At 42.9% G+C, this 144,179-nt stretch overlaps 1 protein-coding gene across 1 annotated transcript; it reads right to left on the minus strand.

Annotated features, from left to right (window-relative positions):
* Positions 1–37,618: 37,618 nt before the first annotated feature.
* Positions 37,619–113,093, minus strand: meis1b (Meis homeobox 1 b). Its single transcript, XM_047602183.1, has 13 exons — positions 112,388–113,093; positions 110,446–110,666; positions 109,093–109,234; positions 108,737–108,787; positions 108,098–108,148; positions 106,785–106,928; positions 97,767–97,878; positions 78,059–78,204; positions 60,226–60,302; positions 47,243–47,301; positions 45,296–45,385; positions 44,413–44,511; positions 37,619–39,594 (listed from the first exon to the last, which is right to left on the minus strand). Exons 1-12 carry the CDS (start codon positions 112,397–112,399, stop codon positions 44,453–44,455), a joined length of 1,164 nt encoding a protein of 387 aa, XP_047458139.1. The 5' UTR covers positions 112,400–113,093; the 3' UTR covers positions 37,619–39,594; positions 44,413–44,452.
* Positions 113,094–144,179: the final 31,086 nt, after the last annotated feature.

The following is a 144,179-nucleotide window of genomic DNA, read 5'->3' on the forward strand; positions in this document are numbered from 1 at the left end:
AGTTCGTGCCACGCAGTTTGATGTGATATTTGCATTTGCTTAGTAATTTATTACTGCGTGTGCCTTTTTATGAATGTGTGTGTTATTGCACTGCGGTTGATGGTGGCAGTTAAAGAGTAGGGAAAGTGTCAGCGTTAAGATGGAGAGGGGATGAATAATGACCTCTGTAAAATTTGAATTATGGCTTGATACAACGTTGGTTTAGCTTCCTCTTTATTTTTTACACAAGGTCATGTCAGTGTTATCTTAAATATATGGCACCCCTAGAAAATTGAGTGCTGTGGTCGAGATGTGGGAAAAAAAATAGATATGCTGGATTTATTGGTACCATCTAAACAAGTGTGCAGGATGCTTTTTTTTGTTTTGTTTTTAAAAAGCATATCTTGATGTAGAGTTTCTAAACTGAGAATTATGTTGCATGTGCACATTCACTTTACTGATGCGTCCAATTTTAATAAAAATTAACATTGAGGGGCTGTAGACGACGCTGCATGAGCAAAACAACCTTTATAAATAGAGATGACTTATTCTTTTAGAGAAAGAAGTGTCACTTGACTTCAGATAACAGTCCTACTTTACTTTCACTCAAGGTTCCTTCCTAATAACCGTATAATGCCTTTTAATTCACTCTCTCGCTGGCTCGTTCTCACCTCTCGTAGCTCCTCTCCCGTTTTCATCAGTGTTCAGTTTGTAAGCGGCAGCCTTGTTTATTGCATCAGTAGTACGGAGCTCATGAATGTTGCTGACACATCAGGCCAGTAGGTGAGACCTACTCTGTACAAGTAGGACTGTTTTGTGATTAAAAAATCTCGGTGATAATTTAAAGTGTAATGCATCTGTCAGTGTGTCAGTATTACTGTGGTTGAGTAATGTGCAGTTTGGCTGAGACTGGTGTTATTCTTTCACACCTCTGGGTAATTATGACACAATAATAAATTACTAATTTGAAGCATTATACCTCATTTTCTATTTCTAAAAAAAAATCTCTTGTTTGTTTATTTTAACATAACGTTTCTATATAATATAATGCAGGTGATCCCAATTTTAGTAAAAAAAATTTGAGTGAAGCCAAGAATCTTCTTGTTTTCCCATTATAGACACTTAGAATGATGAATCGTAAATATGAAGCTGACAAATCCTTTCAACCAGTTTTAGTTATGCTACCAAGAGAACTACATCTTGAAACAACATAAAATTATAAAATGACTTGTCAATCGAATGATAAACAGCTGCAAATACATACATACATTCAGAAATGCTAATTTAGACTGGGATTGGTTCCAACCCCAACAAATGATAAGCAGGTACAGATGATGGGTGAATAGATAGGTGGTTTTGACGTGTCTTAAAATATCACTATATATCAAATAAAAATGCCTGCTACGTTTCACCCGGTGTGTGCCAACTTTAAAACCGAACGATCCGTGGAAAAGCTTGTGACAGTCTAAGTAATGATTTAAATCTCAGTTTTCAGTTTTAGGTTTCATTGTTAATTTGCTGTGGCAGTCTGGTCCTTCAGCATTTGTGTTCATTTTCAAGAGAGAAAAGAAAAAAAAATATTTTAAGATTCTGGTCTTGGACTATTTGGGCTATTTGTTTACTGTTCCGTAAGACCTTCTGAACTTATTCTTTTTAGTTACATTTCAAATATTGTGATTTTGCAGTCATTTCCCAATTATGTATTTTGAACTGTAGAGCAACTCTCATGAGTTTTCTAATGATTATTTCACTTTTACAGCGAAACTGATCTATAGGTTCATTAGTGAATATCAATTTTTTTCCTTTTTAAAAACCGGACTATATTGTTGACAGTATCTCGGTTGTTGTGGGACCGTCATGCTTCCACACCACATCTTAAGAGTACTACTCCCCCCCACACACACACACACAAAAAAAAAACGGTTGCTTCATTAATGGAAGTCAGTGTAAAACAAGTCGACAAACGGTCTGCATAGTCCACACTTGCTTAAGACCGGGGATTAGTGTGTGTGCACGCAGTTGTGTGTGTGAGGTAGCTAGCTAGCTAAGTGACACAGTGATGTCATATTCTTGTGTTTTCACATGGGAACCTGATAGCTCTGAACAATCCAAGGCAAGCAATTTTTGGCTCAAGCGCACTTGACATAACAGAGATAATTGTAGACTTTGTGTCCGCGGACCCTCCAGAGATCCGGAGGATCAAACCCTCTAGGATTTCAGACACTTTGATGATACGTTAATGCCTGGAAAAACATTTACCGCCTCAGAGTTCACAGATGGAATGATGTAAATGTAACTCAGTTCAAGTTAACTGCCCTCTGATATCAGGGGATGATGCAAAGTATAGTTTTTTGCGATATTTTGTATTATCTGTTGCCAAGGTGTTGAATGTAAAATACGTTCGATATTCTATTCCACTCTCTCACCTTTGACCTACAGAACCTTGATGATAAATGACATAATGAATGATATTATTTTGGATAACTCAGTAATAAGAACAAGTAGAGGTCACTTCACTCATTATTATTATTATTACAGGAGGGCTGACTGGGGTCTTAAGCTGATTTTCTGGACAGACGCTGATATTAACCGCAATAGCAGATGATATCGACCATGCGTTAGACATTGTGATTTACTTACAGTTATTGTTAAAATTTATCACAGCACGCATACAATTTTTCAGCAGCTGCACATGAACTTGCAAAGTTCTGCACCATTACAGCCAGGCACATTTGAAACTGTACTCCTGACCTAAGCTCTGCTGTGCTTAGAAACTATCTGATAAGACATAGGTCTAGATTGAAATTCAATTCAACCATTTTGAGAAAAATGTAAATTAATTTATTTTTTCTTTACACGTGAACAATAACGTATATTTTTTTACGATATTGTGTACCTACCTACCCGACCAAGGCTGACAAAGAAAGCGATGATATTACAGTGTTCCCTTGATAACTCTGAAGACTGATAAAAATCCATCAATAAATCTGTATTGTTGATGATTATGATGAAGCATTCTCAGTCTCCTTGTGTTTCTTGCCGTGAGGGAGGAAGAAGCTTTGTGTTTTACAAGAAGGATAAAAAAAAGTATTTTTTCACTGGCCATTTGCCTCGAAGCGAAGCACAAATACCTTCTGTGCCGTAAAACCTCTTTGAAAAGAGTGAAGGTGAGAGATGCGTGACTTTAAAGCTATGTTTAAAACTTAACAGTTATCTTTATATTACTTGACACCTGGCCTTAATGACAGGCTTTGGCAGCTAACCTCTACTTTAGGACTTTCCATACACATCATCATCAACACGAAGTCACGTCATCTATGGGGATGCCCTGTCAGTTTATCTAGCTCTCAGTTTATTTGACTCTAAGACAGTCAATATATTGGAACCAGTAATGGAGGCGGTTTGACATCACACACATTCCCGTTGCATACGTCAATAAGTCATATAGATATTCATGATTAAAGTGATGAGGACCAGCAGGAACCCAGTGATTCTTCCTACACTATGAGAGACTCTATAAACAGATTAATCCCCGAATTTGGCTCTTTCCCTCCATCACACTGACATGTTAATGAGCCCTGGTGTACTTATCAGTCTTGTTGGACTGTGTTTTTCTCATGCAGCTTATAATGAAGATGCACTGTTGATTATGCAGCCTCGCCTATGGAGTAGTTTGAATCCGCTTCTTGCGGCCGCAGCAATTTCAGAAAGTTGGTCCTAATTATTATAATAAACACCAGTAATTTTAGATGCAGTTTAGATGAAAAATGAACAGCTTTGATACTATCATATAATACTATAAGCACTGATGAATATTCTCAATTTTCCAGGGTATGATTCATTTCTCGTTTAATTTTCAGTCAACCAACCAGTCATGTCTATTTTGTACAGCATTTGATGGTGCATTGTTCTACATGAAAACAACTTTATTCTGTAAGTTTAATTTTATACCATGCCAGGAAATCATCCATAAGTAATAATCATCCAGAACCAAATCTATGTGGACTAGGGTGTTTGACAATGTAGAGTGCCTCTTTTTAGCCTGCATGTATTTCCTGCTGCGCATGTTGGACGGGTTTGGAAATACTGCCACTGATCCTAAATCAGTGTTTTCAGTGACGGCCCAGTATTTATATCTGCCCTTTTGGTGTGATTCATTTGATGGAAAGTTTCTTTGATTCATCTTTGTCAAAGCAGATTTGCATCTTTTCATATATTAGTGTTCTGAATCATTCCCTCGGCTTTTAAGTGCACTACATTTTTGCACTACTACATTTTTTATTGAATGCTAAATGTTTCTAATTTAAGGGTTACTTTAATTAGGATTGACGCATGGCAAACCTACTGCGATTAAATGTTTTTTTTTCTTTCATTTGTGTCATTCAGAAGAAGTGTACAGCAGCAGTGATGGTGTGACTTATTGTAGTAAGTCAGTACATGTACATACGTCTTATCTTAGCCTGGGTAATGGTGCAGCATGTCTAATAAATAATCTTTACGTTTTGTCTTTCCCTTTGATAATAAAATTACAGCTGAAAGTTATGAAAAGCAAGTGTACACACTTATACATTTAACATATTATTATTAATCTGAAAAAGATGCAAATCAGAAAAAAGTTCTATACAATAACAATGGTAGGTATCAAGTTTGTTGCAGTTTTAGAAGTAGTTCTAGTAGTAAAAGTTAACATTTTTTCCACTTTAGCAGGCCTATTCTGGGACAGGTTGTCATTAGAACTGGTGGCAGTAAATCTCTTTCTAATAGTTAAAGTGTGTGCGTTAGTTGTGTTAATATGATCCGCGTTGGTGCTCTTACTGTAAGATCGGAATGTTCGCTGTTATTTTCTTTTATTATTATTTTATTCCAGCAGGCAGATCATGTCTGTCTCATGTTATCTCTCTATGTAGGAGTTGAGGCTGCTCCCACTGATTTATGGCTCAGGGGTCTTACTGTGTATATTTACAGTCTCATGACCTGAAAATGACACCCACTGGGCTGAACAAGTGGGGGAGAGAGGGGCAGAGAGGGTCACGGACTGTAGCACACACAAACATCCAGACACACACATTTAATGGGTCTTTTTTTTTTTGGCTAATGAAGTCACACAGGGGAATACACATCTACTTTGACAAAATAAAAAAATAGACTTTGGCAGGAGCTTTAAGACATGTGGTTAGATGTTGTGTCCTTCGACTCATGCCCATTTTTGGATCAGTTATTCAGTGGTTCTGCCTGTATTTGTTCTCAGTTTTCCACATATAGAAATTGTAAGATTGTAATTAGGAGTAGATCAGTTATCATTTACTATAATTACATTAGACCTGTTTTGTGTTTTTATGTATAAAAAAAAGTGTCCTAGGAAATAAAGATTGTTGCTATTTCCACTAATTGGACTGATTGATTCTGAGAAAAGAAATTAACCGACACATCAACCAAATGACACCCTGGATTTGTCACATATCACAGATAGAGTGAAGTGGAGGGTAAGAATGGCAGCAGTGTTAAATAAGGTGAAAGCTGCATGTTTGCAGAGCGCAGCACCCGGGGGTGTCGACTGCGTGGATTGACACCTCAGCTTCAGATTGTCACAGGCCTGTTTCCAGAGACGCAAATGGTCCTTGGCATTAAACTGCAGTTCACATGGATCGGCTTAAACCGCTGGTAATAGTTTGTACCTTGACAGTGTGGTGCTAAAAATGTTTCGGGGGAGTTTGTGTGTTTGATTAGCACGTCTCTGTGAAACTCTACCAGGATAAATGGTACACTCTCATCTGTGGTCTCTTCTTTCTCTTTAATGTTTCTCATCCTGCCCTCCCTTCTCTCTTCCAACCTCCACTGCCAGAACTTAAATCCTCCTCTCTTCTGTTTTCTCCTCTAGCCTCTATGTACCACTTTCCTGCATCTATAAATGATGTGTGAATAAAATAAATGAATGTGCTTATCCTTATTCCTTTATTATCAGACACTGTAATCAATCTCATTCCGGTGTGTTTGTCACCAAGCATTAGTGAAAATGTGATTAGGCTGAGAGATTTGTTAACATGTTGAAACTTTACATGTTTCCCTACCAACTCTTCTACAGAACGCTAATATACATGTAGTATCTGTTTAACCAGGACACAAACGGAAAAGATGAGGCCGTAATTTGGGCTTTCAGCGTGAGTTCTTGGCGAGTAACAGCGGACATCATTCTGAAGTCTTGTCTTCACTGTGACATTGCCAGGTTCACAATCGACCTCACACAGACTCCAAAATCGAACACTAGATTCACTATTTTTGGCAGCCAGGCGGAGAGCTTGCACATAACTGCAAATCTAAAATTTTTTATTTATTTATTTATTTTATTTTACTTTTCTGTTAATATACAGGTCAAGCAAAGGAGACGTGTCTTAATTAATCCAGACTCCTGTCTGTACAGGATGCAAAGATACTTTTGTAATGTGCGATACAATGTTTTTAAATGTGTCCTGTTTGACGTCTTTATGAAATATTTCTAGCTTCAATATGGGATGGTGAGATTTTAAAGTGATCTAGATAATCACTCCATTAAATCAATATTGATCTTCTGATCTCAAAAAATAAAATAAAATAAATAAATCAACAAAGCTTAACTTTCCAAAATGTTGAACTTGTACTCTAACTCCCCTCTCTCTCTCTCTCTCTCTCTCTTTCTCTCTCTGTATATATGTGTCTCTCTCCGTCTCTGTGTTTGGAGATTCCAGCAATCTGATTGGCCAGCCCGGCAGGAATAAACGCTGCGAAGCCGGGCTCGGAGAAGGGGTCGCTGTGTTTTATGAGCCATTAAAGTTTTATTCATCCCTGCACCGAGGCAGCCTTCGGCCATGGGGTCACCATGCTTTAAATAAACTCCCATCATTCCTCCCCCACCCACCTCCCCAATATCTGCCTTCCTACCCCCTGCTCCCAAACCCTTCCACCCACAGACTTAATGGACTGTTTATTGTTTGATGTTCAAGTCCAACTTCATCATTTTTTCCTCCCTCTCGCTCTCTCTCTCTGTTTTTCGCCCTCCACTTGTGTTCAGTGGTGTAGAGGTTTTAGTGATGTGGTTTGTTCGTGTATTTGTGTTGTGTGTGCTGATTCATTTTGCGTGTGAGTGTGAGTCCATGCGTGTGTGTGAGCACTGCATACAGGGACAGTGTCTGTAAATCCCTCTGGTATGTCATGGTTTTGTCTTCATCAACTCTGCTCTTCTGTTTCGTGGGTTTATACAAACATTTAAAGGACTGGAGACTAATATGTCTCCTCATTGTTGTCCAGAAACTATTGAAAACACAGCGCTGAGACACTAAGGTGACTGTTTAAATGGGTATGTGTGGCTATATGTGTTTACATCAATCACAAGACAATGTTTCTGGCATGAGCATAGTCATTCTACCCATTGTGGGGTGACAGATCTACGGAAATCAGAAAAAGGACAGAAGAAGAAGGGTTTTTCCCAGCTTTACTGACAGCACTGTTGTATAATCTGACCGACAGCCACGTCTCTTGCTTACATGGATTCCAGTCAATCTTTTCAACAACTTATTGTTTTGCTAACTCCATGTTTACTCCAGGAAACTCGTCACGTCATGTGGGACAAACATGTGCATGAACAAGCTATTCGTTCCAACTAGTGTTTCCACTGTTATTAGGACCTAATGTTTTTTATTTAACTGATCTTCAAATGTTTATACCACCCGTATCAGTCCTAACTGTTCCGACTGAGGTGTCTGCATGATGCATTTTTTGTTCTGACTGGACTATTATTCAGATTATATTGGAGTAATGTCCATGTATATGCAGTAACTGACCAACACAGGTGTATATATTATTGGTGTATATATTTCTTTATCACCAAGAACTTGACCACTGAGGATTATATTGGATTAGTTCCATTAGCACTGTCCAGCTGCAGCAAATATGCACCAATATGTATTAATCCCCACATGCAAATAGTCCCTATCAAACATGCAACTATTCATTCAGACCGAATAACATCTGCTAAAAACTACAGTACCCTGCTGTCTCACAGAATCGTTTAACCTTTTTCAAACGCGAAAATAAATATTTGTGACCTATTCTGCAGAAGTATGTCCTCAGTTGGAACAAATGGAACTGGGGCTTAATTTAGTAAGGAAGACAGAAAGTACTGAGAGACACACCAAGGCCGTGCTCAGACCCTCATTAGCGCAGCGTGAAAGCTGTGCGGCCACTGTGTTGATGTAGTGGGGGTGTCAAAGCAAAAGGGGTTTGACCAAAAAAAAAATAGTGCAGGGATGTTTCACAAAGAAATTCATCTTGGCTACATTTTTTTTTTTTTTTTCCACGATGTAGTGCAACATCATCTGGCACGGTGCCACCCTTCCCTGGCAAATTCACGCAAGCACACATTCCTGCCAGAGTCTTTTTGATGCAGTGTTTGTGCACTGTTTATTTCACAGTGACTAAAATGATTGTCACTGTCATAACTTTCCACAGTTCTAAAGTCTGCTCTCCCCGGTTTTATAAACCACTCAGCAGTGTTTTGGCATCTGAGAATCATTCTCACTTCTCTGTTAATCAAAGTGGACTTCCTGGATCATACCTGTAGAGCTCCTGCAGCACCTTTTAGTTTTTTTGACAATAAGCTTGTGCTTACACTTCAAAGATGCAGCGTTTCATCAGCTCAGAGCTTGTGGGGGGACTGTGCTTGGCCAAAGGGGACAGAGTGATGGAGGAGATATTTGCGAGGGGGAGAACAGGAGAGTTTGCAGAGTTCCCTTACAAGTTGTGTTACAGCTGACCCTGTCCTCAACTTTGACCCGTGACCCTACCAGAGATCTGTCATGAGAGGGAGCTGCTTAACACAAAATGGAGCCCGGTTCAAGAGTCAGAGGGGGAGAGAGAGAAACATAGACCAGGGAAGCGGGGAACAGAGCGAGGGTGAGAGAGCTTTACCGCACACAGAGGACTCATTTATCCTCTCTCTCACTTGACTGCAGTTTTTTTTCTTCCTCTCCTTTGCTTTCTCTTTTGTTTTCACTGCACGGACACTGTTGCCCTTTCTTCCTATACATCTCTTCTCTCCCCCTCCCTCCCCACCCCCACACCCACCTCCCATCTTCTCACCCCCCATCTGGTTGATTTTGGACAACAGCATGCCATCAGCAGCAGCCACCGCCGCCACAGGTACGGATTCATGGCGGCGAGGACCAGCAGGATTCTGGGAGAGAATTTGTGAGACGAAGCTTTAATGAGAGCGAGGCCTCGTCAGCCAGGGAGAAATGTATGCTAATGATATGCACACACCAAAAGGACCCTGGGTAGGCGAGGCAAGCGCTGGCCGAGCTCCCGCTGAGCTCTGAGGAAGATGAGCGGCTCAGGTCAGAAGAAAGGCAACAAAACACCTCCTCCTCCTTTTCTTCTTTCTCTTTCTTCCTCCAGCGCCCATGAGGGCAGAGAACAATGCAACCTGGTTAACATATAATCTGAGGGATGAAGTTGTAGAGTTGCTGCATTAATGTCGGCGTTGATGTGTTTTTAGTTTCTGGACTGCTTGTTGCTAGGTAATTTCTTTTTTTTCCCCCAGTCATCCAACTTTGCATTCACAGTGTGGGATAAATTAGCTGGAGATTAAACACATCTGTGTTTTACACAGAATTTCCAGACTTTTAGCTGTCATAAATAATAACAGAAAAATAAAATAAAAATGAATCTGAGCTCAGCGGAGAGCACTAATTGTGCACTCTACTTTTGTTCATAATGTGTAAGAGAGAAGTTTCACTTTTATTTGTTTTGACACTTCATTTGGGAATTTAAACTCACTGTAGGACTTGTCAGTCATTAGAGTTTATTAATCTGCTAATAGAATTTTTTAAAACTAATTTCTAAATTAAAATAAATGTGTTCACAATTAAAAATATCACGTATCGAAGCTATATACAGTTATTGCTAAAAAGAAAAAGTCTTATATTTAATTTTATATTTTCAGGTTTAATGTCGTTTTTTGTTTGTTTATTTGTTTTTTGTTTTTGTTTTTTTGCCTTTTTTTAGGGACTTCACGTGTTTATAATATGATTTATTTGTCCTCTTTGTGGCAATTAAGCCTAAAAAATAATAAGGCTAAATTTATCTTGCAATTAAGCTGTTTTTTAAACGACTCTAAATTTGAATACATTTCAATCAGATTATTTTAGGACATATTGAAATTGCTTCCATTCATATCTATTAATAAATAAATACCGTTATTTTTTTTAGTAAAACATTTTTCCACAGTTTTTTGTTCAAATTTATATCTATTAGTTATAATAAAATAAATAGGCTGTTGCTCCTTTCAAAAATATATTCGTGTTAGCTAATCTTAAATCGTGTGTGGATGACTTGTTGCTACCCAGAAATATTAATTAAAGTGTTCGGGATTTTTTAGACAACCGTGCAGGATTTCCACCAGCATCAGTGTTTCTCCGCAGCTCCAGCCCTCCTGCTCTCCTCTCCTCTCTCCTCTCCCCTCCTCGCTTGTTTCTTAGCTCGGAGCATCGCTCCTGCAGGAATTATGCACCGTTAACCGGCCTCCTGTCTGATCTGCAAAAAAAAAAGAAGGAAAGAAAGAAAACGAATAAAGGAGGCGGCGAGACGATCTCGATGGCGTCGACTGGTGATCGTTAAATGCGCCACAGTCCAACCGCGTCAGAAATGGAAACCTCTTTTTTTTCACCGTCGCCTTCGGGTGGGAATACACAAGAGGAAACGGGAGGAGAAGAAAAAGAAAAAAAATCCACAGAGTCTTGGGAAGAAAATGAGAGTGGCACCTGATGATGTCGACTTTGACACGTGTTAATTGCTGCTCAGCTCTCCTCATCAGGGAGCCTCAAATTATTTTAGCGCTCCGGGCCACAGCGCCTTGTTTGCTTTGCTGAGGAGAGGGAGCAGGCTGGCCCCAACGTCAAATGGTAAGGCACACATGACTTTAAGTATTTGGTCTAAAGATATTCCAGTAAAGAAACATAAAATCACAGACAAAACAAGCATTTTTCAAATATATTACACCTTAAAGAAACTTATTATGTTGGAAATAAAATGCATCTAGTTCCTGATAACTGTATCAGGGCAGTAATGAAACGCACTTGGTTCCCTTAAGTTTGGTAATAATAAATTATAATGCATCTCTTTTTTCCCCAATTAGGATATATGCATTTTTGTCAATATTCAAGACAATAATTTGAAGATTCACAGTGAAAAAAATCAATTACATTTCTGGATAAAATGCTCTCATTAATAAACGAAACTCATACATTTACACCAATATATTCACTAATATCCTCAAAAACCTTTCCCTTTTGGGATTATATTCAAATATATGTCCTCAGCCTCAACTTCTATCTCCAAATCTATCTAACCTTTACCAACACAGCTGCTTCCTGCAAACACACAGATTCTCTCCACAGCCTGAGAGCACCAATCTCCACCCTCCCTGCTAGATTACTTGTTACCTGTTGGCATGTATTTATATGGCCTTGCATGGTGAATTATAAAGCCTTTGTTAAAGCTCTGGCTTGGGGTTGGCCACTTGTTTATGACACCAGTAATGGTGGTAATTGTTATTGTTGAGATTACCTGTCAAGAGGACCCAGGCAGCAGGCCTGGAGAAGGCGTCGCTCTCTTGACAAGGGGTGACAGGGGGACGGGGAAGGGGACGGGGGGGTAGAAAGATTGGGGATTCGGGCGGGGGTGGTGTGGGAGGGGGAGGCCTGGACGCCCTGATGACTTCTCCGCTGATAATCAGCCACCGTGGCCTGTGGGATAATTCAGCTGTCAATGCCACCTAGCAGAGCCCAGCATCAGCCCGCCGACCCCAGCTGGCGTCATTCATTTAGGCTGAGGATGGGGATGGTGGCGTGAGGAGGGGCGAAGGGATGCAGGAGCGGGAGAAGGCCGAGGAGAGAGGACGGCGTCTCCATCTCATGTCGGGAGTTGCCCTTTTATTGCAGTAAATGAAACCTATCATGACACATTTTGCAGCTGTGAAGAAAAATAGGTCGGCTTTCAAAAATATCTGTCTGGCATTGTTAAAATTAAAATAAAAAATCTTCAGCACCTTTTGCACCTATTTAGGTTTGGCTCTTACAACCAAGCCGCACTGACAAAATTAACAATCGGCTTTACACTGATTAACATGTAACTGTGATAAATATTTGAAGCCTCCACTTAAATTGTGTTTATAAATCATGATATTACTTCATCACCTGCTGTGTTTTTTTCTCTCCCTGAGATTCTCTAAGATCTCCTAATATCCAAACTGGATGAGATGAATGATTTTCATTAGGTTGTACAAATAAATCTAGGACCAGATTTTATGAGTTCTCAGAATTAAGCACACTGATTGGCTAACAATGCAAAGCAGCCCGTGTATGTCACACGGTCTAAATGTTGAGGGAAGGATTTGCGCATGCAGGAGGTTGAGCAAGAAGGATTGAAGTCATTATTAAGACATTCACTAGCGTCTAAAATCAACATTTTTTAAAAAGTGCAGTCGCTTTAAATTGATCCTCCACAGCAAATTCAAAATTTAAATATTACAACGATGAATTGCTTTTAATATTTCATGTGCATAAATGATGGAAAATGTGAATACCTATTTGTGGGCTTTTGAGGTCCCACCTAATTCCTCCTGTATAAGCGGTCTCGTTGTCTTCCTGGACACGTGTGCATCATAAAGAGGGCAGCAGCAGCTAAAATGGCAGGCAAATCACTTTTCGAATGGTTTTGGAGGAGCTATCAGTGTCATCCCTGAAAGGCTGTCTTTATCAATGATACTGGCTGATATGGAGGGGAGGCATGTGGAGCGTTTGGGAGGGGGGAGATAGCGGTCTCCTATCTGTCACTGGAATCTTTCGCAGTTTAAGGGCCGAGAGCTGCTTAGAAACTGTCAAGATTTGGACAGCTAAAGTCCCCCCGGTAGTGAGCGCGGAGCTGGTCTCTATCTGTATTCCACTGTGGCAACATGCGGGGTTGTAACACCGCGCCACTGCTATTCCAGTGGGATAATGTCACCGAGGAAATGGTGCCAGAAAACTGTCTGCACTGTATTTTATCCCTTTTATGCAGAGTTGGCAGATTTTCTGAGCTTTTTTATTTTTGATTTTATCCAGAAAAAGATTTATATTCGTCACTTTTCAAATAAAATGTTTGAAAAATGTTCTCTTTCTACCTCATTTGTTATAAATATATTTAATACATATATAACTACTGTCCACACTCTGTAATTTTGGAAATACATTTTATTTATTTAGTCAAACACTTCACTTATTGTGAAAAATAACACATTTTTCGGGGGGTTTTCTGTCATTTTTCTTTCTTTTACAGGTCTGTGGTCATTTAGATGAGTGGCGCTGAACTTTTGTAGTTCATTTAGCCATCAACACATGCAATATTTCATCTAAACCTTTATTTTCATAACACCTCCTCTGTGATTTTGATGACTCGCTTTCCCTCCAACACTTTAGAAGCAAGTGCACAGACTCGGCAGTGTTGCATGGCGCTGCAGTTTTGCTGCGCGTGTCGGGACGGAAAATAAACACGACAAGAACTTTTGCACAAACATTAGGGCCCTTGTGATGGATTTTTTTGTGTGCCTATTTGGATAAATCTGTTTTGAACATTGAGTAATGCTCGCAGAGCATTTTGCTTGTTTGTTTTTTGTCGATTTGTAACTCAAATCTATCATTCACCAGAATTAAATTAGTTTTGCTTTTAACTGCTCCTGTCTCTCTGTCTTATTGTCACCGGCCATAAATCAAAAGCTTCATATCTTCATTTTGCATCTTCGCAGCTTTATTGCCCCGGCTTAATCCTCCGACTGGTCGACAAAATGGAACATCAGCATCATCACCATCATCATCGCAACTTTACCAAGAAATTTATATTAACGCAATCTCTTCTCGATATTAAAATAAAGCGCAATCTCATTTCTTATTCAAATGATAGCATTAGGCGCGTACTCATTCATCACCAGATACAGGAGTGAGGTTATAAACAATGCCATTCATTATCTGGCCCAGATGCAGCGATTGTTGATTAAAGGGCTCTGCGTATAACAACCACACACACACACATACACACACACACAGATGGGTGGACATTAGGAAAAGAGAGAGGCCATCTGAATAGGCTGGAGGGACATTAACGGCAACAATGATTGATATTTGCCGCACAGGCTTTTTAATGGTATTGTTATTCCTCAGAGTTATACCCCGTCCTCCCCACGTCTCGTCTCGCAGATAAATGGAGGTGTAATAATGAATAGAAATTATCCTGATTATTTTGGTGGAGGTGGTGGGAGAGCAAGTGCGGAGGGGGTGATTCATAATCTAACATGAAGCTTGAAGCTTAGTCAACTGTGTCCCGTGGATTTTCTGTGAGTTGTTTTTATGAAAATGTGAAGAATACTGATATTAAGGGCCGCATAAATGTTTTGACAAATTGTACAGTGAATGCTCAGTGTTAAAAAATAAAATGCGTTATTTGTGTCGCCTTAATATTCAATAAATTATCAATAATAATTCTGTCTCAAAGGGTGAATTATTTAAAAAATCTTTTGTCACAATGACCCACATTTGGTCTTACAGAATAATGTATTTATAACCTCCTATAATGCAGTGCACCTGTCTTCACTGTATTCACAACGATGCTGATATTAGCCCACAATTCACGTGTAATATTCTGCACTTTGTATCATTTTGTTAGATCGTGGAGCTGCCCTCGCTTAATTGACACACTAGTTAACAGCCACTACACAACCCAGAGAAAAAAAAAAAGAAGCCATATCTTCACTAAAGCTGGACCTTCCTGCTCTGCTGAAGCCCTGATTCACTGTGAAAACCTGTAATATTAATTTGTTGTGTTGTCTTGAGAGCCTGCTGAGTGTCGAGCGTGTGAACAGCTGAGGTGGACATCGCCAAAACACATTATTTGATGTGAGAGGCCAGCTTGTCCAAAGCAGTTGTGTTTATTACACACTCCTCTGGCACCTGCTGCAGTGAGCCGGCCTGCCAGGACACACTCACGCTCTCTCGCATGCACAGTCTTCCAAAAAATCTCCTCTCCATTTAGCCTCTTTCCACCCAAATGATGGCCATTATCACTTTTCAATTACATTTGCAGGACTCAGCTGCTGTTTTGGTGCTGCGCTTGTACTGTATGGAGAAAAATATCAGTGCCACTTTCTTTATCGAAATACACACCTGAAATTAAAGTGCTTAAAATCATTTTTTTTTCCTTTCAAAATTGCGGGAACACAATTTAAATTTAAATAATTTATTTAGACTTTAAATTCAAATGTTTCACTCAGGGAAAAAAAAAATGTCCCCACTGTGTTTAACTTGCTAGGTTGTGTTTCTCGTGGGCTGGATATAGTGTACCTAAGATTACTCACTGTAAAGCGCGAGACTGTTCTTCTTGGACGTTTATTTAACTGTGTTTTGTCACTTGTTGCCAGTGGCTGTCACCTGTTGTTCTCAGCATTGTCTCCTCTCTCTTTATTTGTCCTCTCTTTGTGTCTCTAATGCCTGCACCCCTGAAAACAGACATTTTTCTGTCTGGAAGCAACGGTGCAGTCGAATTGGTTCTAGGTTTGCTCCACAGTCTCAGTGAGAGCGTGGCACTATTTTTTATCAGTTTGCATGCTCTGTTGTTTCAGACCTTTTCCTTTTTAAAGTACTGCTATTTCTTTCCTTTTACCTCTAATTCGCTTTTCGTTTTCCCTCGTCTTCATCCACACGGCTAAGATATCTCATGTCCTCCTCCTGTATATTTTTCCTTTTTAAACCCTTGTCCCTCATTTTTCTCTCCCCCCTCTGGTGTCCTTCCTCACTCTCCGGCACGTCCTCCTCCTCCTCCTCCTCCTCCTCCCCCTCCTCCTACTTCTCCATACCAACATGTTGTGCATCATCCACTCCTCCTTCCTCTCTTCTTTTCCTCTCCCGGGGTGTAATGTTGTGATGCCTTCCTCCAACGTCTCCCCCACTCCGCCCCGCCACCCTTCCACTCTTTCAGTAATCAGGGCCAGATGGAGGCAGAGATGGAGTGATGCGGGGAGGGAGGATTGGGTTTGGTCCTAGCAGTGTCTCAGAACGTGGGGAGCTGTCAGCCCTGCAGGGAGAGAGGAATTCTCGAGCAATAAAATGGGGATTTATCACCACTCTACCACAGAGAGAGGAGGGAGACGCAGGGTGAGGGTGTGAGGCAGAGAAAGGGACGAAGAGATCAAGAAAGTCAGATTGAGGAGGGTGACGTGGGAGAGGGAAGAATAGAAAGAGTCGGAAAGAGGAGCCCGCAGAGAGATGAAAGGAGAGACTTGCAGCAAAACTAATAGAAGACTCTTCATCATCGCAGAGCCTCAGACAGATGAAGGAGGCTGAAGGAGGGAACATGCAGGATGATGTTGCTGCTGAAAAAGACCTGGAAAGAGGACAAAGCTAAAATACGAGAGCAGCAGAAATCTAGAGAGACAGTTATGTGATGACACCTGCAGCTCATCTGCTCAGTTTCTAGCAGCCTGTCAATTTCTCTCTCGCCATCTGTAGCATCCAGGGAGATGAGCGTCTGTCCAGAAAGTAATGCCCGGTTGCGTTCAGGGGATGGGGGGTGTTAAGCAAAAAGAGTCGACCTCCCCTACTGGGCCAAATGAACCTGCTAAAATAACCGCTCTCCACAATCGGCTGTGTAATTGAAACCAGAATGTGCAGGATTTGATAAATTGCTTGACCCTGCAGGAATGTTAAGGTCATAAATTTTTAGTGCATTTTGGCGGTGCTGAGATGTGCAGAGGTGTACTTTAAGAGCATGTCCACTGGTGTGTATGTGCGCCTTAGATTCACAGAGAAGTGCTTTGTGTGTGTTATTATTCCAAAACATAACGGTCATCCAGAGTTTTGTCGAGGCGGCGAAGCACAAAAGGCTAGTGCGCTGACGGGCTGTCTGCGCTCGCAGCCAGATGCGCGTAGACGACCTTCTGACGCACACATTATACTACACATTCCCACTCAGTGACCAGATCATCTTCAGTGGTTCACGTCAAAGGATAAAACGCAAAGGTCTTAAGACAAAAGCGGAGCTGCTTAGTGAAGCCCTGAAAAGGGAGCGCACGCATACCTGACATTACTCAGATACTCCAGATAAAGTCAAACATATATTCTGTATAAAATTTACAATCACTGTCAGATTTGAAGCCACAGCAGATGTCCACAAATCTCAGTGGACATAAAAACAGAAACACTTAATGTTCGCCACAGTATATCACTCTACACGCAAGAAATTTCTTCAGTCATATGACATATTTAAATTATTTTGTTTTGATAGAGCAGTCATCTAACAAGCTCCATTTACTTTAAGAGTACACTGACTCGTTCCTTATAACTGATAACGTGTCTGATATCATTCTAAGATCATTTTCATCAAACATGTCCTTTCTTTTTACACTTCCAAATGCCTTCCTTTCGAACGTATGTTGATGTTAGTACTTTTCACATGGCTTTTAATGGTTGTTGCTCACTCCAACTTTTCCAAATGCGGTGGAGCTGTCTGGCCAAAGATTTTATGCACTCGATAATCTTGTGTTCATAAAGTTGTTTGGACTCATTTCCGCCTTCAAACTGAGCTTGTGAGCTTTTGGTTATGACATGGGAAGTTGGGTGGACAGAAGCCTTCAAGTCCAAACGGTAAGTTTGACCATAAGCTGTGAGAAGACGGCCAAAGTGGGGAAAAACATCTAGAGGCCACGGGGCTAACGGTTTTGCAAGCTAACAACACTGCCACTTAATGTAGAAAATGTGAATGCACAATGAAAGGATGAGGTATTGCTGTATTTTGTAAAAGCACATTACACTATTCTACTCTCCACTGAAGGCAGCATGTATCTCAAATTTGATATTAAGATGTAGCAAACACTGCAACACTTGAAATAATGATCTTTAAATCTGTAACGTTTTTTTTTTTTCCTTTCACATTCAGCTCTTGAACATCTGGTATTCAGGGTGTGAATGTTTCATACAGTTTAAATCATTTCAACAGATTGTAAATTCTGCCTTTTTCACTTGAGTCTTGCCACATTTGTACTTACATATTAGTTTAACTCTGTTAGCTGTCATTCATTAGCTAAATAAGTGTTTAAGCTGGGTGCCTGGAAGCAGGTTAAAAAATATATCAAATAAAATAGTGGTGTTTTTGTTAGTCGTGTAACTTTTACTCAGTTGCTATTTTGTATGTGTTTGTTTTTAACTTTTTAATCTGAACAGCCCATCCACTACAGTAGCATGCTAGCTAAAACTCTTACAGCGGTCTGCCCTTCATCCAGCTTCTTATGTGCAGGTGAAAATCAGCTGTCAGACTAACAAAGAACATTTACACTGATGTCATTATTATTGTCAAGTCTGATTAATTTGAACTGGCCCATAAATAAATAAACTGTGCAAACCACTAGAATCTTACTGTTGAACTTTGCTCACGAAGTGCCTTTCCTGTGGTTTGGTAAAGTAATACAGGACAGCTTTATTTATACTGTACATTTCAAACACAGAGTCAGCTCAACATGCTTTACGCAAGCACAGAAAAGTATTACAATGGCTTTCAAAACCAATAGACATCCAAAAAAATAAATCAATGAAGATGATGTTAAAATTAAATAAGTCCTGAAATAGATGAAGTACATTTAAGAGCATCAGTTTATTTCATGTGCAGCATCAGAGCTGAAAGCAGCTTCTGTCTCTGTGGATGTGACTTCAGGTCCAACATGCTGGTCTGTTCCCTGAGAGCCCTGCTGGGTAACTATCCCTCAAGCAGGTCAGAAATGCATTTTGGTCCAAGACTATTGAGTGATTTATTAACCAGCAGCAGCAGTTTAAAGGGTTATTCTATATGTAGCATAAAGAACAGGAGTCACTGAGTTCCCAAAATCACTTTGCTCAAGGTTCAGGAGAGATCATGGTTTTGATTAAATGTAAATACTAACGCTGTGGCTCAAGTTACAGTGAACTTTCCAGTGTATTTAACCAGACCACTGTCTTTCCTTAACTGGGTGTTGTAAATGCCAAAACATAATCCAGAATGAAAAGTTAATAACACTGTAGCCTTTTGGTCGCAAAAAAAGTTGTCATTCTGCATACTGCATTACACTAAATGTATTTGCAACATTTCATTACAGTGATAGAAACTGCGTTCTGGTCACAGTTTAGTTCTACAGCACAGTAAACTCTAGGAGACAAGGTTGAGCAAGTCCATGCATCTATGGTTAACAGTTTGTAGTCGGTCTGTTCCATTCAGCACCCTCCAAGGAGACAAACAACCTGCTGTCATATTGTTCAAGTTGAGGTTAAGGTGCACTCCTCGACAGTCTGTCTTCCTAGGCAGTCATGTCATGTTGCACTTATGTGGCATGAAAAACTAAACGTTGCATGCTCACCTTTGCATACCCGGACAATTGCTGCATAAAATTGATGTGCTTGGACTACCACTTTGAATGAAGGTACAAAATATGCCAGATGCATTCAGACAGTCCAAAAGCACATGGTCACATGAGCCCATGTTTGAATCGTCTCCTGTCTGCGTGTTTTAAGTTCCTTCTCAGACATCTTGAATAAAACTGGAGACTTATGGGAAGACTAAGTAGATTGTCAGACTGCCACACCCACATATCCCAGCTGCTGAGCTCCAGGGGGTGAACAGGAGGAGCAATGAAATGTGAAACACTGTGATACAAACCAAAGTCTGCAGCAGCCTGGGCCAACTGAGGTCTAAACAAGACCACACAGATAGGAGCTGTTGGTGCTACAACCCCCTACACCACCACCTCAACATACCACTGCCTAGAAGATTATGCCAGCAACTGCAGACTGGAGGAACATCTGTAGCAGCGTAGAAGATCTGATCCTCCCCAGAAAGCTGCTCTGTCCTTGTAGTAGCTCCAGTGCCGTCTGACTAGTCTGGTGCACTGGTAGAGCCCAAGAAGAAAACTATTCCTAGCTGTCAACACACTGCCGTTGTTAAAGTAATAAAAATTTCACATTTAAATACAACTGGACAACAAACTCAACGGCAAGCTTGAAAAGGTACAAAATCAGATATTTGTGAAGTCATGGAAACGTTAGAAACTCAAACATGTACTCCATGTGCATGTATGTCAACAGTGGGGAGGACATGGAGAGCTCAGCCAGGACCAGAGGGCATACAGAGGTCAGCGCAATGTAAACAGAGACCTCCACACGATTTACGGTGTTTGCTGGCTGCTAAGATGAGGGGTCTGCACATTCTCACAATCATAATTGCTTTTTGCAGCTTTTCAATCAACCCGACTTGGTGGACACTGTTTTAGTATTTTTTTTTTCACCTTTAATTTTTTTCCCCCCCCTCGTCGTCACGGTAACTGCTCTGGTGCGTCAGTAGCTTCCTTTGCGTAGCTGTGACACAAGTTGAAACGTAAACAAAAGTCAAAAGCTGCGAGATTCTTTCTTTCTTTTTTTTCGTAATTAGGAGCAGACTTTCTCTCTCTCGCTCTTTCTGTTTCTGTCACTCTCTCTCCAAACCTCGACATTTGCCACACTAGCTCACTGAAAAGGGGAACCCCAGTCACACATGTGGACATCTGGTTAGACATGCAGAGCATGCAACCCCACGGCTTTTCGTTACCTGTGCCCCGACGGGCCCTCGCTGCCCCGCGATAAAACGACCTCTATCCAGAGCCAGACGCATAAATATTTCTCTTTCTATTTTCCAAAATAGCTTTTAATTTTACAAGTTTTATGGCCTTAATATTAAGTGCATATGTTTTACAAGACACCGTGTCCTCTCCCTCACCCCTCGGTTCACTATTGGAGTGTTTTTTTTTTTCTTTTCTTTAGTCTTCCCGAGGAACAAGGGAAGAAAAGTAAAAAGCATAAATGGGGAAGAGGTAAGCCAAAGAGGGATTTTTCTGCATATGTTTGGTTTGGACCACATGTTCCATGTGAATCCTTGCAGGGTACGGGTAATTGCTGGCAGCATCTTTTGTCACCTGTCAACGTAACATAAAGGTAGCAGCGCTTATACAGAGAGATACAGACATGTGCTTTGTCAGTCAAAATATATTATACGTTTTTTAAAGTAGAAATGCTGTCAGACACTGATCTCAGCATACGTCTAAAGTTCTCCCCGCACGCCGTCCTTGCCACATGTTAGAGGGCGTTTTAATTTTTGCCTTTCCATGCGTATCTGTGTTCTTAGCCTCCTCATGACCTCCATCTCCTCAACATCATCCACATGTGTTTCAGTGACCAGTTACGGCAAAGAGCTCCGATTCATCTTTCATGCTGCAGATTTTGAAATTTCATCAGCATATGTGGCCGAACGGCATGAACTCTTTTTATTTGAAAAGAGCACCATCTGAGAAAATAATAGGATCGAAGCGCACTTTGTACTTAATGAAAAGCGTATTTATTGGCCTGATATAAAATAACTCAAACCTACAAATACACAGATCATTTTATCAAGAAAACTGTTTTCTGTCATCCAGCGAGATTTATTACATCAAAGACAGCACAACATCGCTTAAATAATTAACGGATAACGAGAGATGTCGTAAAAGAAATGTCAGAACTGGGAATAATAAACAAAGACAAAATGCTACAACTGTTGCGTTAACTGAGGACTCAGGCCATAGCGATTCCTCAAGTTTAAAGAACGCCCAAAGGAAGATTAAGTATATGTGTTGGTTTTAGTTTTGTTCAGTTGTTTGTAGGAATTTCAGAACTTTTCAAAGGCTATACGATATAATAGAGTAGATCTGAGAATTTTCATTTTCCACATACACATGAGTTGGACATTTAATACGTTCATCTGTTATTCAGATGTACTGTAGAAAGTTTATATGGACACAAAAGAGTCATACTGTTACAGTTAAATTAGGCGAATCTGTAAATTTAGAAGTTTTCTTGCTCTGTACCATAGATTTTTATCACAGCACTGACAGTAAACAGTGTTTTTACATGTGCCGCTCTGCAAGACATCCCGGTTCATAAGTGCAAAACAGACATGTGAAGAGTCCTCGCGTTGCCTCAGAAGAGATACGCCACGATAAATCCCTCCGAGTATATCTCCTGCGCGCTTGCATCATGCTGTCCTCTTCGCTCAGCTTCAGCTCCAGCGGTGACATGAGTTACGGCACTGTGCCTGAGAGCACCTTGTGAGGATTTATTGCTGTGGCATACAACTCTGAGTGAAGGAATATTTGGATGGAGGGAGAGAACTGAGGAGAAAAGCAGGAGAATTGATCCGTTTTGCTTTGGGTTGAGACAGAGGCAGTTCGATGAAGGACAGAGGCACGAGCGAGGCGAAGAAAATGAGATATTCACTCTTTGATAAAGGTGACACACATCACAGGGTGATTTATACAAAACTGAAAACAAATTGTGTTTTCATAAAAGCTGACGAATAACTGTCTGTGTCAAAATGTTCAGACTTTAACAGTGTCAGTCCCCTGTCTTTTAGTTCTATTGACTGATGAACTTTTGGATTATTTTCCCAAACAGATGTTTTTAAATGCTTTTGATAAATGGAAGGAGTTTAGGTGGGAGCAATGGAAATGTCACTGGTTTTGTTTTATCGCCTTCACTTACAGATGGTGGAGACAAAGAATGATGAGAGAAATGAGAGTCAGGCAGAAAAAAAGTCCCCTTATCCTTTATATTATCTGTCCCTTTTGCAACTTTCTACAACCAGCTGATAGAAAACACCAGTGATTCATCCAAATGGTTCATGTGAGGTTCTCCATCTGCTGTTCCAACCACCAGATGCTTGGTAGTGCTTTTCAAGGGAAGAAAAGAAAAAAAAAATTGGCAAACAGGAAGTGAGGCATAGTAGATTTTTGCAAAAACACACTGTGTGGAATAAACAAAAGAGGACAGTGTGTTTAGTTAGAGCTATGATAGCAAGCTAGAGAACTACCTGTAGAAATGTAATCTACAGAGCATCAGAACATTAACAGTCTTTTTACTAGAGGAAGTTTCTAGGAATCCTGGAACATCTGTAAGAGCTCAGAAATCTTCATTTTCATTGATTAGAGGCTAAAGGTGCTTTACTACAGGAGGTTTTCCATAGTCAATATAACAGTTGTGTGTGTCTTCACTGCAGGAACTAATTAATAGAAATCTATTTTAGGAGCTTTTAAGCTTTTAAGTAGATGGTTGTCCTGCATAAGAGGAGTTTTTAATGATGTAAACATATATCGATGTAAGCGTACATATGCAGTGTACATTATACAGCAAAAGCAACCGGCATTGTAAAACACCTCGTGGTCTGGGTGGGATAATTTCAGACTTTCCTTCTTGTGCGTGTTCACACTTCTCAAGAGCTGCCTCAAACTTCATTTCACACAACGAAAATAAACCAGTTCACATTAATTTCCATTATTGTTTAGTCTGAGTTTGGCCTTCAGTAAACTCTCCCCCTGTACACAGCTATGCAATCATATAGAGATTACCTTGAAAAGTGGCTGGCTCTTTGTTAACGATTTCTTATGATCATGATTCATTTGCAGATACTTCCAAAGTTCTGGTGGAACGCTTCAGCATTTTTGTTGATGTAGCTGAAATGCTGACCTGTTTATTCCGTCCCACCAGTCACAGTTTGCATTCAGCTGAGCTGTACTGTACTGATCAGTGGTTAATACCAAAGGTTGGTTCTGCACTGTTCCCATGAGTTGCTGTAGAGGAGCGTGCAGTTGTGAAGGTGGCAGATTTAAGACCTAGAATCTTCCACATGTTCAGGGTAGCGCTCATTTGCTGCTTTTTCTAGTGCTATCAATATTAAAACTTGCTTAAAAGCTTAAAGTTTAAACTAAAGTTTTAAATAAGGACAAGTCAGATTTAAGTTTATCCGTTTAGAAAAATGTCTAGAAATTACCTTAGATTAGGCACATTAAATTTCCCTTTCCACTTCTGTGTCTCCCTTCCTGCTCAAACATGACATTCTTAATGCACTAAACTCACAGCACAGCATAATGACTTCAAGTTTTTGTTTTCCTGCATGGAACGAAATTGCATCTTTAAAGAGCTGCTGCTCCTCGTTATCCATCTTTAACTCTGCGTTGCTCAACAGGGGTCCTCAAAAGGATTTTTTTTTTTTCGTTATTCCTGATTTAATTCCTGAGTTTCCCTCCCTAAGTGCCTTACCACTTCAGACTGTGTGGCTGAATTGGTTTTGTCAACTTGTGTTGTTCTGCATCCCAACTCTGAGAGCAGAACAAATTGCGATAGACTAAATAAAGGAACAATTATCCCTTCCTCCAAGCAACATCAAACTACCTCCCTCATTTTTCATATAACCCCTGCATCCAGATGTTTTCCAAAACTTGTTGCTAAGTGCCCTCTCATTATCTTAAGTGGCGAGAATCTGACAAAACAGCTGGAGAAAATGAGAACTGATTTTGTACAAAACAAGGTTTATGTGCAACATGTTTTCATGCCTGGAGTAAGCACGGCTTCTTAAATCTGACATCTACCTCTAACTTAAAGCTTAAATTTGTTCTCCTGTCATGGGAGTGCTCTGTCATTGATGGACTGGGATGGACCACGGACAACAAACTCTCAGGTTAGCACCCGGTAATTAAAACATTCTCATTCACAACAACAACGTGACAAAGATGTTCCCAGAGTAGACGGATGCTGATAAATGGAAAGCTGCCCACCATAACCAGGGCCCTCTGTTTACCACTCTCCAGAATTGTAGTGTTAAGTCTAAGCCTTTCTCAAGAACACCTAGGTAGTTCAGGACAGGACAGAGTGTCTTTTGAGGGCTTCCATCCAGATGTTTTGAGGGGGGAAAGACAGAAAGATGGACATTTTGGCCGGGAAACAGCGAGGCGTGAGGGTTTGAGAACTTGGCCTCGGTTCCCTCCCCTACAGGGACAAATTGATGTCAAGTCTCTGTGTCCAGGAGGATTAAGTGTGTGTTTGCTGTGAGTTCACACGTGGTGCTTAGGACAAAACAGCTTGAGGATCTTCTTGGGAGGAGATGGGTAATCATTTCACCTAATCCATGTACACACACACACAACGCGCACACAGTTCTTGGACGAGATAATGAACGAAAGCCAGAGCTGTTGTCCAGTTTACTGATGAATGCCAGAGACAAACAGGACGAAACCAAGCTTTGCAGAAACTCCACGTAGGTCATTTCTCTCTGTCTGAGACGTGTTTTATGATTTCGCAATTAATATACCCCATTGTGCTGTACACTTGAGGATAACAACACTGTTGCGTCAGGAGCTCTCCCTCAGTTTCTCTAGCTCATCACAGTCTGCTCCAGTGTGTCATCCAGATCGTAGATGTGAAGTCTTCATTCATGATTAAAAATATTAATACAGTATAGGATGCCTGAGCTGTACACACTCTCAAAACTAGGACTGGTTGATCTGGAAATATATGTATGTTATTTCCCCTTCATTTTTCTTCCTGTTTCCAGCTATAGTTTATCTCCATACTGTCAAACCTAAAGTCAAACCAGCCTTTCTGTTCGGCCCCTCTCCTCCAACTGACGCGTCACTTTTCTCCGACGCTCAGCAGACCATAAACCCCTCATCTTGGGCCGCGCTCCTTCTGCCTCTGTGTTTTAGAGAGCCTCCTTGTCCATAATGCCATATAACATAAACACATTGCATTTGATTGGTAGACATAAACATTGACTGTGGCTGGAGCACAGTTTAATGCCAGGCCACAACTCACGGCCGCTGTTAACGGGCCCGCTGCCATAACTGAGAGAAGCCAAGGTCGGCCGGTGCCCCGCTCGCTCAGGGTCGCGGAGGAGGATGAGAGAGGAGAGGGATGCTGGGGAAAAAAATTACAACTCTTTTGTGACAGTCACAGATTTATTGAATGGAAAGAGATAGAAAATACGAAAATGGTGCGGACTCTCAGGTCGTGTAAGGCTTGTGATAAACTTGCTTTTTACCAGTGTGTAGCAACACACAGGCAAGGTGAGAATCACTGGGTTAATACTTATCTGTGCATTTGTACCTTTTAATGTGCAAACATAGACAAATAAAAAAATAATAATAAAAAAAAACTGATCAGGAGTACTTATCAACACAATATTCTGGCATTTGGTAAAGCTAGGGATTCCAGGCTCAGATTTTACAATCAGCTGCTATTGTCTACTGCTGAATTTCCTTCACATGCTGGCCCACTGCACCAGCCACTTAATAGATAAGCCCTGTTTATGTCTGTATGGTGCGTTTCTCATAAATGTGGTTATTGTGGCTCTGCGAGTTATGCTAACTCTGCACTTGGCACCTTTGTAAGGGAAACTGGTGCAAAACAACAGGGAGGACCAGAGTGAGGAACGCTTCCAAAGAAACACAATTTAAAACACACAAATGTCTGAAGTGACACAGTGAAAGCAAACACAGGAAGTAGACAACAGCATGTGGAGCTACAACCAGCTGGCTCAATCACCATGCATATTCATTCATTATATATATATATGAAATAGAGAACAATGAGTCGCAAAATCTTTTGTTGATTAGACATTATATATATATATATTGTTTTGTTTTTTTAATTTCCCCCCACAAATTTTCTTTAAATACACATTAACATGAATCCAACTAATTTCAGTAAAGGGATAAGAGATAGCTTAATATTGAATACAAAATGATAATAATAATGTATATTTATAAATCACAGAAGGTCAAGTTTAATATAGAACAAATATAGTATGTAAGGGGTCTCTACTTAATATCTCCATCAGTGTGGGGTCCTTGGCCTGAAAGACGTTGGAGACCCCTGATCAAACCAAAATGCAGCTTTGGAGTTAGATGATTATGAGTTAGTTTAGTGTGTTGTTGGGTATCAATGATTCAGGAGAAACTATATCATGGTCCCATATGACTGGCTAAGTGATCTGGAATACACCTTTTATTGGATCACAATAGTATGAAACGTTTTGTAATCGGACTCCTCCCTAAACATGACTAAGCAGCCTGTGGAGGTAAGTATGGAACCAGACGCGATGATCCATCAGGTTTAGAATATACAGCGTTGCCCTTGTTTACAAAACCCACTGTGCTGGGATGTCTGCTGCTAGATAAAAGTCAGCTCTGATTACACTGCCTCTGGTACCATCCGTCTCCTTCATGGGCAGAGAAGATGCTGATAGCTTTCACATTTACTCAGCCTGTCTCCTTTTCCTAACTGTTCAACGTTTGGACAAGAATCCACACGTGAATATGAAGTAAATATCCACTACTTCTGTTAGTTTGACTCCTGAGATGTGTGTTTCAGAATGTATGTGTTTAATAATTTTATGCACTAAAAAAGCAAGAGATTAAGCCTTTATTGTTTATTTCTGCTTAGTTTATTAGTTTATATTACACACAGCTGAAGCAGTTATTGTTATTTTGAGGTCCATCATCTGGTAAATCTCCAGTCATGTGAGAAAATAAAAGTGAATCATTTTCCTATATTTTACTTTTTATTTTCAGATAACAAGTCATTGGGTAATTATATTTATATATTGCATTTTACAGAAAGTAATTCCCATTTGCCCGACAATTGCAATTATCTCTTTATTTACATGTTTGTAAAGCTTACTGGAACTTCTCTAAAAACAGCTTCATCTCACACTATTATCATTAGAACAATGATGACAAATAACTTGAAAGTTTCCACTAGTACTTTGTAGAAGAGATGGCTGGACTGAAAAAAAAATTAAAATTATTATTATTATTATTTTTGATGCATGTTTCAGGAAAGATTTCACAACCAATGCGGTAAACTGCAGCAAAGTTCAATATCCATTTCTGCTTTATTAGTTCATATCATGCATGGCTGCAGCAGAATCCTTGCATGTATTTGATTTAAGGAACGTTTCACCATCATTCTTGTAGTTTGTTCTCTTGATGCAACACTCCTTGCATGCAGTAATGCAAACGATAAGCTGCAGAAAAATATAAAAACTTTCCTCAATTTAACAAAGAATATTTGCTAACCTATGGGACCATTCCCACACAGATATTATTTTGCTGACCTCCTCATCACAGTAATTCCTCCCCTTCATCTTTTGCAGCGGATATTTTGGAAATCTGTAAATCAACTTTAAAGTTCAGCTTCCCACACATGTAAATACACACATTGAGATAGCCACCAAGATTACCGTCTCACACAAGTGCTTCTTATTTACCCAGAAATTGTATTTGACTCATTGGTATTCCATTTGGAGGTGATGACCCTGCTTATCCGTAGCCTAATACATTCAGCTGTTTTAGCTAGCTAACACTAACATACCTCCGCTCCATCCATCATGGAGCTCAACAATAGCCATGTCTTCGGCTCCTTCTGCACGGCTAAAAGCTTTTCATGCGAAACCTGCAGACCTGCTGTGTGTGTGTGTGTGTGTGTAGGGGGGGTTTGTGCATGCATGTGTTAAAGCTTGAGAGTATGTGTGCTTTTTGAGTGTGTGTGTGTGTGTGTCGTGGGGCTTGCAGCTCTTTTTTTAAACCTCTTATCAGATGGATGTGTTTGATATCTCCGCTGCCAGGGATTTCCCACATATACATAAACAGCCCCAGAAGCAGGTTTTGCCGGTCGGGGCTCATGATTGAAACTCTCAGATGTTTAGGAGTTCTGTTTCATTGCTCTTATGTCACCCACTTTGCAGTTGAATCTTCCTCCTAAGCTACATTAAACAATGTAAAACCAGTTGATGAAAAACGACCGTACATTAGATTTGTCTCTCTCGCCGAGGCCGGCCCTGGTTTATTTAAAAGCCACACGACGGTTGAGCGGAGGAGTGTGCGATCGGTGACGTCTGCCCTGATGTCCAGATAGCTAGCTGTTTGCCCGCTCAGTGTCTCACGGGGCGGCATCCCTCATTTGCATAACAAGCCGTCGTCGTGACACAGACGCCTCGACAGATGTCAGGCTGGTGAGCGAAGTTGGTCGTGTCTCTCCATCATTTCGAAGCTGTTGTCAGCTTTGTTCTTCCTCCAGTTTTGCAACAGACATCATTATTTTGAGGTCACCTGTCAGAGACATCACTCGACACTCGTGTGGGGACACAACAGAGGGGGATCATTTTAATATATTGTTATATATATATATATATAAGTTTTACTTTGGCGTCAGATAACATGTCTTGTATTATAAATTATTTGTTGCGATTTATGAACTTTACTTCCTATTTCTCTGACTCTGAAATATAATTGAAGTGTCATCTAGTTCAATCTAACCATATATTTTATAGATGCAGAAAAGCTGCAGCAAATCTGCTTGATTTCTGATTGTTTCCAGTAGAAATTGAATGGCTTCAAGTTTAAAATAAATACAAAAATAAATAAATAAATTGAAAATAAATAGAAATAAATAACAAATAAATAAAAGACAGATTTCTGTACTATTAAGTAGAAAAACTGAACTAATCTATTACAAAATGCAAGTTGATCGCTGTGTTTGAAATAGGCTGAAAGTGACTGACTTGTGTTGTAGCCGTAGATTCATTGAGAACATAGAGCAGTTTTGAACCAAAAAGGTTTTGAATGGTGACCTGCAGCAGCAGTAGTAGATACGTATTTATGATTAAACTGGCACAGGACCCAAAGTATGTCCACTCACAGTGACTACGTCACGACTTTTGATACATAAACAATCAAATTCATTCACTTCTCAATAATTGCAACCTGACTCGAATGCCGCCAGAAATTACATTTGGAAACCGAACTGCGGTTTGAAGCAGCCACAAGCAGCACAGCCTCAACTTTTCAAACTCACAAGAAAAAAAAAAAGATATAAAAAAACCCCCAAAAAACATAGCAACTCAAAGCCTCTCCTTCATATTTGGTTGGAATACTAAGTGGCCATTGGTGCTCCCCGCTGTTTTACGTCACAGGGGAAACATCTTTATCATGGCGTATATTATTCCAAAACACAGCTTCCTGCATGGAAACGTCCCCCCCCACCGCCCGCCCCGTCCTCAGTTCTCCTGCCTCTCTGATAGACTGCATTGCTTCTTATAAACTGTCCATGGTCCATAAATTGTACCACGCTGAACATAACGCTGCTCAGTGTCGGGACACGCACATTCTGGGCCCCCGCCTCCTCTCTCCTTCTCTCTCTCTCTCTGTGTCTCTCCACTGGCTGAGATTTGCTTTGTCAATTGTGCGATGAGATCCTGGAGTTTAGAGAAAAGACAGAGAAAAACCGGCTCAGAGAAAAGTTTCAAACATGCCTTCGGTCAGCGAACGAGCTCTCATACACCTCTGCCACTGTGGCAGGTATTTTACCTCTATCACATACATAACCCTGGCATTCTGGCTTTACTTGCATTTAACTGTGTCAACACCTCCCAGGCAGCGTAAGGTGAAGTAGATACTGAGCCACTCCAAGGGAGGAAGCCGGGGTGGTTGGATGGGTTTATAAAGCTCTGGATCGCAGGAAGATGGTTATCCTTTTCTCCATGATTGTTGTGTTTTGTCATAAAAGTAACCATGACAACAAAGGGACTCTGTTTGTCCTGTTACAAACGGAGAGTCAGTGTTTTCCTTCAACCATGATCGTTGTATAAAAACAAACATCCTGTGTTTCAGCCCGAGCTCTGATCTCGCCGTGGCCCATCCAAGTAGTAGTTCTTGTGGGTCATATTCCATTTTGAGGATGTGTTGCTAAATTTGTGCTTTGTTTTAGATGTGCAGCTACCAGTTTCTGCCTTGAGCACAATCCACTAAAAATTATCATGCATTTCATTCTTGTGTGCTTGTCGATTATCCCAGCACTCTAACAAATAAAATACTTTAAGTCATTTCAAAGCATAGAATCACAAGACACGAGAAGAGACGGAGAAGAACATTTTTAAAAACCTTTAAGTATCACGTTATGAATCTCTAATAACTTTTTTTTTTTTTGGGAACATGACTTTGGGTGCTGATGGCAGTGAATAAAGTTAAGCAAGAATGGAAATTATTCTGTCATAACACTTATATATTATTAGTAGTTTTTGACCACAAACCCCACAAGGGCTGTAAAAGAAAAATAACTAAATTGAAAACTCAAAATACACATCAGATACCAAAAATAACATCTCTGTTAAACTGGACATTTTAAGGAAATGGAAGAGCTGCAGCAAAGAGTCAAACTCCTACAGATCCATAAAGACCGACGTGCGGACAAAACCGTGTTTGAACGTCTGAGTAGGCGATCACAACAAAATCAACAATTACATCACAACAAAAACTATGCAGAAGAAAAGAGGAAAGAGAGAGAAGAGAACTGTTGTCAGAGAGACAGTAACTGAATGAAAAACAGTGACGGGAAAAAAGAAACTCTACTCAGAGTGCAACTAATGTCTCTAATCCCTTGCACACGAGTCTGGACTTGCTGGAACTCTTAGAGTGATCAAACTTTTATTTAATTAGAGAAAAGTGTAAAGAACGCTGGATCACAGGGGATAGAGAGAAAATAGCCTCCATGCTGCAGAACACTGCATGTTTTTAACCGAATGTATCGGTTAGTCCTTCTAATTTGTCCACAAATTAAATCTGAATTGAGGTTACGCTTAAATGACAAGGTCAAAACTGCTTTTATTCTGTATTATGGGAGCCGTCCCTATACTCTCTCTCTTGCCCTCTCCCTCTCTCTCTCTCTCTCTCTCTCTCTCACACACACACACACACACACAGAGTTGAGGCTGCATTTCTAGCAGGCAAACGGAGACAAAACAACAGCAGAGATGAAGACGCACATTGTCACGGTTGGAGGGTGGAAACCAGTTGACAGGGTGAGAGCGCGTGGAGCTGACATTTTTCTTTCCCCATCACTGACGTGGGGCTGATGAATATGTGAGATGGGGTAGCACATTCACAGCTCCGCTTCTATCAATTACAGAGAGAGAGAGCGTGGAGGGGAGATTTTTGCAAACTATTTCACTCTCCGGCTTTGTTTTGACCAGATTTCTGTCTGGTTCCAGTATTAACAGAATGACTACAAATCAAAAGCATTGTTTCTAATTAGAACAGATTTGCATATTTTGGAGCTCTGACTGCTAGAAATAATTAAGAATTCAGCCTTTAACTTATCTTATATTACAGCAGATGTTATGAGAACCGTGCTAATTATCAACTGTACATTTGATACTTTCACAGAGACCAACAAACCTGTAAAGATCACTACAGCAACTAGAAACCTCTCGTGAGATCAGAGCATAATGTGATGAATGGTGGGTTAGCCTCCATACACAAATGAACTAATGAAAGAAGTGGCTGGGGGCCAATGCTTTATCAGTATTTTGTGCTGTGGCTGGAATTCGGCCCCTCTGTCCCGTCTCGACTTGTTTCCTCACTGTTTACTTTTGGAGGCCTAGCAGTCCGTTCCAGCCGCTCAGCGCGCGACCGCGCAGACAGAGGAAGCGGCACGAAGAGTCCACCCGCAAAACGGCCGAATTAACGCTCATCAATGCGCTCCTGCATCCGCTAATTAATAGGCGCAAGCTGGTTTGACGCGCGGTAAATCATAATTGTAATAATCATAATATGAAAACTAAACTATTATCTTACAATCACAAATAATAGCGCTGTATGAACGATATGAACATGCGAAGCTTATTACTCATAAACCTGAACTCCCCTTTTCATGTCTCGGGGGATCAAATCTCTGGAAGAAATTGTGCACAAGCAATTTAACTGTTGGTTGAGAAACCGGGGTAGAAGGGAGAGACGACTATAAATGTGTATTTACTTTAATTTCAACACTTTATGAGCAACGAGCAGATGGGCTGCAAAAATCTGACCTATAATATCCAGTGAGGGGCGAGGAGGGGTGGACCGTGCCGAGCGTGTGCTCGAGGAGGAGGAGGAGGGGGCGGGTCGCTATCGCTGGATCCGGCCTCACCAGGTGAGCAGTGAGGAGTCGACACCCCTCCACCCCTGCACCACTGGCTCTCCTGCCCTGCCTGGCGCTGCCAAGGTGACCTTCCAGAAAGAGAGAGAGAGGGATGGATAGATATTCAGGAAGGTGCTGACAGAAACATCTCTGGTTATGAAGCGGCCGCGGTTTGCTTCTCTCCGCTGGAAAGGTGCGCTGCCAGCGGCGTCTGCCTCCCCGCAGCAGGAGCAGCAGCGCACCCAAGCCAAAAACATGTTATCCCAAGCACCGGATGTCTCTGGTCATAAGCTGTAGGGTAAAGAAACACACCATGCGCCCGCGAGACATCCCGAGCCCGAGACTCCTGCTCTGCATGAACGGTGCATAGTTCCTCGTGTTTACCTGTTAGCCACTTGTATCTCTCCGAGCCAGGCTCTCTGTCACTGCCTGTGTCGATCACACACTAGTACGCATGTCTCCGATTCCTGGCCCACACGTCCGCACTCATACCTGCTGACAGGCCCCCCTTGTGCGCCATGACGCGCAGCGCGTTCACTGTAGATTGCAGGACATCACTCGACAGCCGCAGCCATCGCCTCTTCCACGGAAACTAAATAAGAGGGTTTACACCGAGCCAGATTTTTTTTCTCATGTTACAGAACGTTTCTTCTTGTGTAAGCTTGTGAACTAATCTAGACAAGCGAAGCAATCTTTAAAGCCGTCAGTGAGTCTCTCGAGATTTTTTTTTTTTTTTTTTTTTGTAAAAGCAGAAAAGGTGAATAAAAAATCCCTTTTTATTTTAGTTTCAGAAAATATTTGTTTGTCATTTTGTACTATTTTGATTTCGTTATAGCTACTTATTCTTTATGAACATGGGATTTGTGCGTTCAGAGTAAATCGTTTATAGTTTGTGGTTAAAGAGAAAAAAAACAAAATAAAACAAAAACGTAGGATAAATCAGAGTTTGGATTCAAAAATGATTTTTTTAAAAAAAAAAATATATATATATATATATACATATATAATTTGTCTTTCTACTTCAAAATACTGCATTGTGACATCTATAAGTGATGATGGGCGCGATAAACGATTAGCTGAAGGTGGGGAAGTTACTCACGTCGAAGTAATTAGGTCGGTATTCCTTATGGTCGCTTGGAAAGGGAGAGTATCGCATTTAGTTTGACGTGGGGGCCTCAGTCAGCCTCTGAAACTGGATCTCATGACTTCATCCCCCCCAAACACGAGCCTCTGCAAAAGGCATCGTCTGGCGCTGATGCTTCGTATCTCAGAACTCAAACTTTATGCTCCTCAAAGTCACCATTTCTCTCAAGAGAGCGAACAAAAGGAACCTGAAATATTTTCTAACCGGGATATTCTGTATTTGTTTCTCCTCACGCACATAAGGTCACTCTGACCGGAGGGTTTTGTTGTTATAAATATGTTTAATCATCACATGTTGTACGGCCACTGAAGACGGGTACCCAAAAGCCCAAATGTACGCTTTATTTGAGAGTCTCGTTTTTCAGACTTAATGGATTTAATAACATAAGAATTAATCATATTACTTTCACTCTCCTCTCTTTGCATTTTTATTTTTTATCTGCAGTGGCTTGGGGTTAAACAAATGAAACGAACTGTCCCCCTCCTCCTCCTCGTCCTCCTCCTCTTCCTCTCTGTGAAACCTCAGAGGAGAGCAGACCAAACGTTACTTACCCCGAACGCAGAGAGGCTGCAGATAATGAGAGCCTGCTTGCATTAAATGGACAAACAGCAATCCGGCATCTCCTGACCCCTCGATGCTCCTCTCGGCTCCATTGATCATCCCCCCTTATGAGATAATGCAATTACAAACATCAATAAGGAGCTGCGAGGGGAATCATTATGTGGTGACAGTGATAAATGATGCTGCAGAAAATAGCGGGCTCCTCTCAAACAATCCGTGCGCCCAAGGGGCTTTTGAGGGCCGGGGCCCCGTCGCCAAGGAGACAGATGACATCCAAAATGGCCCCCGCTCAACAGCTTCTTCTTTTTCTCTCTCTCCCGCTCTCTTTCTCTCCACCAACAGATTTTTGTTTTCTCTCTGTGTTTTTTCCTCCTTCTTTTGTTTCAAAAGCAGCTGCCACGCGACGAGTTTTTTTTTTTTTTTTTTTTGCGTGTGAGGGGGGATTGTGAAGTTTGTCATGTGAGGCGTTTGGAGACTGCAGTGTGCAGTTTGCGTTGGTGTCAGTATTGATTTCATAAAGCAGCGAGATATCGGCATGTCACCGTGGATATATGTGTATTTCCTGTGTAATGATTTTCGCTTTGGAAACTATGGAATATTGATTGGCCGAGTATTGTCTTGTTGGGCGCTCTTGTCAAACCTTTACTATTTCTTAGGTATGTTTTTTCTCTCGATTTGGAGCTGGTAGCTGTGAAACGTGATAATAAAAGAGGCAGGTTTAGTCCAACATTTTGATCTTGACTCTGTGAGGAGAGTAAAGGACAATAAAACAATATGCAGTGATTTGATGTGGGTCCACTCAGTCTATTTTTAGTTTAGGTCGAACGTGCTATTTTAATTTGATTTGATTTATTAAAAACTTTTGTAGCTGCTGTGAAAAATCATTATAATTTTAGAAATAAAATATCAGCTTGGATAACATGTTCAAAAGACAAAAATATTAAAGAAAAATGTCGCATTCGAGGGTTTCTGCTGATAAAAAAACAGAAAACAAAGGGAAAAGATTGAAATCATTTTTAGCTCAACACACATTGAGACACGGTTTGATTAACAGGCGTTCAGCAACCAGCAACAGCCCGGTTGTTTGGATTAATACGCCTGCACATATAGCCGCCGAGATTTGTCGTGGCTTGCACTGTAGGACGCAACAAGAGGCGCACGGTTACTTGTCCAAGATCCCTGTTTGAGCCGTAAAGGCGCATAACTATCCGAGTTTGAGGGAGGAGGAGGACAGGCCTGTCCGGGCACCTCCACCGTTCTGGAACACATTTCTGCTCCATTCATTACCCTGACAGTTCACTCCGCGGTCAGTGCGTGTTTGTAAGACAGAGAGGAGGCCTTCCAGAGCCATTAACTACAAATTACGTTTTGACTTTCAGTTGTGGAAATTAGCACAAGTCAAACTTCATGGTTTAAACGGTGGAAGACAGTTAAAATACAACTTACGCTCACATCTCAGCAGCTTGAAATATAGGTCAGCCAGGACAAAATGTCCTGAAACATACAAAATGTCAACTTTGTAAATCTTTTTACCTCTGATAAAATGGAGGACAAGTTGCGCTGCTGCTCACAATGGAAAACTGTATCTATATACATGCTAATAAATATATTTAATCACTTAATATTTAATCAAGCGCGAGTAGCTGAAATATTGGCTACAAAATATAAAACAAATGGCAACAGAGGGAGACGAAATGAAACAAATTATTTAATTCATTTAAATGAATCAAACATCTGAAGGCTGTAGTGGAAAGATGTCACTTGTGTGTTTGAAGAGTTTGGTACTTTTAAAATACAATTACTGAAATAAAAATTCAGCGACAGTTATCTCTGACAATTATTTCAGCAACCTAACACATTTTCTAAAAAAAATAAATAAATAAATAAAAAATGAAAAAACAAAAAAACGTGTTTTTTTGTTTTTTTTAAAAAGGTGTGTAAAAAATAATTAGTTTTGAATTCACATTAGCAGTGGTCTCGTCCTGTGCAGACAGACGCGTCTAAGCTGATCCGCTTTTCCAGAAATTGCCCAAACGCGTTTTGTGGCGTTTTACGTCCGTGCGTAAAAGGAGACGTGGTGCTGTGCGCCATCTCCAAACGTCCCTGCCCCGGACAGTTACCAGGCCTCCCTAAAGAGGGCAGTCAAGCATGGGCTTTCTCCTCTGTCTCCACAGCTCCCAGCGGCCACAGGCTGAGGAATTCACATTTCACAGCCTCGGATTTTGCAGCCATGGTGGAGAGGCGAAGCAATTAAAACGTCGCCTGGGTTTTTTAAGAGCATGTGCTTTTTTCTGCTGCTTCTTTAGTGTAAATAGCATTCACTTCAGCAAAGGCAGTAAAAACACAATAGTTGCTCGGAGGAGAGATAGATATAAAGAAGGGTAGAGTATTGATTTATACGCGTATATTGTTATGGATAAAACAGACTCCCTCTTGTTCGCTCACTTAAAAAAAAAGAGAGAAAAAAAAGAAAGAAAGAAAAAACACCACGAGGCTGACTTTGGGATTCAGGGCTTCTCTCCGAAATGTATCAATTAGACAAAACGCGCTCGGCTCTTCTTCTCCCGTCTCCTCATTCGGCTCAGCCTCACCCTCCTGAAGTGCAGAGTATCCCGGAGACAAGCTCGGTTGCAGAGCGCCGGGCTTCAAGCGGAGCCCTTTGACTGCGGGCAACAAGGCGTGAGGGAGAACTAATCTTCCCATTTACACGTTTGTAGCAATTTTACCTAAATGAATTTTAATGCTAAATGAAGGATAATTCGCTTTCTTGCCGAGTACCTCCTTCCTCGCTTCCCCTCTACGTGTGAGAAAATGACACCATAACGCATGCATTAGCTGCACATTTTCCGCAGCCAGGGGAGGAAGGTTGACTTAAGTTCATGTTCCTTATGTAGAAGCGGACCGCTGCTTTCTACAGCGGAGAAATGTAGATATGTTTGCGGCCAATTTAGCTTTGCAGCGGCTTATTAGCAGAATGTTTGCTTTTTGTTCTAAGCAATAATGTGTGTGTTCCTATGTGTCATACCTGTGTCCAGGAATATAATGTGAGACTAGTTCGGAGTTCTGTTATTTGAACAAAAAGTATTTATTTACAACACAGATGTACATATATACCCTTCAAAGTAAAAGCATAAGAAACATGACTCGTCTTCAAAGGAATTTAAAAGATGTGCGTAATACATGTTTGAAGCAATGGATAATGGAAGCATTGATAACACACTCAAGCACATATGCGCACACACACACACTCATACAGGCATGTTCCCCCTTACATGCATGCCGACACGCACACACACACATGCACACACAGACACAGTGACTTTTACATTCTCTCCTGTCTGTTGATCAGCATTACATCATCCGGTTAAATCAAAATGAATGGACTGTGGTATAAATGGTGTTTTCCCATAGCCTCTGCCTCTTCCTGTTATCAGGCCGCATCAAACGATGAGTGGAAGAGAATCCATTGGCCATGCGAGTGCTCAGCCATGTGACATAAAACACATCAATAAGACACTAGAATAGACTTTCAGAGGCCCTCAATCACAGACGTACATGGAGGAAAAAAAACAGGAAACAACATGTTTGTGTGACACACGCTTTGTAGTTTCCCATCCACAGTGATTTTTTTTTTTTAGATTGCTTGTGAGTGTTGTGTATCATGTTTGTTAGCCTGGTTGACAACTACGTTATGTGTCTGTTCTTGTGACTACAAAACAGATAAAACCATAAATTGTAACATGGATAATGGATTAAAAACCTTGTAATCCAAATTGTTAAACTCAGGAAACTGTGTTTAGTTTGACGCCAAACAGTCAAATAAGTTTTCTACATCAATAAAAAAAATCACCACCAGTAGAGGAGCAGATAATAAGCTGTTATGAAAATATTAAAATTCACCAAAACTGGTGTTGGAAGGTGTAGACAAACTGCAGTCGGCATGTACTGTACGTGAAGGGGCCATGCATACGGATTGTTAAAAAAGAATAATAATAATAATAAAAAACATATCTGAATCATCCATCAATCTCTTTTATAATCCAAATAAAGGCCTGCGAGAAATGACAAACTTATCAAACTGTTCATTTATTTACTTTTTTCTTTTCTTTTTAAAATGCAGTGAGATTCAATGCAGGGAGGGGCAGGAGGTCAAATCTGATGGAGTCTGCACACGCACGCACACACGCACAGACAGACAGACACACACACACACACACACACACACAGTGTGGAAAGAAACCAGAAAAAAAGGGCAAAAAAGTTCACATCCTTTTTTAAAAAAATCTATTAAAAACAACATAATATGCAGAACAATACAATAGCATTTACAATACTTAAATTCCCAGTTCTTGTGAGAGTCCAGCGTAATTTTACAACAGTATACAGTATATTTTCTTTCTCCACTTGCTTCCCAAACTAGGGGTTGATATAGTTATACTTTTAATTTCTTTTCTCTTGCTTTCTCTTCTTCCAGGTTTCAATCCACTATATGTTAAAGGGCACCTCTTTTGCTTTGTCAGTGTCCTGTCAGGTACAGACATTGGCTTCTCTTTGGTCCAATTCCATTGTCCCAAAGAGTGGAGTGCTCCTCACAGGAAGTCTCTTTTGCTTGCCAAAGAGTCAAGATTAAATCATCAGGTGCAAATTTGCTGAAGGCAAATGACCCAATGTGTCTCTTGTGTGTCATCTTGTTCGCAATCACAATCACTTTAATGGAGGAATCCATGTGAACCTAGTGGGCAGCGGCAAGGAGGCGAAGTCTAGTGCCCAGCAGAGAAGAAGCGTGAGTCTCTCGGGACAGGGGGTCATCTGGCTTGGGTGAGGTTTGATATTTTTGTGCATCACCTTTTCTGGGTACGTAGATAAGGACTGTAGGCAGCTGCGGAAGATTTCCATGTTGCAGATATCAGCCGATTAACTTGCAGTTGGGTCATGGTGGTGAACAGAGCCGTCGCTGTTGGTTGTTGTCATCAGGAAGTCCTGGTCCGTAGCTCCATCGCTCTCTGTGAAACACATGATCCCCTGGTTTGCCCTGCGGATCTGAGGAAAGAAGACATGAGAGTGGTTGATCAGTGATGAGTTTTGTACAAAAAAAACAAAAAAACACACTGAAGACGTGGACTCATTCTCCGATGAATCAGTATCACAACAGATATGTAAAACCTCCTCAATCCAGAAAAGTTTTCCATAGGTTAAAACCTATTTAAAGGTCAGTGCTGAGAACATAGCTTCATCTTGCTGCGGCGCTATACAAATAAGCTCAATGCATAAAGTTGAACACATTTTAATGATGGCCTAATCATGCAACTATCATTAAGATCTGTGCAACTTGGCATATTGTCTCCACCGTGGGGACAGAAAGCATGGGTTGCATGTCATCAATCATTCATTAAATACAACAATACATCACAGTTGACTTCAGAAAGAAGACTCTCGTGTTACACCTTCATGCTGATAGCACATCGTAGCTGAGCAGTATAGTACTGCCAACTAGTAGTGGCAACTACTGCAAACCCAATGTAGTGTTAATGTGGGTCAGAGAACAGACCAGAGGCTGCCCTTCACTAACACTGAGTGGGTGTATGATGGAGAGAGAGGGAGAGAGACAGAGCATCGCTGGGTTTAGTGAGTTAATCCTACACCCTCAGTAATGCTACTTTAACAGTAGGAGAGGACTTAGAGACCAAACACACATGATCGACTTGAAGTGATACAGAGGTCCGGTGCTTAACATTTCCTGGATAATCTGTTTAACTGGGCTACAAGGAAACTTAAAATTAGCCTTTGATTTATCTTTCATTTTCCATCAGCATTTGACTGTAAGTAGAGCCAGGTCGGTAACAACATGAAATACAGCGCCGTCTTGTTTTAAGTCTGATTACATATAAAACAAAATGATCTAAACTGGTACCATGTGCCATCAACCCTGTCCAAACAACGAAAAATGTAAAGCAATCCATCTCTGCCCTGTCCTCTCCCTGCATTCCCTTCTTCAAAGCCAACAATAGCCGCCGTCTATCCCTGCAGGTGGAGAGTCACCGCTGAGGAATCGTGGCCATTGTTGTCAAAACCAAAGAGGAGAGGTAAGGCTCAAAGCCGCCTGTCACCTGAGAGCGCCCCGGGCCCGTCCACGTGTTCGCCACACACACAAGAGGACCACTACAGGCGACACAAAGGCCGGCAGGGAAAAGGACAAGAAGGTGCAGCGGGAGTGGGACAATAGAGGAGCGAATGCAAGGGCCCCAGTTTGTTATTCCCCTCATCCATTACTTTTCACCTGGGCTACTAAAGAGAGCTGGTAAGCTGTTGAGTTAGTTGGTTTTCAGAAAGGTTTTCACAACCTTTCTATTGTGAAACACAGCCATACAACAAACTAAGCCATTAGCCATGCTAGCTTAAATGAAGCACAGACTTGTATCCAAGCATAAAACACTGACCCATTCATTTCAAAAAAGAGTTTATGTTGTTTTGTGCATCTTCAGAAAAGCCAGAGTAGAAGCCAGCGACTGATTGATGTGCAACTAAACACCACAACATGGATATTTATCACTCAAAACTCGCCTAAATGAAGGAATCAACAGTCCGTTCATCTGTTGATCTGCTACTTTAACTTGTTGTGAGTTGTACATTTACTCCCGGTTAATGAAATGTCCTGATTACCGCAGTAAGTTCATGTCAAGACTCTAATAGATGCTATGCGTGCTTGAAAGAGCGCACATCGCTAACAAGGTTTTTCCCTTAATAAGCCAATCAATACATTGAGTTTTAAGCCTCATTTCTTAGACTCCAGGGGGATTCCAGAGGGGCCAAATCAACAGGGACATTCACATGGACAATACAAGGGGGCACAAAATCCCCATTGGAACCTGTTTTTTTTTTTTTTTTTCCTCCAGTGTTCGTTAATAGTAAAAGTTCATCCACCAGAAAAATAAGTTGAGGGTAGGGGGTGATAGTGGGAGGGTCTGTGGTAGTTGGGGGTGAGGGAAGAGATCTTGACCTCTCAGCGGAAGGTTAACAAATTTGTGCTTAATGATTGGAGCAATGAATTGTGGGACAAAGGGTCTCCAGCCGAGACTGGCAGCCAAGGGGTTACAGGCAGCGTTCACTCAAGCGTTCTGCCCGACATTTTGGGAAAAGGCTCCGAGTGGGTAAGGCCAGAAAAAATTCCATACGCTCTCCGCCATAATTAATTCTTCCACCCTGTGATAACTATTGTCCTGAAACTGAAAATTACAGTTTTCGGGGGCCACCCCCGGCTAATTTTGTGGAAGAGGGAAAGCAGGGGAGAGGAAGAAGGGAAAGGGGGTAAGGGTCATCCGAGAGTCACTCTCGTCACTATCAAAGGCTCAGCTCGCTTCTGCTTCAGTTGCTGGGCTTTATCTCTGCTGACAGGTGCATTGTTTCGCAAGGGATATAAGCTCTGCAATCATCATTGGGTGGAAAGCATAACGCTCTTCACTAAGCAGGACTAATTGGCTTTAGTTTTAACTAATGTTGCAGTGTGACTGCTAGGCACACCTTCTGTATCAAGGCTCAGTACTCCCCAGCACAATAACTGCTCAATTTAGCCCTGCGGTAACAAAATCTCGACTCTGCTAATGAAAATTGCTTATAAAATATAATGAACCTGTGCTCTCTTAATCAAATAAGATAACCGTTTCTCCCCCTCACGTAATAACCTATTAATTTAATTGGTCATGAAAGAATATAACACATCACTTACATTTAATTGACCTAGAAAGGAAAGTAGCAAGACAGAGACCAGCTAGCAGCGAGCGACGGCTAGCTGATGAAGCTGTAAAGAAACGACTAGTTGTGAAGGAGAGTAGATGTATTTCTGTCACCATCCCTCAACCAGATTCTCTCTTCTCCATCCCTCCTCCTCCTCCTTCTTCCTTCCTTCCCCCTTTAACTCCCTCTACCCCTCCCTCTTATCATTTACTCTTCTTCTCTCGCTCGCCATCTCTTCATCCGCCCCTCCTTCTTTCTGTCTGCCTCTCCCTCTCTCTCCCTCTTTTTTTTTTTTTCCCCCCCCCCTCTCCTCTGTCTACTCGTCTTCTCTGTGCTTTGCCCGTCTCGCAGAGGATTCCTCTGGTGGCCCAATTACGAGATTCAGCAGGCAAATTGAGGCTGTTTAAAGCAAGGTCTGCTGGGAAGGCTAGCAGCTGCTGGAAAGAGGCTGCTTGGACACAGCGAACCAGCCCTCGTGTTTACACGCTCGCACATAAACACAGACGCGCACACTCGCCTCATTCTGAAGCACAGCCTATCTATTAGCATGTCTCCTTGCATTTCAAACCTGAAAGATTCCATTCGGTGTCAGATTTTCTGGCTTTGTCTTAGTTGTGGACATTTGCGACGGAAACAAGGGTGGCGCATTCTCACCACGGCGCGCACACACGCACGTGCATTGTGTGGAGGGTTAATGGTCTCTATTTTTGTAAACTGAATAAGTCAAATCCATTGGTCACACCTCTGGTGATGGCATATTTAATTTGGATCTAGTCAATTAGGCCCAGCTAAGCTCCATACCCTGCTGGCTACCTCCTCCATTTTGCACTAGTTTGTGTCCCCTCCCTGTGCCAGGAGTAATCCTATTACCATACACACACATGCACATACATGCACAGTTGTACAGACATGGAGTCGTGCACACACCTGCACATCAGCGCACTCATGTATTTCACATAGAAATGTTATGTGTGTATTGTACATATTTAGCCATAAAGGGACACACAAAAAGAGTGATGTTTCAGTACGGTTGGACCCATAGCCACTTTATACACACTGTGCACTGTGACAACACCAAGCCTGTATACATCCAGAATTATGTGGGAGTCTGTTTGGCCCTGGGGCGAGAGAGAAAGGAGAGAGAGAGAGAGAGAGAGAGAGAGAGAGGCAGAGAATTATAAAGAAACAGAAAAAGGTGTAGTGTGAAATAGATGGAGGAGGAAAATTGACAGTGAGAAAAACCACAAAGAGAGAGTGAGACAGAGCAAGCATTAGAAAGACAGGGGGTGGTGGTGGTGGTGGTGGTGGTGGTGTCTTCTAGCTGGTTAGTGTGTGTATTAATGTGGCTCATGCATCAACAGCAACCCGGCAGATTTATGACACTTAAGGGGCGCTCACTTCTCTCCCTCTCTCCGTCTCCTTGCACCAGCGACGACTGCTTACATTTTTGCCAATCAGTCTGTTGCCATAGCAACGTCCTACCTGCCCCCCCCCAGCCCCCTCCTGTCCCCCGCCCCATCTCACCACCCACCTCCTGTCCCAACCCATCCCCACCTTCTTTCCTTCTCTTCACCCCTCCTCTCTCCCTACTTTATCCCATGTTAAAGAACAATGTGTTGAAAAAAAATCTTCATTTTCAATCATTTCACTTGTTAAAAAATTTACACGCAACATATTTTCTTCATTGATTATCATCAATAATTGACATATTTTTGTGCATTGTCTGTTTTTCCCCCCTCTGCCTTTCTGTTTCGGTTTTCTCGTCGTCCCCCCTCCTGCCCGATATAGAGAATGTTTAGTCCTGTAGCTATTGGATTTGTGAAAGAGGGAAGCTTCTACACACACGCACACACACATTACATACACACAGAGTTACAAGGTTGTGATCAAAGGCTCTTATCACCAAGGCGAGGGTGGGAGAGTTAGACAGACACTAACAGAGGAAAATGAGCCTGGGAAGAACAAGAGCTGTTTGTAACGAAATCCAAATACATTATTTCCAAATGCACGAGTCTAAAAGTCTTGTTGCTTTTAAACAAACACCTGGCATCGCCTTCACAGCGCTGTGGACACACCTCTGCTGATCTGAAAAGTTAAATGTAAGCGTGTGTGTGAGTGTGTACTTACTTCCTCCTTTGTGTTGTGATTAGCCTGGACCGTGGTGGGGCTACATGTAGTGCCACTGACCTTCCATGCCCATGTTCATGCCCATTCCACCCATTGGTCCTGAGGAACAGAGACATAAAGGTTCAGTAATCTGACTGCAGCCACGTTCAGCATGGCATATTTTATTTATTAGTTTAAAAGAAATAAGTTCTTATAATGTCATAATAACCAGGAAATTGACGACAAAGTGAAAAGTGAAACACGCAGTTGAGTGCCGTGATGGTTTCACCGTGGAACTAATTTAACAGACAACACAGCAGCCGAGCAAGTTGGATCTGGCAGGGTTAGGGGTGTGAAGGAGGTGAGGAGGGGTGAGGGGTGGTTAAGTCGCCCTGCAGTTTATCCAAACCTGCTGACTTTGGGCGGAGGGAGAGATAGGGTTAGAGACTTGAGAGAATCCCAGAAAACAGGGGATATAGGAGGAGGAGAGGAGCTTAAGGACAAACTCTGGGATTAGACCTGATGGCGTGAGAGAGAGGGACTGAGAGCGAGGGAGTGGGAGTGAGGAAGGAGATGGTTGTGTAATGTGATTGACCACACCTGTTCTGGTTTGTGTAGTCAAGGAGGGGGAGGTAGTTGTGCGTGCGTGTGTGTATCTTGTGTTCGAGGGTGCTCCTACATACACAGCTTACATCTAACCCACTGCACAGCAAACATTTAGCTCCCGCCGACAGGGCAGATACCGCATGCACCTTAAGGAACTGCTAAACACGACTAGAAGAGAGGGAGCTGGGGCAACACTCAAGAAGACAAAGGCATGAAAATGAGTTGACAGCAACAAGCAAAGAAAGACAAGAAGAGCAAGGAATGAAAGGAAGGGACAGACACGCAGAGAAAGCCCTACCAGGTGGTCTGATTCCCATGTGCTGCTGGCCGTCCATGACGAAGCCCCCCATCGGCTGGCCATCTGGATTGTAGGGAGCTCCTTGACTTACTGTGGATGGAGGAGAAGACGGGGAGGGAGGGATGGAGGGATTGGAGGGAGGGTACAGAGTGGTCAATTAGTGCTTTTAATTAAGGCTCAGTGGCCGAAGCGGGATCATCTGTTGGCTGATGCACGCACAGGAAGCTCCTGTTGTCTTTCGACGTCATTATGCTGCATGTCCCTCCTCTGTAAGCCCCTGGTAGACTTTAATGCATCTAAATGCCCTAATAAGGATTGGACTGAGAGTTCAACACACACTATGGTGAACTTAAGGTACACAAGGTCTTTTTGGTTTAAAAGAGATTTGAACCATCTGGAAGAGGTGACAACAGTTTTTACATGATGGCTGGTTACAAACTACAACTATGTTGTTATATTTAATTACATGGCATACATTTATCTCATTAAGTGGCTTTATTGTTCTTCACCATCCCATTTCACACTATCATGTAAATTGTTTAGTAGCTAATTTTAACTCTAGTTGATGTGCAAGTTTTTACGGCTCCACCATTCATTCATAAAAATGTCAATACACTTGATGCATTCTACACACATTTCTGCAAAATTCCTCTTAAAATGTGATTTTAACATTTAAAGTATTTTGAGGGGGTTGACAGCAAAAGAGCTTTAAGATTTAGTAGGTTAAACTCATATGGTTTGTACCTTTCTAGCAGAAAACTCCTAAAATACAACCTCAAGAGAATTTAAACATTTTGTGTTTGCAAAATGTTTAAACATCATGCAAAATAATGTTGCTATTTAAAGTTAAGACCTCAGTTTCCCACTACTTCACTACTTGAATACCTCATAATGGCACTTAACACTGCAATGGTTTTAACATGATTGCTGCTCCCATCAGTGGATAATTAAATACACGATCAAAGAACACAAATGAACTCCAGCCAAGGCTCTAATCAGTTTCCCTTTGTGACAACAATAAGTCATTCTTTCTGAGCGGCCTCAGAATCTGCTCCGACCTAAATGCTTTATCTAATAAATACCGCCTATAACTGAGCACCGACGATAAGTGAAACCTGATAGGGTCCCTATTTTTTGGTCGCCTCCATTGTTCTGCTCCCATAGAAATCCACTTACCTTCGACTTAGGCTGTTTGGGGGTCACTCAAGCAAAAGCAAGACCTCGGCCCCACTGAATGCCTTTGAACTTTACTGCGCCCCTAATGCCACCCTGACCTCTGACCCCTATTACAGGTAATAAAGTTTACGGCAGTCCAAACCAAGCCATGCACCAGGGGGACCGCTCACTCACTCCCCTCGCTCCATGAAACAGCCGCAAATAGGGTTGAGGGAGGGTGTTTAAAGTAGTGAGGGGGGCGGTCGGGTAAAAACAGGTCTGGAGCCAAAAAGCCAAACAACGGTCACCCAAAAAAAGAAACGGGCGTAGTTGTCTGTATGTTATGGTTTGAGCCAGGGAGGAAGGATTGAGTGTTTTTTTTTCCTTTGCTTGGTTGGTAAAGGGGGGAGGAACGGGTTAAAAGCAAACTTCACCGAGAACACAGCTAGTTTTGTTTACGGGAAAAGGAAAAAGGAAAAAACTCCACTCATCATTAACTCATTTCAGCCAACTTCATATATTTTATAATTAATAAATAGTTTCCCACACCAAATGGCATGTCAAAGATGATTAATGGTTGCTGTTAATGGTGTGACGTTTTGCTTCTTAATTTTAGTGGTCAGCCATGACAGTGAAGGGGAAAGCCCCTGGAGGTTTTTGGACATTCCAGTATAGGAGTGTGGGGGGGGGGGGGATCAGTCCTGTATTTACCAGCTGAGGGGCCTCCGGGTGCATGGAGTGGGGACGGCTTTCGCCTGCGCGACTTGAATACAGTAACTATAGGAGACTTGCCTGCACGGTTTGACTGGTCGATCATGGGCTGCACTATTCTCCTCCTCGCGTTTATGAACCTGAGGAAAATAAAGAGAAGAGGGGGAGAGGGCGGATGGGAAGAGGGAGGAGGACAGGAAGGAGAGAGGACAAAAGATACAGAAAAATCAGTCTGTAAATTTCACCAAACAAGATCAAGAAAATATGTTGACTAATACCATGAAAATCTTGGCACACAGCACAAAAACAAGCACACTGCCAAATCAGCCTCATTCCCTTAGCTAATCATAACAGTGATATGCAGTAATTATTCTCCCATAAGCAAGGCTGAGCCCCAGTAAAGGCCCGATCCAGCCACAGTGAAAGTCACATCTTTACAACCTTAATAACCGAGGCAGTCGTCTTTGAAAACGCAGAACTCTGTGACTTGTACAAACTTGCAGAGCCTGAGCATATACACAGTCACATCAGCCTGAACACTGGGGTCTTTGTGGGGCGAGGCTTAACTGGGATTTTCTCTCTGCCTGTTTCAAACATGTCAACCCATCTCGCTTTGTTGGAGATGTTCCACCTCACAACGAGCTGAGATTGCTGACTGTTTAACACACTTGGCTTCGAGCGTGGCGGTGTGGGAAGTGTTGCTGACAGAAACATGTCACGTTGCCACTGGTGAGAGGCATTGTTTTGGGTGATACTCTGTTAAGACAGGTGACCATGTGTTACTCCGTGACAGCAGGAGCTTTTTATAGCGTGCGTGTGTGTTTTCACAGGAGCGGGATGTTGTACCCATAGCCTTGGACTAACCTCTTTACTCCGTGACCTCCCATAAAAGCTCACAGTCGCACCATTTATTACTCATATTTAAATCTGCTACTCGCTCATTTCCAACACGCACACACACACACAAGCGCACACTCTTAATCCCTATCCCGCTCCGACATTCATTCACACACATTCACCCTCTTGCACACTCACCCGAGCAGTAGCGCTCTGGCCTTGCTCAACCTAACCTCTTGTGAAATGACCCCCTGACCTGTAATGACCTCAAGGAGAGAGGGCTCTTGGGGCTTCTGACTTGATTTATGTGTTCCTGCTGTTGCCCCACCGGACACTTCTATTTCATCTCTGAAAGGGGAGCATTAGCTGAACTTTAAGGAAACAATAGTCCTGCTGCACTTCTAAAGCTCACAAATGGCGCATTTAAGAGCGGTAGGAAAGGAGAGAGGGAGAAACAGAAACAAAAAGACACCAGCCTGCTGCCTCAGTTTGACCCTAAATCGCTGAATGGAACCCTTTCTCCTCCACTGATACCCCCCCCTCCATTCTTCTTCATAACCATTTCGCGGTGCTCCTCCTTTTTTTCTGCCTCCTACCTATCTTGTGTTACCTTTCAAAGACGGAGCTGCAGCAGACAGGAGGTGGCGAAGACGGAGAGCAAGAGAAAGAAAGGACAATTAACCTCCTGATTGTTTCCCTGCGTTATCATTATTATTTTTTTAATTGCTCTGTTATATCTTAGAGGGCGCTTTAGAAAAATTGTTCATTTTTTGACAGGGATGCGAGTCTGGATTTCCGAAATCATGTGAAAAGGAGAAAGGAAAAAGAGTAAGCATTTGAGCCTGACGCTTTGGCAGTTATGTTCTGTATTTGTTACAATAAAGTATGCTGAATCGGAATTTCAGGGGAGAAAGAAACAGAAAGAGCTGGGGAGGAATGCAAGAATGTACTGACATGGCAGAGCACCATCAAATGAGGGAACGTCTGGAGTTTTATCACCAACACCCCCCCCCACCCACCCTCCCTCCCTTCCTCCCCTGCTACCCTGTTTTGCTGGGGGAGATATGGGAGGAGGAGAGAGGGCAAGGAGGGTTGAGGAGGCCTGAGCATTCCTTTAACTCCGCTCTCCTCTTCTCTCCTCTCCAAACCCGTTACAGAAGGACGAGGTCAACTCCAGGCCATCGCTGGCTAACTGTTGACCTCTCCTTCTCCTCACCTCCTTCCTCTGGTCGTTCATAGCCGTCTTCCTTGCCCCCATCCTTCCTCGCTAGTACTTCTCTTCCCTTCCTTTTTATTTCTGTCCTGCAAACAAGGTTCCTTCTACCTACTTCAAAAAGACACTGATGCAACAACGGAGGCTGTTTAGGCAATAGGTGTGCACTAGCTCAGACATTTGTTCCTGGTACAATGAGGCTTAGGGAGGATTGTAACGGGCTTGAAAGTTGATGTGAAATGCGGCACCTGTACTTATTCCTAACTACATTTTAAATTAATGAGTAATCTCACTGTCAGTGCTACCAGTCCTACAAGTGTTGTTACTATAACTCCTAAAAGAACAACAGTGTCTCTATCTGTTTCCTTCTCCTGCTTGCTTCCTCCTTATCATTCCTTCCCTGTATAGTGGAAACTGGCAGCCTACCTCCCACCAACGAATCTACAGTCTAACCCACCAAACCCCCTCCTCCTCCTCTCAAAAACTCTCGCCGGTTTCCTGTCCCCGTCGTCCCCATATCTGAGGCCAGATGCACCATGGGGGCTGGAACAAAGGATAAAATGCCTCTCATAATAGCAGCCGGGGGAATGGAGCGATGGAGAGCGGGAGAATGGGAGGGAAGGAGGAGTGAGAGAGTGGGGGGAAAAAAAAAAAAGAAGCAAGGGGCTCTGGTCTGCAAACCAGACACTCTCGCTGTGACCGTTAATAAGCTGACAGAGAGAAAGACTGAGAGAGAGAGAGGGAGCGGCCGGCAGAGGAGATGGAGAGAAAGGAGAGGAATCGAGATAGAGGAAGTGAGAGTGGGAGAGAGATATGGAGAGTGATGGAGGGAAGGAACGGGGGAAAGGGAGGGAAGAGAAAAGTAGAGTGAGGCTTCACCTTTTCACGACCCCTGGGTGCTATAGGGCCAGTGTTTATGGCCTGTTCATTCCCCTGCCTCCCATCACAACACAATGAGCTACACTATTCGGCTTCACTCAGTGCAACAATAGCTGGGCTATTTTGGTGTGACACACCACTGGTGGTACGGCTAAAGTTAGGCAAAAAAACACCAAAAACAAGGAGGAGAAAAACATGGTATGAACGCTGTCAAAGAAAAGGGTTGGATTCCCACCACTGGCACACATGGTTGACATATGCATGCACCCATGATACAGTGGATCAAAAAGCAACTCAACCACATGTTATGCTAGAACTGAAAGCACTTAAGTCCTTTAAGGAGGCTGGGTGACTTTTATTCTTCGCTGCTCGGTCTCCAATCTATTTCTCCTTCTGAGATTGCTAATGTCTGGATTAATTCTCCAACCCCTGTCTCTCCCTCCTTCTCGGGAAAGAGTGGAACTGATTGCGACGGCGTCTGCCAAGCCTTTGCTAATGTCCTATTCTCATTACACCCGAGACACACACACACACACACACACACACACACACACACACAGGCATACCGAGGCGAGTCAGCCGCACACAGGTGTACACGAAGCACACGTGAAATGCCCAATTAAAAGCAAGAAATTGTCTTTTTCATCAGCTGCCTTTGTTGCGTGACCAATTAGGGAATAATTTAATAACGAGCAGTGGAAAGATGCAGATTGGATATACAAAAGGTTACTCTGCGAGCTCATTGATTTAAATTCATGTGGAGTTCTCAATATCTGTGGCACACATACTCGCACACGCACATCTCCCGAGCCTACGACCAGTATTATATTAGTAATATGAGACACACTGAAACACACAAATGCGCACATATACACACATTTTCTCAGCACTCGCTACCAATATTGCATTAGTAATCTGAGCGTGCGAATTTGCACACACATGGCCTGCACACACCTCTCATTTACACACAGCTGGATATTTCAGCATCGCATGCGTTCATGAGGACCAGGCGGAGCATTTCAGCGAACGCCGACAGAGGTTTACATGCATATTCAAATCAGAGTGCCGCTTAAAATAACTGTGTAACCACACACTCCTCCTGGCTGCCAATCAATGTGATTTAAAAGCACTAAAAGAAAGCCAGCTCTGACTGGTAGAATCATGTAGCTTATCATCAGGTTGTCATTGCATGACTTCCATCGATTGTCTGCTGCTCAACCACAATTAACGCCTGGCCCATATATCCTTCCTACATGCTGTTGACACGCGCACACTCACACACATTAAAGCAAAATAAAAGAGTGAATTTATGCCCTTTAAAACTTTTAATCAAACCTTGTTTACACAGAAGTAATTCTGGTACACATTAGCGCTGCTTAACGTAAACTTTAAGAAACAAGAATTGCACATTAACATGCACATATACCATCCACCTCCATCTCAAAACTAACTAACTAAGCTAACACAGCTTGAACCCCAAATCCAATTCCTATGTCACATTTATCCCCGCACAACTTTATTACCACACTCGGTGTCCCAGCACAGCTCCGTCTTCTTTATAAGGTAATTAGTTCATTTGTTATAAAGCTCACATATTCTCTCATGCACAGCTGGGGTTGGCAGTGTATTTAAACGGTTATACATGCATGTGGGCGTACTGCATGTGGGTGTGTTTCTCCTCTCGTTCTTGCCAGTTGACACGTTCGCTCATAAATAACCTCCTTCACGTTTCCCCACGTATCTCCCTCCCTCTCTTCCTTGGGAGTCGTCCTCAGGTCAGATGCTTGGATTAGATTCTTCAGATTAGTTTAAATAAACTCACACAGCTGCTTGCAGTACTCTATTTGTAACACGCAAATCCACTGACGGCGAAAGGACATCTCAAACAATGAACACAAAGGTAACGCAACTATGAGTCACTTTTTACTTTCTCCTGAGCTGAAATGGACTTTGCTGCTAAAAGAAGTTCTGAGAGGTTTGCTGAACGGTGGCTTCACTACACAGATGTGACACTTTTAATTATTCAGAGTGCTGAACGCAGCGATGCAGACGGAGATTAAAAAAAAAAAAAAGAAATGGAAGAAAGTGATTCTCAAACATGATTTTATGTTCGATAATTACACAGTAATTATATCATTGTTTTCATATCCCCTCAGTCACTAAGCTTTGAGCTCAGGTGTGGATTGTGCAAAAAATGCTGCATCTATTTATGAGTAAGCCATACTTAATACAGTGCAGACAGTGTATTGTCCTTCATTTGCCTGTGCAGTTTTCAACAAGTACGGACACCTACATGAGCACAGTTTCTAGAGTACTGCGCAGCTCACACCGTACATGCGCTCACTTGTCAGCGAGTAGCATCGCTCTCTCATTCTCTCCGTTTTCCCCAGAGCTGCTCAGACCAATCAGCCGGCTACAAATAGCCATAGGTCTGTAACTCCTACGCATAAAACACGCAACCAAATCATTCCCATGATTTTCTGTGCTCCTCAACCTCCTCCTATAGAAAAAAGGCCATGTGAATCGGGCCTGCGGAGAAAATGTGGCCACTTAGTATTATCCTGGGGTTAGCTGTGACACTGATGGACATATAAAAACAATATGGAACACAAACACTTGACAAGCACGGTTGAAGCGGGGTCACAGAGGAGTCAGATGACATGTCTGACTGCTGTTTGCCTGCACCTAGGCTGTTATTAGACAAGAGGCCTGTGTTTTGAGTCAGCGCAACATATAGGTCTTTACTGGCAGGAAAATAGTTCCTGAACCATCTCCAAGCGCATGCACGCACACACCCGGCGGCTCGCATATACATTCGGTACATGCAGGTTCAGCTCCTAATAACATGGGGTGGATTAGCAGGATCCAGCGCCACATATGGAGGGAAACTTAAGAAAACAGTGTGAAATTTAAAAGGAGCTTTAGACTGAGAACAGCCATGGGGTCACTTAATCCCCATTACTGCACACACATAAAATGCAAGTATATAAGCAGTCACACACACACACACACACACACACACACACACACAGTCCTGTCGCTCCACTACCCAAGAGCCCAGCGTCCATTAAGAGCACCATGAATCTAGCACTAAAGCTGGTTTTACAGAGTGGAGCAACAGGCCGGGCAACCATTCACACACGTAGACACTAGCTGGAGAGGAGCTAAGTGTGTACGCGTGTGTGTGTGCGCGCGTGTGTGTGTCCATGACAACCACGTACCTCCCAGACCTATACAGAGGAAATGTTGGCCACTTGAAAAACATACATGAACTCATTGGCTCTGACTGAGCTGGATTTGCAGCATTCATTGAATGAATTGAATACATAGCACTTGCCAAAAGACAAAATATAAACAGAGGTTGGCAGAAATATGTCTGAGAGAGAAGAACAAAGTTTGTGATGTCAGGAGAAAATGACATTAGGACATACAGTAGTATAGATTAAGACATCGGATGGCAGACTGTCGATGTCACATGTGACCTCAGTCACTCTCTTTATCTCCGTTACTGCTCCCCTTCTCACACATCGAGACAGTCTTGGACTCCGTTAGCCAGTCATCCATCAAAGCCAGAGAGAGGCTATGGCTTGAAGCCTGGCTTTACCCAGAAACAACATGGCTGTCCTGGGCTGCCCACTCCACAAACACAACGCTGGACAGAGCCCAGTGTCCCTTAGCCGTTGGGCTTGGTTCACGATTCGTCTGTGTGCGAGTCTGTGTATGTGCAGGTGTAGAAGCTCTGTACGCAGTTCTGTACTTGTGTGTAGTTCTTTTTTTTTAGGTTGCAGGGGTGGGGTGGCATATGTATTTACTTGCAAATACATACAGTGTGTGTTTTGGTTCACAATGTACACAAGTAAATACACAAACTGAAGAGAACCTCAGTTTAGACACAGATGACCACAGTGTCACACAGAGCCAGGATTGCTGACAGGGCTTACAGAGGGAACTGCTGCAAACACACAGTGGTTGACCTAAATCCCCCCATACTGCCCGTGTCATATCCTGTCTCCGCGCGTGTCACTTCCCCCCGCTGGCTCGCAGCTACTACCGCTATGGGGATTCCTCTGACTGCCCAGAAACTAGCAAAGGCAGTTTAAGGCAGCAAGAAATCCACAGTCAGCAAACACCAAAGGAGCAGGTGTAAGGAAAGAGAATAACGTATCTACTTCAGTTTATGCAAATACTGGGGGATTAAAAAAAAGCAAACAAAACAATACATGTTACGGGTTTTAAAACAGCGTCTGGTTCATTTCATCTCATTTATAGTGGCTGAGAATCACCAGAGGAATTCTTCTCATTTTATGTTTCATCTACAAAGCTCCTTTACATAGAACAATCACTTACTGTAATTGAAAGAAACCAATGACGGCCGTCCGCCTGTTAATACCAGGAGTAGCTTTCCCTATTTAATTTTGGCTCTGCGTCCTGCTGATTCACCTCACAACAATGTTTGATCAACACAAGAAAACATCAGCGTGAGAACAGCGACTGACTGATGGCCGCGAGTGCGACCGCGGCCATGTGTGCTCCGACACAGACGCCGGCATTCACATTCTGCCGCCTTTCATGTTGTCGGACCCCTCTTCCCTCGCTACAAAAGGAGGTGAAAAGCGACGGAGAGAGCAGTGGGGAGAAAAAAGAGGAGGGAATAAAAAAGACAGAGAGGGGCAAATGAAGAGAAATGCAGGTTTGGCCTAAGGCAGCGTGCTGTGATGTAAGAGAAACAGAGAGTGAGAGGAAGAAAGAGGGAGGGAGGAAGGGGGAGGAGAGATGGTGTTTCGTGTAGAGTCTGTCTTTGCACATGGACACCTATATGTGTACAGGCGCGCGCACGCACACGTCTACACACATTGCTGTTGACTTAATACAGTAAAGATGGGGTTGTGTCTGCACAGGCCAGAGATTCCTGTGAAGGGCTATTGTTAGCAACAGACTGGGAGAAGAAAATATTGTTTTTGAAATGATTTTCACATTTTAACTCGGTGTTGAAATCTAAGGATGAGGTCATACGTGAGGTGTGTGAGCGTGCGTTTTTGTGCGTGCGGTGAATGAGTGGTACTTTCTGTAATGTCAGGGAGTTTCAGGCTAAAGCAAACTGACAGAGGTGCAGTGTATGAAACAGGCTTCGGGGCATGGGCTGAAACTTGGCCTGCTAATTCCTAAACACACACATACACACCTCAGAAGACTTTCTGTGAACAAGTTCCAGCATCTCTCTGCAGCCTGTCAACATACTGAACCATGCAGCTCATCTCACTCTACCTGTTTGCCTCCTTAACAGTTTCACTCTTTTGACAACTCGGGCACTTACTTATGCAGTTTTTGTCATCATTTCTTCTAGTTTGAAAGATACTGTACACATCAAAGTGACTGCTAAGATCTGTGCAGATCACATTCATAAACTGGAGCTAACGTTGTTCAGAAAAAAAAAAAAAAAAAATCAGAACCAGGACTGCGTTCTGTAACAATTTCATTGTTTCCTTTGTGTTCCTGTAAGTGTCATCATCTGACCATTTAAAACCTGACTGACGATATTTTCAGCTCTTGCGACATTTCCAGCACACTACGATGTGCTCATAACTTCCAGGAAACAAAGACAAGATAATTAATAACAAAAGCCGAGAATTAAAAAAACTAAAACTAAACCAAAAAAAAGTTTTTACTGACTTCCTCTCAGTCTACTCTATTTCTCTTTCTTCCTCCACCCTCCTACTCTCCTTCCCTTCCCTTCCCTTCCCTCAGCTCTTCCTCTCCTCTCCCTCGGCCTGTGTTTCAGAAACCCGATAAACAGCATGTATGTACGTGCCGTGTCGCTCCTTTGCTAAGTAGCCCTAACGTCCGTCTACCCTGCCCTTTTAAATACTAGCTCTCTCTCTCTCTCTCTCCTTGGCCGGCTCTCTCGCTCTGCCCATGCTTTTAAGACGTTCGTAAAAGGAGGTCTTATTGACAAAACAATTGCTCGGCGGGGCTTAAACACTGCCTTTAAAGGGGCATTATTAAATTGCAGGCAGGAAGGGGAGGGGCAGCCAACAAGGGAAACCTGATGACCTGCCATCGATTTTTACATCACCGGAGCGTTAGGAGAACTTAGCACAGAGATACTGACTGTATCCAGAGAAAGAAAGAAGGACGTTTTACACGTTACACACTGAGCTTTTAGCTGCTGCCTGTGTTCAGGGTGGTATAATTGTGTGAGCAGGTAAAAGGCTGCGTTCACTTTGATACTATGGTTGCTGGGTCTATCAGCAGATCTAGATCTAATTACTGCCAGACTTCTTCCTCTGTCGATCCATATTTAATCTATATACATACCACACATTATGAAGAGGTCAATTATGGCTTTGTCCTGTCTAGGAAGTGATTATTTCTTTTCTTGCACAGTTAAAATAATGTTTTTCTCAAGCTGTTCTGTGTTCAACTTTGTAAAATTCTAATTCAGGTTCAATGTTTTTGTCACGTACAATAATTCTGAATCCACGGTGAGATCAGATTCTCGCCTGTACCACAGATAATTGTTTTAGTTTAGGTTAGTTTTAGGCTGTATCAAGATGTCCCATTTCTAAGGCTACTCTTATTAAAAAAAAAAAAAAAAAAACAGCTAATCCCCTTTGTGTTTGACAAAGCAGTCTGAACAATGTAATTGAGCTCGCCACACTGATGTGGTTCTGTTCCTAAACTATGTTTATTTAGGGCAACAAAAGAAAAACTTTAAAGGGCTGTTTTCTGAAAAAATCTTTTGAGTTTTAAAGTGACATAAGCGCAATACAAACAGATGTCTCTAAGGGTTGTTTGATAAGCACAGGTATCTCTCTGTCATCACAAATCATTCTCACAATGGCCTGTGAGAGACAGCGGCACACGAGTGAAAGTTTTAGAGTTCAACCAAATGAATGACGAGGAAGTGAAAACGTTACAACAGCCCTGTTATAAATGGGATATATTGCAACGGATTAAACACAAGTTCTAGGATCTAAATGAGAAAGAATGAAAAAGACATTATTAATTAATCCTTTTAATCCTTTCTATCTTTAAATGTGTTCAGAAATAGAAGTAAACTTATTTCTTTATTTACTTACTTTAAAGAGTGCTGTTTAAATTACATGTTCATTGAATTTTTATTTTTATTTTCAATTCATCTTTGAAACATTTGAACACTGAACTATATGAGCATGTTGTAAATAAGTGTCGTGACTTTTCTGTGTGTGCCTGCTACACTGTGTGACGCACTGTAAATATGTAGAACTGTATGTGAGGGTGTGTGTTGTATTTGCATTCGGTATGTATGCGTTTACATTCTCTATATATGATTCTTCTCAGTCGATGTGAACGTGCATTGCGACACACACACACACACACACACACACACACACACACACACACACACACACGCACACGCGCACACTTTCTCCATTCAAATTGAGATTCCCTGGTGCAGAGTATTTCTGCCAATAATTCATGAGTGATCTGCGCCCCCTTGCCGGCCTTTAGCATTTTTATTTAATCTGCTGAGCCCTTCCTCGTGCTCACTCATCAATAATGCACACTAACATGTGTGTTAACACATCTATGGTGCGTGAGAGAAACAGAGGGAGAGAGAGTGTATGGGTGGATGGCAGATAGCATGTGATCACATATATGAGGGAAAGTGTGTCATAATAGGTGTGCATTTCCCCGTGTGTGTGAGACAGAGAGATGGAGGGATTGTGTGCTCAGAATGCGGTTTATTTGTCAGTTGCACGTGTTTGTGTTTGAGACAACAAGACAGCAGACGGAGATGACCCGCGGTTCATTTGGGGCCGTTTGACACAAATTCAACACAGATGGCCTACGTGTGAAGACCCTCTCCCACTAAGTGTTTTATGCTTTCTGGAGTCCTCTTTGGTTTGATTTCACAGCTCTGGACCTGATTTGATGCAAGTGAACGCATGAGAAAATGTGTGTCTGTTTATCTTGACATGCGCACATTTGTCTGTGTGCGAGTGTGTTTTTCAATAGCACTGACAAACAGAATCACATCTAGGGAAATTGACTTCACCAAATCAGTGGGTCAGGAGGTAACATCACCGGGGGTTGCTATGGAGACACCCAATGACGGGGCTTCCCAACCAGCACAACAACATGCCTGTGAAATGGCAGTTCCCCTAACGTAACCTCCAACTCTCTCTCCGCGATTGTCTCTCCTTCCTTTTGCTCTGTCATTTTTCCCTCCTCTTCTCCTATTTATATTCTCCCTTTGTCAGTTTTTTTTGCTGTCATCTCTTTCTTACCCCGTGTTTTGACTTTATTGTTTTCCTTTACGATCACCCTTCCATGCTACAACGTACTGCTCGCTTGCTCAAACAACCGAACCATGCATGGAAATATGCCTGTGGACAAGCCTGCACACACTCACACACACTTGTATACAAGGAAATGTGAGGGGGCAGCGGGATCGCAGCATGCAGGGTTTAACAGCTAATACCCCTTAGATTAACCACCCCCGGTTCCCCTCTTTTACACACACACACACACGCAGACACACACATCTTCCACAAACCAAGATTAACCTCCTACGACTTACACAGTGTGTGTCGGTCTTCCACAAATACACACTTGCATACACACCTTCCGGGTGTGTTTCTATCCCCCTACCAATAAAAATAACAAACAGAATGAGAGCACACAGTCTGCCTTAAGTGACCAAGCTACTGTTCATGTGACTGTCTGTCTGACTCTCTCTCTCTCACACACACACACACACACACAAGCACACACAGCTTGGCTTTATCTCAGCTGTAAGAATTGATCCCCCATGGATTTCAGAGGGGTCACGTGATTTGATAACCTCCACAGGATTCCCTCTGGTCACGAGGCCGTTTTCCGTGTGTATGTGTGTGTGTGTGTGTACATTGTTTTTGGCCTGGTATAAAATGAATTCTCCACAGACTGATACATCATACCCCAATCTAACGTCGGTGCGTCTCCGAGGTCTCGGATTGAACAATGGTTGGGAATAATGTTAACATCATTAGACTGCTGGTAATGGGGAGTTATCACGTCTCATCTCTTTTTCTCCCTCTCGTCTTATCTTTCTCTCTTTCTCGTCATCTATTTTTCACTCCGTCTGGCTCTTTAACTCCCTCTCTCCTTCTGCTGGTCTTCGCCCTTTCTACGGTCTCTACTTTCATGCCCATACCTAGCAACCGACTGATACTTTCAAGGATTTTTTTTTTTAAGGGCTGCTCAGATCAAACACCCTCTGCTTGGGCCTTGCCTCAGTTACCCAGACTCCAGCCCCTTTAATTAGACATGGCTAATAACACTAAGCATATGCTGATAGCCATCTCTCTGATAACACTAGCCGCACAAGGACACGGGGCCCCTTTCTACCTTTTACAGTGTTACCTAAGGTTAAAATGGATAGTTAGCAACCTTATTTTATGGGCCCGGCCCGTCACACTTGAGCCCAATTAACAGGCTAGTTGGCACTTACGGAGCAGTAATGCACAAATGCAGGTTAGAAGTCAGGCTGTCCACTTCTAAACTAGGCTAGCAAATTTGCTGGCAAGTACAACTAAAAAGAAAGTCCTAAACATGTAAAATAATATGTCATTTTGATTATAGATGTCACTGTGAGGCAGAGTGCTCGGGATAAACTGTGAATGCGTCCAAAATGTAAAAGCTGCACATGATGTCCACCTAGTGATTAAAACTAAACTAATCACAGTAAAAGGTAAGGCAACGGAAAGCCACAAACTCCCAAAGTAAGCCAGCCAAAGTGAAACCCTGTAATTAGTCTCAGAGCAACCACTTTTTAAGTAATCATTCTTGTATGACTTGCGCATGTTGGCTGATTTTTATTGGATGTTTTCAGATGGTAGTTTGATTCTTAATTAACATGGATGCTCGTGTTTGGGCTGAGTTAGGTTGTTGGTTTGGAAAATCACTCCAGGCCATATCTCTTTAGATGGATTGATCTAGGTGAGTGTGATTCAGTAAGTGGTGTGTGTGTGTGCGCTTCCACGTGTGTGTATGTGTGAGAGATGAAAATAGGGGTGGAGAGGAGGCATTAATTCCGATCATTAAGAACTTGGATAGCCTGGGGGGTCCAACCCCTGAAATCGACTGCATGTAAAACTCTGAAATGACTTACCAGTTGTTCACTTGTAGGATGGTGAGGCCCGTGTCTTGCGCCAGCTGTTTCTTCTGTTCTTCTGACGGGTAGGGGTGCTGCAGAAGACAAACACAACAAACATGAGAAAAGACTGACCACAAATTGTTTAATGAAGCTTCTTGTTTTTGAAAAAGGAGGCTTGATGTGCTTTTTAGTAGAGAAAGACGTGTTTCAGGGCGCAGATTACGCACACACGGTCGCACACACAAAACCACGCGCCGTAATGAGAGGTAGAAGAAAATGAGATGTGTGCTTGTGCTCATTGGCGCGTTAGTGTCAGCACATCTATCTGGATATATACTGTAAGTATGTGTGAGTGCGTGCGCTTTAATGTGCCACCCCCCCAATCATTAATGGAATATGAAATCTTGTAATTAATGGCAGCCAAAAAGGCAAGCCAATTAGAAAGTTAAGTGAAGTGGAGAACCAGCTCTGGTAATTAGGCAGCCTCTTACACAAATATATTCGCGTCGACGGCCCCCTTTCACCCCGCTGCATATGTAATCAGTGAGTGGGGAATATGTAACATTAACCCGATGGAATACAGACAAGAGAATGTTAAATCTCTTGTCTTTATTGCTGCCGGTTTCTTTTATCCTTCTTGCAGTTGGTACGATAACAAGAATTCTTGCTGGAATTATTTCTGCAGTTTAACAGCACGACCTTAAAACAAAAAGCTCGGTCTGATCCTCTGAGGGACGTTTCTCCCAAATTATCCTTTTAAATCTTAAGTGTAAACATATCTGTCAGCGAGAAGGTGAAACTAGATTTTATTTCTCCACAAGTAGTAAACCTTTAATAATTTTTTATTATTTCTTTTTTTACTTGATTTTTTAAACTGTCACTTTTCTGTGAATTTGTTCAACAGTAAAACTGTAATTTGAACGAATACATTTGCAGAGAGAGATAAATGATCCTTCTCTAAATTAGTTTCATTTATTTAAAGACTCATAAATGACACGCGGTAAACAACTGTTCACTTGTTTTAAAGACAGCCCAAACTGACTTCAAGCCCAGTGTTTAAATATAAACCGCTGACTGAACCACCACCACCGCCACCCCCGCCCCTCCCCTCAAGAAACCAGCTGAGAACAGTTAAAGTTGAGCCACCTGTTTAAATATATAGAATGAATAAATTGGATAAATGTGAACTTGGGGAGTGTGTTGATTTATATTAGAGTGGGGGGGTATCACAGTTGCACGGAGCCTTGTTCGCTGAGGACAATGTGCTCTTCATGGCCGAGACAAGACATGGACTGTGCTGAACACCATCGGCAGGCCATAAAAGAAGAGAAGAAGAGGGAGAAAAAGTGGGAGGAGAAGGGGAGCGGAGGGAGAGAATAGATTGTGGAAGGGATACCGCTAACTGGAGAACTATGTTTATCCCAAAATGCTGTGTATACATTTAGGAAAGAGAGGGGAGATATATAAATAAATAAAGAGGATCTGAACATTTTCCTCAACGGTCCGTTCTGCTAAATTTTGCTAAACTTGTGTGTGCGATAAAAAATTACTTGGAGACATTTTTTTGTTTTGATTCAAACAATAAATGTCAAACTTAATTTAAAACAGAAACTTATATCAACTATCACAAAATAACCCGTGTTTTTATATTCATTTAAAACCTGTAATAACAGCAGGAAGCGGCTGCGCACTCCTTCTGGCTGTCCAGTGAACACCGGCACATTTTCTCTGAGTAGAATTGATTAACTTGAAAGACAGACATAACATCAGCCAACACTGATATTTATGGAGTATATGTCCCGTGCTGCGGTGGCCAACAGTAAGTACCACACGTATGTCTGCAGTATAATACCCGCTGTAGGTCGATGTCTAACATGAGGACACACGCTTGATGGCCTATCAGACGTGCAAAATCAGCGCGGCGCCAGCATTTTTTATTTTTTTATTACCGTGTTTTTTTTTTCAGTGCATAATGAACAGGATTGTGTTTAATGCTGGAATGACCCAGCAGAGAGCGAGAGGAGGGGGGTGGGGGGGGGACTGACTTTTTCCCAGCCTTCCCTTGTCCATGTGATTGGTTGCAGGGAATGGGAACACAACGAGGCTAATTTCATGCGCTAAGTTATAATTGCATTGTCGCCTCCGGCCAAATTTGTGTCCACTTCTGTTCTACAACCATTTTTGCATGTGTGTGCGTATATACGCGTGTGAACTGTACTCCCATTCATAGATAGTAGTCTCTGAGTGTGTGTGTGTGTGTGTGTGTGTGTGTGTGTGTGTGTGTGTGTGTGTGTGTGTGTGTGTGTGTGTGTGTGTCTTCCAAGTATAGACCGGAGAATATCAGAAACAAAATACATGCGGTAAATCTGGGGAGGTACTTCCCTGTGTCTGCCTGTTTGTGTGTGTGCGTGTGTGTGTGCTGAAACTGACAAAATATTATTCTTTAGGGCTTGAATCATCTGATGTTGTGACGCATATTGTACATATATTCGCCGCGCACACACACACACACGCATCAAATCATGTGAAAAACATGTCTTTCCACCGAACAGACAAGGCTGACGGGACATGAAAAGATCAATGTGTCCATTCTACGTGTCGTGAATCTGAGGAAGCAGGAGTGTCCTCGTGATATCGGGGGGCTGCAACCACGCCAGGGGCCACAGTACAGCACAAATACACCCTGTTTCAAAGCTTCCACCCCTCTAGCTCTCCGGCAGACTCAGACACACAGACAGACGTAGGCAGATATACAAAACTAGACGCACGCAGACAGACACAATCGCAATCTCAGACAGAAAAAAATTCCTTTGACACACATCCTGCTGGTGGGGGAAAGTAGCAAGCATATTTATGTATATGTTCAACCGTTACAGAATTAACTAGTAAACTGCATAAAAACTGTGAAATTCAATCTGTAAAAAAAAATAAAAATAATAATTACATTCTCTTGACAGTTTGACCGATGGGTATTTCTACTTTTTTTTTTTAATCTTTTAGACTCTTACTCACAATTGAGAAGAGACACATTTTTACGCAACTTCTTCACAAATTTTCTCGTGCGCAACAGCACACAATTCTGTGTGTTACAAGGAAGAGATGGCCAGGAAGCCAGTACATCAAAACTGTTTTTGTCCTCCTTTTTTTTCTAAACCTCCAAATTAGCTCCTATCTGTCAAAACACTGTGATTTAGCTTCTCTCTCAGCAACAAGTCGCGTAGTTTTAATATTGTCTGTGAATGATTCTGGTGTCTTAACGGCCTTTGGCTGTGGTTCAGCGGGTTGAGAAAGAGAGAGGGAGAGAGGGAGAGAGAGAGAGGGAAAGAAAGGCCTTTAGTGAGAAAAGCAATAACATGTTCTTTAAAAGAGCAGATGGAAAGTTTCTGCGCATCCTTCCCTCCCTTCCCTCTTCCCTCCGCCTATCTTAATGATATGTCTTCTCCAAATATACAACTCCTTTCATGAGAATTTCCACCCTGCTCGCTGCTCTCTGCTGGGCTCTGAGCATGTGGGTGCCAGGAGGGGTGTGTGTGTGTGTGTTTTTGCTTCATTTGTTGCTGTGTGTCTTATCAATCCGACTGTGTGTGAGTGTACATGCGTGGGTGTGTGTGCGAACGTCTGTTTTGAGTTGTGTCTATTACAGGCCGAAATTTTGCTTTGCTTTGTGGGTTAATCTGCGCACGGACATGGAGTGTGTGCTCGTGTGTGTGCGTGTGTGTGTGTGTGTGTCTCGTTCCCATTTGAGCAAACTGAGTTTGTCTGGCTTAAAAGTAGGTGTGCGCAGGCAGATGTGTGTGTGGGTGGGTAAGAAACACAGCATCAGTAACATCCCCTCCCTGTCTGACCGTCTTCCTCTCTGACCTCCTCAGACAAGAACAAGAGAGGAACAGATAGAAGAAGGGAAGAGAGGAAGAGGGAAGGCAGGGAGGCAGAGGAGGAGACATGGAAAGGGATATGTGGAGCCCCAGGGTTTAACAAAGAGATAAGAGCATAAATGTTCTGAGAGACCCCTCTTTACTCCCCCTGTCCTGTCCCTTACCCAAGAGGAAACTATTCTAGGCCGAGATTATTACACATAAAGCAAGCTGAAAAAACAATCAGTTCGATTTTTTTATTTATTTTTTTATTTTACTTCACTCCCTAAAATTATTGAAAAACCTTGAAATAAAACCATATGAACTTCAGATGTTAACGAGGCCCAAATTTAATTTGAACTAATGTTGTGAGGACACTGGCCACAAATCTGACCTGAATTTACAATTTTATAATAATGAAGATATTAAATGTCCTAAAAATCTTACTTTACAATGCTTGAAAATAATATTTCTGTTGTGATTCTGATTTCCTGCAGCAAGATTTGAGAAGCAGCTACTACTTTGGTTCCGTGTTAAAGCTCTCTTTGCACATATTTGACTTTTACAGAGCAGAGCTCTTCATACATCCTCTCAATCTCATCTGCTGGAGCTGCACATGAACGAAACTTTGGCACAACCAAATTTAAGGTCATGGCTCCTTAATTCTGCTCTGTGATGTATAACGACTCACCTTAGTCTCTCAGTAGCAATAAGAGAGAAGAAAAGAACAAGTCTGAGTCACTCTTTAGTTAGGGATGCTCCACTTCACCACAAGAGGAGGGCTATTTCAGAAATGTCTTTTATCTCGCTGCTGTTCTCCCCTCTCTTCATCTCGCCTCCTCAGCATATCTTTATTCTCCCTCTCAGTGTCCAGCTGTCTCTTTCCACACTCCTTCCTTCCAAGAGACGTTTTAATTTCGACTCGAGTAATTTGACTGACGCAAAACTTATGAATGTGAGTTTTCATGTGCGTCTCCTTTGACTTCTGAGCAAATAATAAACAAAAACATATATACTATATTTTAAATGGCTCAATGTGTGTGATTACACCCTTGTTAACCAATTCACTGCAGCCACAGTCCGCTCAGTGTTCCCTCCTTATCCATTAGCATTATGGTGTTATCATTGCATAAATTTCTATTTAAAGCTGCGCTTCCCCAGCCTCTGTGCATCCCATTAAAAAGGCTTGACACGCCACATTAGCTTTAAAAAAAAACTGCAACCATGAAACAGGATGGAGGGAGGAATAAGAGAGAGGAAAATCATATGGTGTCACAGCCATGTGATGTTCCTCAAAAAAGGCCATGACACTGCACAATCTGTGGATAACACACATGGGTCAGTGGTATTTTAAGTTACTTGCTTTACCACCAGATGGTTGGGGTTTGCCACAAGGCACAAAGAGGCCAGAAAATGCAACGAATCACAGTAAACAACTTGTTAATGTACAACAATTTGCTTTAGTCTACTTCTCTGTTATCAACATACTTCTGGTTATTTTTGTCAGTGCAACGTTTAAAAAAGCTGAACCATCCCGAGCACGACGAAACCCAATGACCTGAAACACAACGCAGGTTAATCACCAGCAACATTAAGCGTTGCTGTTGACTTGCATGTGACAGTTAAGGTAAAAGTGAACAGCCTTGACTCGGCCAGATCTGCTCCCCTCACTGTTCCCAGGTCAAATCTCAGTGGAAAGCGAGCTGCCCATCAGGAATGCCTGACGGCTAATCCGGGGGCCTTTTTGGCTAGAAGGGCATCTCTACCAAACTGTCTTACACAAACACACACCTAGACACACACATGGTTTACTGGAAGTGTAGCCTTGCCCTTGCCAGACTTGTATGAGATTACCTTAAATATTTGGGGAGGCAAGCACATTGTTATGCTAACAACAAATGCCCTGAGTATGAGCAGACTTTAAAACAAGCGTTCCAAACTCTAAGCCTGTTGTATCTCATACAACAAACTTCCAATTTCTCCATTTTCTTTTCTTTTTTTTTTTTTTTCCCCTCATACAATGCAAGTTTCATCTTCTGCGTGTGTGTTCACATTGTGCTACGATAGCTACACCATTTCAAATTCCTTTCTGTGTAGGTGGCATCGACTGACATCCCTTTGACTTCATTAGGGAGCAGGGACCCAGCAACAAAGCTGGCTCTGGGAGAAAGGGGGGATTAAAGAAAAAAAAAGAAAAGGGAGTGAGCGTGAACAAAACAACAACAGAAAAAAAACAAAGCACTCCTAACCTAATTTCCTCTGATTGTGGCTGCTCCGATGCAAAAAGAACAAAACAGCGCAAAAAGCAGATCTTTTTACAGGCTCAGAATGAACCAGCGACACGACTGAGGAGTTTCAGACTGCCCTCTGCAAAGTATGTGCAAAATAAATGTCCCCTTTTAGTGCTGAAAAAAAAAAAAAAAAAAACAGGAACAGCCTCATATGGTGTTGGTCTACGATAAACCAGCCAGTCAAAGCCTGCATGAATAATTCACCAGTCTTTTTTTTTTCGGGGGGGGCTCGATACACGCACCAGAAATTGTAGAGAACCCCCCTTTTCAAACTGTTTTTGTCATCAGATCTCTCCATCTCTTCTTCAGATAAAGACAATGAAGGAAGAAAACAGATGTTCTTGGGTTTTTCGTTCATTAACGAGCATTTTCCCCTTCAAAAAACAGCTTTTGTTGATTTAAGGAACTCTCACAGCACTCTTGCCTATGGGAATGAGATAAATCTAGTTAGCTGGTGAGGCAAAGGGTGAAAAGTATGTCATTAAAGCTCTGGTACAAAGTGGATTAGACAATGTACGCACAACCAGCTTCTTCACTAGGATAATTGATGATTAGGATCATTCACCGCTTTTCTGAAACTCTGAGGGCACACAACATAATGCAGGGCAGCAGACACCACTGGAGCTGCTGCAGCAATGCTACAGCGTGTGAACAATGACATGTGTGCTTTACTGTTGGGTGGGTCTTTAGCCTATGTGTATACTGGAGCTTATAGGATGTATGCACATGACCAAGTGTCAAGTCTTAACAAAGCGCTGCACTGTTGTGTTTAACATAGGATGTGAAGGGTGAGGTTCGCGAAGAAAAGCATCTTTTATTGTGTCCTGTATGTGCGGTGTGTGGTGTGCGAACTCTCTGGTAGCTTACACTAAGAGAGAGGGCGTGCTTCATTAGTCCTGCCTATTCCAGCTCAGGGGAGGCTAAATTTATTAAGGGGGCCGGATGTTGCACAACACCTGCTGCTGTGCTTCCCTCTGTGCAATAAAGGGAAGGGGGTGCAGCATGCTAGCTAGTGCTAGTGGTAAGCGCTGCTCGTTGGACTGAGGCTGATGAGCTGGGGCTAATTCAAGGGGTGATTATGTAGTTTGCTGGACCACTAAACCTCTTTAAGCCCGTAATTACCGCCTATTTGAGCGAGGGGAGGCACTCCAAAGCAATCGGTACTTGCATCAAGCGGCGCAGAGAACGGCAGCCACAGCTGGAGGTGGGCTGCCTCAGGGCTGCCTGGGAATGAGGGGGTGTGTAAATGGGGAGTAAGAGGGATCCACAAAGCCTCATCCCAGTCAGGTACTGCAGAAAGCTGAGAGAAAACAGTGGGATACCCCTAAGAGCAGCAGCATGCTAGCTCCAAGCTAGACTGCTTGGAGCTAGTTGTGATGTCTAAGCTTAAAACAAATGTTCGCTTGTTATACACAGCTACAATACATGGAACTCATTACACAGGGATGTAAAGAAACCGCGACATTACGAATGTGTACAAAGTGCCGAATCAAAAAACTACTGAATAAACAAGTTAACCACATAAAACCTTTAGACTAAATTGTGCTCGGAAGTGAATGAGCAGGGAGTTGTAAACTGAAGCGCTTTTTATAGACTCGTCTCTATGAAATCCACGGGGGAATCAGATTCTCAGATTGCATCTCGACCATGGGGGAATCCATTTCATTTCACCTGACTTTCAAGGAAATTTGACTTTACGTAATGCCACTGAAATCTGATCTCTCAGAGGAAGCAATTTGGGGACCACAGAACATTCAAATAACCCCGGCGATATTATTATGTTATTATCATAATTACCCTTTTGCCCCCAACGTTTTAATTAGAAACTCACCGTTGGCCCCCGGGGGAGTGAAAAGAACCCAAGTTGGGGGGAACTCTGAAAGTAGGTAAAGGTATTTCACAATTACTCCCTTATGCTCTTTGAAGTAGCAAGTATAAGACAGAGGGAAGAGGCAGCCGATGTTATTGAAAAATGAAGCTTTCACAGTCACCTCCCTCCTGTCTTTCTCTGACATCTCTGTCACTCAAAGTACACCTACACCCCTCCCTCCTTCCTCACTGTACCCCTCTATCTCCCTATCTCCCTCGCTCGTCTCCGCCCCCTCCATCCTACTGTTCTATATTTAGCATTTTGCTTAACTATGTCGGGCTGCCTCCTTTCCTTTCCTCTCCTCTCCCCCCCGCCTCCATTTACCTCCTTTCTTTAAGCTCTGATCTTCCCCAACTCCTCTTTCTCCCCAGTCAAATGCTTCCCTCAATTTCCCTCTTGTGCTTAAGCTCTCTTTCTCCTCTTGTCTTCAGCATCAGAGGGCCTTCTCCACCAGTGCACCGCTTTTACAAATCAATGACTTAATCTGTCGTAACAAACAAGTGAGCAGCACCCTGCTCATGTCCCCCTACCACTGCAAACACTACAACAGAGCGCATCTGAGAGAGCGAAAGGTGTGATGAGAGAAGAAAGCCGACAAATTGTGTGAAATATGCTGCATATGAAGGAGACAATAAGTTGGAAGACAGGGGAATGGAAAGGCACGGGGATGGGAGGAACGCATTCTGTGTTATGAACGTGTCTGAAGAGGAAATAAAAAGAAAACTGAGCGGTGAGAAGGGTGAGCGTATATGTACCGGTGTAGGTTTTTCCAACGTATCTTGTCTGGCAGCCCTCAGCTCTGTCCAACTCCTCTACCATGAGTTATTGCCTGTCTGCATTCACCACCTGGTTCACTAGCTATGATTTCTCTCACTCCAGTGGACACACAAATATACACACACTACAGAAAATACACACGCGTGTCTGCATGCATATTTCTGTGTGCGCGTGTGTCACAGATGACGGTAAAACACACACCTAACCATCCCCCTCCACAGGGGCACCGTGGGTCAGCTGGCCAAGTGCAAACATACCAGCCAATGGCCATACCTTCCATGCCACCTGCTTCTGAAGCATCATGATCCCTACCTGCCGTGTTTTATGCAGAAAACGTCAAATGTAAGATTATAAGACAAGCAGGTGTAAAATGATGAGGACATCACAGGATCTCATCTATAAATCATAGCTCTCTCCCCAGTGCCTTTGAAACAGCACAAGTGCTTCAATATTGCTATGATATCATGGTTCAAGGCCATTAAAATGTAAGGCAACACAGCTGCACATTATAGAAAAATGAAATGAGAGGGAGTCATGGAAGAAAGGAGGAGAGGGAGAGAGCAGTCGGAGAGGCAGAGGGCATGCATAAAAGATAGGAAACCCTTATGGTTTTTGAGAAAGAAGGGTTTTGTCTGAGCACAGTGTTGGGGAAAGCGAGAGGGTTCACGCATGGGAGAGGATACAAGTGGGAGGAACTGAATTGATAAATTAGTTCAGCCGACGCGCAAACTGATTACCACAATGGCAGAGCCGCGGCATCCGCTGAGCACATGCATGAAAAGAGACGCAAGCCGCGCACGGACTCATTCTGTATTTACAAAACAGACACGAAGCTGACACATATAAATAATAGCACGACTCCATATGACACACAGACACAGACACACAGACACGGCAAATGTATCTAGGGCAAGCTGCTGCAGTTGCTGTAAGTAAAAGGTATTGAGCTGCTGACTCCAGCCAGAAAATATCCCACAATCCTCTGGATCGCCAAACGCAGCCTAATGGATAATGGCTAACAGCTAGCGCTAATGTGATTTCACACTTAGCAGAGTTAATATATCACTGGCTGAACAAAATCATACTACACACACACAGGCTATGCTAAACTCGGTTTCTTGAAGGGGGGCTGACACAGCTTCATTTGATGAGTATGTATACATATATATATATATATATATATATATATGTATGTATGGGAGGTTATTTGCTAACTGTGAGAATGAGAGGCTAGCGTTGGTAATCTCCTGCTAAGCACTGGATAGAAGCATTTCATCAAGCTAACCACAGACTTATGACAATATTTTTCCCTGACTCTTCCACACGTCAACTTGCCACTCACTCTCCAATAAATTCCACAGCGATGGTGGGGAACGCCACACCCCACCCAGATACTGACGTCATTGCTGTGGGCCTATGTTAATGTGTGCGTGTGCGCTGTACGTATGTGTTTGCATGTGTGTGCGTCTGAGAGCTAGGAGCGAGCCACTTCTCTGGATTTGCAGATGATTGTAAACTGATTAGTGGGTACCAAACCAAGAATGGTTTCACATATCTGAGTTACTGGGCTTGTATCCACTCAGGGCTCACATCTACACACAGACACGCACACTCTTCACGTACAGCTGATAATGAAAAATAGAACTAGTGTGAAACACAGCTTCAGCATGAAGACATCAATCATTCTGATGTTCAACAATGAAACCACACACTGAACTGTTTCATAGTTTCCCAACTATGAAATTATATGAGAGTTGGGAGGAGGAGTGGGGGAAAGCAGCACAAGGATGGCAGCGAGGAAAGAAGAGATGGTAATAATGGTGACACGGTGTAAAGAGTAAAATTAAATATTCCCTCACCTTGATGTTTAATCTCTTTGACTTAAGCAGGCTGCTTCGTAAAACATTAAAAACAAGCGGCGTGGCGGTATGGATTTTTTCACATTGTTAAAAACTTCCATGAAGAAATTGTAAAAATGTAAATTTAAAAATAATCTCCTACTGTATAAATATAAACTGATCATTGCCTGTGTGTGTGTGTGTGAGCCATGTCAGATCTTTTGCAACTGTTGATCTCCTCCAGTGCTACTGACCGACCTTGAGGGTCTGTAAAGTTCTCACGTTCTCAAGGAAACTCACCGGCCCACCCCTTTGACTAAAGCCAGATCAACACACACATGCTTGCTTCAGGTCTAGATCTGTGGCAGACATTTCGGAAGAGTTCAAAGGTGACATGAATTAAAAGTTAACTGCCCTTGAGGGCTTTTAAATGGAGGGGTAAAACGAGACAAGAAGTGGAGAGGAGAAAGTTGGCGAAAAGGTAGAAGGCTTAGCATTGTCAGTAATGTGAAAGGACCTTATAAACCACCTGACTTGGACTCAATTCTATAAAAATTTTCAAACATGGAGATCAAGAATGGAGTCCATATATGACAATAAATTTGAAGAGAAAGAAAATCACTCGAACATCACTCCAAGCTCACACAAAGTGAGATGTCTGGGTGGACTGCTCTCTGCTTTGTAATATTTGGACACACAATCGAACTTATCCAATTCAAGTTATTTATTTTTTTATTTTTAAATATCGACTTTGATTCAGACATTCAGGCTTTACATGGAACTACGTAAGAATTTGATACTTATACAAAATACTTTATAAATGTCATGTGTTTCCCATAATGTGATCCTTGGCAGAATGAGAACTCTTTGGAAACCCAAACTTATAAATTGCATTAAGATGGGCGGGAAGTCTAAAGTAGGGAATGTAAACCTCATCCATACCAAGGTTGGGGAACAACAATAATGAATTTAAATGAAGCTCTCAACACCATGTAGGAGGTTTGAGTTCTAGATAATGAATGAAGGCGGCATCTCAGCATATGAACAACTAGTGTCAGAAATGAAAATTAAAGCCCAGTTTTGCTAATATGATAGCAAACCTTTAATGTGGCATCACATCCATCTACTGTATCCCTCTATCCATCTGTTAATCTACTCATCCATCCATCATCCCATCCATCAATCATGACACAGATGGCCTTTCAGGAGTGTGTGTCAGGACGGATGCCTTCCTTCTGCCCTAGCCATACCATTACCCCCAACCCCCTTCACCATCGCTCCCAGTGCCATATACAATGCACCTACATATTCACAACTTCTGCCCCCCACAGATTGACCAGATGAACTCACTATTTCCCATTCCCAAGACCAACTACACAGTCGGCAAAGGTTGTTCCTCACCCTATCAGATTTTAATACACGTGCTAAAAAACTCATGTGTGTCCTTCATGAAATGGTTGGGAGTTTCCAGTCTGTTTGTCCGTGAGGGTCAGTCCACAAAGAGAAGCCCCCAAAGAGAGCTGTCTGCCTTTGGTCTCTGGGGCCTGTCAAGAGGGATAATTGATGATGTTTTCATTACAAGGTGTGGGGTAATGTGGGGGCTGGGGCACAGTATGTGTGTGCATATGTGTGTGTCTGTGTAGTGGGGGGTGGGCAGGTTGACTCAGCTGCCTCCTCTTTGACACCAACCACTCCTGCGATTGGTACGGACAAGTCATTGCTACCAAATGCCCTCATTCAAACTCACACACACACACGCACACACACACACATTTAGGCAGACACTGGCCCTCACAGATAGACAAACACACAAACACACAGCCCAAAGCCAATTCCATTCCCAGAGATAAACTATCTGAAACTGAATAAAAATGCTGAGAATAAGTCTAACTTGTTCTCTTGTTTTCCCCTGCCGTTCTGTCTCGTCACAGTGTCACGCCAGCCTTTGGCAGATCTGTCCATCTGTCTGTCGTCTCTTAGGACCTCTTTGAAATCCTAATGCAGTGGCGCCTAAGATTCTGACTTCCACTTAGATTGAATTAAGAGCTAATCAGAGACACCAGGCCACATAGGCCGCTATATTACTTTACAGTATCAAGATGGACATCAAGCCTTTGTTGTTGTTTATGAATAAATGAATGAAAACACATAAAAGGTCAGCTGATGTCCTCCCTTTAAGTTCACTTCCTGATGTCTTTTCAAAGCTATTAACAAGGCGTCCCGATGGCTTGGGAAGGTCAATTCGAATTATTTTTCATGAGGACCTTAATCTGAGCAACAGATAACAAAGACAAACAGGCCTAACAACAATCACAGGACAACAGTAGTCATAAATATGGAAAAATGCATGCAAAGCTGTACAAGGAGGACATTGAGAATACCTAAAACACCACTACTTGTAGGTCTAGTACTTCTTCTCCATAAAACTGTGTAATCAGGACGAAAGAGGACAGAATTAACCTTTCTTTTTAAGTAGACTAAACCAGAAGAATAACGCAGTTCCAGGAATGGATTGCCATGGTGGGTCAGGGTTGCCGCGGGTGATCAGGGTGCTGACATATCCCGGCTCCAGCAATAAACAGCTGAAGAATAATGGCATCTGAGGTGATGGCGAACTCTGACCTCAAAAGTTTTTCTCCCCTGCCTTCCGTTGTTTAGATGAGGCCGTGAGTATCTGGTTTGTGTTCCCTTAGCTGAGAAGTTCAGGAACTGATAAGTCTTCGGTTTACAACATGCTGAGGGCTAATGAGTAGTGCACCTATCCTTCTATCCAGCCATCCCTCCATTCATCCATCACCTCCTCTCCCCCTCCTCCCACCCTGCACACCCAGTTTAGATTCCTCCACCACCCAGGGCTCACAACAGCGAGGCTCCTGGCCTCCTCTGCCAGTGCAGAAATGAATTATATCGCTTTTCACACCTGTTTCTGCTCAAACCCCCACTGCATGCTGCTGTGTTGAGAAAAAAAAAAAAAAAAAAAAAACATTTCCAAAGGGGGGGGAGAACAGTGCTCCCCCAGCTCAGCTACATCTGCGTACGCAAGCGGTTAAATTAGACTCTAATTGTATTAACGGCGGATTATGCCTTCCAGTTGGATTTTTTATACGCGCTCTCTGTGCATTTTACACATTTTAAGGGGAGAAAGGAGGAGGGGGGGGGAAAGCAGCTCATTGAGGGTTTGCGGGTTGGCTTCTTTTATGAGCTGCGATCACGGCTGCCCCTCGTTACACTGCATCTGTGTACAAATAGGAGGGGAGGAGAGCCAGAATGAGAGTGTTAGTGATAATGTGTATGAGAGCGTGTGTGTCCCAGTGTGTGAATATAGCAATGCTAACACTCCAAATGCCAAACCCCCTGCCCTTCCCTTCTACACACACACACACACCTACTTTAGCAAGGCAACAATCTAAACGGGAATATGGGTGGTGTGTGTGTGTGTGCAGCGGAGAGGAGGGGGTGAATTCCATCTAATTACTCTATCACATAATTTCACAAATTGCCTTTTCATAGGGGAGTGGAGAGCAGAGCACAGGGCGCGTTGGGGATTTGAGGCCTGAGCTTTCATTTACTACTCATTTCTTGTTAAATTAAACAAGAAAATACCATTTGTGTAGAGGGGAGGGCGCTGGCAGCGGGGTGGGGGGTGGCCTATTCCAACTGCACAATGGGAGGGATAGAGGAAACAGAGATTGAATAGGACCTATTTCTTCATCTCAAGGTTTGTCTCTTTGGTTGAAACACAAAACAATGAGGTAGCTAAACCAATTACACAATCAATTTAGAATTGACTTTACAATTTAAACTGTTAAGCACATTTCTAGGCATTTCTAGAAAAAAAAAAGCCATAGCAGATTTCTCTTACAAACTGTCCCATTTAGTTTGTCCCTGAATTGAGTCGACAACTCAAGCTGTTTAATTAATGATGCCAAACAAACGCTAAAAATTAGATGAGGACACGGGTAGAAATGCCCTCCCCTCGCCTTGATTTTGGTCCCCTACCAAGTTTACAGCTGCATGTCAAGCTGGCAGCAGGGGCATGGTTTGGCGATTGGTGACAGGCAGCAAACGTTAATGTTTTGTAGTCATTCCAAGTCAGCACAGCCAAATTCTTCCGATGAACTTGTCCCACAAGCGTTGTCAACAACATATGAGCTCACTGGGTGTGTTGGAGAGAACTCAGTGTGCCGCAACTGTTGTCACCATCACAAATTCATTGCCACCACTCTATCTGTCACTCTACCCATCACACAACAAAGGAGAATATTCTATTCCCAGACCCCATCTCTATACCTATTACTTTCTGTCATCCAGCATATACCCAAAACACTGCTTAGACCACTGCAGCGATAATAGCGGGAGTATACGAGGTTACCCCTTTGCTCCAGCAACAAGATGCAGACAGGAAATGAGCATCCTTGATGGATAAGTGAGCAGAGATGCAGAAATGTCTTCCAAAGCCAGCTGTATAAATGCCACCTACCACCTTCTCTGCTATTGCACTCGCAGCCTCAGCTTGCCACCCACCTTCCCCTTCCGCTTCGGTACAATGGAAACTCCCCCGAGGGTCCAAGTGTGAGGGCGAATACCAGAAAATACACTAAGGTTGGGTATCCAAACTTCTTCTATAATCCACACTGTTCTGTCTCTGTAGCAGTGTCAAATACTTTCATATTTATTACGAACTCCGATTCCCTTATTCAGGTTTGTGTGGTGGCACAGTACCCTGTCATGAATATATGGTGTCTGTGTGCGAGCCTGAATCCCTGTGTGCCTAATTGGCATTGTGTCTATCTCTAAGAGGCCAGACTCACATCCTCACAAAGACAGAGCAGCTGATGACGCGGTGTGGATGAGCCTGGAGCAGCTGCCCCGTGCTGGTACCAGCAGAGGCAGAGAGGGATACTACCAGTGTAAGAGATACTGTAAATGGTTTTGCATTAGAGGTTTTATGTGTAGCATTCATAAACACTGACATGCGGTGAATAAATTAATAGTGACACAGAGGAATGATTAGAATAAACAAATGATACCGCAGTAAGCATTTACTTGACACCAGTGGTATTGTTAATGCCAGTGTTTCTCAATATTAAAACCACATTTCCTATAAACAAAACAAAGACGTCGCTCCTCTCTGCCTGGCTTTCATTTCTGTTTGGCTTTGCTGAAGGGGGTAAACATATTGGAAGTGATTTTTCCATCAACTTTTATTTTACTTCAGAATCTAAAAGCAGTTTGCTCTGAAAGAATAGCAGCCATAGAGTAACATACCATATTGTATGTGCCATTGTGTGCCTGCATGTGTTACTTCCCCTCTCTCTTTTGCCTGGGAGAAGGAAAAGGTTGATGGATCCTCCTTATCCCCCTCTTCACCTCCTCACCTTCTTCTCCTCGCCCTTGCTCCCCCGGCACTCACTTATATCCTTCCCACTGTTTGAGATCTAACAGTGTAGAAGCCTCCCATAAGCCCAACTCGTGGTGTAATATGACACAGGAGGTGTGTTGCTGTGTGTGTGTGTTTCACCAGGCATGTGTGTGCTGAGCTGCATGTCCACAGACAGGATGCGTGTATGTTTCAAACACCTTTCCTCTGCGGCCCTGAAGGTTTTGGGGGGGCGTATGGGCTGAGGTCAGGGAGTTGGGGTAGAGCCTAGTGTGCATGTGTGATGATGTGTGTGTGTGTGTGTGTGTGTGTGTGTGTGTGTGTGCAGAGTGACGGAGAGCTGGTGGTGGTGGTGGTGGTGAAGGAGCAGCAGAGGGTCAGATGGAAACAGAACAGCAAAGAGAGAAAGTCTAAGAAATCCTGTGATAGGTGTGTGCATCTGTCTACAACATACTGTGCAGACGTACACACCAGGCATCTCTGCCTTTAAGTTCCTCCGTTCGGCCAATAACTGTAGGAAACTGAGGAGGACGCTGCACAATGCATTCCATCAACATCAAAGACAGGCCACAAATAAATATATAAAAAGTTGAGCACATGCAATATCCATAATCCAACAGCCAAATTACTTTCCTCAGCATCCTCCCTGTTGACTTGTGCAATTCAAACCAACACCCACTCAGCCAAAGTGTATCATGTTCTCCTCAAACTCCTGACACAGGCAGAATATATATGACGCAACTTTTTGTGAAGTAGCTTTGAAACACATTTTCTTAGCGTAGCTCTGGGTTCAAACTGTAATTACGCATTGGGACAAACGCACTAAAGACGTAACTGTTCGTAGCTCGTTTTTTTTTTTTTTTTTTAATGATTTACATATGAACTCCATCTGACTCGCAGCTTTTCTTAATGTAAGTTAAAGTTCTATTAATGTCTAGTTTGTACTTCATGTGGATCTTACTTATAATAACTGTCGAATGACAATGAGTTGGTTGTAATCATTTCTAAAATGCTGATCTTGTGGGCTCTGACTAGCCTTAAAGCCTGAATGGCCATTTTCTGTTGAATTGATACATTATTTGAAAAATTGAAGATGTGGGTTGTGAGGTCTGAAGCCACAGACAAGTCAAATCAGTGCTATATTTCTCTTTTTTAAAACGTGTTGAAAAACGTCTAGCAGTGTTATCTGTAAGTGATGTAGTGATCCTGTTCGAAGCAAATAGGAACTGTTAACTGTTAACTAAGAACGCATTCAACTGATTTGTGGCTCCATTTTAATAGTCACATTGGTATCTTACTGTGTCAGAATGCATTTTTCCCACACTATTTCCCCGCAAACAATTTGTGATGCTTTCAGATGGTGCTAACAGCATTTGTATTCTCTGCTGTAATTGAGGGAAAATAAGGCCAAACCACAAGCTTTTGCAGCATCCCAGGCATCTGTTAAATAATGACAGATTTGTTCTTAATAAGGTTCATCTATGTATCTGCAGTTATGGCCATGGGCGTCTCTCCTTGGCTTCAACCTTATTCAGTTTCAGCAGATGAGCGAGATTGCCGGCAGATTACACAGGCCCGTCTTTGAAGTGCTCACTGTACGGACTGGGATAGTCCGTGGAGAAGAGGGGTCTCTGCTGGTGTGTATGTGGGCGCCAGCGAGCGCGTCAGTGTCTGAGGATGTGTGCGCATACGTGGTCTTTGAGTAGTGTGAAAGTGTATTTGCGTCCAATAAGAAATGTAAGAGTGTAAGAGCCCGTGGCTATGAATTGAGGTTCTGTGGGCACATGGGATATGAAACTCAGAGCATTCAAGAGCAAATGTCGTTTTGCTGAACTCACCGTTAGGTGCTGGAAGAGCCAAGCTCTCATGATGTTGGTGGCCACCTTAGGGAAAATCCCTCTCTTCTTGTTGCGCTTCTTTTCTTTATCCGGGTCATCGTCGTCCCCTGTGCTCGGTGAAGCCACGCTGTTGTCCAGGCCATCGCCTGTCACATGACGAGAAACAGGAAGAGACGGCGGAGATCAGACACACAGTTTGTTTACTTCCTGCATTTGCTGCGCCTCTGCGTTCAAAGGGAATAAATACGATTTCGAAGGAATTCTGGAGGGCTTTGTATGCACAGACGGAGGGGTATAGAGACACAACAATAGCAAGCAGAGAATGGCTGGAAAACAGCACCTCATAAATGCATTCATTTTTAATACATTTATAAATAACCCTGCCTTTCATTTTTCTCCCCACACCCCCCTCCCCCCACCGTCACTTGAAAACACAGCAAGCGCTCGCATCTTTCTGCGGGAAAGAGAGAAGAAGGGGAGCACAAAGGACTTGTAAGGTCGCATTTCCCCACTCTCCCATCCAAGCCCGCGCAGAATTGAAAATGACAGAGAGATTTAGTCTTTATTATCCTGAGGGGAAAATAGTTATTGAAGCGTCGCCCTGGCGCATTCTGCCATTTTACCTGAGGTGGAAAGAGTAACACTGCACTACAAAAGGCAAGGTTGCGAGGAGGGGGAAGGCAGAAAATAAAAGGAAAATAGGTGGAAAAAAAGCAAGTCAGAGGCACAAACAACGCTAACAAAGCTAGCTGTTTTTCATAACAATGGCATCATGGCTGCTTACAGCAACCTGTAGGGCTTCGATAAGACTCTATTAAGGCCAGTTAACCTCACCTAAGGGGAACACTGAGACAGCTCAGAGTATTTGAGCGCTGCAAGGAAAAGTGAAAGGAAGACGCTCCGTGGGCCTTTTCTCTGCATTCACACTCACAACAACATGAGCCCATACACACACACACACACACACACACTGCACATATTCAAATCCAGCCAATTACTGTACGTATTCTATACAGCTTCCCAACTGTGGCTGTGAGAAGTCTAATTGTTATTATCATTATTCAAAAATGCGAGCAACCCTCAATGAAGATGATAATCATAAAAGAAACATGAGGCGAGGTAAACAAGTAGCACCCACACTGCTAGAAATTGCAGCGGGAAATAACTGACTTTTGTGCTGCATCGCCTCGCGCGACTGGAAATAGAGAAGAAAAAAAAATAAAATACGCTGAAGCAGTGCACAGAATTGGATGCAGTTATTTATTGATTACACACAAAGCACTTCTAAAGCTTCTAGGTCTATTCACTGTGGCAGGAGTAGATAACTTCACTGAAGCAGGCCCGCGCTCCACTAACTTGCAGAGGGCGACACCCAGCACCTAGCTAAACCCTAAGCCCCGATTCATCGATAATTAATGGGGATGTTGGCGCTAATCCGGTTGGAGATGACTTTTTTCCAGCCTGCCACATCAATGGAATAATCAAGGGCCTAAAACCCAGGCCTTTGCTCCCCATTACCTCAGGCAAAAGAATTCCTGAAAGCATGCCTGGAGGGCACCTGAATTATATACACCATTAGGAGAGAGAGGCTCTCAACGATCCATACGAAACAACACTCTTGGCTAGCTCACTCTCTCCTCTCCGACTGTTCTGGCAGACGGAGATACATATGCACACATATTGAAGGCTTTTTAATGAACCTCATGTGGAAGTGGAGGTGACGATTGAGGGTGGGGGAGGGATAAAACAAGAGCCAGCTTTTCCGTGGCTTTACGGAGCAATGCTGATGCAAACGGCAACCCCTGTGCACTGATAATACCCAGGCGCAGGTAAAGCTGGCGCTAGGGTTTGGTGGGTTTGGTCACGTCACCCAAAGAAAAAAAAAAGCTGAACTCGGGAAAAAAGCCACATGGCAGGTTGAAGTACTTTTCACCAAGTCAGCAGCCACATGTTCTCTACGCATAGGTGCTATGGATTATTTTCATTATTGATTATTGCATGTATTTTTCAGATTATTAGATTAATTGTTTATCCTATAACGTTAATAAGAATCTACTTCCCACAGGGGATGATGTCAAACCTTCCACACAACTTGAATATATTAAATATACTATATAACAACATAAAACTAAACAGCAGCAGAGCTCTATATCTGACAGTGAATTATAGTTAATCTTGGTTCTTACTTAATGATTAATCAATCACGGTTGTTAAATGACTGATCCATTAATTGATTCACCGACCAACCAACACACATGCAGAGTGCGCCATCCACCGAATGTCTTGACCCCTCTCTGTCCTAAAACACACTCACATTGCAAGCTTGAGTTACATCATTAGCCCGGGACAAGCGCAGCCCGAGCTTAACTGGAGAGTTTTTTCTTCCTACTGTTTCAAGGCTAAAATACACCCACCCCTCCGTCTCCCTTCCCCTCTGCATCTCCGTGCCTGGTGGAAAAGAGGGGAGAGCCGAGTCGAGGCCCTGTAATCTAAGACCAGATTTTCATTGGAAGCAAATGCTTTCAATCCGTTGTAAAGACCGGCTCATGTTCAGCAAAGCCTACAATAACAAACCTAGGGGCTTGTCCCATGCGAGTTGGGAAAACAGAAGCAAACGGCTGGAGTACCAGCTCAGAGCATGAGAGAGTGTGTGTGTGTGTGTGTGTGTGTGTGTGGGTATGCATGTAAGTGAAGCGGGGAAAGAGGTGCGATATCACGAGAAGCGCGGAGTAAAGGGGGAAATGATTGCATTTACAAAAAAGGAAGAGAGGGAGCATAAAAGTAATTAAAGTGTTGCCAGAGTCTCTTTAAAGCAGATTGAGAGAGAAACTCTAGCACGTCCGAATATTCCTTTCTCTTCCCTGTAGTTCTACATCTGACCCGCGCTAAGACACTTACTATGCCTAGAAGGGGAAAGGGAAGGCGCAGGGTTGGAGAAGGGCGTCAATTTTATTGGCATTTCCATTTCCAGTGCAATTTGATACCAATCACCTCTACAAGGTCTGGGGCTAATTTCTGCTTTTCTCTTACCCCAGCAAGCGAGGGGAGAGTGGGAGGAGGAAAAAAAAATTGAAAGACTGGCAGTGAGGAAGGGAGAAGCAGGAAAGGTGTTGAAGTCGTGTCTGGCAGCCATGTTGGGGAAATGTCAACGGCATTACCACAGACTGTCAGAGAGAGAGAGGCAGCGGGTGAAACAGGGAAAGAAGGCGAGTTAGAGATAGTGACGGAGCGCAAGGAAAGGGGGAGGGACGTTCAGCGAGTATGGAAATAGTGGAACCTCAAACTCGAGCTGACTGGGGCGACGAAGAAGGAGAAAATAATGGGTAGGAAGGAGAGGGGATGCTGTGGCACACTTGACTTAATCCGTTGAAAGAAAAAAAAAAGAATCAGACACATAACAGTCAGTTGTTGTGACACTTTTTTATCCTGTTTCTAGGCCTGTGAAGCAAACACCAAAACACATCTTTTCAGAAAAGCTCTTCCAAATGGATAAAGCTGACAACAAGCTAACAAGCGCACACTGAATCGGTGGTGATCCCTGTTGTGGTAGTTTACTCTGTAGTCAAAGAGATCTGTTTGAACATTTCTCAACATTCAGTGCTCATTACAGTACATGTTGAATTGCACAACAGATGCTTGTAGTCCACTCTGAATGTGACAGTAGACAGAAGAAGTAAGGTAGTGTGAACAGAGCTAATGTGAGGAGTTAATTCTTAGGTAAGGCAACAATTTCTATGATAGTATCACAGGAAAATGTTGGACAATATGACATTGCCATATCTTGATTCTTTCACCAAGTTGATGACTTTGGCATCGTTGGGATGCTCAATAAACTGAATCGTGGTGTCACTTTGGATCAAGATACGCTTGATGGGCAGAGAATATTTGACCAGTGCTGATACCTGACCAGGTAGCTGGTGAGCCAGTCACCCAACGAGTCAGTCAGTCACTCACCGCACACCGGCTGCCAGCCTCATTAAAAGCATCAGCGGGCTGCAACCCTATTGCTGCATGAGTGTGGGGAAGCTAAGCTAGCGAGCTCCAGTCTCCCCACAAGGAAAAGCCATAGGCACAACTCTGGGCCTGGCCCACTGATCAGCCATGACAACGTCTTTGCAACTAGTTAGAGCGAGGGGGAGGGGCAGAATCAATGCGGGACAGTGGGGGCGCATGTTTGTGTGTGAAGAATGTATGCATGCATGGATGTGCACTCGTCTGTATGTGTGTCTATCTCTGCCTTTCTTTATGCATGTGTGTTTCCATCCACAGAAGCTCTCTCTCTGTGTGTGTGTGTGTGTGTGTGTGTGTGTGTGTGTGTGTGTGTGCGTGTGTGTGTGTGTGTGTGTGTGTGTGGCAATTAGGAGCAGGCCACTGACTGGAAGGAGCCAGGGGCAGTTGAAATGCCCCGGGGCCAACCAAGGGAAGGAATATTTTATCAGTCCCCTCGCACGCTGTATACACAAATACACACTTGCACACAGCACACACACACACACATGTGCTGTGAGCAAAACAGATAATGACGTAAAAATTAGGTTGGCTTTCTTCATGCATATCCACTAGCCTCGTTAGTATTAGCAAAACAGACACTTCTGCGTTCATTCAGCTTCAGTGGCTTTTATTTAAGCCTTTCTGCCACTTCATGTTTCATTCTTGGATTCTCCTCCTTCCTACTTCATTACTTTTCCTCCCCTCTTTCCCTCTGTCTGCTGGACTGTGGAGTTTCATTGGAGGACATTTGCACAGTATTGGGAATGAGGCACTGTTATCTCTTTTCACAGTAGGTTTGAACTTTTCCATCAAACGACGGTAAATCATGCTTCACAAATAAAATGTCATTAAAAGTTGGGGTAAAGTCAAGGTTTGCTTTTATCTGCAGTCTTTATGGTTTCAGCCGACCTCTTCAACTAGTGAGAACAAATTGAGCTTCATCTCCTCTGCTTCTTCTTCTCCCTCTCTTGTGTCTTTTTCACTCATCTACATCTCTCTGTCTCAAGGCGTACCCTGACATTATCAAGCAGTATCTAGGCTAATCTGTTATGATCTGATTATGAACCATCTCTCAGCATAAGACCGACACTGGTACTACCTGCCCCCTGCGTTTGGGCACACGTGCCATTCAGAGGTGTCGGCTATTTTTCTGCTGCCTGGCAAATTAACAGCCGCAGAATCACAGTCATTCATCTGCGAACAGTGATCTTGTCAGACACGTCGCTCCTGGCGCAATGTGGGAGAATTATGACATTTAGCTTTCTAATAATTTTTTTTTTCTCCATAGAAGCACTGCTGAGATGAGAAGTAAGGGTTATGAATATTAGCTTTGTGCCAGATGTCATGAGTGGGATCCTGTGTGAGGAATCATTCACAGATGGCCAAACGTTTTTGGAGGATACTGTGAGATGTTTTTGCAAGGTTTTATAGGCTGTGGATGGACAGAGAGGCAAAAAGAGTGCAGACAGGTCTTTTGAGTTTATGACAGTGCGTTTAGTCTAAGGGCTATTTGTTGCAAGAGAGAGTGTGTGTATGTGTGTATTTCGCTGTGAGTGCAAGTGACCTGGAGCTGATCTCTCAAAGGCCACTCCTAGAGTTTCACACCCGAGAAAGCTCACATGACCCTGGGTTAGCAGTCCGGGCAATGCCCAGGCCTCAGGGCCCATTCCACATGGGACACACACCTCTTATATCAGCAGGCGAGAAATTCATACATACACACAGTCAAAACATGATACACAAAGTGCACGCACACTTGCTGGTGTACAGTCACTAAAGTGCTCTCCCTCTCACTCTTTCTCCCCCTGCAACTCACACAGACACACACTCTCACACAAACACACATACATTACATTCCCAGAAATCCTCAGAGGGGTAAAGATGGGCTCACAAGAGGGAGGGAGAAAAGAAAAAAAAAAGTGGCGTTTATTGTATTCAGGCCATTCATAAGCTATAGACTTGGGGAGGAGGACTACAAGGGGGTTGCAGGCAGTGGGGGTTCCCTTTGCATGGCTTCAGAGGCCCCTCCCACCTCCAAATATTCTGAACATGCAGGAATTCCTTGCAACGCAATTCCCAAGTAGGGGCACTTTTTCAAAAGCGTCCTTTACTACACCAAAAACACACTCGCATACCCCCATTTCCTAGGACATTGTAAAAGGGGCACGTTTTCAGTAATGACTACCAAAGTATTCTAAATCAACACACACACACACACACACACACACACACACACACACACACACACACACACACACACACACACGGACACACAAACTTCAATACAAAAAACTCTCTGTGACCAATGCTGTTTCGCCTCCCTTTTATTCCCGAGGAGGAGAGATGGAGAGAAATCCCCCACGACTATTCTGTGGATAATGACATGCGCTGTCGACAAAACAATATGGCTAGTCTAGACTTCCCTTCCTGCCTTTGCCAGAGACACTTTCCTCTGTTTTAAGATCTTTGCTCAAAACTCCAGGGATAACATCACTCCCAAGCATAGATTAATCTGTGTAGAACATACACTAGTGACAGCAGCATGAATAACTAGATTAGGCAGAGACAGAGAAAGTTATCATTACTACAAAAGAAAAAAAATGGCGCTTGCCAGGTTAACAACCAGGGGAGAGGTACCGTAAGTGATTGCGTCCTGTAATCAAAGACATTTCCATTGAAGTAATTACAGTAAACAACAAGTGCTTTGCAATAACAAAGCCAGTTCTTTTGAATGATGACAGTTTTGTGGATCGGCACAGACAGACCCAATAATGACAGTAACTGGTGAATCATTTACAAAGGTTATTTGTAATTAAAGCACAATGGAGACTTATTGTTGTGAGAATCTGAGCCAAGTTTCAAGCAATTATTTCATTTGCGGTGATCTGATGCGGAGAGGATCAGGAAGTCAGGGAGAGGGAATGTGTTTTACCAACAACAAAAAAAGAAAAAAAAAAACAGAGGAGTAAATTAAAAGTGTCAAAACCTCAGGTCTGGGTGATTTATGTGTCTTTTACTGGAGTGCCTTAAGTGCATCGTTGTCAGTAGTCATATTGAATGTAAACAGACGTTGCATGCTTTCCCACGCATTTCATGTTATCAAAAAAATATGAATGCAAAACATGAAAGTGTTGGATAGGTATATTAATTTGTCAATTTTACAGCAGAAGTTGGCCGCTCAGTGTACGAAAGACAAAGCTTTGTGCCAAGTATTTGTCAATGACATTTGAGAGACCAAATGCTTAACCTTTTATAAAATAGTGAATATGAGACCTGTGTTAATGGTCTTTTTCCCTGCACAAGTGTTCTTGTTCTCCTGTGTGTTGTGGCTGAGGCCCATCCTCTGTTGGCTATGGGGGGGGGGGTGAGGGATCAGGCCTGTTGACATAGCCATAGGTGATGGCAAAAATGTCAGTGTAAATGTGACTGCTCTCTCTGTGCCATTTTCCCGTAAAGGGTCATCACCACAGGCTGCCTGACACGCCGGAAACTGCCTCGAGCGCGGGGCACCGACACGACATTAAACAGCAGTATGCCTCCACGCACACAACAACACACACACACACACACACGCACACACAGGCTGCCTTTTATTCCCACTTCCAGATCAGTCGAGAGAGAAAGAATGAGGAGGAAAGAGACAGACGGTACAAGCTAAAATGAAAGTGTAGGGCGATGAATTCACCCTTTCATGTTGAGCACTTTTGCTGTGTAACTATTGATTTTTCCTCTCTTGCCTTTGTGTTGCCGTTTTCTTTTTTTTTTTTTCTTCTAACCTGAAGATAGAGGGCCAGGCTCAGTTCAAATGGGAGCACTTGTGAGGGGGGCCCAAAGATCCTTCACTTCATTGAAGGGAAGTCCTCTCACGCACACATACACAAACACACAAAATGGTTAAGATTCCTGACATTGTGTCTCTTTCACTGCTTTCTCACTCTTAACTCTCAATTGTTTCACTGCGTCAGAGATGGCTTTTGACACCTCCGACTCACCGAGCTTCAGTCAAACTCGGCGCGCAGTGAACTGACAGAGAGAGAGGGAGTCAAATGGACTATGGAAGAAGAGGGGAAGGGGGAAGGGAAGCAGAGAGGACAAGGACTTTAACAAAAAGCTAAGAGCACTTAACAGTACAATGGCTCGGCGGTCCTTTCCAAAAGTCAGCTGATGTGCTGAAGGGCGTTCCAAAGTCCTTCAATGGAGACACGGGACAAAGAGAGGGAACCTTCAGCTAATCTGAAGGAAAAACATCCTATTTGACTTTGTTGTGGGCTAACATTCAGTATATATCTATACATGGTACATTCAACAAGAGAATACTAGCTATAGTCACAGAAGCCCTTTAATGAACCATCAAGAAACCTTTTCAACAAGCTCACATTAATCTTTCAAGAGCCCTGTAATAAGATGTCACATAACTTGTTTAACTTCAACTATACTGTCAAAACCGCCGATCAGATAAACTAAAGTGAAGTGGAAATGTATCATTTCAGCACCAGCAACTAGTCTGTGAACATGGCTCCATGTTTGGTGAGTAGCTTAATTAACCAAAAGACTGTTCCCCTGTTTTTCGGAGCTACCACATATAGCCCTGTCTGCTTTCTAACTATCTGAACGGCACAGCCTCTGATAAACACTTAATACACATGGATTTTCCCACTCATTCTAACCTATCAGTGCCAGCCAAATTGCAATATGTAGTTAGATAATGCAGGCACGTTAACCCTGCGGTGGTGCTCGCTAATAATAGCGCATTAGCTTCCAGTGAGGTTTTTTTTTTTTTTTTTTTGGAATAACAGAAGGTTTAAGTATTATGAGGGAGTATAATATGTTCTGGACCCACAAGCTCAGGTTACTGAGGGGGTGGTTAGAAAAACAGAATAAGTCTTTATCAGAGCTTCAACATACTCTGTTTAAATACTTTCGGTCGCTGAGTTGTTGGATTTACATTATGGGGTTTAGGCAAATTTCAGATGAGTAAACAGAGCTGATGTTGGAGTTAAAGTGTATCACATTTTGAACGTTGGATACTTCCTTAAAGACGCCTGCATTAACTCCTCTGTTTCAAAAGCTGAAGTATTACGTTAACCTTAAGGATTCTCCCTACGAATGAATGCTGCATCTCCACTTCTTCCACCTCGTCATGTCCTTGATAAGGACAGGATGTGGTGTTGCGGGGATGTGGGGGATTTGTAGTCCTATCAGCGTACCCATACGCAGCCCTGATAAGACTTTTGGGACTTGGGCAGAGGAAGAGGAAGTGAGTGGGTTCGCATCGGCCTACTTCCTGTTGAGAATGGGTCCATGTGGACGGGGGTGATATGCCCCCCGTGGACGCTGGCGCTCTCGCCCCACAGCCCCACCAAGTCACTTCCTGAAAGAGGCAGCCCTCTCTGGGGGTGACTTCCTGTAGGAGTATGACCTCTCTGCTGCTTAAGAGAATCTCAGTGGAACAAAGACCTGGGACTACCCTGGGGAGCTAGTGTGCACAATATATAAATGCAGTTTGTGTGCTTGTGTTAAACACTGCCTCTAAAACCTCTACTCCAAAGGTTATCACTAGTGAGAATCTCTGCCCCGAGTCCCTGCTCATCTCTTTCAGTTACACTGGCTTGGAGTGAAAAGGGTCGATCAGGTTACAGCCAAATGTGTGTGTTCACAAGTGTGTGTACCGCAAGTGGCATGCTTTGTGTTTCTCTGCAAACACACAAAGTAAACGCCCATGTTGCCCTCCAGCCCACCCTGCTGCTCTTGTGTCTATCTACAGGTATTTGTTATCTGGCCTTCTCTTTCCTCTCTCTCTAAACTCAAAGCTTGCTGGGGTCTTTATCTCTGAGTCCAATCCTATAGCAGGTATCCATGTCAAAGGGACCGAGGGGAAGGGGCCTCTGGGGGCAGCATGTTTGGTCTGGGTCACCCTTGGGTCAAGCTTTGGCCCAATTGATTTACTTTAAATGCACTTTTTACTTCCAACTTATTGCACATCAGGCGACCCGGCCTCACAAAACTGTCATGGGTATTTCCCATCTTTACCATTTTATCAAGCATGTTTAAACTGAAGCAACGTGTCTGAGCAGGCAGGTGTTCAGTATAACTGCAACACCTAGTCATAGGGATCACATCTGTGACAAAAATCAAACACAAAAAGTCTAATTTTATTCACTTTTATACTAATGAACACCTGTGTAGAAGCCAGGTTTGAATTTTAGAATCAAGAGGAGTTGCATGTGTCACTTAGGGGTTAGAAAATAAGCCCTTACAAAAAATTAAAGTAGCATCGACCCATATCCAATAATAAAGAAAATCCACAGGGATGCAAGTTGTGACCAAAACTGGCGCTTCTGCTGGTGTTTCCTTGGCATGAAATTGGCTTTGTGCGGGTGTCGTTTGGAGAGCCGGCTGGTAAATTCTCCCCTTCTTTTGTTAGAAAAGGAGGGGCTCCATGCATAATGGTCTTAGCCAGGGAGGTCTGGAACTGTGTCCATAAATTGAATTATTTCAATTTGAGGGAGAGAGTGAGAGAATAATGGAGAGTAGCTGTGAGAGTGTGTGTTGCATTTACATGCGAACATATGCATATGTGTTGATGCAGAGGGACTCGTTTTGATTCTTCGGCGGGGCTCATATTTACAAGTGAGAATATAAACCAAGTTGCAGAAGATTACAGAAGGGGCCAAATGTTACCTTGCAGCTGGAAGCTATAGTATTGGATGAAAAGAAGACTGCAGACCGAGGCCACAACAACAGTGTCCTGCCTGAACATTACAGTCTCAGTATGACATCTGTTTCTATTCTTACTAAGCGATTAACGATACAAAATAAAAACAAGGTGTGAGATTTATACGTTGATATAAACCCCCGTCCCGACTTCATATAAATTACGAAACAGCAGATACTCGAATGTGTTTGTGTACACGGGAGAATGTTTGCGTGTATATGTGAGAGTGGGGGAAGGGTGAAAATATTCCTGACACAATATAATCGGCAGGGGACCATATGGCAAACTGGCAGCAAGCTATTTATCCTTATCCTCTTTGGAGGCTAAAATTAGCACTTCACTGTTTGTAGCTTTAAGCTGGACTCCAACCACTGTGATACGGCTAATAATAAAGAAAAAAAAGTACAGCCCAGTTGGCACGACTACTACATCCCATACCTTCTTATTCCCTCATGCTGCAACCGTCTCTTTCCCATTTACGTTAAACTTTTCACAAAATATAACAGTGATTTTAAGATCAAATTCGTGCTAAAATAATGAGTGCAGGTTGTGTCAACATCGTATTGCTGGAGCCATAAGCCTATATGTCAGGAAAGCCAGGATTTCCTGAACATGGACCCCCTTGGCTAGCTTAAGAGTGTAGGATGATGGGCCTAATCTCTTTATCAAAAGCTTAAATAAACGTTGGTGCATGTGTGTCTGTGTGAGTTGCTTATTTGTGTGTGTGCCAAGGGGCCAAACAATGCTTCTCCCCTGAACAAAGTGCTAATACCCCATCTCCTCACTGTCCCCTCCCCCTCCCAATCCACCTCTCTCCATCCTCTAATTCTCAACTAATTTCTGAAATTATATCTCTTCCATATGCGTTTTACACTGTAAAAAATAAAATATATAAGGCAGATAACGCGTTAATTGGATATTTTTCCTACATGACACTTGAAAAGCTCATCTGGTCTTTCACTCATCCGGTAGCAGAGGTGACTGCTTGAATTCTCCAGTCCTCCAGTCTGCTATCAGGGTTTTCCCTGAAAAGTTAACATCTATCTGATCAGAGGCCTCCTGGGCCCTGAGCTCAGCTCCTTTTCAAGTGAGGAGAAGGAGAAGGAGAAGAAGGAGGAGGAGGAGCACCAGGAGGGAGCTACAGTCAGCAGTGAGAGGAATGCAAAGACAGAAGGAGGAGAGTTTAAGGTGGTTTTATGAGGCAGATATAAAGGGTTGTGACACATCAGCCATGAGTTGCTGGGAGTTAACTGTCAGATTCCATATGGACGTGTTCTGCCACCATTAGGATTTTGGGGCATTTTCTCTCTGGTGGAGCTTGCATGTGTGTGTTTGGGCCAGTGTGTGTTGTGATTCCAAGCAATTTGAAGCTTAATTGGAAACAGACAACGTGAGGAATGAAAACTGGTGACAAATTCCAAATTCGTCACCACTTTGCACTACGATAAGTTTGTCATGGCATGAACACAAGGCCTTCCACACACACACACACACACACACACACACACACACAAAATTTTACAAGTGAATGAGCACGCTTCCACCTTTTTCCCTAACCATTTGCATGACAAGTGCACGACCGCATTTCAACTTGTTTACATTTGCAAATCAGGAATTTATTTCCAAAGGGGCACGTCTAGGAATTTGGCAAAAAGGCGTATCTTCTCGTAAGAAATAATTACACCAAATAGCGTATATTATGCTGCTTTGTACAGAAATGTAGCGGGAAATGAGTTAATAGTATTCAAACAGGATCTTGAATTCAGAAGCGCTGATTTGAAACACACAGATCACATGTGAAAAAGTACTCGTCCTAAGTTCCGACAGATAGAAATATGCCGCAGATAGATATATCTTCAAGTCTTTACCACCTTTACACATTGAACTCGTTTTATCACAATCTCCCCACCCTGACACACAAGAGACATCTAAAAGAGTATGTAAATAGTATCTTTTAGCAAACACCAGTAATTAGATATAATCATTTGGAATTCACGCCAGTCACAAATTAAAGAAGAGCGCTTCCTGTAAACAGACAGTGAGAATGTGTCTACATCATTAGTGTGCCACAATTATAACATAGGAGCTAAAGATACATTTCCCTCCCGCTTGCACTCCCTCAGCGGAGCAAATGAACTAGAACCTCTTTTTTTTTTTTTTTTTTTTTCTTGGAGCAGCAGCGAAAAAACTCCATGATCTGATCCAAGTGCATTTATAGATAAAATAAGGGAGACAGAAGGAAACACCGGCGACTTTATGAGAAAATAAATGAGACATAAACGACAGCAGCGCTGTTATTTAAAACTTTCTGAACAGCACACATTCTAAGTGAGCACAAAGACGGAGTGGAGGCATATGCGAGGCAGTGGGTAAAGGAGGTAGAAGCTATTTGGTGCAAGCATGTCATGAATGAATATGTATTTCATGTAAATTGTGCACACAAGGCGTATTGTAATGGTCTGGGCAAGACTTTGCATTTCTTTGGTCATGCAAACATGCCCACATGTAACCAACGGACAGAAAGAGATGCAGACTGAATGAATGCAAGGGAGACTCGGGGTAACAGACAGAGGAGGAAACGTTTTATCCACCTTGAAAATGTCGCAGTGACTCCACCAAAGATTCTCACAGAAATGAGGACATGACAAGAACAAAGACATAAAAAGAGGAAATTGAAAGACACTGACGTGATGGGGAGAAGAAAGGGACAATATGTACAAATAAGACGCTAAAAGTGATAACGCACTAAGCGACACACGGCACATAACTCCCAAAGTCAAATAGACTCTGACATCTTATCAAATGGTTTTATGACTATTGCTTCTCACACATGAGGGGCTCACTCCAGCCAATAAAGCTGAAACCTGATTGATAAAGCACATCATTCCATGTACGAAAGGATGCAGGGGGGAGGAAATCGCTTTGTTTACTTGTGTTTCAGACCCTTTCTTCCTCATGACCTCAGCGGCTCTGTAACACCAGCCTTAATCCTAAAAGCAAACTGGCCCCTCACTGTGGGAACCTGATACAATTTCCTCTTTTTTGAGAGGGGCAAACTCAGGCCACTCCGAGTTTGCTTATTGCCTATGGGGCTGTAAAAAGTCATCAAGGGCTATCATTTTCTGCGAGGCGAGTCGCTACATGTTGGCTGAAGCGTCAGCCGCACAGATAGAAGGAGGTCGTAAAGATCTTAGTGAATCTGAGAGATGGAGGTCGTGATTGGACACTGAAAGGCCAAACATCTCTTTTCCCAGGTAACCGCAGATAATAATGTTTGAGATGCACTAAATCCAGTTGAGGCTGAATAAACACTGCTACCGGCAACGCTGAGTTGTTGAGGGATATTTTCTCAAGGTAATTACCGCAGCGCGTCCTTCAAATTCATCTTTTAAACAACATGTGAACAGAAAGTAAGGGTTTATGCTCTTGCGACCCTGCAGATATAAAACTGCTTTTAAATGCACCGACACACTTTGCATTAACCGCCTCGTCGAATGGGCTTAAGGTGGTCCGGGAACAACTCTTTCACCTGTGGACCGGCAGAGGAGACGCTGCTGTCCGCGCGCCGCGGCGTGTGCGCTTCTATCGACTCCCGAACAACACTCAGGAGCACTTAACACACTAATCAGGGGTAACTGCTCTGTCTTTCTGTTTTTCTCACTCACTATAGAATTTACACACACGTATAGACACACTCCTCCACGCTTAGTGCCTCAAAATGCTTTCACAGCATTCGCCAAAAAGGCTCTGTCCATTCCTCCATATCTGGCGTTTTGCTTTGTTTCTTTCTGCCTTTCCCTTCCACTTTTATCTTTTTCCTCATTCTTTTTCCCTGTGTTCAAGCTGTGAAGAAATCAAAGAGAGAATCCTGTTTGTGTCTGCCAGCTACTGTACCTCCACCTCCAGTAATACCGACTGCAGTCTAATCAAGGGAGCCACATACCTTTTATCTACCCACAGAGCCTCACTTTTAAAGAGATTACCGGTAAAGCTGGACACCAGTAAGACAATTACTGGAACGAGGATCTTCAATGATAACGTCTAGACGACGTCTAGACAACACACACTCAAAAATATGCGGGTATGAAATACAGTTTCTCTTAAGGTGTATGTTTCTGTTTATTGAAATTTATGCATTGTAATGCTCTTGGATATGGAGGCGAAAGGCAGTGATTTATGTGTGGCACATACAGTGTGCAGTGCATAAACACACACAATTCTTTTTTTTTTTACATTTGATTTACTTACTCATTCAAGTGCATCTGATCCTCTCATGACCTTAAGTGAAAATTTGAAACAAAAGACAGAAGGGAGCATGAACTACTGGAAGAGAAGAGCTGGTCAAGCAGGGCAATATATCACACAGACACACACAGTTCTCTCTTCCAGTCTACTGGACAATCGGACCAATTAATTGGTGACTTTGAGGGAGCCACGTGAAGGCGAGCGATTGGATGAGCGCGAGCCGGCTGCTGATTGCCTGCTGCCCCTGTCCACGTCCCCGTGTGCCCACCCTGGCCCTGCAGAGTGCCCAATGAGCAGCTCCTCTGTGGTCTGACCTTGTTTGAGGGCGCAGAGGTTGGAGGGTGGATGAATGAAAGGATGTCAACATCAGGAATATTCCGGCCCAATCGAAGGGAATTCACCGCCAGTGAAGTTTATATACAGTGATTTGCAATGAACGGGCTGCAGCTGTGCCAGGACATGATATTCAAATCCATATCAAACCAGGAAGGTTGACTATCCAAATAGCTTTAGAGCCACATCCTCAAGAAGAGGCAGGGCCAAGGCCAACATCCTCTACTGTGTTCATCCCAGCTGGGTCACACCAATGTTTCCTTCTCTAGTCACAGATTATTTCTGATTTTAATTGTTTGACTTTAGAAGTTTGTGTTCATCCATATCATTCATAACACTGACTCTAACGTAATGACAAAGCGATTAGTTGAAAGTCAACCAAACCTTGCCAACATAAAAATTAAACCGCTACATTAGGCTATGAACATTGTTGGTCAGAGAGCAAAGTTCCAAATACACTCAACGAAATAATAAACAAAACCTCAGAGTCCGATATCACACAACAAGCCAAAATCTCAGGCCACTGCTCAGACACTTGAAATGTATGCAGACACTAACACATAGCCTTACAGGGAGCTATTTGTCTTGGCGCAGTGCACTGTGCTCTTTACAATTGGTCGGGTAATTGGTGATACATATCTAATATCTCCAGTCATCGCCTCACTCCCTGGATGTTTCTGACAAGCAGAGAAGGAAACCCTGTAGTTTTCAAAAACAGAGCAAACACTCTCCTCTGCTCCTCTGCTCGACTCGCATCCACATCGCTGCAGCTGCCTGATTCACTGCCTGAATGTTATTCTGTTTCCTTCGCATGCCAGGCCCTCGGAGAAGCCAAGGGGTGTCCTTACAAATTCACACAGGCAAAGAGGAGTACTTTATACTGGGAGAAAAAGAGAAGGCCCGCTCGTGTCCATGAGGGACACCCCACCATTGCAGGCATATATGATCTGTTAGCTTTTCCTCTGCCCTTCGAGCATTACTTTTCACAGAAACGCATGATCCAAGGCTGCAGAGAGGCTTCTCCAGAGGGCTTCTGGGTATTAAACAAAGGGGGCTGTTGGTAGGAACTAGCTAGCAAACAGCTGGACTAATAGAGTGGGACTAATTAACTACAGCGTTGCTCTCTGACTATTCTTGTCGACGCTTGCTGGATGTTTACAAAGATCTCCCAGAGAAAGAGAGGAGAAAAATACGAGGCGTTCTTCTTTGTCTGCTCTTCAGGGAGAAAGAAGACACTCAAGACTGTTTTTAATGACATATGTGAAGCAAATGTGATCCTCCCTCTATTTTTTTTTTTTTTTTTTTTTTAACTGCCAATGGAATTTAGTGCTAAAAAATACCATCGCCATTGTGGTCGAAGCATAAACATCATAAACTAAGAATGAAGCATTGTCACCACATGCAAAAATAAAAAGATTTTTTGTCACATTGTCAACGTGACACTGCAAAACATCTGCTGTTTTAAGAGTTATCACTAACCATGTTGTTAAAAAATACATTATCTCATTATCAGGTACTTTGGGAGGAATATTTTTCCCACTAATTGAGCTCAACAACATTCACATAGTGACCTCTGATCTTACGTAATGCAGAGACCTCCTCGCGGCTCCTACAGCTCTGGGATGTCAGAGTGAGACTACACTTCCGGGTAGAGACAGAATTTTTTTATACCAGTGGGCAGTGAACCATTAAGAAAAGAGGACATTGCAGAGCATGTGCTTGTCTCAGGAATAGCCTCGGAAAAAAGGCTGAGAGAGGAGAGTTCACTAGTTAAAGGCCCCCGACCATCCCGCATCCCTCCTCTGAGCTGTTCTGGCCTGCTGGAGGGGGAGCACGATGGAGGGATGGACGTGGAGGAGATGAGAGAGAGACAAGAGGGGAGGAATTACAGAAAGATTGAGTGCAAGAGGAGGTATGGAACATGTGAGGGTGCGGATTGATAGACTGGGGAGAAGGAGCAAAGGGGGTGGACTGAAGGATGGATGAGCAGAAAAGGGAGCGAATAAGTAAAGCAGAGAAAGATGGCCATTAGCTGTGCAGCTCTACAGGCAAAAGGGAGAAAGGTCAGTGAGAAAAGCAATCTGTAAAAGGTAGGAGAAAGAAAGAGCTAGGTAAAACACGAGGAAGTGATAAGAGAGAAAATGAAACAAGGAAAAGGTTGGAGAAAGAAAGAGAGCAATGGCGGAGAAGAAATAGGAAGGAAGTGACCATTGAAAAAGTAGGATGAAACTAAAAGAAAAAAAATCAGACGAGAAAATAAGTAATGAAAGGGCAAAAAAGAGTGAAGGGGGAAAACAATAAAAAAAAAATCAGGAAAACGAGAAGAAAATGCCAAAACATGAAGAGCGGGGAAATGGAAAGATGGGGAGGAATGAGAGCGCAAAAGGAACAAAGAGAGGTGAGAGAAAGGGAAAGAGGAAGGATAAACAAAGGTGGTGTTTTAGAGCGAGTGGGAGGCATTGAAGAAAACAGGGGGAGGAGAGAGAGAAAAGCACAGGGATACAGAGGGAGAGAGAGGCCGACTGACAGTAAAAATGAAAGAGAGACGGGAGAGTAGGTGGGAGACAAGGGAAAACTGGAGAAGAGAGGGAGGATGTGAAGATGAAAGAGGGAGGGGAGACGACAGGGTGAAGCTGTTTGGGAGAGAGCGAGCAAAGTGCCAAAGCGATAAATAACCAGCTTACTGGGATTATCAAGAGACTGACACAGAATATGAGCCGGAGCCAATATGACGTGGCAGTGATAGCTCTTAACCCATATAAACCTGAAACCAGTCCAAGATGTCCTCCGGTATTTAGTCTTGTTACTGTGTCCTGATGCTCTGTATACTGTGTGTGAGGGATTGTTTATGTGGGCACAAACACACACATCAGAAAAGCTGCAGGCTTTAGAAGTGCTTAAAATAAATTTGCAAAAATAGACCAAGGCCAAAATTACATGGACATCTAAACTTTACACCTATATAAGTTTTGAAAGGCTTATTCCAAAAAGCATGGCCGCTCTCACTTTTCCACTATCCCTTCCCGGCAAACTTTGCAACAAGGAAGCACAGTTATTCTACCATTTGTCTCAATAACCCTAATTTAGCTCTCAGTACCTGCATATACCCTCATACACGCATCATGCTTAGCTCCCAACTTGGAATACTTCAAACAAATCAAAGCACCTCATTCATCACGCCGTCACTCATACACATTCATAGCATGCGCTTTTATACACACACTACCCCACATTTTACCCTCTAATGAACTTCAACAACAAACAAAAACCTTCAATAGCCAGTGAAAGCTGGGGAAACAGAAATGTAAGGAGAGAGGGAGATGATGAGAGAGAATCAGAGGAGGCGGGCAAACATAAGGAGTGGGTCTATAATTGGAAAGATGTGAAAAATGAAGTGTCAGTTTGGTCAATAGAGGGCAAAGGTCACAGAAGCCGGAGCCCAAACTCAGCACAGAGCACGCTCATTAGAGCGGCCAATCAGATCTCGCCTGGCTGCCCCAGACCATTACTCATCAGAGGTAGAGGAGTGCACACACACTTACACAATATCTCTTTGTCTTCCCCCGTTTCACTGTGATTTTACCTTCTTTTTTTATCAGTCCGTCTCTTCCACATCATCCGCCTATCTCTTATTTTTATCTGAACTCCCGTCTAACCTCTCGGTCCCAAGGAGCGGAGAGCGTGCGTGAAAAAGACGGAAAGAGAGACGATGAGGCCGAGTGTGAGACGGACGGAGAGACAAAGAGGAAGCACAGAATGTGTGTGTTGACTATATAAATGGCTGCTCGTTGGAGTGGAAGGCATGGCGGCGCTCTCTGCTCCCACCCAGGCTCTGCCTCCTGGCACTGGCAACCCTGCAAACTGCTCGCCTTGACATCGCCTTCAATAATATATGAAGTTGCTTTTTTGCCTACAGTTTGTTTGCAACGCCACCCCACCACCACCACCGCTGCCGCCGCCGCCGCCACCACCACCACCACCACCAGCCTATTCTCCCACAGCTGTTTTTCTCTTCAACTCACAAATACACACATCTTCTCAGAATGTGTACACATCAAGGCTCAGCAGAGTTGCCTGGTCAAAGGTGGAGTATTTATTGGAAACATTCAGTTTAAGGCTACACACAATATCAAGAAATTCATTTTTTTTATGAATTATATTGATATTTTGCATTTTCCATGTTCACGTTCTCCTGAGCCCATTAACTATACAGTAATATAGATTGCCACTGATGCAAACAGCTTCTGTTAAGGGTTGTTTTTAGCAATGTATTTTTAAAAAAATCTGCTGGTAAACAAGAGCGCGACGAGGGTGGTACCAGGAGGACAGAAACCACTTTCCAGCCAGACTCAAGTCATCCACCACACCATCTCCGCCTGATCTGTCCTCATCCTCTCCCAAATCCTCCTCCTCGTGGTCTCTTACCCTGTTCGCTGCTGTTGTCCCCGCTGTGCGATGTGTGTCCACCGCTGGACGGTCCCGGTGTGCCTCCGGAGCGCGTGGACGCCGTGTCGTCATGATCTCTGTTCCAGGACGTCTGTTGAAGACAGGGACGGGACAAAGAGGCCGGGAAGTTAGTTTAACTTTCCTATTTTTGCAATTGTTAAACCTCATTTTATGATGGGCTTTTGCAAACGTCGGTACGCCTAAGCACAAAATCCCACGCGAAATCCATTCATCAACTCCCACTGTGTGTGAGGCCCGGCAACAGTCTTATGGAATGACAATTATTGGGACTTGATGAAGAGAAAGGCCCAGACGAATAGCGAGCGAACATGTTGTATTAGTTCCCAGCTTTCTGAGGCATGCAATCCACGGCTGCCTCCATTTGGCTCAAACCACTAGCAGATGAAAATACAAAACAGCTACACGTCAAGATAGGCTGCGGCGAGCGCCAGGGAGTGATGTCATCCGAGCAGAGCAGACCAGAGGCGGACGGGGAGAGAGGTAAATAACTTTAAGTATTGCTACATAAGTATAAAGCCTCTGTTATGCCAAAAAATGAAACAAAACAAAAAAAAATAAATAAAAATGGATGACCAGTCCTTTTAATGTAGAATTAAATTTCACCCCGGACGGCAGAGCCAAGGCAGAGACATAATCAAATAAGCAGAAGTTTTCCCACAGTCTTTTCTCAAACAAAATATTACGCTACCCGACGTAGTTAAAAGAGAAACTAGTCACATCACCGACTCGTTTGGAACTGAACAAGACTAGTTTGAGCTTCCTAGTTTGTGCCGTCTAACACAAGCAGCTGACAAGAAAAGAGAGACTCAGGTTTATATATAGTAAGCTGTGTAGGTCTTAGACCAGATGAGTGTCAGCTGCACACTGGGCTGTAGAGAGCAAAGAGGCCAGACAGGAGGAAAAGCAGGAGACACACACACACACACACACACACATACACGAGAAAATATTGTCCAGGCAGAGGTAGGTAGACACCGAATACTCATTAAGAGAGAAACATATGAAGTCACCTCACATATACTGTACACTCAAAAAAAAAAACAAACAAAAAAAACAAAAAAACACACACACACGCAATCTCCCCCTGCTCTGCGCGAAGCCACGACATACTATTGAAACTAAACCAGATGTTGCTTCTTATCTCTCTGTGCCTCTGAAAAGCAACATTAATGCCGAGGACAGGAGAGAGAAGAGACTTCGGAATACTGGGAAATGGAATCTAATGTCTTATCGCACACACAGCTCGCTGTCGCAAACGAGCACGCAACAAACAAAACGCACGCACGCAAACACTTATCGAGCCTCCTCCGCGGACCGCACGAGCCGATCTTTGCTCTGGGAAATCAAATGAAGCAGATATCAAGGGGCAATGTGGTGTTTGCATCACGCTTTTAGGGCCTTGCGACGAAATGACTGATAGAAAGCCACACGGAGAGAGGAGAGCAGAGCAGAGCAGAGGAGAGGAACACACTGGCGAACAACTGGTTTCAATTGGGATACTACAACTGGCGCTGTCGCTGTGAGAAGGGTTTGTAGTTGAGTTTAGCATAATAAAAAAGTAGACATTAATTCATGACACAGGGTTTGTTTTAAACAAAATGTAGATGGAATACAATAACAGAAAAGAAAATACAAGTCAGCAAATTCAACACATTTGGGCTCTATTAGAGCTCGTTTGATGTTCCTGGGCTATGAAATTATAATCCGGTGCTTACATGGACGATATAATCGTTGTTTTCCAAATTAGGCTTTGAGGCTTTGCAATAAAGAGGAAAGTCACTGCACAAAGGCATGACGAGGACGGTGATTGGGTAGATAAACGCTGATCGTAACGGGGATAAAATACCAAGAGGATCCTTTTTTTTTTTTTTTTTTTTCCACCTCTTACAAATCCTTTTTTGCTGACCGTAGAACACTGAAAAATGAAACACCCGTGCATGACCGAGTAACTCCAGAGAAGATCAGAGGTGAGGTAATCCAGACCACATGCTCAGCGTACAAACAGTTAACGCTGGCTTTTGCCAATTTCTCCAAAAGTGCGGCTTTTAAAAATGAGCAGAACTTGTTTATTCAGGGCTCTGTGAAAAAGAATAGCTCAGTACCCCGGGGATGTCAAACAAAAAGGATATGTTTTTTTTTCTTTGTGTTCTTTTTGTTTTAATTCTGTAACAAATTCCATTTGAAAATATAATTAGAAAGTGGAGGGGGAAATGGCAAACTACTGCATTAGCTGTAATTGAACAAAAGAGTGCTTTGCCTGCTGGGAGGTGGCCACTGAGGCCCCATGGGAAACGGGGCGGGGCTGAGACAGGGCCTGGTGGCATCTCCACGGGGACGGGGAGTTTATTTATAATCACAGGCCGCCCTTGGATGGAACAGGCCCGGCACTGATCTAACACGCAATTAATACACACACGGCTGAGATCACACAACCCGTACGCGCACGCACGCACACTCGCGCACATGCCGCTGCACACAGGTCGCGCAGCGTGTGTGCGCACACCCATGCACAAATACACTTTTTTTTTGGCCACTTAGCTGGTACGCACACACGCCCATGCGTACAAACGCTTTTCATCTACCTTGTGCAAACACTTCACAGATCTGCCGTACTCAGAGTACCTGTTTAACGAAAGCGCACACCTTGACCACAAGACACACAGCAACAGAAAACACACACCCTGGGCCAACAAGGTCGCAGCACACAATGAAGAGGTCCACCTTCAAAAGTGTGGGATATGTAAATTCACAAAATGAATAGATGCATAAACAGAAAGCTTGAGGAAACAAGGAGAAAGAAAAGAGTTGTCGCTCTGCACACACAGCTACACACTTGATTTATTCTGTCCCCGTAATGAGCCACCGTGGTCTCTCTCTCTCTCTCCCTCTTTCTCCCTCTGTCCCCCTCTCTTTAACTCTGTCTCGCTCGCTGTCTGCCGTGCAGGATGTAGATTAATTCAATGCTTAATTGTTTAGTAAATTCAATTTTCCACATTCTATTCTGCCTAGCTTTAGCTGAAGTTCTTAAATCTGCCGCGCCTAAGCGAGGGAACCCTGTTTTTGAGCCATGCATACCTTTTTTTTTTCTTCTTCTTCTTCTCCTTTTTTTTCATTACCATTTTTCTTCCCTACACCACTCTAATTCGCCATGAAAAGATTTTCCTTGCTGGAAATTCTGATTCCGCTATGATCGGTGAGGCATTCCAATCCAATGCATTCTCATTGTGCCGCGTCTAAGATGCAAGAGGGGGCTTCCCTTTCTCGCTGTGCCAGGCCCCATATCATACAAGCACTCATGCAAGAAATGTTGCCTTGCCAATTCATTTGCAATAATAAAGAAAATGGTTAAGGTTGTTGTGCTTTGCTCCGCCACCCCTCCCGTCTTTCTTCACTCTGAAATATCTTTTGTGATGATATGGATATTTACTTTTCACCCTGTGCCAGTGAGCGTGCGGAAATAATCATATGTGCATACTTAACGGCACAGACATAAATATCCAAATAACCCCCCCACCACCACACACACACACACACACATTCCCTCTTCACTGGTGGTACATCTGAATCAAAGATGACAGTTGGGCTACTCCATCCCCCAGAATTCTTTGGTGCTTCTGTTCTGTGTGGTTGTTTTCTTTAACACCGTTTTTGACCTTTGCAATATGCTACTTTCCTGAGTTGATATCGGCGTGAATGCCATGTGTTGCAGCAGCAGCATCAAGATGGCCTGCAATGAGTCCGGACACATTCTCCCACTCAGCTGAACGCTGGTGGGAAAGCTGTAAGTGAAAGGGGCTGAAAGGCCAGCTATTGTAAACTCTTGTTTACTTTGCTTTGCACTGTGACTAGATAAAGCAGGATCTGCCTCTCTGATAACCGGCCAGGCAAGTGCTTGCCCGACTACCTCTGCTTTCTCTGCTCTCTCCACCCCTCTCCTCCCCTCGCTGCAATATTAGTGCTTCCAAAATGAAAAGAGGGGCTGATAATGGTATGCGTGGTGAAAAAAAAAAAAAGGGAGCAAAAGACCCCTCGCTCCCTCCCATTCTGCTCCACACTCCCCTTCCTCCCTAACTCTTCACAATAGACAAAGAAAGAAGAAATAACCTTATAATTGCTGAAGGGGGTGAGGGAGAAAACTGGATTTGGTCTCTTGAGTAAGTAAAGTATGCTACACTGAATAGCCGTCAGGTACTCTTCAATCGGCTTTTTAAAACTGGTGGGTTACCCTCGTAGAGACAAGCAAAGATAATTACATGTTTGAGATAATTACCAGAGCTTTCAAAGTCCATTTAGATGACACTCGTGGAAACTGACAAACTGATTTTCTTTCTCTGTGGCCTCTTCCACTTCAGCTCTCACTACAGACACCCTGTTTACTTTCTGTGAGCTGAAATCCAAACAAAAACATCAACTCGAGTGCTCTCCCCTCCACGCTATCCAACCCCAAACAAAGCATATTTCTCCTCTTCAGCAGTGAATGAAAAGGCAGGCGTAATTTCTTAATGACATGTTTTGCTGTGGTTTCTTCGTTAGCCTAGCTTAGCTTGACTCGCAGGCGCAGCGCTGGGATGTTCTCGGCGGATTCCTTGGAGACGGGCTGTTTGTGACGGTGGCCATTGTCAGAGGCTTGCAGGGGGTTAAGGGGGAGAGGAACTTTCCATTAGCTAAGTACACATGTGTTAAGCCAGGTTATTGTTTACTTAGCCAAAGAAACCACAGCAGACCTCGGGGACAGACATGGCAGCCCATCATAAGTAACAGGAGACACAAGCCCAGAACTTTATTTGCAATTGGGACCTTGTGGCTATCACAACAGAGCAGCGGTGACACAGCGCGGCTCCACTAAACACTACTTTCCAGCAAATATGGCAGGATTTAAGAACAACTAATAACTCAACCAAATCCAGAACCTCGTATAAAAATAAAAGATATATGAAGGCTCACAAGAAGCTACTGACATTCCTATTCTTTGAAGTCACTCCGGCCTTGAGCTGCTTAATCATAATCACCCCTACTTGTTATTCCACCACAATAATGAAGAGGCTAAGAAACACACAAGTCACGTGGTCACCTCTTTGTATCACTTGTTGAATCCTAACAGCCGCCTTGCATTCACTCCCCGGTGGAAAAAAAAAAAGGGGAGTTCAGTGGAGGAGAGGGAGGAGGGGGAGCAAAAGAGGGAGGGGGGGAGAGTGGGGGTCAAACCTCTCCTCTATTCAACTACAAAAGCCGCTATTACCAACAATCACTACAATGATTCAAAAGTTTGTATTAGGAACAGCAGTGTGCCACTGTAGGAGAGAGAGGGAATGAATAAAAAAAAAAGAAAAAGAAAACGGCGAGTGTGCGCGCCTGCTAAGTCGGGTGAAACTCGATCCATACTTCAACGAGAAGCGGATAGATTAGCGATAGCGGTGTACTGATTAGGAAAATAGTGGCTGACCCCGGCAGTCATGGTTTCCATTGAGTTCGGAGTCGGGGGGCAGGGGTCACTCTTTGACCGCCTCAGTTACCTAAACCAACACTGCTGGGTCTCACTGACCTGGAAACCCGCACTTGTATGGCATAACAGTGCCAATTGTTGGGAAAAGATAACGCGATAGCGCTATCAAGAGCAAATTCTTACACAGTGACCACAATAAGCTCACATAAGCAGGGTTTGTTTAGGAAAGATTGCGCAGGATGTAAGAAAAACAGCAACGGATCCCAAATGTATAGATGTTATTTCAGATTGCGGGCCCATTTCACATTCTTCTTATGTGATTTCAACAGCCAAATCACTCTCCGAAAATATCACAAAGCCTCTGTAATGTAAAAATACCTCTCCACTAAATTATCTCAACAGATCAACTGCTGAGCATTCATAATCATTTAAGACTCTTACATCCACAAAAAGTCAGCCGGTGAATATTTTTTAAAGGAAATGTCAATTATTTCCAGCCCCACTTCAGCCTGCATGGCTCAATCAAGTAGAGGAGCTCTTGAGAATCAGAGAGAGTCCTCAGCACTATTAGTAGTGTTCTGCTCAGCAGCGGAGAGCCCGGGCCCTCGGAGTTCATTAGCAAATTGCTGTGCCCCTCCCTGCACTCTCTGTGCAATTAAAGGCAACTGTGCAAATGACGTACAGCGTCAAAATACCTCCCCGCTTTCCTTACGTGAAATGAACATGTGTACGAGGCACAAACGGCAACGCAATCAGCAGAGTTGCCGCCGTATTTCCACAACAAGACGGCCGTCACCGACGTTCAGAGTGGACGCGCTCGGGAAAAAAATGAATTTTATTTCGTGTCTGAATACATAAAGAGCTCAAACCAGAACGCACGGGGCATCCAGAAATATGCAGCTCAACTGAAGAAACCAAATGCAAAAGAAAACGCAGCGGGGAAACTCTCCAGAGAGTGGCAGGGAAAGAGTTAAGAAAGTCCAACTGGTGCTAACCAGTCACTCCACTCACATAGCACCTGAGGGGGGTGCTGCATTTATCAGGCCAGTCTGAACACACACACACACACACAGCAGTGTACACAAACACACACACACATATGCATAAACTTGCAGAGAGATGCATGCACACACACACACACACACAAATATAGAAGGGTAAGCCCAAACTGGCTGAGCTACATTCACAAGCCGGCGCAGAGCCTCTTTGACTTTTTCACCTCTCAGCTATGCTCTGCTTTCTTTTGAAAGGGGCGCTCAGTGTCCCTTCAAACTCGCCTGCATAGGCAGGCTAACAAAAAAAAAAAAAAAAAAAAAAGACAACGTAAAGACATGTAAAGAATATTCACAAAATTACTGTTATGACGCAAGGCTGCATAATGCAGCAAGAAAGTCAGCGTTGTTGGATTGTTGAGTTTAATAAATTCAAAGTATTTTTTTTCCTCTGACATTTTTTTTTCCTCCGCTACAGTCGCCTCACTGGAATAAATTGGTTTATGAATAAATGAGCCTCCTTTCTCCATCTTGTTAACATTGTTCTTTTGTGCAAATTCTCAGCATTTTTTTCCAGTCCACTTCAACTTTATGCCCGAGGGCATATATTAAAAATACATATGGAAAGAGATAATGCACACACAATGCAGATTCGTTAAGGATGTCACTGCCTAACAACTGCAGATAAGATGTCACACAAAAATAGCCCACAAAATTCAAAAAATATATATTCCGCCGCAAGTAAGTCATGAAGTGCAGTGCCATTAGATTGACAATATAAGTATTCAGCAGTGAGGAGCATGCACCCTCCGCCTGTTTGGATATGCCCATTTACACACAGCCTGCTGCCATGGACAGTCTCCACATTATCCTACGAGAACATCCGCACATCCCTCAACATGATGCCTCTGTCAAAAACTTTTCCATGTGTTTTGATACAAACTATGCCCCTAGGTCATTTATATCACTCTGCCAGCCTAAACATTTAAGCTTATGCGGTTTTGTTCTCGATCGGCTATACGTAAGGGCCATCATCATATTAAAATAGGCCATGTCTTCATCTTACAGTCAATTAAAGATCTGCATCAGTGCCCCAAGCACAATGTAATTTTCTTCATATACCTAGAAACCCAGGGGTTTTAACACACTCTATTTCCATGTCTATATACAATAAAGCTTCTTTCAAAGTCCTGACCTATCTATAAAAAAGACAACTGAATCCTCGAGAGAATACAGCAGGCTGCTCAAAGAGACACTTAAATGCACAAGTGGCGTCTGTATTATTTAATTTTGTTCCTGGATTAAATGAAGTATTATCCTGGTGATCTTTCTCATTTCCATAATCAGACATAAGGGCCGCGGATGGAGGAGTGAACACGCAGAGTGGGGGTCTTCCCAGTCGGGCCCCAGTCAGCTCCCAGTCCTGCCATTCAGCCCAGAACATAAAAGCCGGTGGCTGACTCTCTCTCCACTCAGACCAGCCACTCCACCATATGGAAGTCCGCGGATTTAAATTATTTAGCCTAATCGCTTCATTACTTTTTATGTCGGACTATCCAAGTAATCCCTTTAATTTGGACACTTGATTTTTTTTCCCCCCTCCCTCTTTGCTGTCCATACGTTATAGCCGCCGCGCTCCCAAGCCATTTCTAAAAACTCTCGGATAGTTGAACTTATTGAAACGTGCTCTCATAGCCCGCAACCCTGTTTCCTGCACAAATGGCTCGAGCTATTAATGGCCGAAAATCCAGATTTGCATAATTCTAATCATCGGTTGCTGTTATCATTATTTAACTGCAGTGTATGGACCATTAGGGTCATGCCTGTGCGCACACTACAATGTCCCCGGAGTGCGAACAGTCAGTGGAGCACATAATGAAGGCTGCGGTTATCTCTGATATCTGCACAAAAGGAAACACTTCCTAATCTACCTTTAATGCCCGCTGCCTCTGTAGCTTTCGAAAATAAACCTTCTTATTGGGGCTGAATCTGTGCGCTCTGAGCGAAATAAAGGAGGAGGAGAGGAGGGGTCCCGATAAGCAATGTGCACTCATGTCTAAGGAAAAATACTGACAAGACGCGTAATGAACCGTGAACTCTACAGTGGAGAAACCCAGGCATCTAAACCACACTCTGCAGCCATGCTGCTGCTGCTGCTGCTGCTGCTGCTGCTCTCTCCTGGCTACAACACACAGGACCTGATAACGCTGCGTTTAGGTTCAAAAAGAGAAAGAGGGGAGAGAGAGGAATAGAGAGTGGCGCTAAATTAAAATCGACATGAAACAGGTCAAGTTTATGGCGATGCTTTTTCGAGCTAATCTTCCCAGGTCGGTTCCGGGTTCAAGTCTTAATGGGCCAATAATGGCAACATTATTCAAAATTTTTTTCATTCCGATGGATGGAATGTAAAACGGTCTTAATCATATGCAAATAACAGCGCAGCGGAGTAGTGACCCAGAATAGCTGAATAGCCAACAGGGAGAACACACACTCTCACACGCACACACACTCACACACACACACGCGGGTGGAGAGATGTACCTGATCTAGGGCCACCGATCTTGTGATTTCCTCGCTGTCTGATTTGGACCCGCCCTCTCTGTCGTCTATGACCAAGTCGATGGGCATCTTGCCTTTCAAGCAGCTGATGTACCGGTGGCAGAAATTATCACACAGCTCGTGTACCTAGAGAGAGAGAGAGGGAGAGAGAGAGGGAGAGAGGGGAGGCAGAGGCGTCACACACTCACCCGAAAGAGACATCATCACACAACAGTTCCATGTACAAACACCAAGTCGCCCCAGCTCACGCGCCCTTGGCATGCAAAAGCGCCCCGAAGAATATTTAGGCAATTTGGCACAACCGAAGACCCGAGCACTGCGTCTAAATATTTTATGAGAGTTAACGCGACTGACAACGAATTACTGTTTAGCTGTAAATTATTGGACGCGGCGGACAGTAACATTTGTTTCCCTTTCAGAAAGTTTCTGATTCCGCTTCACGTTCGCTCGGAAATTATCAAACGGGACTAAAAAATCATTTTGGACTCGACGCGTGTGCAGCTGCGCGCAGGGGCAGAGCGCGATAGCAACTTTATTTTTTCCCCCTCTCAATATAGAGATATCGTCGAAAATTGACAGTGACAAGAGGGCTAAGAGGCTACAACGCACTCAACACCCGTGTTAAATTCATCATCGGTGCCCCGGGTAGTGGCCATTAGAGGAGGGTGACCCGCTTGACTGACATTTAAGGTAAACTGTTTAATTTGGTCTAGGTTATTACATTATCACTGCCAATGTGGCGCATCCTGCTGCACGGGAAACAAAGATGTCAGCTGCGTGGGCACAAGAATACCGAGCTGATTTTTAACGTAAACTTGAAGGCTGCAGACTGTGTGAAAAAGCAGCGTCCTCGCAGATAACTTTTAACATTTTTTTTAAACGTTTCTCAGTGTTAAAGGTTAGGCTGAAGACGACTGTACATGCAACTGCAACCCCTCTGATACGGAGACAAATCAGAGTTTCACACCCACTACTCCCCCTGTCCACAGATGGCTGCCTGGGGCCTTTTGCCCTCCATAAAGAAGCATTTCTAAAACCCACAAAGTTCGCCTATATGTTTCACCTTGCATGCAATTTCTGCCAGCATTAAACTTCATTAAAACGTGGAGGGATATTTGGGCACAGAGATATCCGTTCCAGTTGTAACAGCTTGCGTCGTGATTAAACGCGGAAGAGAAATGGCCCCATGATTGATTTTGACGCTAATTATAACCGACTAGCAAAAATACATTTATGCAAATACAGCCCATAGGTCTGAAGTGGCACGCTGGACAGGAATGACGAGAGAATATTACCTTCTCCAGCTCCAGAAGATGAAATCGTAAAACTTGAATGGCTTGAATCATCTGAAAAATTAAAATAACAATAAAAAATGAGCTGTTCACATCTCTTGATATTAAACAGGCGCGTTTTTCTCAATACAAGTATCTGCAGACGAGGAAAATATTCATATGAATGGATTTTATGTGGAAGTGATATTAAACTTGGATGTTATTGCGATATGGAGGGCAGGCATACAGCGCAGGCTGGGTCTGCAATAAGCCTCCGAGTCAGAGATCTATTAGCCAGCAACTAGTGGCGAGGAAAACCTTCCTCTAACATTACATTTAAAGTACGAGACTGTGCAAAGTGAAAAGAATAAATAGATTAACTTTCTAGGCAGAGTTCAAAGGTGTGTGTGATAGCTGTCTAACAGCGGCCCTTCATCTGCAGATACAACCGGGGGCCACATCATGATATCAAACAGCCCCAAAAGAGGAACATCATCAACAATCCCGCTTTAACTTTTCAGCGTCACGTGGCTCTCTGACACAGAGGAGCAGCCCACTAATAAACATCCAAACATCAGTTGGTCTATTCAAAAATTACTTCAAGAAAAAATTCTCCTTTGTGAAATAATAATAATGATAATAAAAAAAAATCTCGTGTCTTACCAGATTATCCAATTCTGGATTCGATGAAAATAAAGGTTTTTCCGCCCGAATCTAAAAGCCAAAACATTTTCATAAAATATAAGAACATGAAATATTACCACGCTATAAATAAAGGATGATATTAAATTAACATACAAGTATTAAATGATGCAACGTTACATCAGCGGATTAGCAAATACACCGGGCGAAAATCAGACTTCTTAAAGTCCCTTTTATTTTTATTAGTGAACGTAATTTTATTTTCTTCCAGTGCAGTGAAAACTGCGCACTGAAGACTGAGCTCCACTCTTTGGACATGCAGGTAAAGAGCTCAACCAGCCCGAGCATGCAGATTATAAAAGTCAAACTTTCCTGACCTGTTTTGCAAACACTGCTATGTCTTCATTGAAAGATTCCGATGAACAGACGTCTCCTCCCGCCACCCCGGGCTCTCTGGGGGTGCAAGTCGCTAATTCACATTTCTCAAAAATCAGTGCAAGCAAGGGGAACAGGGGGTGCCTGGGAACACACACAATAGCAAATGTCACCAGAGAGAACAGCGCCGGGGTCAAGACTACTCCAGGCTAGATTTAGCCAGCCATGCTGCTCTTCAACAACTCGCCCATGGGGACTGCTGCTGCAGCCCATGCTATTATATTATGCAGAGGCTCGGAGAAAGGCTGCAAACAGCGGGCAGACTTCTGTGATTAAATCTAGGCGCGCCTAATAACATAAAAGCTTTAGAGTCTGTCAAACAATTTCTTGCACAGGTCTCCGCTTGGATCACACGCGTGTGTGCGTTTGGCAAAAAAAAACAAAAAAGCAAAAAAAAAAAAAAACAAAACAACAACAACACACACATATAATAATAAAAAAAAAGAAAAAAAAAGAGGAGATGTCGGCGGCGAAATGCGCGCACATTTGTTTATTGTTTATTGTTTAAGTCCTTGGAGTACATATGTGCAGCCTGGTAATGCGCCGAGAACCACACGCCTCCTAAAGTCGTGTCAGTAAGGCACAAGGAGGTGAAACTGTTACTGGCGTGTTCAATCACCCTGAAAACAGCAGTCTTAGAATTTTTAATTAACTCTTACAAATTAATAAATGATACCCATTTGTGGGATTCCCTTAAACATGATATATTTTTAATTTTATGGAGCCTGGAAATTAGCACAATTAATTAAAGTGGTTAAAACAGACAAGCTAATTATTTTGCTCATGAAAAAAAGAGAAAACTTAAAAGAAGAGAAAGTGGGAAATTGTTAAAAATGGAAGAATGGGGTCTAGTCAAAGCGAATCGTGTCTCATAATTATTCCTTAAAGTTAAAATACAATTTCAGGACATCAAACAATCTCCTGAAGTAGAAAAAATAAATATTTCTTTTGACTGCTCCGGTAATTATTAATCGTTACTGGTAAGAAATGAGTGGTAAGGCAACTGGCTTGACTTCTTAGGCACAAAATTCCAGATTGTGCAAGAATAAAAGGACAATCAAAAACAAAACAGTAACTCTCTTCCTCGGCGCCTCTGCAGCAGTCTGGGCTCCAGCGTTTTCGCTGAAATCACTTCAGCAGGACACTTTGCTGTATCTGCATTCAGTCGGTGTTTTTCTTTGCTACGGGGCTGATTTTTACACCCACTAGCCCACCCCGGCTGCCCTCTCCGAGCCTGGATACACGCCTGCCCGCCAGAGAGTGCATCTCCCCGCGAACCAGAGCCTTGCACCTACCCGTATATCGCGTCTTTATCTCTCTTGAGAGCGTCGTTAACCGAGGAGCCCATACTCGGAGGCATGGTGTTGGTGTGGGCGGTGTGCGGGTACTGGTGAGAGTGCAGCTGGGGACCGTGGTTGAGGTGCACCGCCTGCATGGACCGGGCGCCGTGCGGGTCTCCGTACATGGTGGTCGGGATGCCCACACCGTCCATCCCGTAGTGGGGCAAGTCTTCGTACTGCACACAAGAATACACCAGAGTCTGGTTAAAACTTTGCTGCAAAACTGGGGAAGTCGTGGGAAACGCCATTAAAGTAAAGAGTGACGCTTTAAGTTTTCTCACTTTTTTCCAAGATAACGCAAAATTCTTAATTGTATTAATTTATAAAGCAATGCTCAGCGCTTTACAATTAAAAGTGGCCTCCAAAAAACAAGTGAACCGAGCTTCCCCTTTGCTTGTTCTCAAAATTGCTGACACTTCTAACACATGCAGAGCAGGAGGAATACATTCTCCTCCGTGGTTTCATTTTATTTTCCTTCTTAAGAAAAAGTTTTAAAGATCCTATAAGTGGCCTCTTAAGCAAGACAATGCTAAGAAAACTACAGTGGTAATTCTCGAGTTAAAACTAGTTTTGTTCTCAACTTATTTACAGTGACCTTTGTGCCCCATGGATGAATACATGTGAATTATTCAATACGTTCAAAATGACAGGGAGTAAAGAAAAACTCCAGAGTTATTATTATCATTAACACTAAGCAGGCAGCTGCTGGGTTTTAACAGCTCAAGCCCGGTGTCCCGTGTTGCCACCGTGCTCAACAACAAATGTCTTAAACTTGTTAATTGCGGTGTTTTCTAATTTTAAAAGCTCATAATTGTGTAGCACGTTATTACCCGTCAAGCACGCCGTGATTAGTGCATTCAACTGACGCAAGTGAGCGCGTGTTGTGTTTCTCAGACGTTGTTAAACCTTAGCAGAATATCCAAACTTTTTTTTTTTTTTTTTCACGTGTCAGTTTTGAGTTGAATAGAGCAGCCCCCCCGTCCTCACGGTGTTGTTTGGTAGTTTTTAAAAACGCTGCTGGTTTGGTAAAAAATAAATAAATAAATAAACAAAAATGAAATGTTGTTTGTAAAAGCTCAAATAAAAAATCTTTTTTCCTACGGTTTGCTTCTTCAATCCACTAAAAACGGACCTGAATTATTGATGGCGTTCTAGACGGGGCAAACAAGAGAAGGGGGATAAAGTAAAAATGCATTATCACTTAAAGCTGAACATTTCGACCCTAAAAGCAAAGAGGTGCAAACCTCAGCGTGGTGCAGCCCCTGTGCCAAACTAAGCTGCAAACTGTGTCCCCAACATCTCGGCTTTTACACTGTTTACTACCCGTGTGGAGATCCAAACGCTGTTCTCAAGCAGCCCAGGAGTGTATGAATCAAAGCGTTTGTCATCGCCTCATTACTAATACTGCCTCATTGGAAATATGATAATTTTTCATGTTTTAGCGCAGCTTAGGGTGTACAGTCGGACGGCGAAGGAGGGCTGACGCTGAAAATTGAATTTCAGTTTTGTTCATAAATACTCGCTGGAATCTTGACGGAACAGTCAACAGAGAAATGTGGAGATTTGTTTTGCCTCTATGCCCTCCCCCATTTTGCTTCCAGTAACTGGCCTGTCATAACTAATCTAAAAAACATAGCCGATGTGAGATATGATCACGCTTTCAATGTCCCTCGGTGGGCCGGTTCGTGGAGCAAACGAGTGCGGCCGTGCGTAATACCGTGCCAAAAGACGCCAAACATGAAATTGTGTCTCCATGTGTCAGGAAGACGACAGAAACTTTCGCCGCGAGTGCGTATCCGTGCGGGTATGTGTGTCATTAAGCCACGTTACAGCGCAGCATTGCATTCAAGCGCAGTAGACTAAGAGAAACTTTTTTAGGGGGGATTGTCCTACGTACCCGTTGCGCCATAACCCTCCTCACTCCCTGGTCGTCCTTTCAGTTTAGGTAAATCCCCTCTGAGGCCAGGGTGGAGACAGAATAAAGAGAGAAAATCCAAATAAATGAGAAGATGTTTCAGCCAAAATCCCGTATGTCTTTTTTCCACGGAACGGTGAAGCCAGCTCCCGCTTTCTGTGCAAGTTTAGCCCAGGCGCTGCGCGGCGAATAGGTCCTCGGCTGTCCTCGGGGCAGCGGCACCGGGCTCCTTTTCCAAAACCAGGATGAAAATAAAATAGCCCCTCAAACAAAACTAGCGACTCTCATGGCTTTTTGCCACTCCGCCTGTCAGTCAAAACGCGAGGGCTTGTCAAAAGTACCGGATGAATGATGGTCCGACGCGCGTCTCCACGGGATCGGCACCACCTAAATGTTAATGGTCACAATCACAGTTAAAAAATGAAGCAGCTCTCCTCTCGTTTTCTTTGATCACTCTCGGCTCCCGGCTTGATTTTCTTATGCAAAAGCGTCTAGAGGAGATCAAGAGGAGGTGGGGTGATAATTCTGGCTTAGGCTTTCTTAAAGGAGCCACGATCGATGCTGTGCGTGTGTGTGTCTGTATGTGTGTGAGTGCGTGTGTATGCGTGAGCCGCCTGCCCGTTTGTGTACAATGGATGTGTGTGTTGAGCTGAGGAGGAGCGGAGGATCTGGACCAGACTGCTGAAACCCGGAAGTAGTGGTGGCCATAACAGGTCGCGTCTTACACAACGCACCGGGCTGCAGCAAGTCGTGCGGAGAGGAGGGGGTGTGGGAGGACCCTGCGAGCCCAGCCAGCCAGCCAGCCAGCCGCACTGAGGGCTGAACAGCACAGGGATAAACAGAGAATATCCACCTATGACTCCTGCTTCATGTCTCATCTTCACAAAGTGACTTTGATCTCTTGTAAACACTGAAACATGTGAGTCCTGGAACTGACACGTCCACCATCACTTCTCTACGTGTAAATACTTACTGAAGCAACTTTCAGCTCTGATGTGAGCTGTCATTAAAAACCTATAAGGTCTGAATTGGAGATTGGGGTTGGACCAGATAAAACAATGCGATCATTTACATGCAAAAATTACATGAGGTCTGAAATAAGTCTATTCATTATAATAGTTAGCTATTGAGAGGCTGCCAAAATAATGTCTGCATGGTATCCAAGGTTCAGCTCGGAGCCAAACATCCAGTTTTGCAGGTTTTAGGCCTCTTATTAATCACCATAAACCTCTCCAGACTCGGTTTTCTCCTCGTGTTTGTATTAATGTATAAAAGATTTAAGACTGAAAATGTACAACATGTAAGACGCTTGGAAAACTTCTGATAGGGGGTCAACAAATACAACTTACTCCAAAAGTTATTTTGGAGGAATGCCTATTTTTAATTTTGAGAATAAATTATTTTACGGGCAAAGTCCATGTAATTAGTCTACATGTCGACAACGAGTTGTGGTCCGAGAGCGGAATTCTGAAATTAAACATTACTGTAGCTTTTCAAGGCATCTTTTGTGTCTAAATACCAGTTAATGTTGTCCGTCCCTCTCCCCCACAGCAGCTCTGAATGGGTCGCTCCAGTCTGCCCCGGCTGTCCAATGGCAGAGAGGCACAGGCATGGGAGCCCCCTATTGGTTCCCCACATGATCGATCCGGAGCTGATTGATCGGTTTTAGGCCACATTCGAGAGGAAGCGCAAAACAAAACACAGTCCGCGAATACAAAACACACTTTAGGCTTTCTGTCAGCTTCTACAGTGTTTAATTTCACCAAAAACAAAGAATATTTGCTGAAGACACGTCTCTCTTTCTCTATCTCTGTCTGTTTCTCTGTGTCTCACACTCACGCACACGTTAATAGTCACATTTCTGAATTAATTATGTGTCTAAACGCAGTCAGACTCTGACAAAACTTCTCAAAACCAAACAGAACTACACTCAAACTCAAACACTGTCAACTTGCCTCATCAATTCAACTTCTGTCTCTTTATTATGAACCATTCACTTGAGCTCCACGTCGGCTCTCTGCACAGAGACTGTAAAAGTTTGGTCAAATATTGATGAGCTTTAATTTATGGAGGGGAACTTGGATTATCGAGGAATTTCGCGAACAGTAATGATATCACTGAATAGTGTGTTGTTATAAATTAACCAAATAGTTTGAATTTCCTACGTTATCTCGTTAAATTTGATTCCTCGCCGGGGTACAAATCTTATTTCATTTAGCTGATCCGTTTTTTAATTAAGAACGGAGTTTAACTACCTCAAGATCATAAAATATTAATTGGATATTCCCTGACATAAAGAAATGTAGAAACGGAATAACATGGGCATGATTAATTTAAAGGGACGAGCGTATATTAAGGATTTCTACAAATATCAATAGTATATTATTTTTTATGGACGTTTTCCACTTGATGATCATCGACAAGACGTTTGCTCAACTTTTTATTAATTTCTCAGCCCATCACATATGTTCAAAGCGCGCGCAGAAGAGCCGCATTATCTCCTGATTATGCTCGTAAGGTGTTGCTGGTCGGTGACAGCCTGTTTGAAGTTTTCTCCCCCGTGCAGCGCGTCCAGCCATCGATCATCTGCCCCCGGTGCCAGAAACTGTGTCATAACATGATAATGCGGCTTCACACGTTCGCCTGTGATTCCTGTGGTAAAACCCCGAGCGGTGGGATCCGATGGGACAGATTTACAGGCATGAAATGACTATCAGAGCTTCCCGCAGTCCGGCCGACGATGCTCCGGGGCGCGGACTGCGGAGGAGCCACGAGGTACGGACTTTTACGCACAGAGACACCGGATCAAATAATAAACTGGGCTGGCTCGTGCCCGCCCGGTTTGCTAATGCAGCCATTTGTTGGTGAGTAGAACATCTTATTTTGTCAACCTTTTCTATTTTTACGGCGCGACTAATAAGTGTAATGCCACATATATATTCACTTCGTGTCTTTTTTTAATTAAAGGGGAACCTGCAGCTTAGATCCACTTTCAACTAAATTTGTAAGTTTAGTGAAACACAAACAGGATAATCCAGCTGCACACACCACAAGGTACACACAAATCTAACAAGTCATTCAGAAGAAGTAAGGCTAAATTAACATGAAAGGCGCCTGCTCACTGTAAAATAACTGCTATGGCATTATAAAGCAATTAAGCTCCTTCAATTAGCATCCATAAAAGCAAAGTGGAGCTCCACTTTCTCCTGGAGTTGCTCTTCCGTGAGGGTCAGCGCATTTTGGTATCCCGAAAGAGAGCAGGGGGGCAAATGCCGTCACTTCTGTTTAATCCGCTTTGCGATGACGGTAATGCTTTGAGTCGTTTCAATAAAATCAGCAGGTATTACTTTCAAACGGCTGAATGCAAATTGACAGCATGCTGGACCGGCCAAACAAATGGATGCGCTATTAGACGGCCTGTGCGCCTTGACTTGTGCTGTGTAGACACAAAGAGAATCGTTGTCCTTCATTTTTAATGTATAGAAAGAAAGAAAAAAAAATAACAATAGGTAATTCTGTTTGACGCTGAAAGCCAAAATTCTGTCAGACGCCGAGAGTCAAAATCTAAGCTGTCCAGTCCTCACTATAAGACATATTTCTATTTTAAGTCACCGTCGGTTATTTTTAGCTCAGAGAAATCTCAGAAAATGACAAAGGTGAATATTAATTTTGTTGAGTGCCGTTATCCTTGGCAACAACTAAATAATTAACCTGCTCCGTGTGAGATGCGTGAATTATTATCTGACTCTTTGTGACTAATGTATCGCTCTTTGTGGCGGTTTGGGGGGAAAAAACAAGGAGCAACTGGCAGCCCGAGGAGTCAAACTGAGGTCAAACTTTTTTGCAGCCCCGCACCTCTGCGCCCAAACATGTTGGGATCTGCAAAAAGGCCACCGAGGCTCCCTGCTTTGTGTCACTGCTGCAGCACACAGACACAGGCAGCGTCCTGCTGCGGAGTTTTCACAGTTTATCTAATTATATGAAACTGCTGGTGTATTATCGCCTTTAAGAACATCCAGCCGGATCCATTGAGGCGCATTTATGGCGTCGGTTTGAAATCATTGAGTCAGGAAAAGGCGCAATGGGTCCGTGTACGAGCAAATTATTTCCTTTGGGTCTGAGATCTGATTCAAAAGTTGGTTTAATGAGCTACAATATGCGGTAACACGCATGTATGATCTAGCATCTAAGAAGAAAGGCGTACGGGGTTTGTGAGCCTCTGTCATATTTTGCAAATTCTTATATGAAATTGGAGAAATTATTTAAATGTGTTAAATCGTTGTAAAGGAGCATGGGACGATATTTATTACGAAAATAACACCAATATTTTAGAATTACATGGCATTGAAAACAATTTGGTAAAATCTATAGCACAACCATGTTTGGTGCAATGTCAATAATAACCTATAATGCGTCACAAAATTAATTTCAATCCATGAGATTATTATTTCTTTTTTTTTCCTTTTTTTTCATGAAGGGTAGCTGTTTCCTCAGGGAGTTTTCCCTCCTGCTGGCTCCTGCAGTTTGGCCCAAATGTTAATCTGAGCTGCTCTCCTCTCTCACACACATTAATGCTTAATCATTTGCGCCTTCTACCGGAGCAGCAGAAAATTACACGCAATGCCGAGGGACAGAGGAAGATTCCTGCTCAGATAAAAAGACAAACACTCACAAGGTTAAACTCTACAATACAAAAGCCCCGTCAAACCTAATGTGCTACTATTTTGTCAGTATATGAAAAGTAGATTTTGAATCTAGAAGTGAAATAATGTGTGATATGTCTAATGATTTGTAATCGTGTAAATAATTCAACGTGCTAATAAATAGTTACACCAGTTGTCTTTTTGTGTGTTATTTTTAATTATATCCAGTGTCTCTGTATATGTTTGTTTTATTGTATTAAAAGTGGATTCAAAGTGTTGATTTACAGCAAGAACATTCACAGTGAACGCAACATTTTTTAATAGAAATAATTGCCAAATCAAGTCACAAAATCCCAGGCTCAAGTGTTCTAATATCACACTGAAACTTATGAACAAATTAAACGGCATCTCTTAATGATCTACTCTGTAAATGTTACCAGATGCAAAACTAAATATAAAACCAGTAATTTACCTGTCAGGGGCTAGAAAAGAATGGCGCTGCTGCTGCTGCTTTATTCCCGCACAGTTGTTACGTAGGTGTTGCATTAACACGAACATGTGGATTAATGATAAAGAACTGCAAATGACTGAACCTGAACAAACACAGTAGCAGCCTGGATGTGACAGTCACACTGACATTACCACATCACACTTAAAGAGAAGCAGCTGCTTTCCTATAGAGTGAGAACGGTGTGAAATTAGATGCACGCGTGCATATGTAGAGCTCTAAACGTATACATTCAAGCCCTCACACACACGCGCGCGCGTGCGGCAGATTCCTGTAATAATAGCTGCACTGAACGCTGCCAGTCAATTTTCACTTTGTGCCACTGGCCAGCAGGTCAGCAGCTCCCCTTTTACTCTGAAAGACTGCTGAGTCTGAATTAACCCCACGGATAGATAGAAAGAGAGCTCATCGCTCCATCACACACACCTCCTCCTTACCTCTCTCCCTATGTCCCTCACAGTGTCTCTCACCCACCTCTTCCAGAAGCATTTGTCACCAGCACTATTATTTCAGGTGTGCTAATGGTGTCGCAGACACTTTTGCAGAGGGAAGAAAAGAGACTGGATTGAGTGAAAAAAGGGGAGCGAAGGATGAAGGGAAAAGAAGAGCGAAGGGAGCATCGCCGTCATCGCCACCGTCACATGAACACCCACATATCTGAGAAGTCCAGGAGTGGAGGGTTCGGGCGGGCAAGGGGTGAAGGGTGATGCGTTGTCGGCCAGTCGCACCATCCCGGGCGGAGGGGTAAGGGCGGCCGTGGGTGGATGGGTGAGGACGAGTGGGGGGGTTTCTCACACCTCACAGGGAGACTGTGAATTGATCAGCACCTTGGAGAGAGGGAAAGAGAGGGAGGGAGGGAAAGTGAGAAAAAAGGAGAGCGGCAAAGCAGAGAGATGAAGGATGACGATGAAGAGAGGGCGAGTGGAAAAAGCTGGGTGTTGGAGCCGAGCTATAAAACCAGGAGGTGGGGGGGGGGGGGGGGGGGGGGGGGGGGGGGGGGGGGGGGGGGGGGGGGGGGGGTGAGTGATAGGAAGGGAGGAGTGAGGGAAGGCTGCAGAAGAGGTGTGAAGACTCATCTTTTCCTGGATGGGTGTGAGTTTAGGCTGGAGTGGAGAGTGGCCTGGGAGCACAGCATAGCCTAGTGGTAATAAACCAGCAAACCCCAGTAGAGAAACAGGCAGCGCCAGCTATAAGACGCTATATGAAGTGCTTTGGAAATCAAAATGTGATATTCCGTCTGCGCTGGGAATGTTTGCTCAAGTTCATGGATCAATATTTCAATATTGCTGCTGTTCACATGTGTTGAAAGTCAGCATCTCAGGAGGCAACAATTGTCCTGTTATTTCTTTTATGACAGGTACCTGATTAAATTCAATTAAATGTACATTATTGTTGATTAAACTATTCAATTAATATATAAATATATAGTTTTTAATAATACATTTCGAGATTTTTTTTATTAAATGTAACTGCTATATTATGCAGTACTGTTTTCACAATGTAAACAACTTTAAACCTGAACATATAGCGATGTTTTCCTCGAGGTTTCAAACCACAGTGTCCTCCAGATTAAAATGGTTTCTCGCCACAGCGGCTGGTAGAATATAAAAACCTTAACCACGGCCGGTGTTTGGCTTGTGGCGGATCCCTATCTCCCAGGCTGCTGTAAACACTTGGTCGCCATGAAATGCAGCTGTAGCGCACACACAGACGCGCGCGCGCGCACCACAAAAACCACTGTGCACTACTCATATAAGTAAGTCGTTAAAAGTGATAAAAGCTGGAGCATTTCGGTTCCAACTTCGACCGAGTCGCACTGCTAATAGCTAATTAATTCATTTCTCAGTGAAGTGCAGCGTTTGGTGTTTCAGACAGAACTGACAGGTTTTATTGATGATAAATGGAAGACTGTAACATACACTTTGCCATATAATAAATGCTAACTATCTCTCTCTCTCTATATATATATATATACACACACACACATATATATATTAAATAGTAGAAACTATAGAAATGTGTGAACAGGGAATTCCTACAACTTAAATAATTGATAAAAGAAGTCAAACTGAGAAAAGCATATAAGGCAACAAGAGATAAAATGTTCACAATTTCACAATAGGAAGAAGTGGAATTTTGACATTTTTAATTAGTTATAATTAAATTAAGCCAACACAGGAGGTTAAAGTAGAGATCTAAAACCAAACACTTAAAAGTTCATTAAAATTAAAAAAATAAAAAACTAAACTAAAAACGATGCGATTGATTTTGAAAGTGTTATCAGTTCGTGGTGCATTCAGGTCTTAATCTTGGCAAGGAAAATATAAAAGACAATATAATGATAATAACAATAATAACAATGAAGGACAAAAGACTGTAGATGTAAAAGCAAATATTTCTTTTTAAGGCAAAGGAAATGATATTAAAGATGTGCCACTCTTCGAGCGATGGCCAGTACTCTGAATGACCTGCAGGTTTGTCAGTATAAAAATGGAAATACACCTAACATAAAAGAGACAGGTTTGGTGATCATCGTGATTTGGACTTGGAAATAAATTCAAATCCGTCGGCGAAACGTAGAGATAAACATGGGAGTAAATATTTGGCATTTCAGGTCAGATACGTGCGCTCCAGTTCAGCAGTGGGGCACTCGTCCATTTCTGTGGCGGTGAATCAAATTACCAAACAAACTGATTGACTGCAGCGATTTCTAGTGAACCTACTGCCGTCCCTCCTAAATAAAGTTATCTCTGCTGAAGTTCATGAAGGGGTCAGTGGTCACATCATCTCATCTAAGATCCCTCATATACAGCGCGACCCTCAGGATCCTACTAAAGAAGCCTTCGGAGCATAAATCCCTGTCAAAACAACAAATGTTTGTGGCTTTGCTGCAGTAAATGGAAGCAATTATTCTAAAAAAAAAAAAGAAAAGAAAAAGAAAAAACAAAAGAAAATCCACCAAGGCTTTTTGAACAATGAGACACAAACTTGTTTCCTGTGAAAAGTTCCTCTAAACCCACATGCAAACTGTCAAAGAATCAAGGTAGCATGATTTGTTGTAAATTTATTCCACTTAGCTTTTGTTAATTATCACAAGTGTCATAACCATCAAAAGACAACAACAGACGACACGGCGCGCGCTAATGTTTGACACTTCTATCTTTATACCCTTTGTTCTGTCGCTCTTTCTTCCCTCTTTGTTTATGACACATTATACCACACCTGCCTGTGATAATTATTCTTCTCTCTCACTTTTCTGCTTCGTCCTTGAATTTCTAAATGCAGACAGAACCTGTGAATTTGAAGATTTTTATTCGAAAGAGCTACAGATTGCGACGGCTCTGGTGTGGCAATAAAAATAGTTTGCCATTAAAACGTCATGAATTATAGAGACTCTGTACCTGCAGTCTTTACCACACGTCCTTTTGTTTCCTATGAATCTATCCTCCATGAATTAAACTGCGTTAATGTGACCAATACTTACACCGCACACAAGCGTTAGCATTGAGTTTTATTATATTATTTACTCGCTATATTTTTTTTATTATTATTATTCGGAGGCACAGCAAAGCAATTAGACTGGGACGGAGTTGCTTCAACAAAAATATTACCACTAAAATTCACAATCACAATTCATCTCCAACATACTAAAACTGACACTTGTCAAGAAATTATTTGATATTGGCAAAAATAATAATAATAATAATAATAATTACCCGATACAGATAAAGGAAACATTTCCCTCACCAAGGGTGAACACTATTTGATACAAACTGCTTCTGAATAAGAGTAACTTAAGTGGAAAACTCCAATTGAACAAAGAGAGAAGCAGAGCGGCTGCGGCCGACCGCTCGAGCTTTCCGAACGGGAAAAATACACCATGTCCGTCCAAAAGCAGTGACAGAGCTGATCAGTCCGGATTGACATGTTAGCAGCGATTACACCGCGCCTGGATTCACTCCTCACCACCAAACCAGAACTTCCACTGCGGCGGGCGCTTGTGTCTCCGGTCGCTGCTATTTTTCACCAAAATGTGGAAATATTTGAACAAAACTGTGCGTCTGAAGTGTGTTAACTTCACAGCATATAGAGAGTTAACGCACACACACACACCTGTAGCTGCAGAGCAGCACTGAAAACAAGTTGGTGTGTTTGGAACTTGTTTTTAAGTTTCAGATAAGTAGATTTACTGTGAGTCTAACACGTGAAAGATTAATAAGACATGACTTACTTCTTGTTGTTAACTCCCAACATCTGCAGCGATGAAAAACAACTGGCACATTTACTCTGGTACTTTAGCTTAGTATAGTTTTGACTTGGACTTTCCACTTTGATTTACTGTATTTAAGCTCCGGGTGAAAAGTTGTTCTTTTACTTTATTACATTTATCAGACAGATTTAGGTACTTTGCAGGCTTGAGTTTTAGAAATAAAATGTCTGATTAAGATTTAGCAGCAGCTTGAAGATCTTCTCTACAACAGTACAATAATGCAGCATGCAGGTTATTTAGTTCTGAGCAAAATATTGTAAAACCGTCCATTGTACATAATATATACTTTAACACAAATCTTCGGTTGCTAAGACATTTTTTATATATTTTTTTTCCACCCATAAATTTGCATTTCTTTGAATTAACATGAATCCAACATATTTTAATAAAAGGATAAGGGATAGCTTAATACTGAATGCAAAATGATAATAATAATAGATATTTAATATAGAACACATATAGTAGGTAGGGGGTCTCTACTTAAACTCTCCATCAGTTCGAGGTCCTTGGCCTGAAAAATGTTGAAGACCCCTGCTTCAAAGTCAATTTTTTTCAGTCTATTTTAATAAAAACTAAATAAAACATGTACTTCTACTTATTTAAATTTTCAGTTGCTTGACTTAAACATGCAGCCTGCGTTGCAGTTTAACGTTTTGAGTAAAGTATTACTCTGCTGCAGCACAAAATCAAAAAATCACAAATCTGGTTAGAGTAAGTGGCAAGAGCCATTTTTCGACCGTAACAGCTAATTGTTGTGTTTCTACCTGTGATTTGGAAGCAGCAGGGGTTAATCTGATCCTCCCTGGGGAGTCAACATCACTGAGCTGCGCATAAACATTTTAGAGATCGACCTTTCACCTGTCGGGGCACCAGAAAAGAGCCTGGTGGGGTTGATCCCACGAAACCATTACGGCTCACATGCAATTTCCCTCAGACGTTTCGACGGGTAAATTACGCGTGTGTTCGAGTCACGAGCTCACGCAGAGGCTCACGTTGTCAGTACTCATAACTAATCGTCCTCCAAACGAACGCGGGCAAACGTTTCCTCTGATAAACTACGCACCCAACGTGAAGCGCATGCAAACGCGGCCTCGGACACGCCTACAAACACACAACCTGCCTACAGAGCCAGTCTGCCGCTGACAACATCAGTGCAACCCGATCCGGTTTAATAAAGGCCCTTACCTGCATTTACTGCTCCGTTAAAACGCCCTCTTGTTGTTCTACCAATTCACCCTGCTATAATTGCACTACGGCTGCATATGGTCCTCATCTAGTGCCCGGCGCAAGATAAAAGCCAACAGGCTGCGGGTGTACAACGCAGGGGAGAATAAGTGTGTGTGCGCGCACGAGTTCACGTACGTGACTGCTGTGTGCGTGCGTGCGTGCTTTGGCGTATGTATGCAAGCATTTTAGGGCAAATTGGACTCAACATAACCGAAGGGATAGTTAGGAAAACTGCATGATGTCACCGTTATTATACTGTAAATGCAGTTGATTTGGCTTTGAGGATTCGTGCGCGCCGCCGCCGCCTCTGACATGTGCACCGAGGCCGCCTCAGTTCCACGTCCGGGCTTTCGAAACGTTCACCGAGAGCGAAGTATTAAACACATCAGGCCAAATCTGTCCACTCATTACTCACTCACTGTGTCCATTTTATTACATTTCCAAGAATATTTGGGACAGTTTTACTCCAAAATGAGATAAGAAACGGCTACTGCGGAGTAATTAAAAGTGCAAAATTAACCATCCTCGCGTTATTTTTAAAGGAGAGTAGGTCACTTACATCCTGATGAAACTGCACCACATACAGAGAGAGCCCTCTATGTTTTCTAAATGGTGAATTTAAGATGATGACTTTGGCAAGAAACTAAATAAACAGCTCAATAACTGGATTAAGGCTGACAGAAGATTGGCCTGTGGACAACCTCACAGTGCTTCCTTCGTGCTAATGCCAGTGCCTGTGTCCGCTCTGCCCAGTCAGGTTTATGAAAGTCAGTCAGATTAGAGCCCAGCTGGGGCTCAGTAAACCAATACTCAGCCTTCAGACTCACACCACCATAGCATGATTTCTCAAACAGACCACGACGTCCACCCCGCCCTCCTTTATTTTGGGCTTCTTCATCATTCCCCCGCTCATTGTTTTCCCTTCTCACAGGCCTTGCTAGCGCAGCGCTGCACTGCAGCCCGCAAAATTCTCCAAACACAACACACACACATGCTCTGCTCCAAATTAAAATACCAAGGCTTATTGAGCAACCCTACTCTAATGGTTTCATCCACCGATGAGTTTATCTTCGCACACATAAACACACAAGCAGCCTCTCCAGCCAAAAGGAGCTGCTCTCCTCTCTTCTTACGTAAGCTGGCAGAAAATCTCCTAAATCCCTCTCTTTTGCCGTTGTTGTGTTGCGTTTCGGCTGGCGCTCCCTCTAAAGGAGCATCTGAGACCGGGGCAATTAGAACCTGAGCAGGGCCTCGGAGCATCGGACCATTTAGCACAGAGGCTAATAAGGCTGGTCCTATAGTACGGACACTGCAGCACTGTCCGATATATTCGCAGTTGTCTGACTTTCGAGCTCAATTCGTTTTTTAGAGCGAACGTGAAGAATGTTATCTTCACATCTTATCTAGTTTTTATCATCATAACAAATCAAATTTAATCACAAACTCTAAGACCTCCTCGGTTCTTTGGCCACAGAGCATATTTAAAAAAGCCAGATGTCGAACCAGGTGTAGAAATAAACATTATATAAGGATAAATCCCTTCTACAATAAACTTTAAATATGAAGACCAAGCAAAACTGTTGGGCAGTACCGCATTAGTCCCAACACACTGACAGGTGCATAAGTGCATGCTTTTATCAGACGACCAGAAGGAAACAGTTGGGAGAAAGCATTAGAGAGCTACAAGACATCCAGAGACAAAGTGTATGCAAGAGACAATGAGAGGAAAGGTCATAAAGACAGAAAGAGAGGGAGAGAAGGAGTGAACGAGGCAGTAGAAAAGCAAGAAAGAGAGACAGAAAGAGCAATGGAAGGTTGCTGCTAATTCTTCCATATCTAAGCCTCTTTGCAGAAACTCCCTTTGTCTTCCAAGTCCCAGTCATTAGAGCCTAATCCTATCAAGCAGGGGCTAATCTGAGGGCAGAGGGTTCAGCCCCCTCAGCTCCACAGGCCAACTCACACACACACACGCGCACACACACACACACTAACATACAAACGTTAAAGACACGCAAACATGGAAAAATGTCCTCAAGGAAACTGGAAGAAATGCAGATGTAAGAGCACACGCTCACTAACAAACCCCAAAAACGATCATAGGACGATTCTTATTAAACAGATTAAATACGCGCTGTCACAGTATTACACAAAATCAATAACATCTTCAAAAAGTAAACTTCCAGCCCAAACTTTTTAAGCTTTGTGATGATCTACAGTACAGAGACCTACGTATGTGCCGGTGTGTGCGTGTCTGGAGGTGGAGGGCATCGGTTTCCCACACATTCCAGCAAAGCCTCTCCCCCTGCCGTCATCATTCTCCTCTTTATTTCAGCGCTGACTATGCCCAAGATTAGTTATTGATCAGCAAGGATATAAATTATTCTAAAGTGAAAGCCCAACAACACAGTCATTATAGATCGACTATTGACCAGCTCCGATATATCATTCCATTTCCACTGCACTGCACCCCTGCCACCAGCGCAGAGAAATGCACAAATAATGAGATGGGGGAATTTTTATGACTCGGGCACACTCTGCCTGACCTTTCAGAGGAAGGTAGATGGATAATACGAGCATCAGGTTCTCAAATGTGATGCCATTAGAGAGTTTGGCCACGGTGACCTGGTAAATGAAGACAAAGACAGATTTCGATGGGGATGAATAGCTGGGACGAGAGGGTGTCTTAGGTTACCTCTTGGTTTCAGGTCCGTGATCAAATAGTTTGTTGAGATGAGCCTGTGGTTGACAAATCCGTCACCTTACTTGAACTTATTAGTTTGTAAAAGCAGACTCTGAGTTTTTTTTTTTAATTCTTCTCAGGTAACTTCTTGTTATATGTATAAACTTAGTAGAATACGTACATTCGAACGCCTAAACCTGAAGGACCAAATATAGACTAAGTCAAAATTCTGTAGCTGTGCTGAATCAGATTGTCATAAAACACAATTTCAAGGCACAAAACCCCATGAATCAAATTATGTAAATTTTTTTTTTTTTTTTTCGGTTTACTATGACAATACAAGTCCTATACAGTATAGCACATGCAGTTACTCCTTGGAACAGGACACTGATATAGTTGTGGTTTGGTTATTGTTAGACACAAAAGCAACGCGGTTATTTGTAACAGTTGCGGTTAACATTACTTCTGTGGAAGTATTGGTGAGTGCTTTATTGACCCATCCATCCGCCCGATCTCCACTTCCTCCTTTGCTTCAAAAAAGATGAGACCCAATTACTACCACCACTAGATTTGTCACTTCCATTGTTAACATGTGTAATTTTGCAGCTCAGATTTAGTCAACATTTTCATTACATTATGTTTTCCAGTGGTTTTTTATCTTCTTGCGTAGGGGTGTAATGGGGCATTATTATTTCCTGCATGTCCGACCGAAAAGCAATTTGTGAAGCATCTCTTGCCTCCTATTTGTGTCAAGGGTTTGATTATACTTTGTTTGGTTGTCGCGCAGCGCAGAGTTGCGAGGAGGCGGAGATGGGGGCTGATACAAATGGAGGATTTTTATCCACGGAGGTGTCAGAGAGTTTAGCAAAGTGTAAAATGCTTAAAGCATCAGGGCAACACAATCCCTGCTGGTCACAGTATAAATCACCATATATTCTTATTGGCCTAAGCCCTTGTTATGAGTAAATACATCCACAGGCAAGCGAGGCTGGCAAGGTTCACAGGAGATTCATCCAGCAATAGCAGAGGGGAAAGTCACTGTGTGTTTGTGTGTGCGCGCACCACATACCGCTTAGGGAGGCTAAGGAGAGGATAAGGAGATCAGCAGAGGGGGAATATCACGCCTCTTAAGCATGTATACACTTTCTAACTTTTACTTTTTCACCCAAAACCTAAATAAATCCCCACTCATCTGAGCATGATAGACTTCCCTCGCCCCTCCGTGTTTTTCCTCTAAATAATCAAACCTCCCTTATTTAGAATTTGGCACTGGCGCGATACCGTCAGCCTGACAAATTTCAAAGAAAACCAACTACATTTAACAACTGTGTATTATTTCCAATCAGCGATGCTTGTTTACAACATTTCCGACTCACTGTGTTGGAAAAGCTCGTCGTGTATTAACCGAAACCACACAAAATCAAGCCGTTTTCCATTCCAGGCCCAAATTATTTGTTGCTTTCAGTTCCTTGTCTATTTAATGGATGAATTGGGTTAACGGACGGGGGGGAGAGGCTGAGGGGAGAGGAAAGGGAGGAAGGGACAGCGAGGGGAGAGAGAAAAAACAGTTTCATATTTCTGTAAGCCTCAAACTTTTGGCAAACAGAAGAAAAGAGAACTTGGCCCTAATTCCATCTCACGCTGGCGTTTGTGCATTCTAAGTTCTCGAGGGCTGCTCTGGCGGAGGGCCTGAGCCCGTAAATTGGATATTAGGGGGCGATATAAAGGAGCCTGTGTGTGCTCCCGTCCCAGGGAATTATTGCCTCCAATATCCCTGCGTATGCGTCTAGGGCTTCCGAAGCCAGGCCAGATAGATCCTCATCTCATAAGGGGGCCAAGACTATATCCATCGCTCCTTAACTTTTATGAAGCTCCCAAGCTCTACAATGGGATTTGCCAGGGTGTCTTTTCCCCTTATCCAAGCAAGGGGGGATGTGACAATGCCGATATAGCTGCATTCTTTGGCTCCAAAGCTCCGACCTCCTATTTGAATACAAGCATTCCAAATTGTAAAGTGGCATTCTTCTTTTTCTCTGTGAAGCCAGCTCCGTGGCAGGATTTCTCCCCGGTTTTAGAAATGCTTTTTTTTACCTCTTTTTTTTTTTGTTGCTATTTTCTCACTGACTCACTCTTTTCTCCGCCTATACATATATATATTTTTTTTTCTCTCTCTGTTTTTTGCATCTTTTTCTTTTCTTTCTCCACCTTTCCTTGGACAGCCCGTGACTTTCTCTATCCCCTTCTCTCTGTCTTTCCTTCTGTCTTTCTTAAGTCTTGTTCTCTCCAGCAAACAGCTTCAGTGACTGCCCCCCCCCCCCCCCCCCCCCCCCCTCCCGCCATGGCCCTGTGCCCCCACCTCCACCCCTTCTTCTTCCCTTGGGTAATCCTAAGAAGGGGCAACACCATCAGAGGGTGTGAAATTAAATACATTACAGCACTGCGGATTAAAGTGTTTCATAGGCAGTTGCTCATCCACATCAAACTTTAGCTTTTTAAAGCCTAACATTTGATCTAGGTTAGAAAGTGAGGCCAAAGGAAGGGATTGGGACACTTGTAGACCCCAGGGAGCAGAACTCGACTCACTATGGGAGAGGACGGCGTTCAGAGGCAGACAGCACAAAAGTAGAGAGCGTAGGTTCAAGTGTTATCCTGTCGCCGACATAGGGGAAAAAAAAAAAAAAAACACACACTTGCAAGTTGCAGTGAAAAGAGGAGTTGGACTAAAAATTTACTGCAGTTACTGGAAATGCCAGCAAGCAGGAAAATAAAGCAGCCGTGTGTTCTGTTTCACAAGGCATATATATGAGGATAGCGTAATCCGGGAATTGAAGTGCCTGCACACAGGGCACTGTTCAACCAATGCAAATGCAGGTAATCAAACCTCTTTCAGAAGTAATAAATGTTAATGTGCCATTTCCCAGTTAATGAGAATTACTCACACCATCCATCACATCATCACAATCTGGGCCACACATGGCTGCCATCTTGCGCCGCGGACCAACGCTGCACACCGACTGTAAAAGCACGCACCCGCATACTTTATAGAAAGGAAACTGTAAATGGTATTAAACATGGCTCAATTCAAAACAACAACTGCAGCTAAAATATCAACTTTCTGCCTTGTTTTCATCACTACCATTTTCACATTTATAATAAAGTGAATTGTGCATTGTGCAGTTATGTGCCATTCATAAGGAGTAAATATTTCATTAATAAAATAAAAAAAATCTTGTGGGGACAAGTGGCTTATTGTAAATTAAATATCTTTAGGTTTTGGGAACAAATAAATTAAGACGGTGTGACCTTCTGGGACTAAACTAAACAAAGTTAAATCAGCTGAGATGTAAATGTGTATAAAAATGTGTTGCTCAACTGCTGTGTTTGCTGACCAGATGGACGACCATAAAGTTTTTTTTTTTCTGGCGATGAGGTCAGATGTAAAGCCAAGTCGGCCCAGCTGGGATCGGTCCGTTTCTCTCTCTTTCGCTTTATTCCTGCCCTATTCTAATGAGTCTCCAGGGATGTCGGCTCTCACTTAATCCACTCATCTATTTTGACTTCCTCTGTAACTTCAGAACTCCGGTAAAGGTCATGTTCTGTTGGCTTTGTTCAATGACATCTATTGATACAACTCCCATGTAGAAAAACACCAGGTTTGGGTTACGCAGCGACAATAAACCCGCAAGAAAGACTTGAACATCAAACACATTCAAATCATTTGTGGTTATTTCAGCATTAGAGATGGCAATGAGCTGAGGACGTGAGGGAGGTGGCTGAGTGTTAGAGTCACATATTTGCGTCTATTTCTCCTGGTTAGTCTTAAGTAGATTTTGTTATTCAAGGCAGGCAAGGCCAACGCAGCACAGAAAACAACAGCAGCTGTGGTTAAGACTAAACACAACAACTACTTAAAGATCTAAAGGACACAAGCGAAACATCTGTTGGTGTCTAGACACAGCAACTCAGTGAGAAAGTCTGAGAGAGGACGAGGTTGCATTACCTACGTCGCTATAATAAAGGTGCACTCAGTAATTCCAACTAGCGTAAATGTTTCATTTTTAGACTTTCACGCTAGCAAAAAAAAAAGAAAAAAAAAAGACAACTGCGTGGGCCCTTTTTCAAGAGTCTGTTGCACATCTTTTCAGAAGTGATACTGACACGAATCAATAACAACATTTCTTGTTTACTGACAAACCTGCCTGTTTGGTGGTTACACAACAAAACCTGTTAACTGAGCAGAGTCCTCTCAGGCTAAAAGTCAGAGATTTACGGAGCACAGACGAGCTGATTTGTTGTCTCAGCGCACAGGCATCCAGTAAGACAGTAAGACAGCACAGGGCAAAACAAGAACCTACACACAAGAACATGTTCCTGGTCAGTTATTGGAATCTGTGAAGGCTGCATAGGCACTCTTACCAACCTGGCAACTTCAGTGTCACGTGGTAAAGTTTAAGTTAGTGTGTTCTATGAATGATTTATAATTGTCTCACCAGTATCTTAAAAACATGTCCTGCTTGTGTTCAACCAAAGTCCTCTCTGAAGCTGTTGGTATGCTTTCCGCAAAAGATGATCAGATGGTCTGAAAACTGTGGAATTTGAGGAGAAGGGTTCAACAATTTTTATGGCTTTCAAGCGTTTTATCCAGGCTTCAATGATCGTTTTCCCACATAAAATCTCCATTTTTCTTCTGCAGTTATTCCAAAAGGCTTTCCACCGCATACCGATGATGGCATCCGGCTAGTCCGACAGATGTAATTAACTCAAAATCCTCTATCAGCATCTTCAGATTGCTGGATCTTGTTGATTGTGGTACCGGGAAAAGAACCATCAAAGGCTCTGACTTAAAGATTGAAGGATTTCGTGTCACAACATTTTTCTCTATATTAGGTTTATTATAAATGGGGGGGGAGGGGGATCCTTTCTATGACCTCCAATCTTTCACAGGTTGAAAAGGAGAGTAATTAGTCACCAAAAACGAGAGCGATCCAGAAAGATCTCCTGCTTAACAGACATGAATGACCAAAATGACACGCGGTAAGTTCCCTAACCTGACAAATGCATTTACATCCTCACCTCTACGACGAAAGCTGGCTAGGCCTTTGTGTGCAGTCTGACTGAAACATTTAGGTTGACGCTCCTGTCATCCCACATCCACTGTACCAAAAAGCTTTCGCCAGCGACAAGTCAATCATCCTCAGCGTTCCGCGGGTAAACAAGCGACGCTGAAAGAGGTGCCACGTGCTAACCAGCCGGCACGCCAGGACACTCGCTGACAATAACACCAAAGGGAAAAAAACAGATTAATAAAGAGAGAAAGGGGAGTAAAATAAAGATAAACACAAACAGAAAGGAGAGCAGTTGGAGGCGGCTGGGAGCGAGGGAGGGGGGCTAAGAATGGTGCCTGGCTGTGTCTCTTTGGTGAAATCTAAATGAGAGTGTATAATATGGGCCCTTCATAGGATTGATACAGAACATTCCCCCCTTCACTGGGCTTTTCTTCCTGCTCAAATTGAGGGATTACCCCAGGAGGAAGTGCTTTGATTAGGCACAATAGGCATCTATCCTCTGTTGATTTGTGGGATTGAGGAAGCAAATCCCTGACAAAAAGCTGATACAGAGAGTGAGGGCTGCTGGATGATGCCTGGCTGAAGGGGGGGCTGGGAGGGTGGGATAGTTTCATAGAGGAACATCCAGAGATGGCCCCTTCCAAAATATTTTTGGCAAACGGTGAAGAGGGAAGACACAAGGTTGGGTCAGAGGTCACGTGTGAGAGAGAAGGGGAAGAGGTGAAGTTCATAGTACCTGTATTCAAAGCAACAGAAAATTCTACAGTGATAAAAAAAAAAAAGAAATTAACAGAAAAACAGAAATCTAACAACCACACTAACATGATTTTTAAATATCACCTGGAGTCGAATTCCTAAACTCAGGCTCTTCTATAACAACAAATAGCCATTTTAATACATTTACTGTAAATTCACTATAATGTGAAACAGTTCATTCACGTTCAAAAAAAATCTGTGAACTCATTCTGTTATTAAAAGGCCATGAAATTCATTTAACTCCAAATGGTACGCGTTGCAGTTTTGTGTTTTTTAACCAAGAGTGGCAGTGAGGTATATAAGAGGATCAGGCCCTTTGGCAAAACAGTTACCACAGGTCCTCATTGAAAGTCTCTAATCTGCTCCCTCTTTCACCCCTCTCTCTCTGGTTACTGTTGCAAGAGACCATGGACGGTCCCGAGGTCTGTCAGGCAAGCCCTGTTATCCCAGATGAATCCCAAGCTTCTTTAAACACTGCTGTTATCCAGTTTCCGTGGGGACCTGGAGCTACAAGGCCCGGACAAACGTGGGCTGGGTGGGAGTGTTGGGCGGGGGGGGATTTTTGTCGGATTTACACATATACGATTTCAGGGTTTTAAACTCCCCAAGGTCAGAGCACAAGGGGCAGTGAGTGTCAGCTCGAGCTGCCGGTGCGCTGCTCAAAGGTGTAGCGGAGGCCGCGTGCAGCACCGAACGAAAAAAGGAGCGCGGAGCCGTCAGAAAGTGGGCGTGCTGTACCTGTTGGAGGCTGCAAGCGCAGCTCCGGCTACGGTGAGCTGAAAGGGGCAAAACTTCAAAGGAGGGGTGAGCGTCCTCATTTAAATTCTTCAGTCCAGTCCCTGGGATTTGGTTTAATGAGCTGAGAAGCGGGAGTAGACAGCTGACTCCTGGCTGTGTGTGCGTTCCTATGTGTTTGCGTGCACATGTGTGAGAGGAGTTTTCCCACCGCTAAGCCCCTATGTGCACATAAGCAAGTTTGCTTTGCCAGACTACTGTGGCAATGCACTGACACACAAAAACACACTCGACTTTCCTCTGAAGCCTCTCCAGCTACAGAGACCCTACGCGCGCACACACACACGCTCATGCTCACACTGTAAAGGTCCGCAGGTTTGCCAAACTGCAGCAGACTGGGTTTCTACTTAGAAGTAGTGCCCCCCCCTTCCCCTCCCCCGTCCCCCCTCTCTGTCGCTGCCCGCCGCTGAAACTGGTCAAAGCTGGTTGTTTGGGGGGATCCAGGACTGCTGGCACTGAGTGTTGGCAACCTAAAACTCTTCTTCTTTTTTTTTTTTTTTATTTCTCTTGCCTGCTTCTGTGCATGCTTCTTGTCATTCAAACAAGTGGCATCTAAAATATGAAACTCCGAGCCCTCACGTAACCTGAAAGACAACTTGAACGGAACACTCTGGTCTATCCTGCATTACGTGTCAGCTTGACACGGCATCGGCTGCCATCAACCGACACCTTTTCTCTTCTGTTGTTGTTCTGTTTTTCCACAGACGTCACCAGACCAAAGGAAATGATGCTGGAAAAACCTGGACAAAAAGCAACAACGGAAGAGGGAAGGAGGATTGATGTTTTTGTATCGGTACATAAAATCCAGCTATGAGCGTCTGCCGCGTGTCCTTCAGCGCGTTCTGTCTCTGCGAATTTAAACAGGGTTGATAAACCAACAACAGCATAAATTAAGACCTTTTTCTAAAAGTCCAGTACTGTATGCAGATATTCGGTCCATGAAATGTTGAGACTTGTTAGGGAGTGTGACCGAGAGGTCCAGCTCTGGCAGACAGAGCCGAATATGACACTAGTGTTAATCTCTAACCCTGCAGGGGAAGCAGGCATACAGAGGGATCCTATTACATCTTTCATTTGGCCCCAGTGGGCCCCATTCTGAACAGAGGGATTATTGGGGGCTCTCGCAGTCACTTAGCCATACGCTGCCCCCAACCAAAAGCCCACAATCCACCTCTGACATCATCAAATAGGGACGGGGCTGAGGAATGTGTGTGTGTGTGTGCGTGCGTGTGTGTGTGTGTGTGTCAGCGGGAAAGCAACATCACACTGATTTACAAGAGGTAAACAATTAGACGTCAAATTTTTGCCTTGGCACAGCAAATAAACCGACTGCAGATCATTATTCGTTAATGAACAGCAATTGAGTGAAATTAAACTTATCATCAGCAGATGTGATGGTCGGGAAAGGGATGGTGGCACGCCGCCCAGAAGTGGGCCGGTTCGGGTGGAGGGGTGGCAGTGCAGCGCAATTGTAAAAAAAAAACATGAGGGAGAATGAGGATGGAGATGTATTCGTATGGGAGTGTGTGCAAGACAGAAGGGGAGGAAGGAGAAGAAGAAAGGAAAGAGAGTTAGCTGTTGGCAGTAACAGCTGCTCTGTCTTCGATGCGCTAGTTTCAAACTGAAGTTGAGGAGTGAACTGTGCGACAGGGTGCGGGAGCGTCGCCGCATGCACCGCACCGTGCGTTCCGTCGCGCGTAAGACAGATAGTGCAGATAAAACAGCAGCTCTACCGAGCAGCTCTGCTGTGCACCTGTCTACAACTATTCTGGCATCGCTCTCCTGGATTCCTCCGTGATTACCCAACAACATGCAGCTCTGCCGTGACATCAGCCTGCAATTTACATCCAAATGAGAATCAGATGAATAAAAAAAACGTCTCTTTTCTTTTCTTCTGGCCATCCTTCACTCATCCTCTCCCTTTTCCTCCCAGGCCAAACGAAGGGCAGGTTAGCATAAATGTGACATGACTTCCACTGAAAGCGAGCTGGATGTCTCTATTAAAACCGTTCTCTGAAGTGGGCAAGAGCCAAGGTTTGGAAGGACTTCTGGGGAGGAGAAAACTTTTTATCTGGCTCGCATCAGCGTTCCTATGAGACCAGTAAACTCAAGTACAACAACTAAACTGATTAAACAGTCCGCAGTCGAAAAATAAACTGAGTCATGCTGAAAAGAAAATCATTTGAGGTAATGTTTTGTTATATATATAATGTTAATGTTATATATATATACATACATATATATTTTTTTTTTTTTCAAGGTTTTGGATTTTGAGTTGGAAGAAGTCATGCACAGATCCAACTATCCTAGCCCCCTCTTGTGGCAAACTATTCGCAAAGGCTATTGCTATTCGATTTGATTTTGAACATCTGCTGGCTAATTTAAAAATACTGGTATTCATATTCATGGCCACATGCATAATAGTTAATGTTTATCAGTGGTATTGTCCCTCTGTTGCTTTAACAGAGTAACATGAGCAGTATGATGGTCAGAGAAACCAGTACTTAGCCTGTCAAAAAGGATCTCCATGTTAAATCCCAATACTTATGATAATCACCAGATTGTGGCTAAAGTACTTTCAGTGATTCAAAAGCACAACCACTTCCTAATATATTCTATTAAATGCTGTATATTTATATCCCTCCTCCAAATGCATCCCAACATCCAAATGTTGGTGCGCCAACTCACAAAGCACATATAATACAATCTAGTCTGAATGCTTTGTTTTGTTTTTAAATTTTGTCCAGTGGCAGTTTTCACCTAAGCAGCCACTGTTATGGTCCTAAAAAAAAAAAAAACTTTATCTTACCATATTTACATTGGAAAATTCCAACTGCTTCTTGCAGCCAACACGGTGCCACTGTGATAAATTCACTTGCACTTCTCCTGGAAGGTTATTACTCTCTTAAAACACGCATTAAATTGTAAATAACCACCTCATATTGAAGGTTCCAGGTATTCTTGAAAAATCAACCAATGCGTTGTTAACAGTTTTTACCCGTTAATGGTCAAATGTTAACGGGTTAAAACAAAGGACATAGAACTCGTTTCTCAACTCCTAAAGCTAAAGCAACAAGAAAATAAACCTGAGCTTTGTACTCAGAGATGATGTTCACGTTTCAAGCACTACTCAACACAAATTCAAAAGGCGTTGAATAAAGGCAACTGGACTTGTAGATTTTCTTGAAGACGTTTCGCCACTCATCCCAGTAGCTTCTCTAGTTCGGAAGCTACTCCTTTGCCTTTTGGATTACCATGACCTGGATGACTGAGAACCTTCCCAGGCACACTTAACACAAAAAACCCCAGCATGAATGAGCATAGTTGAACATAGGCATGTTACCAGACAGGTTTCAGATCCACAAATGGAGTCAGTCAACTTTTTACCACATGATATATTTCAATTTAAACCCATGTAACTGACCGCGCATCATCCACGGTCCAATCTGGATCAAACACAAACTCTACTGCTCGGACCACAATTTGAAAGAAGACCACCCTTTGTGGGTGAAAAGGCTGTTGCGCACCAGTAACACCAGACTGGGGGTTTAAACCTCAACCATCTCCCCAGCAAGTTGCTACCGCAGCTCCTCTTTGGAAGCAGCCTCTCGTCTTCACTCAGACTCCACATAAACATGTTTGCTCTCTTGGCATCGGCGGAGTCTGAGGGGACGCACACTGTGAGCCTATATGGCTGGCGGGCCAAGAGATCACAGAGACAAACATATGTTCACTGGCAGCCTGGAACCCTGGAGGATGGAGACTGGCAACCTTTTAACCTCTGAACACACACACACACACACACATATGCGTATAGACACAAACACACGTATGCATGCGCACAAAATTAACACATGCGCAAAACGGATGCAGGATGCATCAATATGCATGCACAGAAATGACTTCAGTCTTAAGTACAGGTGCACATGCATGCAAAAGAGAGAGAGGGGGAGAGGGAGGGAGGGAGAGAGAGAGAGAGAGAGAGAGAGAGAGAGAGAGAGAGATCGTCGTCCAGCAAGAAATATTTTGTATTATTCATGAGGGGGAAAATATTCAAATAATTATGAGCTTCTGCTTTTCTGCTTCTGTGCCAAACATGGTTTCTGTGGTTCATATTCCAACATCAGAGAGAGAGAGAGGGAGAGAAAGAGAGAGAGAGAGAGAGAGAGAGAGAGAGAAGGAGAGAGAGAGGGAGGGAAAGAGAGAGGGAGGGAGGGGGTTATAGAATAGAACAGAATAGAAATTGTATTGCTAGTAAGTAAATGTCGCCGGTTCCTACACATGAACTCAGAGCCCGACAACATTTCAACCTAACATGATTTTACCACAAAAATAAACCGCAGGACGTCACTTGAGTTAAACAGAGTGTCTCCCAGCGTCGAGGTGTCACTCAACCTCCTTCACCACCAAACCGACTAAAACAAACTGGCTCAGCGGACCCGGTCTTTGTTCTCCCTGTGTTAGCTGTCCATCACTTTGATTGGCAGACAAGTGTCAGAGTGAGGGAATGTCGCGGGAAGCTGGGAAGAGAGCAAAAGCCATGGCAGCAATCTCAATATTTCATCTCGACCCCCCGAAGAAGGGCTCAGCATTCTCATAGTTTAAATTCTAATCGTGTTAGGCCACAGGGGCATGTCATTTAGAAAGCCTGCCCTCGACTCGCCATTCCTTTACTTCCCTCCCTGGCCCCAACAAATTATTGGAAGATTCCATTATTTCTCCATTATGCATATGTGTTTGCGTGAGGCTGGCAGAAGCAGACTTGGGGGGAAAGAGCATAGGTAAATAGGCTTTGTTTAGCTCATCATGGGCCAATACGCCTGGTCCCGGACACAGCTGAGGTCCTCAGGGGTCCTTAAATTGGTCGTCATTAGGGCCATAATGCCACTGTTTTGCTTCTACTAATGGCTCAGTGCAGGTAATCAGTGTGCAAAAAGGATACTAGTATGTGTGCTTTTCTGTCTTTCATTGTCTTTTGTAAAGTAATATGTGGGAGCCTCCGATAAATAAAGAATTACCCTCCAGCCTATGCACTGATTACATTTAGTGGTAGTATCAATGATCTACAGGAAACAGCGTGAATGGATTTTTAATGGGGGAGTTACATTTTTAATTTTCCATAGCAAATAGTTTGGAAATATATTATGTTTATACCCAAACCGCCTCAACAAGACTTTAGACCTCATGCCAAATTATTTGGAAACCTTCTCAAACTGATGGAGAGCCAGACCAGGCACCCCCACACCATAGCACATCCACAGCAGCCTGACACAGACACACTCACTAAGATGTAAAAACATGAAAAACAATACAATCCCAAACTGACCAAGTATCTGTTGGATGATCCTATGAGGCCCCTCCTCTCAACCCACAGGACTCAAAGACCCCCACTAACAGCGTTCTGTTGCCAGACACCACAGAAGGTCCACGTCCACTCTCTGATGAGTTGTTTGTTTTGAAGGCAAAAGGGAGACCTGCACAATATTAAGACTGATATATTTAAAGGGATCAGTTGTAGTGGTTTAAAATGACTCAACTTACTTTTGTTTTTTATATTTCAGATCTTCTATAGCTTCTTCTGATGAAATACCTGTTAGAAAAGAACAGGATATTTTCTTTGACACTGTAACATTTCGTCACCTTCCTAAAATAATGTAGACATTTTTTGTCAAAATTATTTTTAACAATAAATATCGTATGTTCCATATTTGGTTATGTTTTTTGTGTTTTCTGAAAAACGTGAAAAAAAAAATGACTTGGCCCATTATTTTAAGAGGACGTCAATGTGCACAATGAGTTTTAGATGAAACTTAAATCTGTATCTGATTCATGCAGTCTGGATGTTGGTTCTCTGTGTCATGTCAACTATAAACATATTAAATGAGAGGATACTAGTCCCGTGCGATAATTATTCCGTCTTAAATTTACTCTACCAGTGGTCCCAATTGACAAATGATCTCTGAGGCAGTTGGGACAAACACACACCAACACACGGCAATAAAGCCACCCTCCGTGGACATCATCAGCGTAGCATAAAACACACTGTACATAAGGTTTTTCCATTCATTATAAATGAGAGCAGAGGGAGTTTTACAGATCATGAAAGATATAAAGAGAATTGTATTGCATGAGGCGATAATCCATATTTCTGCCTTGGACAGCGTGTCAGGGTTATTTTTGGCAATGTCAGCTGGCTGTTTTTAATGGCCTGCATATTTACAATGTCATGGTTTTAGATTTTACAGCCTCAAACGGATTTCCTGCAGTCTCGAGGCAATAATCATGGTCAGTTCATAACTCACCAGGGATTATTGATGCACTTTCGCATCAGCATAACATATCCCATTTGGTACAGCAGATGCCATTAGAAATGCACCTTACGGTATCAGGAGTAAATATATTCTTAGCGTGGGTAGCTGTAAATGAAAATCAAACCACTAAAATGGGAAGTCTTGGTGTTAGGACTTTTACCACGATACGGGATAAAACATTTTAAAAGATCTGAAGCACGACTAATTCCTGCAACATCAAGAAAAGTATAGTTGTAAAATAAAATAACACAAGTACTACGTTTATGGTGACAACACGAGTGAACAGAATTAAGATCCATGTCCTCTTTAGAGCTCGGCTTTACTTTTAAATTTTTCAAATCTTACACAGTTGGCGGACAGGTTGTCGTCTTGATTTACATAAATAAAAGAACTTGCTTTTACACTGCAGTGTACTAGTCTTTATACAAGTGTCTGCAGTTAGGATATGTAAGTAACCTAACTTACAGTGGGTGTATTTCATTACATGTTATGCAAGATTATTTGTACACCATTATCTGAGCATTTGTGGATTATTTGTGGACGCACAAATAGCACCCTTACATTTTAATGCTTGTCTTTATTATTGGTTGTCTCATCCCTGGTCGGGATTCTTCAGTCTAATTGTTTTTTGTGCTGATACTGACCTTGTTGGTTGCATTCTTTCAGCCTCGGTGAGCTACCTACCTACTCAGTTTAATGCCACAACATACCCTGGCCTGAAGTCACATTACATAGAAATTTTTCTAAGATTTCAATTAGTAACACATAACAAGGTGTGCGAATATTATAGTTTTGGGACAAAATTGGTATCAGAATGAAGCAAATGGGGAGAAACACAGTTGGGTCCTTCATGAAAACTGTACTACAGATACACCCTAACTCTATATGGAGAGCAAGTTACTGGATGAGACCCCTGACTGATTATGAAGATGGATGAACCGTTCACAAGCTGTTTCCATCTTTGCAGTAGAACTCTCTGCCCATTTCAGAAATGGGCAGAGAGATGGAGTGGGACTGGAGCTAAGGCTGGCGGGTGGCGACTAGCAGACCGTTACCAACCTGTGACGGCAACCACCTGTCACTCAAAGTGGCAGTGCCATTAATTATGCATAACTTTAAACCTTGTTATGATTTAAACTGGTAAGTTTTTTAAAACTATGAGCTACTCTGGTTGCTTTATGTTTTTTGTTTCCCTCCTAGGACCCGTTGAGAGACAGATTAGGAAAACATTTTTTATTTTATTTTTTGTACATTTAAATCATATAATTTTCCAGTAACAGGATTTGAAGAAAATATTTAATACTGCTCCTAATGTACCATTGCTTCTCTGATTCGGGACAACTTTTGAGAACGAGAAAAATGACTGTGCCTTAACAGCACTATATCACATGACCAACACAAAACTACGACGCATTAAGCCTGAAAAAGCAGATCTTGACGATCTAGGTTTGGTCTGAGGAACAACAGCACCACCATTCAGCTCCCTCACCTTCCAGCCTGCTCTGTCCACACTTGTTACAATGTGAAGACTCCTGTCAGTAAATCAAGTCAGAGGGGATCATTTAGCCTTAATGGCTCTGCTACAACTGGACCCCCTGTCTATCCAACAACAGGCCCCTCAGCACTGCAGCCCAATGTGGCAAAATGTCACCTCTGAAAATTACCCATCAAGCGGGGGCAATTTTCCCCCTAGCTAAATTGCTAAATAAGTAGCGGGGCTGTAATAGGTAGCAATCTGGGGCTAATCTGATGAGATCATTTGGAAAACGCTGGACTGGGGGTTGAGAGGATGGCGGGGAGCTCTGTGTGTGTGTGTGTGTGTGTGTGTGTGTGCGTGTGTGTGTGTGTGCGTGCATGAGTGAACTGTGCCAAAACTTTTCAATGACACATCGGTGTGTAGCTGTGTGGTAATGTATGCATGCTGTGACACACTAGCCTAAGTAGACCTCTTTATAGCATTGTGTTTACATGCACGGATGTCTTTGTGTTCTCGTGTACATGCATGTAGGTGTGGCAAAGCCCAGCGTCATCTTAGCTTACGAGGTGACCGAGGACTCGTGTGTACACAGCTGGAAGGTCACGTGACCGCTGACGTACAGCTGCATGTGTGCTGTGTGTGCGTGGAGGGAGGGCACATGACGACAGGGGTGGAGGGTGAATATTATTGTCGGCGGGCACCAGATGCCAGCTGGCAGGGGCACAAAAGGGAATGGACAGGGAGTGGGTTGAACAATTGCTGTTATTCATGGCTGAGCCAACAGGGAAGGTCTTTGCCATTAAGAAGCACACAGGGCTGGATTCACGCAGATATGTGCGGAAATAAAGCCACACAAAATAGAAAAAAACTGCTGCGTGTCATACGCTGGTAGTAAACAAACACGAATCCTCTACGTCTGTCAAGATTCACTACCAGTTTTAATAGTTGTATGTCTACGTCGTACGAAACGGAGATCGCAGCAAATCAGCCCTACCTGTGTCTTTGTGATTGCTGTATTGTTAAGCTCAGAAGATATTAGCTGACTACTTCCTGAAACTTGGCAAAGGCTTCTCCTTTGTTTCAATAGTTGAGTTGCTTGTCGCTGTACAACCTAATTTTCTCTTAACCCACTTTTCCAGGGAACTACAGTAATCGTTATTAAGTTCAATCAGAACGAGGTCAGTACTGGAAGCCACTCGGCCCGGTGTTTAGTAATTAACATTTCACAGTGAATATCTCATTAGGGGAGACAAAGGTTGGTAATAGGCGGCTTGGCTAGTGAGAACTAGCAGGAGCAACAAATCCCCTTCAGTTTTCGTCTGGAAGCAATCAGTCATTGAATTCACTAGCAGCACAGTTATTTTTGGATTGTGTTCCTTAATATTTTAACAGTGTACTCTCCACGCACACAAAGCCTACAGCTGCAGACTGTAAATTATTATTAAAATAACTTCATTTGAGGATAGCAGCTCTGGGGAAGAACCTGTTTGTCGCTTCATTGTCGATGGGTCGCTGTTGTGATGTAGTTCACATCTCACAGTGAAGAGTGTAGCGCTGTAGTTTTTACCTTTGTATTTCCAGCTTCTTTTGAAAATTGCTTGTGCCCAGTTGCAGTTCCACCAACAGTCTGAAGACACTATTGCTTTAGTGCAGTCTCAACAACAGTTGGATGGATTACCATACACTTTGGTGCAGGCAGTCATGGTCTTTGTGACATTTGGAAATGCCCTGACTTTTCCACTCACACCATTATCTGGTATTTTGTGCAATACTTTCTGTAATCCATCCATTTATGAGCATTTTGACCTTAAGTGCTGTTAGCACACAGCAATAAATGTGCTTTTGTTAACATGAAATAATTAAATTACCAAAGAAAAGGCTTGTTATATTTTAAATAGCTAGAATTCAGCCTTGGTGACTCTCTGTGTGTGTGTGACTCCCCATGGGTCAGTGCTGGACCCTCTTTTATTTTCCCTATATCTTCTCCCACTTGGTTCCATTCTCAGGAAGCATGGCATTTTATTTCCACTGCTATGATGATGGCTGCCAGATCTATGTCCCCCTTAAAAAGGCAGATTCATTCTCCCTCAAGCCACTATTAAAACGTCCAAATGATGTCAAGGCCTGGATGGCTCTAAACATTTTAAGTTTTAATGATAAAAAGACAGTTGACCTGGGTTCCTTGGCACAGTGTCTCAAACCTCTTGTACGTGATCTAGGGGTAAATGTGGATGCAGATCTTATGTTCGACAGCCAGATTAAGGCTGTGGTGAAAATGGGCTTCTTCCATTTAAGACAGCTGTAAAGGATAAAACCTGTTCTCCAAAGACAGCGCAGTAATCAACACCTTTGTGACCACACGGTTGGGTTCTCTACTTCACGTCTTTAACTGGTACAGAACGCAGCTGCAAGCCTTTTGACTGGCACAAGAAAGTTTGAGCTCATTTCTCAGATTTTAGCTTCACTTCACCAGCTTAATTTTAAAATGATTTTATTTGCTTTTAAATCCCTACATGGTCTTGCCCCATCGTACCTCTTTGAACTTCTGCACCCCTACACACCCAGCCGATCTCAGCTGACCGGCTGTTCCTGGAATTCCCAAATGAAGGCTGAAGCTCAGAGGGGACCGACCGTTTTCTGTTGCAGCTCCAAAACTGTGGAATGAACTGCCGCTGCACATAAAACAGGCCTCGTCACTGTCTAATTTTAAAGCTCCTCTTAAAACTCACCTCTTCTCCTTGGCTTTTAACACCACGCAGGTCGTTCCTTTTTATGTGCACGGATATTTTATTTTGGGATGAACTGTCAATTTATTTATTATGTTTAGTATTTGTATTTTATTTTATTTTATTGTATCTATTTTACTGTACAGCACTTTGGAAACCTTTGCGTTTATTTAAAACCGGGCTTTATAAATAAATTGGATTGGAAAAAGACTGGAAATAGCCAGAACTGCAGATGTTCTATGCCTCCTCCAAACTGTCAAGCACATGCTTTGTGTGCACACTGTGACCTCTGACCATCAAATCAGCTCATCCTCGAGTCCAAGAGAACATTTGTACTAAATTTCCCTGAAATTGTTCCCGAAATATCACTTCTATTAGAACAAGCTGGATGGACAATCTGAGAACCTGATGTCTGCGAAGTGCATTTTTAAAATAAAACAAAAAAAACATAAAAACAAACAAAAAAAACTTTTAACTTGTGAGGACTTACAATACAATACATTATTTCTTATGAAAGGTGTACATACATAGACTTAATAATAAAATAATTTCTGTTTCAAAGAAAAAAGCTTTCTGCCAACACTGTGGCTTTTACTCAATTTCCAGTAATAAGGCAAAAAGTTTTGTTTGGTTTTGTCCACCAACGTATGCATGTAAAATATTTTTGATGATATTTTTGACAAGATCTGATGCCTTATGGTCATGAGGACTACAGGTAATACTTAATACAGCAGTAAGTGAAAACAACTGTAGATATTCTGCAGCCTCAACACCTGTGGTGGCTTTATGAATGTGTTTTATGGTCAGATGGTGTGTCAAGGTGGACAGATCTTTAGGATGTATGACAGATTCTGTGTCAAGAAGCTGACCATATAAGGATAAGGAGGGCAAAAAGTTTGCTGTGGTAGCTCTTAACCGAAAACATATCCACATGTGGATAAAAGTCATTGTATGTTGAACATTACCAGTGATTATCTTTCTAAAAGGAGCTTCTTAATGGACGTCATTAGCGCATTGCACTTTAAAACCGAAGCTAGAAGTGATGATAATAATAAAACGTAAATGGAAGAAAGTCATTAAGCATATTTAAACTGAAGTTTGGAAGATATCTGAACGCCGCAGAATTGAGGAATTCAGACAGGGAAGAAAAAAAAAGATCAGAGACAAAAAGAGCTGGTGTGATCTAAACAGATGGCTGGAAAAACCAAGCTCAACCTCATATGCTTCCAATATGGTAAAATACAATGTACTCACATTTTACCCCCTACCCGGCACAGGAAAATGACTGTCAGTCTCACTTTTCTTTAGCTGTATC

This window comes from Mugil cephalus, chromosome 13 (genome assembly GCF_022458985.1).
Source record: "Mugil cephalus isolate CIBA_MC_2020 chromosome 13, CIBA_Mcephalus_1.1, whole genome shotgun sequence".
NCBI lineage: Eukaryota > Metazoa > Chordata > Actinopteri > Mugiliformes > Mugilidae > Mugil > Mugil cephalus.

Excerpts from the sequence above, each read along its gene's own strand:
- meis1b (XM_047602183.1), bottom strand. Across the intron at positions 97,879-106,784 it reads GATCGGTGGCCCTAGATCAG|ACGTCCTGGAACAGAGATCA; the intron begins GTACATCTCTCC and ends TGTCTTCAACAG. Across the intron at positions 44,512-45,295 it reads CATGGGAATCAGACCACCTG|GACCAATGGGTGGAATGGGC; the intron begins GTAGGGCTTTCT and ends TCTGTTCCTCAG.